Genomic DNA, 144,179 nt, shown 5'->3' with positions numbered 1-144,179 from the left:
CCCATAGAGAAAGTTGAAAGTGAGTTCAAGTTGTTGGGATAAACAGCCAACCCTCCAGGCACAGGACCATGTCAGTGCATCATAAGATAGATAATTTCCATCTCCTGAGAGTCACCTCCCAGTTGGTACGGCTGTGGTCACTACGATCATAACGTTTTTGGCTTATTTGAATGCACCCGTAGTTCAAGCTGAGAACATTTCTAGATACCCATTCCCCGACTGGTTTCCCCGCCTCGGTTTCGCCCTCCCTCCCTGAGCACACCCCAGCTTCAGTTGCTATGGCCAGACTTTAAAAACATTTCAGACTTAAAAGGTTAAGATCTAAGGGCTGCTGATTTTATCTGGGCTTTTAACTAACACAGGCAGGTGGATTAGAGATATGTGTACAATCCCTACTCTAGACACTTGGGTAAATATGCACAAGAGCTGGGGCAGCCGAAGAAGCAATCCGATGTTATTGTCTATTAATTCCAAAGTGGAGATTAAAGAAATCAGTAGTGTAAATATCAAAAAGGATTTCCACTTACATATAAGAACATTACTCCAGCAGACTGGTGGTTCCAAATTATATGAAGGCTTTTTGCTTTAAGAAAAGTGTGAATTTGTTTGGCTTGAAATTTGCATTTTTTTTTTTTTTTGGTCTCTCTTTGTCTGCAAAAAAGGGTACTAACCCAACCAAGAATTCCGTTCACATGGTAGTAATTTGTGCTGCTTATGGTTTCCATGTAGTCTCACCACAATAACAGATATATTTGCCAGAGTTGTAATGTAGAATCAAAAAACTTTTGGTCTCCCTTTATGTAACATTTCCTAGAAATGCCAAAATACGGGGTGAGGGAAGCTGTGTATCAAGTTCAGAGCATTTCTAACTTTAGACCGTATAAAATCCCCACCTAGTTTGGCAGACGTTCCGTCTAAACTTCAGAATCCAAGCTGAAGGGAAGCCACCGTCGTGCCCCCACAAATGAACACTATCTGACGGCTGGAGACGATAAATACGAATCCAGAGATTTTCCAGCCCGCGCGAGTGAGCCGGGATGGGCATTCCAAAGCCGTGCTTTCAGGGAGGGAAATGCCAATTCAATCACAGGTGCCCCAATTTCTACAAAGGTCATCAAGAATTGCCACCAGTTTTTATTATACGATAGGTGCATTTAAAAAAGTTGCACAGGCTCACACGGCTTTCTAATCTGCCCAGCTGCCCAGCCAACGACGTAGGAAAAGAGCTTCAGAATTGTCAGGAATAAGAGGTGACTTTTCCACCCTGTTTTTTGAGACCCTCATCACAGATCTCAGGCCATCTTTTTTTTTTTTTTTAAGATTTTATTTATTTGTTTGACAGAGAAAGAGGCAGCAAGAGAGGGAACACAAGCAGGGGGAGTGGGAGAGGGAGAAGCAGGCTTTCCGCTGAGCAGGGAGCCCTATGCGGGGCTTGATCCCAGGACCCTGGGATCATGACCTGAGCCAAAGGCAGACACTTCACAGACTGAGCCACCCAGGAGCCCCCAGATCTCAGGCCATCTTGAGATGAAGCACCCTGCACTCCAAGTTGTCTAATGGAACCCCCAACTACTCCCTAACTCTCTTCTGAGTGATTATGCCAAACAGAAGACAAAGAAAAGCAATGCATTATCAAAAACGCCCAGCACGATGGTATAGAACATCACTATAAAATACCCAAGCAGCCAGTTCTAACAAGATACCTGGTCAACCCAGTGAAAAAATAGGCATTAAACCTCTTTTGGCCTGAGTCAGAGCGGAGATCAGAGACCATTCACAAAAGGAATGCCAAGTGTCTGACCCATATTCATCTAAAGCACGGGAACTGGAAGGAAGGAAAAGAGGGAGCATCTGCCCTTTAGAAGAGGCTTTTAGAAATCTTCCCCTGACAAAAATATTATTTCTAGTTAGAGTCCAGTGTGGATAAACATGGTCACTGGTTCTCATTTTAATTCAAAAGGCTTCTGTTTCTGCTCTAAGACTAGTTGATCACTTCTTCACATTTTGGCATAAGCAACTCTCGCACGATTAGCACGCACGTTTCTGCAGAACAGCCAATTGGGATTAACAGCACCGGAGAAAGGGAAGTTTAGATTAGGAGTTAGAGGTGGGGGGGATGTTCATTTGAGGCAAGAGTGCTTCAGGAAACAGGAGGCTTGGGTGGGTGTAACAATAGGGGATTTGCCAGCCTCAAATACCTGAAGGGCAAGAAAAGGACGACAGTGGGCAGAAGAGGAACCAGAAGAATACCCAGGACTACTTCAATCTACACTGACATTGCCCCAGATTTGGTTCCATCAAAAATCATCTAGCGGGCGCCTGGGTGGCTCAGTTGGTTAAGCGTCTGCCTTCCGCTCAGGTCATGATCTTGGGGTCCTGGGATTGAGTCCCGCATCGGGCTCCCTGCTCAGCATGGAGTCAGCTTCTCCCTCTGCCTCTGTCCCTTCCCCTGTTCTTGCTCGTTCTCTCTCTCTTTCTCTCTCTCTCTCTCTCAAATAAATAAATAAGGCCTTTTTAAAAAATCATCTAGCATTCTGCCAATTAAGCTCATCTGCTCTTCTAGTCACTGATTTTGAAACAAGTATTAAAAACCTGACCAACAAATTAACGTTTGAATTTTTAACTGTTCGCATAGAATTTAGCACAGTCGTTATTTCAACCCAGCTCAGGACCACTAACTTGTCAAGAAGCTTGACAAATTCCCAACCCTGGCATATGAAGATGCTTACCTCAGATTCTTTTAGCATCGTGGAAGGGGTAGGCTGCATATAACTCGGCTGAGAGCTGATTCCAAAAAGGGGGAACAGTAGGCATGCCTCAAAAAGATTCCCCTGAAAATCAAGCCATGAGCCATCTTTGAATGTGACAAGCCACTGTTGAATCCTGGGGAATCTCTAAGGAAGTCAAGTGCCCAACTCTTAGCATCTCTATGTGGAAAGATGAGTCCTATTCTCACCTTTACGAGATTAACAGAAAAAAAAATCTCAGTGAAAAAATATAGCTAAAAATGTTCTTGGTTTACTATCATACCCTAAAGAGTACAATATTATTTTTATTTTATTCAAATGCGTATTTTCTCTTTAAAAATTTTAAATAGGCATGTTTTAAAGCAGAAAATACATTCATTATGTGTCTTTTGCATCAAAAAACTAAAAAATTATTTTAGAAAACAAAACTTATTAAACGACTCCTTTATTTTTCTGCAGGTATTCGAATCTTTTTATGGAAAGTTGTGTTTGGAGTCCCATTTGAAATCTACTCATTAACACTCATTCACAAGTCTGAGATTAAAAGAAATAATGTGATTTCAATAGTTGTGACTTTTCTTTGGTACTTTCCCTGATTTTCAAATATGGGAAGAAAAAGCAAATAATGAAAATACCACTGTAGAACTCTTGGGGTGTTTCGGGGGGAGTGTCTGGGGTGGGGAGGGGCAGGCGAAGAATGGTAAAATCAGTCTTTGTGACAAATGATTAATAGTTCAAAGTCCTGATGGCTTTTCTATGAAGAACAGACCCAAGAGGAACAGTATGAAACAAAACAGATATCCTCAATTAGCTTGTCCACACTCTCTTTGGGGTTCTGAAGGAGTCTGCTCTCAAGGTCAAAGGGTGTTTCAAGCCCCACACTCTTGGTGCACCCCCACACATTTGGGTGTCTCTGGTTTCCAGAATCCGAGCACCTGGATTGTGTTTGGTAATTGTACCTCTGTTAGCAGTAAGCAGAGGCTTTGTTATAAAAAGAGGGACGTGTGTGGGCAATGCCACGTAGCTGAGAGACTGCTCCTTTCTAGCCATGTAACCCTTGGACACATCTTTTAACCTTTCTCAGCCTCAGTTTTGACATCTGTAAAATGGAAACAATATCTTGTTCTAGGATGAGTTTGCATATGAAACATATTGAAGCCCTAGAGGCTCTGCCTGCATAGACCAAACTGTTCCTGTTACAGCTTTTTTTTCCCCTCTGTTCCTCTGTTTAGTCCTCATGTGTCCACGCCTAAACGGAAAACCCAGGACATAGGTTTTGTCTTTCACGGAGACTCGCCTGTGGATTCAATTCTACAGTCTTCCATGTTCAATTCTTTCCCTGGTCTGCCTTTCAGCTGTACCAGGAGCTCCCACAAACAAGCCAGCTTCAAAGAATTCCATGAGCTGTGAGAAGACAACTTTAAAAAAATGAAAGAAGTACCCAGGTGGGCACGAATCTCAAAACCAAACCATCACCTCACCAAGGTCTCTGAAATCCAACTCACACTCCATGAAAAGACAGAGCGTTCCTGGAAAACAGGGGTCGACCCCAAAGGTGCCTGAGCTTTATGCAAAAACCAAATCAAGTTCAGTATCCAAGTTAGCTGGAAATCCAATTCAATGGGCAGATAAAGAAGCTATTCCAAAAATCAGGGGCCGCAGAAAAACAAACAAAAACTTCCCGGTGCACCTGCTGGAGACGCTGTATCGCAGGCTCCCCGTTTCAACCCTAACCTATATTTGATACGGTGCTGTTGCAGCTGTGGGACCAGGGTGGCTTATTTAAGTGGCTCCAAATGCCTGTCAGTGTGGCAACCAGCTGAATACATAAAGCAGGCTCTCCAAACCCTTTGTGGCCCAGGGTCAGAGTAAATGGAATAATAAAATCCAAATGCTTTTGTCTCATTTTCCATCACCCAACCCTTCTGCATAAATCTGCAGCTTCGCGGTGACCTCCGTGTTCCGTGCGGGATGAGGCCGCGGGTTGGAGATACATTTGGTCTGCATCTTGGGTCTTTAAAAGCTTTTTCCAATTAATTTTAACTGGCTTCCATAAGGATCAAGTACAGCTTCCTCCCTCCTGCCACCCTTCTCTCCCACCTTTTTAACCAGCCAAGTGACAGAATGCTCTAGAGTAATATAACAGGTATCAACCCTATTATGCTTTGAATCACCAGAGACAACACATGATTCCAAGCCCCAGAAAGTCTGAAAGAAGCAAACGACCCTTGTTTCCAAACCACGGAGATAGACGTTATTTGGCCGCCGCGCCACCAGCTGCTGAGCCTTTATACCAAGCGGGAAATATATTGCGAAATCCTGAGACCACCCTAATTTGAATTCTGGACCTCAGAGCATTTGTCCTTGGAGTCAACCAAAGAAGTCTCCTGTCTGATTATTTGTGTGGTGCGGGCGTCAGGAAGCCCGGCAATAAAAAAGCCACTCTGTGTGATAGGCTTGTCGCCTTGGCGCTCCAGAAGACACGGAGGAGAAGGAATGAGGAGCAGGTGACCTGGGACAAGCAGGGAGCGATGGAAGAAGAAACTCCGACCCCGAACCTCTTCCTGCCACCGCCCTCAGCAGCCCCGGAGGTGGAGGAAGAAGCAAGTTGCATCAGAATAAAATACCAGGAGGCTCGTTTATTTTCATTCACCAGAGAAGCTCAGTATCATGCTGCCCTTTTATTTATTTATTGTGTGACTTCCTTGTGCTACTAGGATAAAGGATAAAAGACCTAAGTGATTCCAGTTTTCCAAGTGTTCACAAACTTTCTGGGGGAAGGTGACTGCACACAAACACGATCCAGCTTGAAAAGTATTACAGGATCAGGGAAGGGGAGAATTGAAACAAGAACTTTGAATCCTCCGAGGCCTGGGTGCCTCAGTCGGTTAAGCATCTGCTTTCAGCTCAGGTTATGATGCGGGTGTGTGGGGGGGTGTTCAGGGATCAGTGCAGCCCGGGCTCCCTGATCAGCGGAGAGCCTGCTTCTCCCTCTCCCTCTGCTCCTCGGCCTGCTCCTGCTCCCCCTCTCACTCACTTTTCCAATCCAATAAATAAATAAAATCTTTAAAAAACAAAAAACAAAAAAAACCCAACTTTGAATCCTTTGCTCTGGTCAGCAATTTAGGTTCCCTAATGGCTTCGCTGGACTCTGGCCCCACCCCCACCCCTCCACGCCCACCGCGGGGGTGGGGGGGAAGGTCCACCCCCCACTCCCCTCCCCCCTCCCATCAGGCCGAACATTTTCCACTCCCATACTGCCTCTATTCCTCCCCTTTTCTTCCTTCCTTTCAAATTTTCATTCCCCTCTTATAGTTGTCCCTGCCTTTTCATCATTCTTTGTCTCTGGAAAATACAAGGAATTTATGCGGTTTTTTTTAAAGACTTTATTTATTTATTTATTAGAGAGAAAGAGAGAGAGAGTGCAAGTGGGGGAGGGAGAGGGACAAGCAGACTCCCTGCTGAGCGCAGAACCCCCCCCCCCCCCACCTCTCCACAGGGCTCAACTCCATGTTCCTCAGATCAGGACCTGAACCAAAATCAAGAGTTGGTCACTTCACCGACTGAGCCACCCAGGTGCCTCAGAAAATACGAGAGATTTATAAAGAAACGAAACCTCCATACTAAACCTGAAAATATATTTATCTAAAAATTCAAGTGTGTTTCATAATCCTATAGAATGTTCTAGCAGGAAGCAGACCTGATGTTCTTTGGTTTTGACCTCCTTCATTTTGCAAGAATAAAGGAAAACTGTGGAAGCTGGGCCTAAGTAAGGGACACAGTGTCCAAAGCCATAAACCAGTTAGTGGAAGGGCTTAGTGACCATAGGTCCAAATTTACTCTGAACTGCCACTCTGTTAAGTACTTTTAAATGGAGCTCTGTTAACTGCCAACCTTTCTGTTCAAGAATTTTTCTGCCAGTGAGCAAAGCCTGGGTCATCACATTTTATCACTTCCCATTCCACACTTAACTAACCTGGAATCAGTTAAACTTCAGGCAAAAAGAATGTATTAGAAAGTGATATTTCCATTGTTACAATGATTGACTAAATAAAAAGGAATTTGACTCAAGCCTAGGAAAATGGGTCCCCTGAATTAAGATTATAAAAACCTAGGCCAATGGGATTAAAGGTTTATAAATCATGAATGTCAGAAAAGAAAAAAGATTTCAACATAATTTTTTAATTGATTAAATGTCTTAGCCTTATGTAAATCCACCTGAAATTACTTAATAAGGACGTCTTTCTTTTAAGATTTCCTTTTATTTATTTATTTGTCAGAGAGAGGCGAGAGAAAGAGAGCACAAGCAGGGGGAGTGGCAGGCAGAGAGAGAAGTAGGCTCCCCACTGAGCAGGGAGCCCTATGTGGGGCTCCATCCCAGGGCCCTGGGTTCATGACCTGAGCCGAAGGCAGACCCTTAACCAACTGAGCCACCCAGGCATCCCAATTAAGGATGTTTTTCAAAAGAATACAGTGGTCTTACTGAAATTAAAGGACCAGGCATGACAAGGAAAGTCATGGATCAAAAAGTGTATCCTGTGTGTTTTGCTGCTTTCCAGGGAGTTCACCCACAAAAGAATGAAACAATGGAATCCTGTGGCTCTTGAACATCACCCATATCTACCCACTGAATCTTCTTCATTCAGGCTTATCATGGACAAATTCACTGGAAAGGGACCTAAGTGTATTTTTGTTTTGTTTTGTTTTGTTTCTTGGCAGCCACTAAATTTTGTTCACCATTTTCGTTACTGTTTAAAAAATATTACTTCCTTTTTTTTAGTTTTAATAACTCATTTTTTAAAAAAAAATCTTTATTATACTGGCCAAACATATTGTTGTAGGACTTTAAGCTGGTATTGTAGAAAGAGCATGGTGTTTCAATGAATTACTTCTAGGTTCAAAATTTACCTGAGCAAGACTGGACACACTGATTCAGACTCTCTGGTCATCAGTTTCTTCGTCTATAAAGTGTGGATGATAAAACATATCGTGTGAGGTTGTCAATAAGGATTGAGTGGGATAACATAACTTACAGATGGGTGGCTTACATATTGGGCATAGAATAGCAAATATCCCCCAATCTCTCTCTTTCACACACACACACACACACACACACACTCACACACTACATTACACTACATTACACTAACATGTGATTCTACACCTATTCTCTTTTTTTCACTTGACACCTAACTCAGTATTGGCAGGCATTGGTTCTTTAACCAAGTTAAACACCCCAGTTGCTTTGACTCTATCTAATAGTCCCTCAAAACTCCAGTTCTCCTCTGGGCATTTCTTCCAGTTTTCTAACATCCTTCTCAAGGGCATGGACATCATTTTTTCAGCTATGGGTTCACTAACACAGAGAAGAGGGATATTTAGTAGGATTTTTCCATTAATGTAGCCTAAAATACACCAAGGTCTGGTAGTTTATTCTATCCAGGAAGAGCATGGCCAATCTGCAACTTAAGGCAGTCAAAAGGGTAGTCAATATAAAACTTTCCCTGGGTCATTACTTGGCTTGGCCAGAGCTGACTGGCCACTGTCCACATTGCACAGTTATAAGCCCAAGTCCTTATCATTTCTGAATTTGAACCAACCATACACTTGTGGTCCTTATTTACATACTCTGGCACATAACTCTGTTGGTTTAAAAAGACGGTCTAGCCTCCAAAATTTTTTTTGGTACATAAAATAATATTTTTTAGATAAGCTTTTTAAAAAGTGAGAAGAATCCATAACAAATGACCTGAGTTTCTCCAAAGTCAAACACAGATTTTTGAAATGGGAACCAAAAGTTTTGCCTAAAACTTGTCCAAAAGTTTGAATGGTTTTTAGCCTGGAAATGATGACTTCTTCATGCATAGAGATAACTGTTCATCATGTTGATCGATCCAGGCAGAGCCTGTAAAAGCATAAATCCCTTTTGGGCCATAACTCGGCACTTCTTCATTGACGGCTTCTATTCCGATTCATTGGCGTGAGCATTCACAAGGGTGAAGCTATTTAAAGAAGGAGTTCACTTCCTTTGAGAGACTGGAGGATCCAACATGAAGTCAAAATAGTAACACAATCTAAATCAAGCCAAAAACGAATCAAAGCAGCCATGTCAATCCTCCTATGGCTTCAGATGTGGGGCTACCATAGATAATGCAAAGAGCTTGAGAATACTCATCAGAGCTCTTGTGGCAACTGCAGATCAGAACAGTAATACAAGCTTTCCAGTGGGAAGAACTCTCTGGATCGGAGCTCATGCATGAGTCTCACTGCTACCTCTGGCGGCCATGAGTTAACCATCATCTTCTCTGGTCTTTCCTCTACGATTTCCCAATCTGGTCAACATGCTTCTACTCTGAGCCACCTGTGCACCTTCCACTACAATCACACAGGAAATCTCATTGCCCGTCCACCTCTCTTCTGCACCGGACTCTGAGCTCTGGAAGAACTGAGGCCACCGCTGATTTGTTGCTGCTCCCACAGGGTCTAAAACATAGCAGGTATCCAGTAAATGTCGAATATATTTTTTTAAGTGAATGAATGTTCCTGAGAACTCAGAGGTAAGAAGAAAAACAGAGAGCCTACCCAATTCCCATCCTTGAGCTGTAAGTTTCGAAAGTTGAATGCTTTGGCCATGCACCTAGCAGAGGGCAGATCACAGCACAGGGGCTCAATAAATACTCAGTTAATGCTGCTGGGATGCAAAAAAGGTCTGGCAGAATGAAATGCACAGAGGCAGGGTTAGTGGAGTGCTGTGTAACACCTTTTTTTAAAGATTTTATTTCTTTATTTGAGAGAGAGAGTACGAGTGGGGAGATGGACAAAGGAAGAAGGAGAAGCAGACTCTCCAGTGAGTGTGGAGCCCAATGTGGGCCTTGATCCCAGGACTGCAAGATCAAGTCAGAAACTTAACTGACTGAGCCACCCAGGTAACCCTGTGTAACACCTTTTGAGGAATAGTTGACAGCTGGGGTATATGGCAGGGCTGGGGTATATGGCAGGGAGATCAATGCAATAAACTGGCTACCCCACCATCAGTGGCTCAGTATGATTGAAGGCATTTGCATCCAGAGCCTAAGGATGCAGGCTTCAAAATTAAAGCTGGGGAAAAAAACACAGACCAGTGAAGCAAAGCAAATAAGAGTTTTGGAGGCAGACAGACATGACTCCAACCCAACTCCATTAATCCAACACATTAGCTGCGACTGTGTGTTTAACAGCCCTCATCCTCAAGGGCTGGGGAGTAACTATAAAGTGGGAACAGTAAGATGTACTTTGCAAGGCTGCCAAAGGAAAGAATGAGATAAGACAGGTAATGAGCTTGACAGGAAGAAGGGTTTTCATATTATTACCGTTTTTAAGGGAAGCCTGGGTAATTTATGCACACAGGTAGGACACAGGCGATAGAAACTCGCATAACAGAGCCAGACAAAATGCATCTGCGGGCATGAAGGACAACTGAATATGTGCTCGTGAGACCAAAGTCTTTCATAAATCTCCTGTATGAAGTCATAAAGATTCTTCATCTTGTGAAATCGTAATGTTTTCTAAAGAAACCAACTACAGTGTTCAACACTGAAGTCCTTGGTCCCATGTTGAGAAATTGGATCTTGAGAAACTTGAAGAAAAACCCAAATGGAATCATTTTCACTAATATCTGAACCATTGATAGCTGAAAAATAAAAATAACTGATTTGCTTTATTTGTTAAATCTAAGATAATTTCGATATTAGAACACACTATTATTTTATGGGCTAAAAGTGCTATTATTTAAAATGCTAAAAAATGCTACCAACTAAATTTTGACATGCTATTGATACGGTGTACCTTTTTCAGAGATCCTAAAATGTGAAAAATTGAATCGAAAAACAGAATTGAAGAATGAGGAGCAAAGAAAGAAAATGTGAAACATTTCATGACTAGAATTGTTGGAAACCAACTCGGACAAGTGTGTGTGTGTGTGAGTGTGTGTGTGTGTGTGTGTACATATGCGTGTGTTTGAGGGGAGGTTCAGACATAGTTAGCAACTCTTCAGTGATCGCAGACCTGTTTGATAATCCTCACTTTTCTTTACAGTGAATGTACAAGCATGGAGCTCTTTTCAAGCTTCCTGCCTTGCCTTCTGAAAGCAAGATTTCTTTTGAGGCCCAGAGAGCGAGAGCCTCAGTAGCCTTCCAGAGTAGCAGCTGGAATGCAATCTTGACACTAATTCTGAGGCTACATTCAGAGTTGCGACATTTATGTTAATGCTAACAGATTTAGAGAGAGAAGACATAAAACCGCTTCTACGTGGGTTACTCCGGGATTGGGTGATGGTGTGGGACAATGACATCATATGGAGCATTTGTGCTAAAGCTAAAATATTGTAGTTCCAATGCTTAACTTTATGTGCAGCACAAAAAATTTTAGGTAATGTAAATCTCAAAGCAGCCATTCGCTCTCAGGCCTGTGTGTGTGTGTGTGTGTGTGTGTGTGTGTATGTGTGCTTGCATTTACTCATTTATTTAAGTTCATGTGTTTCAAATCAGCATGATACAGATCCAGTAATTCCTTCAGATTGTAAAATTTTAACCTCCTTTTGCCTCTCCTTTTATTTTACACATTTAGGATACAGAAAAAAAGTCTGTCGGCAAATGTTTGGTTATGGATAGCAACTCCGTTTTGCTGACCATGTATTATTTATATTTAATTTAGAAAAAGTTAGGATAAAAATGGAATGCTTAAACCCAGAAATGAAAGGACAATCTAAAGTCAAATCCTAGAATATGCCGTTAAATTGTCCGCTTTGTCTTAGAATGACCTGTTTGAGTCACAAAGGTCTCGATGAATTCCAATGCCGCATCCAAGTTAACTAACGCTGAACACTTATTATGTGTCAAGAATTCTACATTAATGACCTCCGATAAATTGTCCCAATAAACCCGTAGAGTAGCTTTATTAAACCCATTTGCTGAAGGGAAAACTTAAACACTAAGAATTTATGAAACTCAAAGAAATAATTTTTCTGAGGTTTCGTAGTTAGGCTGTAGCAAAGCCGAAATTCAAACAAACTCTGTGTCTTATTGGTTTTAAGACCTGTGATTTTTCCATCACTAAACCCCACTGGTCCCAACACTCTACTGAACAATGAGGGTGGATATGCACCTGTCTCGCCATCCTTGTCCCTTTTGAGGAAGAAAGCTAGAAAACTTCCACCCTATCAATACCTTATCCCCAAGAGAAAGTGTTGGTTTGCTGCAGTGTCCATTCCAGCAATAGAAACACTTTAGAAATGATGCATCAATATGTTGTGTAGGTGATGGGCTCACTTGCCCACCACTTCGTGATATGAGCGAGGCCTTCAATGACACTATTCCTGACTCAGCCAAGACCAGCGTGTACCATACAAAAGGCCTATCGAGGATCATATATCACATCCACTTCACAAGAATGCTAAAAAGAGTTTATTTGAATTAAAATATTTTCAATGGCCTCATTTTTCTCATTTTGTGTAGCTATCGCTTAAGAAAATAATAAAAGAGTGCCATATTTTTTTTGCTGGAAAGAGGTAGCTTCTAATTTAGACATGTTTCATTGATACAGCCCAACAATACTGTGAAAAACCAGCCAGACTATAAGAGCATGAAATGAACAGACAACAGGATGCTTGAGGAAGCCAGAAGCTATTGTATACTTTTACCATATGAACCAGCAATAACGATCTTTGCTATTCGTTAAATGAGTTGAAAATGTCTGTCTACACAAAAACCTGCAAACAATATTTATAGCAACTGAATTCATAATGGCCCAAATTTGGAAACAACCAAGATATCCTTCAGTAGGCAAATAGATCAAAAACGCAAAAAAACAAAACAAACAAACAAACAACAACAAAAAAACTCTGTTCTACATACAAACAATGGAATATTATTCAGCACTGCAAAGACATGAGCTACTGAGCCATAAGAAGACTTGGAGAAAACTGAAATGCATATTACTAAGTGAAAGAAGCCAGTCTTTAAAGGTTATGTCCTATATGTGATTCCAGCTATATGACATTCCGGAAAAGGGGAAACTATGGAGACTCTGTGATTGCCAAGGGTTGAGGAAGGGAAGGATGAACAGGCAGAGCACAGAAGATTTTCAAGGCAGTGAAACGATTCTGTACGATATGATAATGATGGAATCGTGTCATTAGACATTTGTTCAAATTCAGAGAAACTACACTAAGAGCAAGCCATAATGTAAACTTTGAACATAGCAATAATGATGCGTCAAGGTAAGTTCATCAGTTTAAAAGAATGCACCACTCTGGGGTGGGGGCGGGGAGAGGGATGGTGATAATGGAGAAGGTAATACCTGTGGGAGCACAAGGGGTACATGGGAAATCTCTTTCCTCTCAATTTTGCTGTGAACCTAAAACTACTTGAAAAATGAAGTTTCTTAATTAAACAGATTCAAGTTTTCTTTTCCTGATGTCAATGATGGGTCAATGGTTTTAAACATAAAAGTGAAGAAACTTTTCTTTAGAGCAAAGAGACAGTTTTGGCAATGGGGAAAATCTCCTGTTGTCTAAAGCCCACTCTTCTTCACAGTCTTGCTCCTGGAGAGTAAATGTGAGCCCCTAAATGCAGTCCCCGAGGTCGATATACATGCTTCCAATCCATCAGGCAGGCCAGCTGTCATGCTTTCTGGCACTGCCATGCCTCTTCAGCTGGTCTATGTCGAAAGTGTAGTGATAGGGAAGCTCTCTAGAAGGTACCCCGGGAGCACCTGGCTGCCCAGATCAAGAGTGTTACCTATTTACCATCACACCAAGGGCCCAAACATCTGGGCAGAGCCCAATAGAGGATGGGAAGTGTAAGGTAAGGGAGATGAAGGGGGATTGGGGAAGGCTCCAAGAGGACAGGAAACGATGGGAAAGATGAACGTTTTGCTAAGATTTGGAGTTTCATTTACTACCAGTAGTCAAAAGAACTGTGTCCCAAACTTGAGGGCTCAGGAATGAGATATTCCCACCACCCTCATCAAATGGACAGAGCTTTGGGACAAAGGCAAACAACAAGGAGCAGCTCTTATGGCCTATGTAAGCAGGCTTGATTGAGAGTCTTTTTCCTCCATCAAATTGAAGTTTTATTAGCCAGCCTCCAGATGCTTCTCCTTAAGACAGATTAATATCAAGTTCGTTGTTCCACTTGAGATTAAGGAATGGGAATGGCGGTGTTAGAGCCAAACACATGTGAAGTGTTCAAGAGCCCCAGTAGGAAATCTCCTTTGCAAATAATTTATGAGTGAGCTCTGCTGTACTTTGCATCAATTACCTTCAACGTGCCAGATCAGACAGGAGGGGCTGGGAAACTCTGCTTCCCCAAGGTAGTAAACATGTGTTTATTGTCTAGAGACAACTTTGTATTGACTACAAAAGGTGGCCCCATTCTACTTGGGCCGCGCTGTTCTTGAGAAGATTCTCATTCTCTGAGGACATCAGGGGGCCAGGCTAAAGCAAAGAAACAGAAAAAGAGGAGAGATTTCGATGAGAGAAATCTTAGTTGAGAGTTAACGGCTTCCAAAGGACATGGGCCAGCAGATGAGTGGGAAATGGATGCTGGCCTCCTTTGAGAAGAGATGGTCGGTATGGAGGGAAATCCCAAGAGGCTACTCTTTTTCTCAATTCCTAGGAGAAGGGGATTCTGGGACTTTTTTCATCGGGGTAAATGAAATGGCTACAAATGGCCACCATTTCTGCTTCAATTGTCTCTCAAAGTGACAGAATCTATGAAACTATGCCAAATTCTAAGAAGTGTAGGCACATTCCTGACCCAAGCTCTCTAGGGACAGGTTCACACTTCTGTTTAAGGGCATCAGAATGATGGACTCGCCCTAAGTTTTTCCTCAGCGACAGCACACAGGGCTCAGAGACTCTCTTGGTGTCATATGGTTTATGTAGAATGAATCACCATGGCAAAAGTTCTTAGAAACTAGAATTGGAGTCCAAACACCAAGATAGAAATGAGAGGCGTTAATGTGACAATGAGTACAGTGTGTATCTGACTTTGCAGGGCTCCCAGATCTCTGTTCTGCACAGAACTTGGAGCCTTCCCAGGAACTGTTGGTGATGGAGTGGGGCATTTTCCATTTGGAGAGGTGATTTTTATTATTATTACAGGCTTTTGTCAGTATTACAGAAATTGGGGGGAGAAAAAGAAAAGGAACTAATCACAAATGCTATTTACCAAACCACATTAGTCAAAATACTGCATTTTAAAACCCCTTAAGTTGTTATACATCATCATATAAGTCATCGCCAAGTAGTAATACAAATTCTTGAGAGTTATGTTGACATGGAATTTGTCAGCCGAAGTGCTGGAAAATTTACCTCTGCTCATATATCTGTAGTCATATCCTCCAAAGAAATTAACATATCATAACGCTAATATTTCAAGGTAATGTTTTCTCATGAGGATGCCATATTTTATCGGTTAATATCATCTGTGTAAAAACTATTCAATTACAGTATCAAGCCGTATATGATTAATATTGATTTCAGCACGGTACCGGTGACTTTGTAAGGCTTGAAAGTCTTACATTCAACTCCACGGTGAACCTGAGGAAAGAAATGAATTCATTTCTGCTAAGTAACTAAAAGGGGAGTGAACTGGGAGCTCATGGGAAAAAGAAGAGAAATCAATGGACCCACTGAAAGCCAGCCACCTTTCCTAACAGTTGCAAAGCTCTGGAATTTTCCTGAATGTTAAAGGAGGATTAGGGGAGGAGGGTCTGTAGAAGGGGTACAGAAGAGAGTGGCTGCTAAGGGGAAGGAGACCCTATCCAAGCGCGTGGAGATGAGTAGGCTGCAAACACTCATCACCAGAAAGAATTTAGGAAAATGTTTAAAAACTAGCATTTCTTTTCCTTGATGTTCATTCCATTCATTTTTGCTTTGACTATGTTCTCAGTAGCTTTTTGATTCTCTCACTTATTTACCACTGTTTTGTCTTCTTTTGAATTCTACCATTTGTCTTTCGCCCTCTACCAAGGTTTCCCCCCAACTCTAAAAATTATTTGTGAAATCTCATCTCTTCAGAAGGGCTTCCTGACTACTGAGACACTCGCTTCTTACACATACTCCTAGCTCCTTCTCCAACTGATTGCATTCATTTACAAGTTTGCTTAATTGCAACTTAAATTCACCCAAGTATACCTACATATCCATGTCAGAGCCCAAAGCTTACCAAAAAAAAAAAAAAAAAAAAAATTAGGGGGTCTATCACTGTGAAAGCCAGAAGGCTCTACCTTTCTTTACTGAGAATACCATTAATAGTGACCAGCCATCTTGCACACTCAAACCATTGATTTTCATGAAAATCAAGCTTGAGAATGTGGCCACTTTAGTTCTGATCTTGAACAAGAAGCTAGAAGCTAGTATCCTGCCACAGGTGAGCCTGAGGCCTGATCAGAGATATCAGAATATGAGGAAATAAGTTTCATTAATCTGAATATTTTCATTGGGTGATGATGCTATAAATTCAAATGACTTGTGGGTCCAGATAATTCACAAATTAAGTGTGCTTAGTCCGTGAGGAACTGTATGGTTTTAAATGTTTCTTAGTAACTTACTTTTGCTATGTAGGAATGGCATAGTACCATGAGATTTTCTGAAAAGAAAAATCTGAATCTGGATTTCTAGGTGTCGTCTCCTAACTCCTAACAGCTTAAACAACCCATATTTGCAGATTGGCTCCGGGCCACAGTTTGCCATCCGATTTAGAGCACTTAAATCCCTGTTCCTACCCATCCCTCGAAGTGTTGGCAAGTATGGATTGAGGTATGATTGGTAGACTCTGTGTAAAGCAATTTAGACTGAAATCATCTCTGCCCATTTCATCCATGCCAGTGTTTCCCAAAGTGTCTGCAAGAAGTCCTACATTCACCAACTGCTACCAGGTGTTGCTTAAAAGAAGAGTATTACTGTCAAGTGAGTCTTGGAAATGTTGATTAAAATAGCAAGAAAGAGATGAGCATTCAGAATGATAGAATGAGGAGTCCAGCAAGCCCTCCTCTTAAAATTGTAAAATGGACAAAATTGTGCAAAACAATCATATTTTGGAAATCAACCAAAGGCGTCTAGCAAACTGAGAAGGATTTATTAAAGAAAAACTACTAGAACTCAGGTAAGAGCTGTTTTCACCTGAGGCTGCTTGGATCCCTTCCACATCAAGTCTGTGGTCTCCATAATTCCATCAGTGTGGAGTAGGCCATGCAAACCATCAGCTTCACTGACAAAGAGGACTGACTCAGGATGAAATATGGAAAAGCCCCACATGTAGACATTTCAGCAGAAAATAAAGGGAGGTGACCAGTGATGCATGTAGATTGAGGTGACGTTCAGGTTGGGGAAATCTAAAAGCTGTGGACAAGAAATTTACCAGTTAGACCTGGAAAATAAGACAGGTATAGTGAGTCTTGAGAAGAACTCACATAACCCTGTCAGTCTGGAAGGCTATCCATCTGCCCAAGGCTACATACACTCTCAAGAAAAACCAGAGAGGGCCCCAACTACCACTACATTTTTGCTGAATGTCAAGTCTTGTGCATGCATAGCAAAGACATGGAAAATAAAAGCCAAAGAAGACTTTTTAATTAATTTATTTTTTAAGAGTTATTTATTCATTTCAGAGAGAGAGAAAGAGAGAGAATGCAGTGGAGAGGGGCAGAGGGAGAAGGAGACAGAAATTTCAGCAGACTCGGAGCCCAATGCAGGGCTTGATCCCACCACCATGAGATTAGGACCTGAGAGGAAACCAAGAGTCAGACGTCCAACCTACTGTGTCATCAAAGTGCCCCCAAAGAAGACTTTTAAATTAACTTAACTTTGAGTGAAATTTCTAACTCCACATTCAGGTCCATTGGCAAAGGGTAGAAGACTTATTGGCTTGAAGTGTTTGAGAGCAACCTATGACCAATCACTGGCTGAGCTGATCATCAAAATCAAGACAGATTTATGAATTCAGGACAACCTCTGTAAATCCGAGATTAAAAATAAAAGCAAGGTTAAAAAAAGAAAGAAAGAAATTTACAACCATCAGCAGTCACACACTGTTTGGAAAATGGAATCCACAGAATTCTTCCTGGCAAATCACGAAACAAACAAATAGCAACAACAAGAGTGGGTGGGGGGAAGTTTCAGAATCCAGAGTTGCTAAAATACATTATTCAACAAGTCCAGTTTTCTGGACTTATAAGACAAAACTTATAAGACACGCAAGAAAACTTATAAGACACACAAGAAAACATTAATTGTGACCCATTTGTGGGGAAAGCAGTCAATAAAGACTCTCTGAGGAGACCCAGATGTTAATCTTAGCACAAAGTAATTATTTAAAATATACTTAAGTAATTAAAGAAAATCATGCTTAAAGAATTAAAGGAAAGTATGAGAACAAGGACTTATCAAAGAGACAGTGTCAATAAAAGGAACAAAGTATCTCTGAAAGATATATATATATGTGTGTGTGCATATATATATTTATATATGCACATTATACATATTAAAGACAAACATTGATACATGTATAGTATATATTTTGAGGCATATGAATATATGGAGAGTGAGTAGGGAGAACACAAATGCAAACTCAGTAGTTGAAAAGTTGCAATAACTGAAATGAAAAACTTAGCAGATTTATCTGAAAAATAAAAGAATCGGTGAAATAAAAGATAGATCAATAGAAATTATTTAATCCAAAGAACAAAGAATGAAGAAAAATTAACAAAGCCTCAGAGACCTAGGGGACACCATAAAGCATATCAACATATATTAAATGGAAATTTCAGAATGAGAAATTAGTAAGAAACAGCAGGAAAAAAATTAAAGAAATTATGGTTAAAAACTTCCCAAATTTGATGAATAGGCAGAGCATAGAGGATTTTTTAGGCAGTGAAATTCTCTATATGATACTATAGTAAATACATGTCATTATATACTTGTCAAAAGCCTTAAAATGTGGGGCACCTGGGTGGCACAATCGATTAAGTGTCTGACTCTTGGTGTCAGCTGAGCTCAGGTCAACATCTCAGGATTGTGAAATCGAGCGCTGTGTTGAGCTCCACACTTAGTGCAGAGTCTGCTTGAGATTCTCTCTCCTTCTTCTTCTGCCCCTCTCCCTCATGCTCTCTCTCTCTAAAATAAATGGATAAGTGTTTAAGGCTTAAAATGTGTAACACCACAAGTAATCTCTCATGTGAACTATAGAATTTGGGTGTAATGACATGACATTTAGGTGCATCAGTTGCAGCAAATGTACCGCTGTGGGGTGGGATACTGACAGTGTATAAGGGGAAAGGATATATGGGAACTCTGTACTTTCTATTCAATTTTTCTGTGAACTAAAACTGCCCTAAAAATAAAGTCTATTAAAAAAATTCCTCAATTTGATGAATAACATTAATGTACGCATCCAAGAAGCTCAACAAACCACAAACATAGGATAAGTATGCTCCATACATAGATGTATCATAGTAAGTTTGAAGACAAAGAGAATCTCAAAAGTAGCAAGAGAAAAAATGACTTGCCACATTTAAGAACACTTACAAAAAACAAATAGCAAATGTCAGAAGTAAATTCAACCGTATCAATAATTATATTAAATGTAAATGGGTTAAACAGTCCAACAAAAAGTCAGACATTGTCACACTGGATTAACCTCAGGATCAAGCTATACATCTTAAAGACACACATTTGAAGTTCAAAGACACAAACAGATTGAAAATAAGAGGTTGGAAAATGTATATCATGCACATTGTAATCATAAGTGTCAGAACGGCAATTCCAGACAAAATACAGTATCAGAAAAAAATACACTTTAAGATTAAAATAATTACTTGTGAAAAAGAAGAGCATTTCCTAATAATCAGCATGGTCAACTCATCAAGAAGATGTAAAAATTATAAACATTTATGCACCTAACTAAAGAATCCCAAAATAGATGAAGCAAAACCGAACATAACTGAAAGGAGATAGACAATTTCAATAGTAACAGTAGGAAATTTCATTACTATACTCTCAGTTACAGTATACTCAGAGTTGGTCTAGAACAACTAGACCTCAAATCATTAAAGATACACAAGAATTGAACAATACTATCAGCTAACTTGACTTAATTGATATCTATTGAACACCACACCCACTTATAGTAGAATATGCATTGTATTTAAGTTCCACCTTGGAACATTCACCAAAGTAGACTATATGTTGAGCATAAAACAAGTCTCAATAATTTAAATGAATTGAAATCACACAAAACATATTTTCTGACCACAATGGAATTCAAATAAAAGTTAACAACAGAAAGACATTTGAGGAACCCCCAAATATTTGGAAATTAAACACACAGTTTTTCAAAAATTATGGCTCAAAGAATAAATCACAAAGAAAATTATAAAATATTTCAAATGCATTAAAATGAAAACATAATATATCCAAATATGCCTATATTAGAAATGAAGAAAGATTACAAATCAATACCTAAGCTTACATTATAAAAAACTAGAAAAAGACTATCATCCTAAAGTTAAAATCAATAGAGGGAAGGAAATAATAGAGCTTAAATTAAGAATCAATTAGGTAGAAAACAAAAAATAGGAAAAAGAAAGTTGTTATCTGAAAAGATCAATAAAATTGACAAATTTTTATTAGACTAAAAAAGGAAAACAAGAAAAACATAAATCTTCAAATATCAGGAATAATAGCAAAGACATCACTACCAACCCTATGAAAGTTAAAAAGATTAAAGGGAATGCTATTAAAACTTATACTAAAAAATTAGACAACTCCAATGAAATGGACAAGAAATAAATTCCTAGATGGACACAAATTCCAAACATTATTTTTATCTGAAACAGAAAAATGAAATAGACCTATAAGGAAATTAAATTAGTATTTAAAATTTTTTACACAAAGAGATTTTAGGTACAGAAAGCTTTGCTGGCAAATTTTATTAAATATTTAAAGAAATAATGCCGATCCTTATAAACAGACATTTCACTAAAGAAATATATGAATCACTAACAGGCATATGAAAAGTTGATCAACACCATTAGTTGTCTGGAAAAAGCAAATTGAAATCACAATGAGATACTACTACCTCTCACCCATCAGGATGATAATAATTAAAAGACAGACGATGTCAATTTTTGGTGAGGATGTGGAGAAAGCAGAAACTTCATTAGTTGATGAACGCATAAAGAAAACACTCATACAGTTGAATACTATCCAAAAATAAAAAGAAGGTACTACTGATAAATGAAGCAATGTTTATGAATCTCGTTATGCTAAATGAAATAAACCAAACACACAAAAAAAGACTACATACTGTATAATTTATAGTAAATGTCCAGAAGAGGCAAACTTATGGGGACAGAAAGCAGATTATTGGTTGACTGCCTCTCTGGGTGGGAGCAGGGATTGACTAATTGTAAACAAGCATAAGGGACATTTTGGGGTGACAGAAATGTTCTACAAGTTGGTCGTGATGGGCACTGCACAACTTTGTAAATCTACTAAAAACACTGAATTATTTATTTCAAGTTAGTGAATGTTATATTACATAAATTATACCCTAATAAAGCTGCCTAAAAAACTGGCATTAAAGAGGTTAAATCTGCTTGCTGCCTTACTTTTCAGAGTAAAAAAGCAATGGGTGCTGTAAATCTTTGAGTGATAGATTACAGATCATTTCCCAAACTTATTGACTCATGGAACAGTATAAATAAAAATATATTCGATTTAACATATATATATGTATATATGATGTATACAAACATGCTTATAAATTTTTACATATGTATATGTGTATATATAATTTTGAAGAGCTTTCGCTTTGCTTCTTATTTTCTCTTCCATCCATGATACGTAGGGCACTTAGTGTTATTGAGATCTACAATATTGGAAAAAATCTCTAATAGAGATCTACTAGATTGAGATCTACTATAGTAGAAAGTACTAAAGCTCACCAAAGTTTCTGGCTCTCCTCTTTTTCTAGATGTCACATGTACCATGTGATTGCTTTGGCCAACAAAAGAGTCAAAGTGGGTCACTTCTGAGGGGAAGCCTTTAAAAAGCAGTGTGTGATTCTCCAAATGTTTTCCCCTGCCACCATGAACCCTGAAACATGGTATGAAGATGATATTGTCATCAGATGGAGGTACAGGGCCCCTCAGGTATGATAAGAAAAAAGCACCTCCCCTCCCTACCAATGTTCCTTGGGCATAAAGCATGAGACAGAAATAAATCCTCTTTGTTTTTAAGTCACCTAGATTGTTGATTCTTTGTTACCATAGCATGCCTTACTCAACCTGTCCTTATCAGTACAATCTCCAAGTTCACCTAAAGTGAGAAAGATACTACAATGAAGGATTAAGAAATATGGGGAGCTATTTTTTTCATCCAAGTGCCTTCAACTGTGTATCCCTTGTGAATAACACATACCCCTTACTTGTGAGCTTACTATTGTTCAATGATCACCACTCTCCCCACCCAGGGACTTCTGAAGAATTTACTTAATTCCAGGTGTCTGGTTATTTATCAAAGAAAGGGTCCAATTTGACATTTGAAGAAAATTTAAAAATAAAGAATCTACATGGATTACCCAAGCTCATTGGCAGCTTTTGGCCCAGATTATAACTTTGACTCTAAAATTGCCCCCAATTCCCAGAGCCTGGTTATTCCAAGACAATGTGGGTCAGAAATTCCCTCAGGGTCTGGGTGATAGGCAAGAATCCTATGTTTCTAAGTCTTACTTGTGGAAAATAGAGCAGAGTGGATGTGGCTAATGATAGCAGCTATGCCACACTTGAGTCAACAAACTATAAGCCCAGGGACTATTGAGTTAAGTTGGAATCCCCTGGAAAGCACAGACAGCTCACCTCGGGAGTAAAGCAAAAATAGATGCAAATGTTTGGGGATGTAACGAGTGACCCCCAGGCCTGCACATCCCTTGTAAGTGAAAATACCTATGAATTCAGCAGAGTTTTGACATAGTCTCATCACTTACACTCCTGTCCAATTCAATCAAAATGGTTCAATTAGTGATGCTTGCACTGAGTCAAATGTACCTTTCAACGAAGTCGAAGAAGGATGGGATGTTTGTCGAAATGAGCATCAGGAGATTCTGTTCTGACGGAAGAAGCCATACTCGTGGTATGGTCAATAAAGTGCTACACAAATGGTAGCTTTTGTGGCAGTTATAAGCTATCAGCTGCTCCTCGCTGAGAAGAGCTCGCCCTGGTGCAAGGTGTCAGCGACTCGTTAGCAAGGAGCAGGGAAGAAGATGCTGGGACAATAAATCTGACCTCTTTGTCCTATTACGGCACAACTATTACATACCCCTCTCATCCAAAGCAGAATACTAAGCTCTTCACACACTTTATTTTGCGTGATTCTCAAAATAATCCTATGAAAATAATCCTATTTCCATTTTACTGGAAACTGAGGCTGAGGGATAGGCTACATTGAGAAAGCACACAGATAAGCAGTGACCTCGGGCCTTAACGGAGCTTAACCTCAACCTTAACCTTAACCTTACACCATGCCCTGGCAGTAATATTGCCCCCACCATCCTCACAAACATAATGGCTCTCTGGATTTGTTTTTTGAAAATTCATATTAGGAACCTATACTTCAAAACCCAAATATTTGCGTTCTAAGGAAAAAGTCTGATGACCAGCGAAATTGGTCTCTGCTTTCATATGGCAAACCCCCACGTGAGCTGACCAGTAGCTGTTTCTTTTGGACAAGGCATGTGCTCCCTGGTTCTCTACAATCTACTCTGGTCTGCTTTACTCTTCTCGGCCATTCCCAGGCTGCCCTATAGATCTTTGAGTTTGAATTCTCTGTTTTTAATTATGCTGAGAAGAGGCACCTGGATGGCTCAATTGTTAAGCATCTGCCTTCGGCTCAGGACATGATCTCTGGGTTCCTGGGACTGAGCCCCGCATGGGGCTCCTTCCTCAGGGGGGAGTCTCCTCTCCCTCTCCCACTGCCCCCCCCCCGTCTCAAATAAATAAATAAATAAATAAATAAATAAATAAATAAATAAAATCTTTTAAAAATTAATAAATTATGCTGAGAAGATAAAGTGAGAAGCATTTGCTATGAGAGCTGTATTCCTCTAAAGTAGGGTTTCCCAATGTGGCACTATTGACATTTGGGACCAGATCTTTGTTTTGGGGGCTGTCCTATGTACGATAGGAAGTTTAGAAGCATACTTAGCCTCTATTCAGTAGATGCCAGCACCACCACTTCTTTCCCCAGTTGTAACTACCAAAAACGTCTCTGGACGTTGCCAGGTGTCCCCCAGTTGAGAAGCTCATCCTTGAAACACACTTTTTTGAGGCTCAAAACACTTATGCAAATAGAGTCTGTATAATAAATAGTTATTGTACCCATGTCAATTTCCTGGCTTGGGGAACCTGTTACGACTATGTATGATGTTTTACTGGGGGAAGCTGGTACATGGGAACTCTCTGTGTTATTTTTTCAAGTTCTTACGTGCCTTTAACTATTTTTAAATGTTATTAAAAATTAAAGAAATAGTTGAGCAAGTATTGAATGAATGAATCCATACCCAAATCGGCACCTTTTTAAATTTTTCACATCGTATATTTTATTTCCTTGTGAGTAGTAACCTTCATGGTTTATATTTCTCTATGCCAGGTGCTTAGGAAGGTGACTGTTATAGAAAATCTTCAGGAACTAGTTCCAGGCTACATAATTTAAGGTGAAGTCCTTAAAACTTTAACTCCTGTATGTCAACCTCTTGGAAAACTCTTGAAGAAAAAGAAGTTACTTTTCTTGATAAAAGGATGGGCAAAGTAAAGAGATTGAGGAGATGATACAATGAACAGGGAAGAAACGTGGGTTGTTCAACTCAGTTGACATATTTAACAGAGGGAAGCACATTTCAAAGTAGGGACAGAGGAAAAGAAGGAGTGGGGGAAAAAGGCAAGCTGAAGAGGAAAAGAAATTATTCCTATAATGATTCTCTGTCGTAAACACATTTTGAGCAGATTGTAAAAAGTAATTCAACTGAAATTAGATTACAAAGAGCACACAGTACACTTAGTACAACTCTATTATGAAAACGGGAAATTCATTAGTCTGGGATATGGTTCTTTCCACTGGTTTGTAAGAGTCTGCGTCTAGATGTTGACAATCGGGGGTTGTTTCTGGTCAAGTCCTGTGAGTCACAGTAGCATGACATGTCTAGGCTTTGACTGGCCCACCAGTACCACTGCAATTAGTCACTTGATCTTTAATTTCAGTCTGGGTAGTGACACCTGGACTCATGGGGGAATTGCTACGTTCTTAGAAGGAAGCTGGTTCTTTCCAGCTCAGCATTCACGTAAGCAGCTAACACAGGCAGCGGCATTCCAGTGATGTCAGTGCGAAATGGTAATGAAACACCTCCTTGCAGGTTTGGGAAAATTCTCCCTCCAAACTGAGGAACATGATTTTGAATTATACACCGATGTTCACGAAGAATTCTGATGGTCAACGACTAATAGATCCATCCCATCATTCTAATTGCTTCTTGGGTCTCGCTACAGGCTTGCGATTTCATTTCAGTATGGTGGCATGGGGTCTGATTTCCTTGGGCTGATATGAAAAGGCTTGAGAGGATTTTTGTGGTTGTGAATCACAGGCATGTGGCAGCAGTTTTGTAAATGTGTCCACATTTCAGATAAAAAAAAAAAAAGAAAGAAAGAAAAAGGTTTAGATTCACAACGAACAAACTTGACCCGAGCTGGGTGCATTCACAGTATATATTTTTCATCTTCTCAGGATCCTATGAGTTCAGTATGATTTTTCTCCCATGCTTAACATATTAAGTCATGAAGGTTCCAAGGAGTCAAGTAATGTCCTTACTGTGGCACATAAGAGACAGCACTGGATTTAAACTTGGGCTTGAATTCAAACTTGAAGTCCTTGCTCTTGCTGCCTTCCCCTGCTCCTGTATCATGAATGATACCACCTGTAATCATGACTAATACTGACATCCGTGAATAGAGAGCATAAAAGGTAGTGAAGTGCACAGGCAAGGAGGTGCTCATCCCCCACAGCCAACCCCCTGGCTCAGAGCTCCCCCCAGATCCATCACCAGGAGTGAGGGAGGTACTTGGCATTAGGACTCTGATAGCAATCTGAGTTCATCACAAGTACCAACAGGGAAATGCCAGCGCCAGCCTTGCAAGGCCCTCAAAGCTCACGCCTGATTTCCTGCTACGAATCACCCCCACGCCTGCCTGCCACTCTTTTACCAAAGACAGCTTTGCCACTCCCCAGTTGTCTTATTTTAATTTCTGCTTTGCAGCACGCTCTATCACCAGGGAGGCACGGGCTCGGCCATTCTCCCAGCATCTCTCCATTATCAAATACACCCCTTGTTCCCACTACTGGCTGCTTAGGGAGATGTTAACTGATTCCCTGTTTTCAATCTGCAGCACTTCAAAAGGCTGTTCTGTCTTCACTAGAGCCAAGACCTGGCGCCCGGCCACGGCCGGGGAGCTGAGGTTTGCTCCTGAGTCCCAATGCAATCACGCACTGTCTGCTTCTCGCTGCTCCCAAGTTCTGAAAGTGTTTCCAAAAATTCTCCAGTGTTGCCAGAACGACAATTGACTCACGATAGCCAGAGCCATTCAGGTGCTGAGAAGCGCCTGTCTGAGGTGGAGGGACTGGGGAACATTTCCTTGCAAGTGGAGCCCTTTTGCAAAGGAGGCTGGGGAGGCTGGGGAGGCTGGGGAGACCGGGATGCCGGGGCAATTTCTCCCCTCTCAAGCGTTTCTCAAGAAGCACTCACTGTGCGTGATGCCAGGCTCTGGCAGAAACACACATGCTCCCCAACATCCGGGAGTTTACAAACCAACTGTACAACAAAAATAACCCTGGTCAAGGGGCTGGAGACACTTGAGAGAAAGACATAATGCCTGTCCTCAAGGAGCTTGCTTTCTCAAAGAAAGAGGAGAGGACAGAAGAATAAAGTATAATCGTGAAAGATGAATGAGAAGATAGAGGAACACTCAAGGAAGCCCAGAGAAGCACCCTTGGGGTATCCCGTGTGTGTGTGTGTGTGTGTGTGTGTGTGTGTGTGTGTGTGTGTGTGTCTGGTGAGGGAGAGCAGGGCAGGACTATCTTCCAGAGCCATTAGCCAGACAGAAAATACCACAGAGGGTAGGAGCATCACCTCCGGCCACTTGTGCTCCTGTTAGATGCCGAGGCAGGTGGGCTGAAAGCAGAGTCTGAAGGGAAAAAGTGAGCTTGAGGTGGGACAGACCTCTAACGCTGTATGCCTGGGCTCAGACGTGTTCTCCACAGCGCTCCTTCATAGACTATGGTGCAGTCAGTTCGCCATCTTAGGTCCTTCTGATCCCCACATGGAGGCAGATGTGGAACCTGCGAGACCCACGCCAGAGAGGTCAGTGAAAGAGGCTAAAACATTTGTCCCAACAAGCGGCAGCGGAATTTGAACCCAGGGGACACGGATGCCTACCTTTGCCCCCAACAGTCTTACGAGACACACTGATGGATTGGGGGTGAGACTTTTGGGGAGTGGTGAGCTGAGGGGGCTCCTGGTTTCTGTCTTGGCTGCTCGAGAAAAGAAGTGGTCAGTGGGGGCAGAGAGCACATTAACCTTTCCACAGGTAAGCAGATGGTGAATTTACAAGTCACTGGAGAGTTCAGTCATGAGAGTAGGAGAGACTTGGGGGTTGGAGGTCTAGCTTCAGAAGCCATAGGAGTGGAAAAGTTTGCCCAAAACTATGTAAAGGATAGAAATTTCAGGAAGCATATGTTCCAATGTAGTGGGAAGCGCAAAACAAAACCAAACCAAACCCAAATCTAATGTTTCAGTGGGGTGGATATGCTGGAAGATATGAAGGGAGCAGAGGAGTGGGGTTCCTCAAGGCTGACCTTTGTCAGCCGAGTCTCTTACATATAATATACATAATATACATCAGCATAAATATATATATATTTTTAAAAATATATGGATACATTCAAAATATATTTTTTTCATTTTTATACTGATATATAACATTTTTATGCTGATATGAAAGTGAATTCTTACCTAGGAATGTCAAAGGGGAAACGGGGATCATTCAGGTGTTACCCAGAAATCTTTAAAATTCAGCTGTTTCAGGCACTGCGTCTCCCAAACCAGCACTGCTGCTCAGAGCATCCTTGTAAGAGCTAACAGCAATGGCATTAAGTAAGAAGTACAAAAGAACAACCCATAAGAGGAAGTAGCCATACAAAAGAATTTTCACAAACACTTCCAGAAAAAAAATTACCTTCTTTGCTTGATGAGGCTGATCGAGATAAAAGATCCCCTAAATTAGTACAGTTCCTGGAAAATGCCATAAGAGAGACAATAGACAAGGAAAAAAAGAAATTTAAATCAGGCCTGGGTTATGCCAAATAGAGATTGTCTAATTAAACAAAGAAATAAGACAAAATTAACGTACAGGAACTTTTTCCTCATACAGAAAGAAAATAAAGCTTGACAGTTTAAGTAGGAAAGTTTATGGTAATTTTTAAAAGGAAAAAAAGAAAAAGCAAAGACGGAAGATTGGTTGGTATCAGGCAGTTGACACATTTGCAGGTAGACTGATATTTCTCAACACACAACATGAAGTCTGGAGGCCATGATGCCTGACGGGATCTGGTGAAGGAGGGCAGTGATATGGCTCCGAAGAAAGCTTGAGAGTCAACTGGGTGGAGATTGCTAACTGCCTCCCAAAAACTGTCCTCCTCTATCTCCTGGACATATGAATAAATGGTACTTCCTCACCTTCTCTGCATTGAGATGGGGTCATATGACTGACTCAGGGCAGAAGGAATTTGAGAAGAAGTGATGTGTGCTATTTTCTTGCCAGGGCCTTGAGTCATTGTTTCCCTCATGCTTCCATTCCCTTCCTGCCAGCTGGACTGCAGCAAGGTTGTGACCCAAGTTTCAACCTGACAACGCCCCATGGGTGGAGCCTGAGTCCCCCAATGACTTCATAAAGGAGAGATCTTCCGCCAGCCTGGACCACTTGTCTTGGCGCTGAATGACTTCTATAGACTTTACGCCAGCGTCTTTTTGTTTCTGTACCTTTGCCTTTCCCTGAACTTGTACCAATAAACAAAAGACTCATTCAAAACTATTTATTAAGAAGTTACTAGGCCTTTAGTCTGGCAGTAGGCCCTGGACGCTCAATGCTAAATCAGACCCACGCATAAATGACTCACTCCAGGGGAACCGGCACCTTACTCTGGAGGCATGCGCGCAGGGAAATGGGGAAAACCCAGACAGGGAGCATCTCATTCTGCGTGGAAGAGGAGAAGGAAGAATCCGTGTGGCAGTGGCATTTGGAATGAGCCCGTAAGCAGCTTCTGCTGGGCAGGAGAGCGGGGAAGGAAATGGGAGACGACATTCCATGATGTGCTCAGAAAGGCAAGCCTGGCCAGTGGTCAGGCTGAATGGCTGGGAGCCCTGAAAGTAGAGCCAGAAAGATGTCTGAGGACCAGAATGTCAAGAGGCTTGTTTGGATTTCACCCTTCATGACAATAGAATCTGCTAAGTTTTAAAGAGGTTTAAAGTCAGCACTCCAGGGGCGCCTGGGTAGCTCAGTCATTGGTCTGCCTTGAGCTCAGGTCATGATCTCGGGGTCCTGGGATTGAGTCCCGTGTCGGGCTCCCTGCTCAGCGGGGAGTCTGCTTCTCCCTCTGACTCTCACCTCGCTTGTGCATGTGTTCTCTCTTTCTCTTTCGTTGTCTCAAATAAATAAATAAAATCTTTAAAAAAAATAGAGTAAAAGAAAGTAAGCGCTCCATACAGCCAGATCTGTGCCATAGGAAAGCCTTGATGGAGAGGGTTTGCAGAGTGGACCCCACTGAGAGGCCAAGATGGAAAACCCGGTGTGGAAATGTCACAATAGCCTAGGACAGTGACAGTGGGGGCCTGAATGGGAATGTCACAGGGAGACGGGGGAGGAAGGGGCCGCTTTGAGAGAGCTTTCAGAGTGGAAGTAGACAGAACATGGCAACAACAGAAAGAATGGGTCACCTGCTTACCTGTGGCTCTCCCTCTGCCTTCTAGACTGCTGCTCTTAAGTCATTTCTGAAGGAATCAATTCACTTTCTCTATCCCGCTCTCCAGAACGCAGAGCAGTCCCTCTTTACAGGTCCTCATGTCCCTTCCTGTCCCCTCCCACCCACCTCCACCATTCACCTACCCAAGAACCCTCAGGAGCTGGCCCCAGATCCAAATCAACACCTTCTGGAACCCACTCCTTCCTCCTATAGCTGATGACCACCCATGTCTTACAGCTGAGGACTAACCATATTCAGTCTGAAGGATGAAGGCTGAAGATAATGAATGAGGTTTGAGAAAGCAGAGCAGCATTCTTAACTGAAGGGAAGATAGAAGAACATTAAAAGACACAAGACAGATATCAGTTGGGCTGGGTTATGAGCCTGGACTGGTCACCAAACCTCCCCAGGCCTCGTATTTGTAAAGTGAAAGCATCATGCAAGGTATTTGCTAAGAATCCTGATAATCCTCACAAAAGTAACAAACAAATGATTCTAGAACAATGAAAAAAATAACTGTTGTTCATGAATTGTATATTACAGAGCAAATAACAACAATGTCTAGATTTCAGATATGACCAAATTAACTTTGTAAAACTACCTAACTAAATCACAAATTAAATGAGCTAAGAAATGGAAAAGTTATATGAGTGCATGTTTTTAGGGCCTAAACAAACACAACAGTTTTAGAATTCAGAATCATTTACCAGGAGTCAATGTAGAATATGGAATTAAATTAACAATAATTGCCACTCTTACAGAAGGAATAATAATTCTGGTAACCAGAAAGGATATATAAAATTAATACTAATAATTACAGAGGAATTACTTAATTATCTGACTTATCGAGAGAATACAATCAGATGCTATTAAATAGAAATGAACCTTATATTACTTTACTCTTATGTGTCAGTCAAACTGGATTTTTTTTGGAACAAAGAAGCAGGGTTGAATTGATGCATTATGCAAGATGATGGTTAGCTAGAATAATTATCTGCTCTAATTAATTTAATTTATTTTATTGTGCCCTAGGTTCACAGAGGTACCAAAATTGCAAAATATTTGGGGACATCATACAATCAGGCAAATGTTAAGGAAATTGAAACCTTTCCATGAACTTGAAAGCAAACATGCCAATAAGATGATATATAATATAGATATTGTACAAAATTCCATGTGATGGAATTTCAGCGGTGAACATTTCTCAAGTCTTTTGGAAATAGTTTTACCTAAAGACTGAGAGTCTTCTCAAGAGAATTACGAAAAATAAGTAAGTGTGTAGTAAAATATCTTCGAATTATTGAGCCCTAGGGGATCGGGACTATAATTATCCCCATTTTGCAGGTGAGGAAATTAAGGCACAGAGAGGCTCAGGACAATAGAGACAATGGATTTCTGAGCCAGGATTTGAAACCCAGCGCAGAGTAACCATTGCCCTTGGCATCAATGTCCATAATTCCTAACTTACTGGATAAGAGAAATTTATAACCGAGTCTCCTAATGGCTGCTGAAAGATCAGGGAGGAAGAACTTCTTCCCAGTGTAACCCCTTCACCTAAAATACTGGGGTGCCTCTGTGAAGACTTAAGTCACCTCGTGGCATCAACAATTCCAAGACTCTGGGTTAGACATTTCAGACCTGCAGAGATCAGGCCTCCAGCACTTCCTCGAGGCCCAGAGACTTGACTTGAAGATAAATCAGGTATTTAAATTTGCCTTGCTGAAACCGTCTCTGTAATTCCTGCCAAAACTTCCATAGATGTCATGAGCAGGAATAGTATCCACAACAGGCCAGGAAAGACAGCCTGATGTTCTCAAGCTCCACTCCAGGGACTTGTTGGGTACCCAGAACATGTCCAGCTTGTCCTTAGGAAAGAAAGGTAACTTATTCCTTATGTTGTCAATGACAAGATAATTTATTGTCCAAATCAGGCACTTTTGAGAAGACAAAGAGACACTATTAATAATGACTCCAGGAAAAAAAAATGACAAAAACAATGCTCGTCCCACGCAAACTGGGACATGTCATCGTCACACTCTTCGTGGTTTATTATTTTTTTTCATCTGGATTATGATACGGTATGTCTTTTTCCAGTTTTGCATTCCTTAAATTCGGTTTTAAGCTTTTCCAAGGAGACAGAAACATGGTTGTATCCACAAGTCAACAAAATCATTTCTCAGCGGCAGAGAACGATAGAACCACCAGGCAAAGAGGGCAGGTCCTCACGTGCCACACTAAACCTCCATGTGGATCCAGTATCACGTGGCCTCGGGGTCAACCCTTCAGGAGAATTTGCATTTATTAAGAAGCTACTTGGATAAAGCCTGAAAATGTGTCTGCTTACCAAATCTATAAGTGATTAGAGAGTCTGATCTAGACAATGGCAAATAACTAGTTTTCTTTTTTCCTCATAGGATTCCTTAGATTTATTAATGTGGAGAGTTTTTTAGAAATTTTTAATTATAGCTATGCAGAACCAGGAGACACATTTATTCATTCATGCATGCATTCTCACATTGATATATATTTTTTATTTTCTTAAAGATTTTTAAATTTATTTTAGAGAGAGAGAATGTGTGTGCATACTCGCGGAGGTCAGGGAGGGGCAGGGGAAGAGGGAGAGGGAGAGAGAAATTCAAGCAGACTCCACGCTGAACACAGAGCCCGACATGGCGCTCAATCTCATGACTCCGAGGTCACGACCTGAGCCAAAAACAAGAGTGGGACATTTAACCAACTGAGCCACCCAGGCACCACGATCTATTTTTTGAAACATTTATCAAAATCGGTGGTCAGTACTTCCTTTACCCGTGGAAATAATCTACATTTATTCATCTGTTTATTCATCCTACTTACTGGGATGTTTATGTGCCAAGCACTATGCTAGGTACTGAGGGGTGTATCAATTAATTAAATAAGATGGACATAGTTTCCATGCTCATGGAACTTGCAAAAAACAGGTAAATTGAGCAATCAAAAATTGAAATCAGGGCTGTGAAGGAAGTATAAATATGTAAGATGCAGCATTGAGATATAACAAAAGAGACATACTTCATTGTTTGTTTGTTGACAAATATGGATTTAGAATCTACTGTGCCCAGCAAGCCTCCTAGGCACTGAGAGCATCGTGATAGACCAAAGGGACATGGTTCCTTCCTTATCCAATGTACAGTCCGCTGGGAAGGACAAACAACAAACCAGTTAATGAGCACAGGATTATTTTTAAATTGCAATAAATGCCACCAAGACATCTAAAAGGGTTAAGCAATAGCACAGGGGGCAGCAAACTCTGGCCCTCGGGGCCAAATCCAGCCCACCCACTGGCTGTTTTTGTAAATAAAGTTTTATCGGAACACAACGACTCCCAATCATTTATGCTTTGTCTACGGCTGCTGTAGCCATAGAACTTCAGAGTTAAATACTTGCCGCAGATACCTTATGGCCCACAGAACTTGCGATGTTCACTATCTGCTTTACTGTTTCTTAGTGAAAATTTTACTGACCCCCCCGCCATAGAGAGTAAGTGACGGCAGGTGGGAAGAGGACAAAATCCTCAGTAATAGTCAGGGAATATTTCCTTGCAGACATGACACTTAACCAGAGGCCGGATGGAGAAGGAACTAGTCTCAGGACTCAGTGGTGGAAGAGCCCCCCTGTCGAGGAAATTACAGGAGCAAAGGACCTGAGGCAGCAAAGAGGTCCAGGAGCTGGACGGAGATCTGAGGGTCTTGAGTGTGGTGTGGGAGGGCAGGGAGAGCAGAAAAAGGAGGCAGGGGCCAGATGCCAAGGGCACTGGCATTTGTGAGAAGAATTTTGGATTGCATTCTGAAAAATGGAGAACTGGAAGGATATTATATCAGGGAGTAACGTGATTTGTTTGGAATTTTAAAAGACTGCTCTATTTGCTGATTGGCAGTTATAGTTGGAAAGGTGGGAGCTAAATGCAAGGAGCAGGTTAGGAAACTATGCCTGTTGTCCAGGTGAGGGTGGACGGACCATTGCTACTATATTGGCCAAGCCAATGGAGAAATCGGTTATATGGAAGCATATCGGAGCTAAGGCTTCTGCATCATGGCTTCTCAATCCCGGGAATGTGACCCTGACACTGGTAAGAATATCCAGCTTGTATTTTCCTTGCTGCCTGAGAGAAACACCTGGAACTCCCGAGCTCCTGAGCCGGATTCTGAATCTCACTTGAACTTGATTGGCCACAGATGAGCTACATAGTTTCATGATTATTCTTGATCTGGATAAAATCACTGTGATCATCTCGGAGCCTCAAATATAGAAGGCTGGAGAGGCGTGGCTGCACACCGTGGTACAGTCCTACCTGACCTTGGGGTCCCCCGGGGAGCAGAGGCTGAGGTAGGGCTTCCCGACCCTGAAAACAGCAGCTGGTGGAGCAGAACCCACCAGGGGACATGTCGAGTCAGTCACTGCTGTGGGCACCGGGCTCCATCTGTCTAGGGCCCTCCAAGGAGTCCAAGGAGAACGAGTCTCAGAATTTTTCACCGGAGTGTAGCATAAAGTATCATTTTCTTCTGCCTCTTGTACCCAATTGCTCAACAGTTTCTTCATGGGTGGTTTGAGGAAATCATGCGTGGCCCTAACACAGCATCAGAGAAGCTCTGGCCCAGAAAGCTAGAGAGACAGAGACCCGGAGAAGAAGCTAAGGGGAGGGCTGGTGAGCTACGACCAACACCTTGTCAAGCTCTCAAGCTGCTTCTTCCAGCAACAACTCAAGGAAAAAAAAAAAGCAGGTCTAAATCATGCAATGAGGGGTACAAAAGCACCCCTATAAATCCCCCTTACAAACTATGAAGCACTTGTATATTATACCTTCTCCCATTTGACCTTCACAAAAGACCTTTTTTCAGTAAGACCTAGCATTCCCATTTTGGAGATGAGCAAACTGAGCCTTGGAGATACAGTGGAAACAATGGCAGAGCCAGGATCCTCTTATCCCTCACTCATGCTCTTTGCCCCACACCTGCTACTTCTCCTAAACGACTGAATAAAAGACCAATGCAACAGTGAAACAAATTCTTATGAGCGTGAATGCAAAGCAAGACGAAGGAAAGCTGATTTTGCCTGGAAGCGAGCAATGTAGGAAAGTCTCTCGTTGAAGCCATCTTGTTCGAATGATCCAGTGTTTGGTAAACAAGTCCTTAATCACAGCCTTCAGTACTTTATACACTTATAATAATGCCATCTCTCAACTTCCCCCTTTCAATCCCAGGCTCTTTGGTCTCTCTACACATGGTAACATCACTCGCCCGCTGCCTGTCAATTCCCCAGTTCTGTTATAGCCTTCATGAGGGAGAACGCAGGCATTCCACAATGTGCTGGAAAATGCTAATTACTATTTATTACTTAAGAAAAACAGAATCAGTCCAAGTGTGTAACTGAGCTCCCTAAGGTAAGAGGTTGCCACTGATTCTGGTGCCCGTCCCATACTGGGTGGGTGACTTGTCTTGTGTACTTAAAGCTACAAGCAGAGTGAAAGTCAAAACCACAAGGGACTGCAGAATTGTCACTTAGGTTCCCACACATTATGAGAAATTTCCTTTGGATTTTCTTACCCTCTTTGCCTGTGACGTGGGGGCGGGGGGGGGGGGGGTCACACCTTGAAGGCTGCAATGATGTGGCCACCCGGTCCTCCCGGGGAGGAAAACAAACTTTGCCCCAAGAAGTGAAAAACAGCTTTATGATAAAGGACAGTCTAGATCCCACACTAGTTTACATAAAATAAAATAAATCCCTAGCAAACTTCGTCCCTTGAACTATGATTAATAATTAGTCATGAGAGACCTCACTCTGGATGCCAGCCCTTGTCTGGAAAGCCAGCTGGTTTTATAGTTATTGCAAATTTAAACTAGACATTAATGCATAGGATCCTCCCTGAAAACACTCTGATTGGTGATACCAGCCCTGCTGCACAGGAAGACGGCCCAATATGGTGTGAAGAACATGGTTTCTCCATGATCACGAACTCTACGCCTTGCTCGTGTCCGACACTGAAGTAAGCTCTACCTTTCGGACCCTTGATTTCCTTCTCTATAGAATGGGGATACAGAAGAACTCAGTAAGCAGGGCCATGCATATAGTAGGTGTTCAATAATATTGTTATTATTTTTTAAGATGTATTTATTTTTTTGAGAGCATGCGTGAGCAGGGCGAGGGGCAGAAAGAGATGGAGACAAGCAGACTCTCTGCGGAGTGTGGAGCCCGACTTGGGGCTCGATCCCAGGACCCTGAGATCATGACCGAAATCAAGAGTGGGACGCTTAACCAACTGAGCCATCCAAGCGCCCCAATAATACTATTATTAACTTAATATTTGTGGTAGTAGCCATAGCATTAGAATCACAAAAGAAAACCAGTCTGTCCAGTGACCCACGGAAATTCCCCCAATAAACCTTCTGGGACCCAGACGACACTGTGTCACCCACCCAGTTTCCTAACAAACCTTTTCCCCTGCGACCGAATATAAACCAGCTTCACAATCCTCCCTGCAGACCTTCTAATTATCTCCACTGTTTACAGCATCCAGCCCCTCCGCTACCCAATTCTCCATTATTCTGACAGCCAACAAACTAGGCCTATTAGAACCAGCACAACTTCTGCCTAAGGCAGGAACTTTGTGAGACCACAAATCGTCTTGGTATTAAAAGTCGGTGCATAAGAACTGCCCTCAGCTTTTGCGCTAAATTGCTAGTTTGAAGACATTCATTGCAGTACATTGTATTTCCACTATATTTTGCTTTAATAGACTTCGCGGTGAAGTGTATAAGAAGAGTTTTAAAGCCCGAGGTAGCACACAGCCAACTTTTTTTTCCCCCTTTTATATATTTCTCCATCTTTTGTTTGTCACCTTATATTGTTTTGTTGCTTCACATACATAAAACAACCTGGCAATCACAGAACAATCCCCCAGCAGTTAGTTGGAGGCACATATTGACTTTACTATTAAAAGTTGAAACAATCAAGCTAAAGAATCTGTGGTGTATTTTTCTGCTGCTTGCATGAGACTTTAATTTTAAAACGAATGGAAAATATCCCCTCTGAATGTAATAGCGTTTTCATCGACCTTGGTTTATTTCTCTCCTTTTGCATTGCCTGCCTAGGACAACTCTGCAGTTAGAGAGAGAAGTGGAGTTTTCATCTGAAAGTGCCCAAGTGCTTGATGGCCATGATTCTTTGATTCCAAGTTGATTGGCAGGCTGAGAGATGCCCACTCGCCTTGCCTTGCCTTGGTGTAAGCAGCATTGCTCATTCCTGTGGTCCCTTTCATGATGCCTTGGCAGCCGTCTTGGTATCCTATGTTAACGCCCTACGTCACTGGATATTGAGGGGGGGAGTGAAAACTGCATGCTCCGTGTCTTCACGGAGCGTACAGTCTCATGGGAGAGAGGAGGCAAATACATCCATGACTACAGATGCCTGGAGTCTCTTTACTATCAGAGTTAGAAACAACATATATTATCAGGGATCGACTTCAGATGTCGGGGGTCAGAGAAGGTCTTGCTGAAAATGACTGAGATGAGTAGGTAAGGGGGTTGAAAGAGAGTCATCTGAAAGAAAAGCACCAAAAGAGGAAATCATGCATGAAAAGGCCTCAGGGCACGATGGATCTTTGGAGAAACCAAGACAAGGAGGGCACTGGGGGGCAGAGATCATGGTGAAGAGAAGTGGGAGGTGAAGCTGGAATGGCGGACGGGCCTAGAGCAGGGGGACCCTAGTGGGGATGACAGAGTTGAGATTTTACTCCAAGGTCAGTAGGAGACCATGGTCAAGAGAAGTGGGAGGTAGAGCTGGAATGGCGGACGGGCCTAGAGCAGTGGGACCCTGGAGGGAATGACAGAGTTGAGTTTTTACTCCAAGGTCAGTAGGAGACCATGGAAAGGATTTCAGCAGAGGGGTTGCATGATGCAGTTTATATGATCTACTTTTGGAAGAATCCCCCTCCCTCTGGCTTTGTTTGGAAAAGGAACTGAAGGAAGGCTGGAGTAGAAATGGAGAAAACCATCTTGAAAGAGATGAATCTAGGTGACAGATGGTCACTGAAATGAAGGGTTTGGAGAAAAAGATATTTGGGAAAAAATGATGTCAAAGTGGTTTCAGGACAGACTAGATATGATGCTGAAGGAGGAGACAGTTGTTAGGAAGAGGTGAAGAGGTCCAGCTGAGCAATTAATAGACAGAGGTGCAACTTTTGCGACAGGAAACTCTAGAAGAAGCAGATTTGAAAGAACCCCAAGTGTTCAATAGTAGACACTTTTAAGTTTGTTTTGTTTGGTTGGTTGGTTTTTTTGGATGTGAGTAATCAGAATCCAACTCCGAGTAAGGATGAGATCTATTGGAAGAACGATGGGATATCTCATGAAATTCAAGGAAGAAATGATATCCTGGAAGAGAAGAATCAGGGAGCCCAGAGATCCAGACACAGGAATCCATTGAGCTTCCAGGTTGAACTGCTCTAAGTCAGTTCAGCAGCTCCCAGTTTCTGAGTCTCTCAACAGCAGGTGCCAAATATGGGAAGAGACAATCTGATAGGTCTGGTTTAGGACAAAGGTCCACTTCTCCAGTCCACAGCGGGTGAGGAGACAGGACCTTATACCACAATACAGCCACTCCAGGCTCATCCACGTTGTTTGGTGGTACTTCTCAAAGAAGGTTGTGAGTTGAGAAATGGGAAGGCACCCCAAATGTCTCCAAATCTATATATGCAATCCCATTTAGCCTTCACATCAACCCTCTGAGATTGATCCTGCTATAACCACGCTATGGAGAAGGACATTAAACCCAGAGAAGTGAATCAGCCTCCAAGGCCACACCGTTAGTAAGTGGCAGAGCTGCGAGTTAAACCCATGCTGGTCTACAGTGCCTTCCAAGTCCAGTGGATTCAGTCTACACTCACAGCCACTCAAAATGCACTCTCCCAGCCATGGCCTTATTATGCAGGATGCTGAGCACTCCAGAGGAAAGAAGAGATTTGGTTAAGTTTAATTATGTTCTAGTTGATTCACCAGACTTCTGGAATCTGAAATTTATGCCTTTCCACAGATGGTTAACATGATGATTAGAAGGATAAAAGTGCGCTCACCCAGAGATAAACGCAAGGTTGGTTAAAGCAGCATAATTGCTTCTATTTCCAAGCTTGGCCCAACGCTGTGACTTTCAGAGACCAAAAACAAGAGTGAGTATCTCCTTGTGAAGCAAATCGTTCACGGGTCTTTCTGTGAATCCGGTGACAGATAGGTGAGATTCATCTTGACTGAAGTGGAAGGAATGGAAATCCCTCCATCAACATCAGAGGGAAAAGACTGATTACACATAATAAAATACCCTCCAGAGCACATCATATCCCCCTTTGTGTTAAATGGATTTGTGAATGGCAGCAGGAAATATATTAGCTATATTACGGAGAACTCCCAAACATGTGTACTGGGTTGACCGAAGTCTCTTCTATAAGAATATAAACTCTCTAAGCACAGGTGTTGTCCTGTTCATTGCAATATCCAGGGTCAAAACCAGTGTCCGGCATGTGATATCCAAGTGCCTAGAACATGCCTGAGGAAAGAAAGAATGACTACAATTGCCCAACTGTCGATTCCTAGGTGTCATTTTGTGAAATTCTTTTTTCAAAATTTTCTGTTTATGACACCACAGTGAAGACAAGCTTCACCCATATAGAAAACAGTAGAAAGTCAGTAAGGTTGAACACAGAAATAGGCGAATCATCCAAAGAACATATTATAGGTGTTTGCTTCCACAATTTTCTTCGTTTACCTTACCAACTTTTATCCTTCCCATCTACTCTCCTTAATAGCACTTACATATGGATGGGAGTGGGAAAAAGGTAGATGAAAGCAAGCTGACAAAAATAAACAAAGTCTAGAGGAACCCATCAGCACTTAAAGCATCAATATTTAAATGGTAATGGTCTCCTATCTACCAATTTCCTGAGGTGTTAACCCATGTTTTCAATGGGCCTGGATATTCCATAGTATTCCAATTGAAAACGAAATTCATAGTCTTAGCCACACAATCTGCACTTTAGCTTTTAATTAACTACACACCCTCCTCTCCCCAAGGGATATGAACTAGAAGCTCAAGCTGCCATTAACTGCCCCTCTCACCCCCACCTCTGATTAGAGGCTGAGTCTTGCCCTGTCTCCTTTGGCCATCTTCCTCAGCCCTCTGTGTTGTCATGAAGAAGCCCTCTTTCTGATCTAGATCATCTCTTTACAAGGTCCATTGTATTGGCTTCCTCTGGGTTTGACCTCTACACTCTCCTCCACCCACCTGCCGTGTCTTCATCCAAGTGGACTTTCACAACACCAATCGGGTTACAGAGTTCCCTCCATTCAACTAAATTATTAAGCATCACAACACCTTTTAGGCACACACTGTTTATCGTGGCATTTAAGGTCTTCTATAATCTTCTATAATCGGGCGCCAAACTAAATCCTTCCTGCCTGTCCTCTTACCCCCTTGCCCAGTGCATATTCACTCATGGACCTGGAAGAGAGAGCACCTATATATTGAGGTGGGGGGCTAAGGCTCAGTCCCCGCCCTTGAAAAGAAGTTCAAACCCTTGTGGGGAAACTGTGAAGCAAACAGTCGTGATGCCATATAGTGTGGAAGGAGCTAGAACTTCTAGAGGTTTTCAAACCAATTCCTGGTTCTCAAGCAGCAGCTTGGGGCTGGTTTATCTGCCTCTCTTCTCTGACTGCCTGTCCTCCTTATCCACCTTCCACACCCAAAAAATTGCTCCCTGTCCTTCGACTATCCAATAGCCAAAAGGATTCAGGCAACTTTTCTTTCTTTTTTGGCCTTAAAACAGAGATTTAGATATATGGAGAAGAGCAACCAATGGTTACCTAACTCAGCAAGCAACTTGCAAAGACGCATTAAATTGATACTACTGACAAAGTAAATGCCATAGAAAAGAAGTTTCACTGGGAGCACTCATTTAAAACAATGTTTTTTAATGAAATAAGAATACTGATTCCCAGGGCTTTATCCTTTTTATCATTCTCAGGTTTTACTCCAGTTTTCTGAATTAAAATTCAGAGGAAAGCCCTGGAAACTGGTCTATGTAACAAGTGCACTGGGGAAAGTTCTAGAAATGTTTCTCTGAGTCGGCGGTGCTCCAAGTGAGTCTCCCTGCCCGGTTGATGATGCCAGGTCAAGCTGAGGCTGCTCGAGCAGGGACCACGTTCGGTGAAACCACTCGGTGAGGCTAAGATTCTCTTTCCCTGGAAGCCTCCCGTGATGCCCCAACAACCTCGTGGAAAAGGCAGTGCAGGGAATATAGTTTCAGATGATGACACCACGGCCGAGCAAGGCTACTTGATTCACAAACGTGGACACAACTGCATCATCGTTGGTGAGACAGACACACAGGCATCCACCTGCTACTCTTCCCGGACAGCCATGAGGAGGGAGCGTGATGTGCCCCTCGAGGCGCCGCAAACAGGCAAGACTGAACAAAGCAACCAGAGGACAGATGGAGGAGACTGCTGTGTGTCCGCAAACCAGGAAGAGCGCTCTCAGCGGAAACCTACCAACGGCACCCGATCTTGCGTTTCTAAACACCAGAACTGCAGCGGACACGATTTCTGTCTCCATCACCCAGAAGCCACCTGACCGTGACCAACCCCCCCCCCCCCCCCCGCCTCTTCCTTCGGGAGTCACAGCACATCACCTCTGGGGAGCGATACGGGGGACGTGGCAACACCGGCGCTGAGCTAAAAGAGCTCTGCACACGCTTCATCAGGAAGTCCTGGGAGTGAGGGGGCTGAGAGGCCCAGCAAAGCCATGTTCATTAGCCCTCCAGGGGTTACTGCTACATAGACTTGAATACGAAATCCACTGCTCTGAGCCCATCCGTGGGAATGGAAAATGATATTGTGGCCTGAAAACATAAATACATCCCCATAAGGACCTTCCTTTTTGCCGCAGTGGGAGCGAATGGGACACTGAACAGCAGAAGCCGAACTTTCAGAGAGTCCATATGATCATTTGGGCCCCAACTCAGAATTTTCTCTTCCAGTCCATGTGGAAGCATTGAAGCTATAAAGTCATTTTCATCTTGTACTGAAATGCATATAGTGAGCTGAAAAAGGCAGCAGAATCAAAGAAACGGGGGGGGGGGGGAGCAAAAGGAGCAAGAACAATTAAAAAAAAAATACCCTTCAATTATCTGGATATTTCAGGGCATTGCAGTCAGGATATCCTCTATCAATCATTTTCAAAATTTGTTTTTCGCCAGAGCCCTTTCTTCAAACATACAATAAGTTTAACCCCAATTTATGTAACAGAAAAGAGACACTGCTGGAGTCCGGCCCCAGGGCCTTCTTCGGTGACCCCGAGGCCCCTGCGGCATCGCTAGGAAACCCCACAAATATGGCAAAGGGCAGCGTGAGCAACTCTGCTTCTAGAGAGGCTTTCCTTCTTCGTGCTCATCGTCACAGACAACAGCAGAGAGAACCCAGCAACGGAAGCATTCTAGGGCAGCAAAACAGGCGACTGGTTTAGTTTTGAGTCCGTTTGGGGTCCCTAGACTATGTTTGGAAAGATCAGCATATTTAATTCTGAATATTTAAGAGCTAACATGTAGATAGATTCATAATGATTGGGAATTTAACCCCCCTCCCCTCCCAAAAAAAGAAAAGAGAAAAAGGAAAAGAAAAGAAAGGAGGGGGAGAAAGAGAGTCTGAAAGCAAAGAAGAAGAAGAAAGCAAGCAGCTCTGAACTACTCAGCAGTCTCAATGGTTTTACTTTTCGTCTTGAGATGCCTGGAAGCCCTGACTTTTGTTGTCACTCTGGGCCCAGGGCGCCCCTTCTTTTCCCACGCTGACCTCTGCCTTTTTTGTAGGTGGCTTACATAGCAGAGCACAGGGTTACAGCTCTTCGGCAAACTTCTTCACAGCAGAAAGGGCAAACAAGGTTTCACATAACTTCCTGTTTCTCAACAGAGTGATGGGTCTTCCCCCTCCCCCATGTTTTTGTTTTTCTGCTCATTCTCATGGAAAAAAAAAAAAAACCTGGAGATTGTTAGAAAAGGAAAATTACTTAATTAAAAGCAGGGGAAGCATCAGAAACTTACATGGGGCTAAATGTGCATTTGGTCTTTTTATTTTTTTTCCCTCTACCACCTGAGAAGTTTGTATATATTCTGTCCATTTTGTAAGTCGCGAGTGAAAAATGTAACATATGTAGAGTTTTTTCTTCCTGTGTTTTATGGGGTTTTTTTGTTTTTTGGTTTTTGGGTTTTTTTAGAAGTCAGATGCCCTGGAGAGGTTTAACTCTAGGGTTATTGTGTGAAGAAGAGTATTTGGGTTTAAGATTTTCAGATGAGGTTAAGGCTTTTTGGTTGACCCTTGACATGACCTCTAGCTGGAAGCACCTCCAGAGAAGGAACTTGGGCTTATTCATCTTTATGACCCCGGCACCCCTCATCACAGCGCTGGGTACAAAGTAGACACTCAGAGAGTTTACTGAGTCCATGTGGGTTGAATGTCGTAACCCCAAACTTTCATTTACCATCTGTAAAGATAGTAACTGTAATACAGAGCCAAGAAATTGTGTCATTTGTAACTTCTGAAAGCACTTCAAAATTAGTTCCAGAAAGATACTCAATGACTTCTTGAAAGAGTAAGATGCAGTGTGGACAGTTTTAAACTCTGACCTGTTTGATAACAAACTTTCTCCTTCCCCATGTATGAATATATTTCCAACAAATGTAAAATGTTATGTTTCAGATGAGGTGGTTTGCCAAAAGGACCGGCAACTACAGAAAGCGAAAACAGTCTCCTGGAAACGACCAGGTGGTTGACTATGTTATTTTCATCTGCCAAGCAGTGATGGGAAAATTCTTTATAAGTCTGAAAGATACCCTTGCCTTCAGACAATAACCTAGAAATCAAAATGTATCCTGACACAGTCTCTGTAACCTTTAATATGGACACGGATGCATGCTTCAGTATGGAACTATTCAGATCCCCCAAGCTGGGAAAATTTTACAGGAGGAACTCTGCTCCTAAGAAGCAACATGTAGATAGAATCCTCTACTATCCCTGTCTTAAGGAGCCTGGATATTCAAGGCTCCTTTCCGTATCCCAACACCACATTTGTTGAACATTTCTTTCATTCCAGGCCAGACCAGTGTGTTCAAAATTCCACCCAGATTGTTAGCCAATATACACACTTGGTGAAGCAGTTTGCGAATAATGCAAATCACTCCGTGTGTAATTAACGAGAGTGCAGTTGTTTCTGTCTGCAAACCAGACGGGGAGAAAGACCCCTGAGCAATGCCACTTACAAAACATGACCTGCACTTCCTTATCCATTTAAGTATTGTTGGAAGAAATGATGGGCTCCCAGCAGATCTTGGCTCACACTTACCTGGATACTCACTGGAAATCCATCCAAACTTCTTTAGAAAATGAAATTGGACTAGAATTGTATTGAGATGAGAGTTCTCAGACCAATTCCCTGTATTTTGCTCTTATCAACCAAGGAATATAAAAAGAGATTTTCTTGCATGATTCGAACTGCAAGTAGAAGCTGGAAGGGAAGGAGGGGGAGGAAATATTGAGGGGAGATGAGATTCAAATGCGGGTGTCGAAGAACGTGAATTAAAAACTCCTATTTTATTTTTGTGAATCTGGGATTTATGCAGAGCAGATCGGACATCCTATTATTGGCTGTGTTAAACAGGATGCAAGATACCGGAGCCGAAGTGAAACCTGAGGCAAAGCCTCCGATGGGACACGGAAGAGTTAGAGTCAGAGAAAAAGGGAAGGCAAGAAGGAGAGGGTCAGAGAGACAGAAAGGAGGGCAGCACTGGGAGAAGACATGAAAAATTAGAACAGGAGCTCAGAGCACTCGGGAGAGCGGGGGAAATGACAGTTGAAATTAGAACAGGAGCTAAGAGGAGCAAGCAGAAGGGGACGGCAGGAACCAAGAAATTTAAGGAGGGGAGAACCAACTCAGAGAAGTGGCCAGAAAAAAGAGAGCTGAGCTTCACTAAGAGGGCCGGGGATTCATGTGTGTCCGGTAGACAGACGTGCCCCGTACGGATCAAAACGAATTATTTGTCATTCTGAAATGACTCTGAAAAGGGGAATGGAATGTACCCCAACAATCAATATTAAATTTTATGCCTGCTGCACCTTTCAAAAGCCTCAAGAAGACATTGATTCAAGTAAGTGTCACCTTTTTTTCAATGACCTTTGATTATTCACTTTTAACAGTTTTAGAGCCGAAGTCGGCACCCCGGCTTGGGGACCAGGCAAGACGGAGGGGGTGGTTTCCAGTTGTGGCTGCCGGGATGCGAGGATGCGCTGTCAGGGCGGCGGCGGGGGGGGGGGGGGGGGGGGTGGGCGGGGGGGGGGATGCTGGGCCGGAGGAAGTGCTCGTTCCCGTCCAACTGCAGCGCGCATGCGTGTGGAAGCTGGGGTTTATGTTTTTCATTGTATAGCAGGCATTCTTAGAAAGCTGAGAGGAGTTGTGCTTTCTGGCTGGCCTGGCGGAGCGGTTTGGGGCACTTTATAAGTTGTATTTTGTGGCCAGTTTTACAAGAGGAAAATCCCTGATTCCAGTGGAACGGCTTGGGAAACAGAACGATGGGTTTCCCAGATGAGGCCTTTGCAGAACTGGCCAATTGGGACTCTAGCTCTGCAGTTTTTACTGACGGCCTTATCTCTTGCAGTCAGATACCCATCCTGGGTCGAAATTGGTTATATCGGGTAAAGGTTTGTGTTGGGACTGAATAAATAGGATTTCAAGCTGGGACACATGATATAGTCATGCTCTGTGTTTCTCTGTACCTTTAATGCCAGACTGGAGCCTGGGTTTTAGGCCTAGAATACCATCTCCACTGTATCAAAAATCTCCATGTATTGCTGATTTGTTTCTTTGAAGGTAATACACCATCGTGTCTCTTCCATGCTTGATTCAAATGCCACCTTCCCAAGAATCCGATACCGGCCATGGTTCCTCCTTCAACTGAGTCTGAATCTTTGGTTCTGGTGAACCATTCTATCTTCTAAATTTGATTGATTTCGTGGATTTGGCTTCTTGATAATCCCTGATGTGGGAATCGCTCTCATCAGCTGGTGCTGAGAAGCCCAGTCCCACCCTGAGAAGGTCACCCGGTCAACAACCCATCGTGTTGCAGATGGTGTGAAATTGCCTGTTGTGCCTAGTTCCAGGGCTTACCTGGTGATAATATATTTTCATGTTATCCAAGTAACTACTTCATAATATCTGTCTTTCCCCAACTGGCTCTTGCTTTCTGCCTGTGAGTGAGTCCATGCCTCCCCAGTCCTGGAAACTGATTCATGCATTCTTTTCATAGATGTTTATTAAACCAATATGATGGTCTAAGTAGTGTGTGAGGCACCATTGACCTTGTATTCAGTTGAATTTTACTCATTCAAATATTTATTACATATGAAGCCTGTGCTGGGTGCTTTTCTAAGTGATGGCAATGGAAGACAGTGATGAAGCTGATGATGAAGACAGAGCTCCAGTTTTCATAGTTCTTACATGCGATTGAGTGGAAGCAATAAATATACAAACAAATAAATATAGCAGGTCAGAGGATGATATGGAAGGAAATGAAGCAGGGTAAGGGCTAGGGAGTGCTGAAGGTGAGCACGAGTATGTTGTATAGGAAAAGCCTCGCAATAAGGTGACATTTGAACAGAGACTTAATGAAGTAAGGAGAACCTTATATAGATTTGGGGGAAGAATGTACCAATAAGGGGAAATAGAACACGCAATGGTCTTGAGATATTTTCTTTGTTAAAGGAACAGGCAAGAGGCTTGCGTAGCTGGTGTAGAGTGACCTGAAGGTAGCAAAGGAGAAGAAGACGGCAAAGAATGACCAGGCCCAGATCCGGTAGGGTCTTGAAGTCATGCAAAGGACTTTGACTTCTACTTTTGGTGAGGTCTGGAAAACCACTAGAGGCCTCTGAGCGGAAGGATGGCATAAACAATATTTTCAGAAAATCACTCTGGCTGTTTCATTGAGAAGAGACTTTGGATAGTCAGGAATGGAAGTAGAGAGTCTAGGCGAGAAAAGATAATGACTTGGACCAAGATGGTAGCAATGATGTGGCAAGAAGTGATGAGATGCTAGATATATTTCAAAGTTGCTGATGGATAGCGTTGGAGATGTGAGGACAAGAAATGAGATGAATATCTGCATTGCTTTCAGCTGGGAAACTGGAAGGATGAAGTTGTTATTTGCTAAGAAAAGACTGGAGAAGAAGCAGGCTTGGGAGATTGGTTGTTAGCGGGGAGTTGTGAATTTGGTTCTAGGAATGTTGAGTTTGAAACACCATTTGAATGTTCAAGTGAATAAGGCAAGTGGATACATAGTACCTGGGGTTGAGGGCAGATGTCCAGGCTGGAGATAGGATTTTGGAGTCGCCAGCATTTAGGTGATACTTAAAGCCAAAGGCAGGATGGGAACACGTAGGAAGTCAGTGTAGAGATGGAAAAGAATTGGAAAGTCCCTGGGGTGTTCTCATGTTCCCAAGTCAGGAGGGTGAGGAGGTACCAGCAAGAAAGTGGAAGCAGTGTCCAGTGATGTGGGAAGAGAATCAAAAGAAAGTGGTGTTCTGGAAGCCAAAAGAAGCACAAATCATGAAAGGAGGGAGTAGTTCGAATGAGAACTACAAATTCACCCATGAATTTAGCCACGTGAGCATCACCGTTGCCCTTGGTAAGAGCTGTTTCAGTGAAGAGGTGAGGTGTGACATGCCTCTCAAGAGAGAGGAGGAAGAGACATATTACAGACGGTGAGTAGAGACAGAGAAATGGAGTAGGAATTGGAGAAAGATGTAGAATCATGGGAGGGTGTTTTTTAGGTGTGAGAAATTCGAGCATTCCGTACAAACAAGGCAAAATGGGTGATGAAGGAGAGGAGGAAATCGCTGGAGGAGTGTTCTAGAGTAGAAAGGAAGGGATGGGATATAGCACACAAGAGGTTGGCTTGACCAAAGGGTTGAGACCATTATTCGTAGTACCAGGAGGAGAAGGCGAGTGACACTCCGTGGATATAGACACAGGATAAAATATGTGGAAATTGTCCTCTGATTGCTTCTATTTTTTCCCATTAATGTGGTGGGTAACTTCATAAGCAGAGAGTGGGGATGGGGGAGGTTTAGGTGAGATGACCTGAGCCAAAATTATGAAGAGGGAGAGAATGAGCAAATTGAAGAAATGTTCCTGGCTTGCTACGCAGCGTCCCTCCTTTTCCGCAGCTAAACTTCTCCAGTTGGGGGGAGGGGGGAGGGGAGGAGGCTCCTGGTATTCACAAGGACTTCATGGACACCCTTCATCCTAGCTCCCAGCATTTTCAGTGTATCTTCTGTCTCTTCTCCATCCCCGATTAGGTATGCTTTTCTCATTGTCAGCAGCATTTCTGCCACAGGCCATTCCACACCTCAGACTTCTTGAAATGCTCCCCTCATTTCCATGACCCGTGTTACAACTGCATCCTCTTTCCATCATTTTTTAAGGTTTTCATTAAGTTTCTATCTTCCTACTGGTCGCAGAAAGTACCCTCCCCCCAAAAGTCTGCCCTCTCCTTCCCCCAGAGTCAGACACACCCCATGGCCAATGTCCCCTGGCCAGTGTCTCCAGCCAGACCTTTCCTGCTTTTTCACTCTCCATTCCAAACTACTTGCTAAACATTTCTGATACACTCTTCTGCCAAATATGCGGTTGCTGGGTCAGACCAGGTTATTTTGAGCCACGTTTATCATCTTTCTCCCCAGATCAGTTCCTCATCCTGACTTGTCCACTGTTAGTAACAGCGCCATTAGTCTGTTAGAGCTTTAGGTTTGTTAGTGAGATGTTGATTTGATCTTTCCTCTTCCTCTTGTCCTCACATCCCATCAGAGCCTCCATGGGCAGAGGCACTGTCTTTACAGCCTGTACCCCTCAAGGAGTCTCATACAGGATCTTAAATATATCAGTAATTCGGCTAATATGCTAAGTGATACTCATGTGATATTTATAAAACCTGACTATTGCCCAGATCATGCTGTCATACTGTCTCTTCGTTCACTGCTACCAGAGTCTTACCCCCAGCCCTGTTTGCTTTGGACCTACCACTGTTAGCATAGCACACTGGCTAACCCATAAAAGAGGCCATCCCATCTGCAATAGATCAGAAGAGGTGTAGGAAATAGAATGACTAAATGTTATAGAACTTACTGTCTATTCAGAAAACATCCTTCATGGCTTTGCAAATAGGCAAAAATGTCAAGTCAGCTCTACTCTGAAGCCATTTGGAGACATTTGCAACAATGAATGCATGATTAAGTTTATTGTTTAGTAAACAGTTTGCAGACATTAGCCAAGGAAGAGTTATGGCGGCAGTTTACAAATAATTGCAATTGAATTAGTCAGACTGCAATGCAAAAGCAGTGCAAATAACTTGCCAATTCCATAAAATGTTTTGCAAACAGATTCTGGGAGAAAATAGAATGAGAAAAGCAGAAAATCCAGAAAGGGATGTTTTCAGAGTCTGCTCTGCAGAGTCTGAGAGAGGATGCCCTCATATTTTACCATAAGAGTGAAGTACTAGTGAAAGGTGTTTATTTCTGCTTTGCCTCAGAAACAGAACTTGGCACAGACTTCAGAGGAGTACGAAGGGGGCATGACTCAGTGATTTGGCAGTTCACAAACTCCATCTAACAAAAGTGGCAGAATAATTTTAAAATAGAGTATATGTGTTTGGACTGAGGGGCATTGGTGGGGGGGGTCGGGATCTTGGCTTATGGAAATGGACCTCTCAAAGCACTGAGCAGTCCATCGCCAAAATAAACCTTTACCCAATGTCAGACAGCCATTGTGTATCTGGAGTATGCTTAAATAAAGATACTTATTTGATTAAATCTAGATTATGTAACATGTATATTTATATTTTATTAAACATATATTAAATTATATTAAACATATACTATTAACCTATGGTTTTAGAAAGTGACATATAGCTTATAAAATGAACATATATAGTTATATGTTCATGCTATATACATATAGCATATGTATATGGTATAGTACATGCATCTAGTACAGTGCATGATATTGCATATTGCATGTATATTGCATAGTGCATGTGTATAGTATAGTACATGTATATTGTATAGATATGTACATAGTATAGTATATGTATATACTATAGTATATGCAAATACATAGTATATGCATACAAAATATGTACATCATATTTAGCAATACATAATAATAAACATAATACTTAATATATACCATGTCAATATCAAGGTTACTCTCCTATGCCAATGGGGCAAAAACATTACATTCCTTAGCTATGTTGTGTTTGCTTCCACTGAGATGTTTTATTCATTTCTTACCACTGATTCTATGGATTAAAGATAGAAATGCAAGTATAAACACATAGGAATGACTGTTGAAACAAATGCATAAACCCTGTATGGTGTTTAAATTGTACAGTTAATCCCTGGAACTGCTTAGAGAAGTGTTCTTCACCCACTTGAACTTAGCTTTTATGTTAAAAAAAAAAAAAGCACAGAGCATTCATAAAAGGTGCAAGCATGATTTAGTGAGTGATCTTCTGGGTTAGAAGTACTCACAGGGCTTTGCTGTTAAAGGTTGGCCTTTAGTCTCAAAATGCATCCTGGACATGTGATTTCCTCTTCTAACCATCCCCTTTGTCATATGCTATTGATTTTGTAACTATCCAACAAGATTCTGAGATTCAAAACTGCATTTTGGATAGATGATCTGAAAGAAACTCGTGAATTTGTTCCCACATACCAAGGGATGGGACAATTGGTTTATGTAAAAAACCGACTCCTGTCTCCTCTGAAAGAATCCGGGATTGATCACAATCAGTAACAATGAGAAGCAGTCAGAAGTATGCATTAAGAACTTGCATTTTCATCCCTTCTCCAAAACATTTGGAAATCTACCACAGATACATCAGTTGGGGATTTACCAGGAACTTGTTTTGAGTCCACGGATCTGCTTAGTGGCTGAGGCTAGGATGATGGGTCAAGTATATCATAATTGGGTGCTTCTTTGCACTGAAACTAGATGCAAAAGTCTACCCATCATTTCCAAAGGCAAATTATGTTTCTGCAGTGCCTAGCTTCATTTTGCACGTTCAAAAGCTTCACTGTCTACCACAGCGATTTGGAAGGGGATAGATCATGGTCACAAATGGAGCCTTTGGAATTGGGTCACTGACAGCATTTTTAGTTGCAAAGCAATCCTGCATCTTATAAGTTGGCATAATGGGAAGCTTCTGCATTGGGAAATAAATAAGAGAGAACATTAGATGACAAGGAGTCCAGGAGCTAGCTTTCCCTTTTACTCTTTGCTCTTGTGTCCCTAAAAAGAACCAGCATTTTCTCTTTTCAATATACAGAAGAGAAAGATGTCTGGTTTCAGCCCTTGTTGATCCCATTAACAGGGAAGATTGACAAGAAGTAGACGATTGTATCTGACATGAATATGGGTACGGTGGGGATTGTTGAAATGGAGACCCTTGCTAATGGAAGAAAGATGACCCCAGCCTTTTGACAGATGTCAAGTAGATTGGAGTCCAGCGAAGTTATAACCATTTAATCTGCATTGCAAGAGAAGACAAATTGTGTGACTGATAACCTCTTTATTTTTATTCTATAATTTTGTACTCTACAGTGTAGAATGAGATAGGGCTCTCAACTTGCTAATGTGGGTCAGTATTATTCGTCCAGAGTTTCAATGGCATTGGGGCTTTTGTTAGTTGGTGGCCTCTTCTCTGGGTCAAGGAAGAAAAGAAATAAATGAAGAAGAAGTGAATAAAGAAATGATATAAATCAATCCAAAAATCACAACTCTTCAATGAGATTTTGACCTCAGTTACAGGAATGCAATTTCTGACTCTGTCTGAGAGGCATTAAGCGACTTATTGAATGCATTATATAAAAGTAAGGTAAGTGTGAAAAACGTACTTGAACTTTATTTGGTTCTAAAATATAATGGAGACAGCATTTTTTTAAATTCCAAAATAATCTTTTATCTTTTGAGACGTGTGTGTGTGTGTGTGTATTTCTGAATGAAAATTGTTTTTAAAAATAGTCGTTTTGTTTCTTTATTATCTAACATCGTCAAAGAGGCAGGGAGAAGAAGTGTTCACATGTGGCCCTCGCACCCTCATTGCATCATGACTTTTATTGTTTTTCTTGCCTGGAGAAGAAGGTTCCTAGAAACCTGCCTTCTGCCCCCATGTTTAGAGCTCTTGAGTCCTATTTAAGGTCAATCGAATTTGGTAAAATTTGGAATGTTCTTCCAATAGGAGGAGTTTCCTGACACTAAAATTTGAGGCCATCTCCAGGTGAAAAATGCTAAGAAATCCCATCAACTGATGGTGAGGGGTTTTCTCTTGAAGTTTCAAAGGAGTTCACAGTGTGATTCAGAGATCCATTCTCGCTCCAAAGTGGATGAGGTTGGCCTGGTGAAGCACGGAACTATATTAGCAATCTCACACAGTAAACCAGGTTATACGGCCTTGCTTTGCACCATTTCCTTAGGAGACCCAGATTACTTGTGATGCTCTTTAGATCACTGTGCATTTTTCGAGTGTCTGTGTGGGGTCAGCCAGTGTAGTAGGTGCTAGATCTGCAAAGACAAGGGACTTGACCTCAAGTACAGAATTTCATAGGCATTTTCTTTCAGTGCAACATAATAACATAAGGAGGAGCAAGGAGCATGTAATCCCTCTCTACAGCATCTGATGTTTTTCTGCTCAGCAAAGGCATCCCTAGAAAGCTCAGCCTGAGTCAGATGAAGGACTACCATGGGAAGTAGCCTGAGGACAGTCACATGGAAGTGAGCTGGCACAATGGGAAGAGTACTCCTCAGGAAATTGTACTGGTCCAGTCCAGACCTTGCATACCTTCACCTATCAGTCATATTCCAATTGATCCCTCCAGCCACAGCTCCAAGACCACGTCGGCCATGTGATTCCTATAAGCACCCGCCTGTAGAAAGGGTTCCTCCCCTCTTTGAGAGTTGAAAAGTCTCAACTCCTTCTTTTCCTTCCTTCTTTTTTTTTCCTTCTTTCTTTTGATTTGTTTCCAATTTTCTTGAATTCTACTTACTCCCCTAACCACTCAATTTAACACATTTCGAGTGCTTTTGCTGAACCAGGATGCCACAAGACTTTACAAGTCCTGCCTCATGTAATCCTTACGATAATCCCTTAACATGAGCAATATCATTCAGCCAACTTTACTGATGTGGAAACTGGGGCACAGCTGGGTTAAGTAACTGGCCCAGAAACTCAGCTAATGAATTGTGGAGGCTGGATTCTACCTGAGGCAACCTGATTCCAGGACCCAGGCTATCTGATTCCACACTAAAGTTGTTTTCATGTGTCTTATCTCCTGAACTAGATTTCCAACTTCATGAGGGCAGAAGTCATAAACTTGTTATTTGCAGTTTATATAGCGCCTACTCTCTTGACATCGTAGTTGGTAATCACAGACTATTTATTGAAAGTGTGGGTAAATGAGCAAATAAATGGATGCATGAATTCTACGTAAAAGGTTGGTGAAAAAAAGTGGCCTACAGAAGTTTGAGCAGGAGAGTTACTGACCAAAAGAATATACTGGTATTTAAGGATCATAGGAAAAGCAGTAGAATGCAGATTTTTCACTCAACTTCTGCAGTAGTCAAAATATTGGCATAAAGATCTGGGCCAGCGTAGATGCTTGGGAATGAAACATGAGGGCTGGATACTTGAGTCATTTTTTTTTTTTTAAAGATTTTATTTATTTATTTGACAGAGATAGAGACAGCCAGCGAGAGAGGGAACACAAGCAGGGGGAGTGGGAGAGGAAGAAGCAGGCTCATAGCAGAGGAGCCTGATGTGGGGCTCGATCCCATAACGCCAGGATCACGCCCTGAGCCGAAGGCAGACGCTTAACCGCTGCGCCACCCAGGCGCCCCTCTTGAGTCATTTTAAAGGCAAAACTTGGTGACTGTATGTGGAGACAAGTAGAAAGATATTATTGCAGTAGAAGAAAATTTAATTATCTTAGAGGAAAATATGTAAGTACTTAAAAAATAAAAGCAAAATCACTCATGATCTTACCATCTAATGGTAAACAGAATGAACATTTTTTATATCATCAACATGGGTCATTGCATGAAAATCAATTGAAAATATTAGACATAGCAAGAAATAAAGTCATGTCAATTTCTCTTCAAAATTCCAGCCCTCAAATATTACACTGTGTTAATATCCACTTTTTGTTGCCAAATGACTGGTCCATGCGATTTTGTGGAAACTCAGCACTGATGTAACTAACCCAGTAACTCACTGAACTGACTCAGTTGGAGTCCAATTTCATCATCATCGACATCATTGCACACTGCATTTCAAGAATGGGAACATTGGGCACACCCAAGCCTGATCTTCTCAACAGTGAAACATTCCAGTGAAAGATCTTCTGGTTTGACTACCTATTGATCAACAGCTCTGACCCAGCTCATTCATTCTACTCAGATAGATAATGCTTACGGGGCTCTTTATATGTCCCTTCTGCCTAGTTTCTTTAAAAAACATTTGCAGATTCATTAACGTTGTAAATATCACCTATATTGTGTAAATGCTGCCTTTGTCTGTGTAAAAAAATATAAATTAATTGAAAAGTTGTATTGCAGATGCCAATTAAGTAGAGCATTTGTTTCTCAGCATAGTAATTTCAGATGCAGTTCAATATAAATGCATATGTAAGCATCGAGAATTACGAAACAAATATGTTGAGAAGAGAGCAGAGTTATTGTTTTCTAGCACATTTCCTCTGGTATTCCTTCAAGAGGTAAGCCTCCCCAGTTCCCATAAAGTGAAATGTTTTGGTGTTGATTAATAAATTTAATATCATGCCTGTCCTCTGTGCCAGGAACGGTGCTAGCGGATGACTTACACATGATCACACTTTTTTTTTTTTTTTCAGAAATGCATCTGGCCATACATATGACCAATGCACATACGTGCAGCTCTTTATATTAGGATAATTTATGAAGCAATTACTATTGTCTGAGTCAATCAGCTTGACAAAGACTTGTTGTCAGAGTAGTATTTATTCAGTTGATATTTGCCCCAGCTTTGGCATGTTTTCCCACCTGTCTTCACCAGCAGATTTCATCTGTAGGACTTCGAGAAACATTTCTAGGACTTCAATTAGACTGTTACTATAGCAGAAAAAGAGACAATGTGGTTTGTATTTTAGGTGTCAACTTATTCCCAAGATTTATTAAGTACCTATCATGGGCTCAGAAGAACTATTAGATATTAAGGGATCTTCAGTTGGAAAAAATTTTCCTGCAAACCTAGACATTGAATTTGAAACATATTTATTGGTTGTTCTGGTGCCTATAAATGGAAGACAAAGTTTATCAAAAGTACTTTGCTAATATTTTGATTATTTATTAGAGTTTTTGATGATTCGGTGCATCAAAAGGGAATTGCAAAAATCTGTAAGTTGCATGTGTTACTGGTTGACTCAGAACATTCATCTTCGAACCTTGGTCTTTGAAGGTATATGACCATGCTGATCATATAACCTCTCTAAACGTCTGATTCCTCCACTGTAAAATGAGATTTTTATCATGACAAAGATTTTATCATGACAAAGATCCAATATTGAGATAATGGATATAATGTGCTTTGTAAATATCAATATCTCAATATCCAATATTGAGATAATGGATATAATGTGCTTTGTAAATTCTGTAAGTGGAAAAATAATGTTATTAAGAATATACTATCTTAATAATATTCCACTATAAAGTGATAAGTTGTTTCTCATCTTCAATTGCCATCTTTTTTCCAAAATTCATGGTCCACACATTTACGCATCATAAGAACAATTGCAAAAATTCTTATAAGTGGTCTTCTCTTGGAGGCTACTATATTGAAAGTAGAATTGTATATTCCTAATATGCCAGCACGTGGCTGATTGATTGCTAGGGAAAGGTGAATACGTGCTGCTGACAACCAGACAGGATCTGGCTTTGCCTTCTTATTCAAGGTCTAGGGTCAAGAGAGTAGCTGATGACGAAGGGACAGAGTAAAACTTCCTGGCCCACCAGACGCTAACCCATGTCTTCTTTTCCAACACGGTGCTTTCCACCGAAACTTCCAGAAACTTCCAGTTTGCAGCAACATGAAGGAACTTCCAAAAGTTCACCACCTGTGGTGCTTACCTGCAGGCAGGCAGACGCAGCTCCAAGGGCCCTGGGATTAGCTGCTCCTGATAGCCCAGAAATTTCTGTATTGTTGATTCAGCAGACACTTTCCTGGGAAAGCAAAACTCACCCCGGAGCCCCCCACGTACAAATTATAGTCACCATTTAAACCATCATCACAGTATTTGAGGTTAGTAAAACATATTGCTTGGGCTATAAAACATTCTAAACTAGCATTCCAAATGTCTAGCCTCAAGCAAGCACTTAAATTAAAGTTTCAGACAGCTGGCACTAGAATCATAACAGTTTTACACAAAGGGATTGGCTAAACGTGATTATTGATTTGATAATTTATTGTCAACAGGCATTATTGTGCCCTGATCCTGACGCTTGGCTTTCTTTCTTCTCTATTGTCAACAGGTGATGACGAGGTCTGGATTGGGTTATAGGGAAGGTACATTCAATGCCCTGATCCTAGATTGATTTCTCTCTTTCCCTCCCTCTCCCTCTCTCTCTCTCTGTCTCTCTCTCTCTCTCACACACACACACATGCACATACACACACATACACAGAAAGCACATTAATTTCCATAATCCCATCATTTTTACTGTCTCCTTCCTATAAATTACTTTGTTTATAAAGGGGAAGAATCTGTAAGTACTATTCTTAGCACCTTCATTACAAAAGAAAAAATAAAGGGTGACTTGCTAAATACAATCTATATCCCCTCGGGATATCTATCGAATATCTCATTTCTCATACCTCCCTTTGTGAAACAGATAAAAGCAGAAAATGCCACGGTATTTCTCTTGTACTTGGAAACACGTCGCACCCAACACTAGTAGCCTTGTGTCTCTCTTTAGGCAGTTGGGTACTTCTTCACCCAAGAGACAGATGATGCTGACGATAGCTATTTGCCCTTTAGCCAGTTGTAAAACACAATATTTTTAAGCCTTATTAACATATTTCCAAGTAGAACAGATTCTCTGTTCACTCCAACTTGGAACACTTTGAAAGATTTTATTTCCACCACAGGGAAATACACATGATTGACACTGTTGTTCTATTTTACTCAGACTGGACCCATTCACAGATTTTTCTAACAGAATTAGAAACCTAGAATTATATTTTCGTTATTAAAATTGAGTCCAACAAATCGTACTGGCAAATTTTGCTCTCAGTCTTCATGAACTGTTGGAAACAGTGTCAGAACATCTTTTACTATTTTAATGAGAACGTAGACACTGATTGTCTTTGGGGGGTGAGATGACTGTATAAATGCAACAGGTTTTTCTGGTTTGTGTCTCTCTGTGGACAAAACACACTAAAAAAATTGGAAGAGTCAGAATCAGTATTCTTGGATCAGTCAACAGGGAAATAAAAGGACACATTTGAGTACCTTTACTTTTTTTTTTTTTTCTGAACATGACTTTTCCATTGGCTTTAATTAAGGTTTCATTAAACCCTCAGTTTAGAAAGCTTTTAATTGAGAGAGAATTTGCTTACTGGGCATATTTTTTTCAGAGAATAGCTATAATAAATGGGTCTTCCAACTTTACAGTAAAATTCAACTTTGTTCTACCTTTGCAGAAATCTCTTATAGATCTACTCTTAAGAAATGAGCCATGCCACAATAATGATTTTTATCTCATAATCAAGTGGCACGAAGTTGGCTCCACTACATTTTATAAGTATATTGCCTACTGACAAATTAATCCAATTAGCAAAGGTGAAGGTTTATAATTGGGGTTAACTAGAATTTAACTGGTCACTGATAATCAAACCCTCCCTCGCCTCCTCTAGAGCATGGTTCGCTAAGTTATTTGAGTTTCTGTATCTCATCCCCTCACCAAACCAAAAGTCTGACTTCAAAAATCCCTTTGCAGGAAAATCCGATAGAGCCATTTTTCCAAAGCCATGACAACAATGGAACTTCATGGCATGGTATTTTCCTGCTGTTTGGGGGAGTGAATCTCCGCCCCACCCCCTTCCCACTCCTCTACTACTGAGAGTATTTTTATATAGTTCAAGTCCCTATTGGTCTGCAGTTTGCAGTGCGGTTTAAAAAGTAATACATCTTTTCTTAGATGTACCCCAGTTTCTGCTTTTTAATAGACATGATAATGAGCTTCTGGGTCTTCATTTCCCAGTGTGCAGAGAGCTCGAATAAATCTTCGATTGTTCACAACCCAGGAGAAGGTTCCGGAGCACTGGGATCCATTGAGGTATCTCTAAACAACTATTGTTTAAAGCATTTTTTTTTTAATGTTGGACTTTCCTGGTGCCACTGATTTTTTTCCCCAATATATTCAGTAGCATCTGCTTATAATGAGCTGAGACAGGGTGAAATTCCTTTTGCAGTGAATCAGAATGAATGAAAGTTCCCAACTGTTTTTGGAGTGGCATAATACGCGAGCTATAATATTGGCTGTACAAAAGGTTTCCTGGTAGGTAAAAAGAAAGCTTTATTTTAGATTTTCACAAAAACACGTCTGCTTGGGCAGTCTGGGTTTTGCTTCTTAGATTTCAAAATTTTGGAAGATGTCTCACTTTCGTGCAGACAAAAGCCAACGTGAAAATATATTTGGCCAACTTGGGGATTATTTATTGTTTTTGAAGACTGACTTATTTACAGCTATCTAGCATAATATAATTCCTTATGAACAAAATGCTTTCACCTTCCAAAAAAAAAAAAAAGCAAATTCAAAGGCCTAAGAAACTTAGAAATATATAAATATATGGTTATATATTTCTCTCAATTTTTTTAAGAAATCAAAATATCCTTTGAGCAATTTCTGTTTTCAGTGTTATTGACAACTTTGAAAATAGAAATCCTGATACTGCAAAAGCTTAGTGTTGCCAGGTTTTTCATACATTTAAAGGAAAAACTACACTTCCTCTCATCCTTTTTTTTATTTGCAGGGGGAGACAACGACATCAGGTATATATTTTGATATGACCTCAGGTTATGCTTAAAAGAACTTATATTACATTAACTAGAATTTTTGTTTATTATAGCTGAGGTGATGGGTGATGCCTCCGCTAATTCTAAAATAATCCATTGGAAATTATCTTCATATTACTACCGATATAACTCCATCTATTTCCCTAGCCAGCTGGATCTGCTGGGAGGCTGAGATATATTTTAGTTGAGTTTATTTTTTTTTTATTCGTGTCCTTATGAAAAAAGAAGATGGTGGCTCGAGCCCTTCCCCAAAGCTTTAACCAATTGACTATGATTGAATACTTTTTCTTATTACTGCTCGCTGGGATCTTCTTATGAAATGCACATTTCATTTTTATCCAGGACCTGGGGATATGGGGCGACAGAGGAATATTACTTGAAATTCGGCACACCACAGTCCATAGAAAGCTGCACACCCAGAATGTGGAAGAGTTATAATTTTAATTCTTTTTACAACGACAAGGTTATTTCCAAGTTAAATTATCATTATCTGTTAAACCAAACAGCACTGTGGCAGTGTTAGTTGGACAAGGTGGCTTATTCTAATTGGTAGGATCTGTAGATTCCTATGCTGAATTTTAGATCGAAGCATTTCCAAATTAATAGGGTGATTGAAGAGGAGAGATGGACTTGCAGTCTGTTTGGGCTGAAATGGGTACTTGGTGCCACATATCTTAATACAGCAAGCCGTCGTTATGATTATTGCTGCCTCCGTGAGAGCCAGGTAGGAGCACGTGCTCTCTCTCTCTGTCGTCTTCAGTTAAGCAATAACAATCCATTAATTCCTGCAAAACAGTAAGGACCGGAAAAGATGTGAGCTTTCATAGTATCAAAGGAGGGTGGGTTTGACATTGGTCAGTGCAAAGGCTGCACTTGCGGAGTCCCCAAGGTGTCAGAGCATGGACGCTTAGCTGAAATAAAGCCGAATTTCGGTTCTGTAATGTCCCGTTACTCAACAGAATCAGCTGTGCCTCTCTTTTTTTGGTATGAGCTTCAACTGTGATGTTCTCTGTTTATAGAATGTGTGTCAACAGTGGGGTTTGATTATATGACTCATATGAAGATTCTGGGCTTGTTATTTTGTTAGCAATATTCTTCTGGTTTTGCGTAACAGGGAAAAATAAAACAGAGGAATGTGTTTTACCACAGATGATATAATAGGGATGAATATATATACATATATTGACTAGCATTTGTATCATAGGATATATATAGATATATATTGCATTGAACATACATATATTCAAGATTGAAAAAAAAACACAAAAATTCAGAACCATGGCAGAATCAAAACTACAAATTTATTTTGTCTACACTCTTTGGCAGTTTATATTTCTAATGTGTAATATGTCCTCCTCCTAAAGGTAATTAGGGATGAAATAGACCAAATACCTTGGACATTTTTCAAAGTAGAAAAATAAGAATTTTGTTCATGTTCCCCACAATAGCAACAAGGATTACTCACAATCATTTTATATTGCCAGATCAAAAAAGAAATACATTTCGATAAAACCAAATTAAATTAGAGCCCTCTAATGTCACCAAGGAGGACTGGGATAGACTCTTCTCTTCTTCTTTTCTTTAATGCATCTGTAGGGAAGGATCCGGAATTTGAATTAGTGGCTGATATTTAAAAATTGAGAGTCCAAGTAAAGGTAGCAGTTTTTAAGTTTTCCTTGAAAGTTCAGATATGGCACCACTGGACCTTCATTTCCACCTGTAAATAAAGGGCTTGGTTTGAGCGACTGCCCAAGTAGACCCACCATGAGCTCTCCCATTTTCCTCAATCCCCACCTAGCCCAGAGACATGAGTCCCCACAGTGATCATCATGACCTTCTGGTTGGCCGCCAACCTGCGGCTTGAAGTAGGAACAGCCACACCCTCCAACTTCTCACACCTCTCTATCCTTTGTCCGGAACTGTCTTTGTTGGCCATGACAACCAGTCAGCCATCTTGCCTCCTTCATTTGCTGGTGTCTATACCCATAGCTTTCCCCTACTCAGGAAAACTCACCTTGCTCCAATCCATGCTTCTCCTTTGCCTGAGACAAAACCTCCCTTTCATAAAATACTTTCAGTCACTCTCAGCCGTGCCCTGATCCTGATTCTACTCCGTATTCCTTTCGCACTTTGGTACATGATCCACTCGACAAACGTCGGTGGAATCAAAGAAAACTTAATATTGCCTGAAATAAATACATCTTCAATGACATGATTCTCCACATCAATTTCTTACAATGACAGAACAGAAGACATGCTACAGGTACTCATAACCTCCCTGTGAACTAGACTTCAGTCCCTGCCATCAGATATCAATAATAATTTGGTTTATGTTCCCCTACAAATATTTCTGCATTTCAATCTTACCTCTATATTCAGTCTCCTCAAATAAGAGAAAATTCTTGAAGTCAAGGACCAAATCTTCCTGTTCTTGGTACCCTTTAAGGACAAGGGATATGATCCTATGACACAAATGCATCAGAATTCACATCACATTTTGTATTCCTTGCAATGTACTTATCACATTTTATTTCATATTCAATAGTATTAGACTACACTCTCTTTAAGGGCAGAGAGTATACCTTATTCAACTTTGTGTTCTCCTTAAAGATGATCGCCCTTCTATGTGTTTCATTTAAGGAGAGGTAAGCAATCATCAAAGAATATTGACTGAATCAATGGACATGAGAACATCAATTCCCAGTGCCTGAGATGAACATTTAAAGTCACCAAAAATTCATCTAAGATTCACACTCACAGCTTGAAATGTCTGTGGGTTCTCCAGGACAGGGAATCACAGAAAGGAGGAGACCTCAGGCAGTGGGCAAGTGTACTTTCAGCTTACTCACAGGACAACACTCCTATTTCCTTCAAGATCATACTTACCTCTGCATCCCTTCATTGCTGGAGATATTGAATTGTCATTTGAGGGAAACTAAATATAGATTAGGTACTTTCCACCAATAGTTCTTCCTTTGATTTAAGACTTTCAATAATTTTCCTGATCAAATAGACACACATGCAAAAAGGTTATTTTTTGATAGCACTAGAGTGGGAATCAGTTTATCACTGTCTCTAGCCTAGAATAGTACCTTCAAAGGAAGGGGACACAAGATGGATAAGTTTCTATCTATGAGTTGGGAGTGAAAATAACAAGGAAAATTCTGGAATGAAGAATCTGTGTTGAGGACCTTTATGTTAGGGCAGGTACGGAGAGGTAATGTCTATTTTTGTAAAGGGCTGTCATATGATCTTGAAAATAAGCTCATATGATGGCTTTAAAAAACTGCTCTAAAGGTAATTGATTCAGGGTATATTGGGGCAACTCAGAGGCTTCCCGTATTTTTTTGTATTTTTCCCAACATAAAAAGAACATGATTATAACATCATGTGTCATTTTTTTTCCAGTTGTATGTTTCATGTATGACTTCAAAATAGGAATTAAATTAATAGAACCTCGCAACTCATGTGTGCAAAATTCTTGGGGGAAATGGCAAGTCTTCAAAGATGAGTAAATTATTCCTCCATAAGGGAAATGAGAGAAACAGAGGAAGAGCAATTGGGAAGGGGAAGGGAAGACAGAGGAAGACAAGTTTAAAATATTGCATTTAGCCTTCCTTGTTTCTAATTGTTATGCCAAATTCCACCCATTCCAAAATATACCTTTTTCTCTCAGTGTCCAGTTCTGTTTCTTGGTCCCTTGATACCAATAAATGTGTACACACACACACACACACACACACACACACACACACACACACAGAGTTTAGTTCCTTATTCTGTTTATTTCCAACAGTAGAAACATGAGGCAGTGATGAGAGGACCAGAGCTTCCTACCAGACTGCAAACTCTTACATGATGTAGCTTCAAAATCACATGGACCCAGTGGTTTACTGGAAGATACTGGTGTCTCTGTCTGTGTCCTTAGGATCTGTATTTAAGAATTTCACATTTTCTATTTCTAAAAAGGCTCCATTAAAAATTTTGAAGGAAATTAAAAAAAAAAAAAATCCCTCCCAAACCCTATCACTTATCATTTTGGGGACCTCAAACAAGTTTTTTTTTTACATTATTTTTCCCCCATATTATTAAAAATGAGACTGTCTCGTGAGATTATTACAAAGGTTGATAAACGTGAATCACCAAATGAGGTGGCAGGCACATAGTGGAGATGCAATGTACAGCTGTTTCCTACCCCTTTCCAGCATTCCTTTACTTGGCTATAAATGAATTCAATGAGTCATTTGCGGAAATGTTGATAAAATTTGTATCTTTAACCAAGTCAATGGTAGTTTTCACTTTTGTTATCACCGGACTATGAAAGACTTGTAAAAACCGAAGCACCATGAGGAGAATGTGTGGATTGCCATAAGCTACCTTCTTGGGGAGGATGTCTGGGCAACAGAAGGAGCAGGTTCCGTGATTGGGCAACTATGTCATTTGGAAGAAAAAGGACCAAAGAGGGCTCCAGAATTCTCTCCTGGGCAGCTTTTCCTCACAGTATTGATATTTCATGGATTCTTCCACCTAGATTATTAAAAGATCGTCGAAGAAATGAAAAGCCACATAAGTATTCTTTTCCAAATATATTTCAATGTCCCTGTCAATATTCACTTGGGATACACCACTGATTCTGAGATCGTCAAAGGACATTTGGTCTAGATTAATAGCCTAAATTAATTAATTAGCTTCCTTGTCTCATTGCCTTCCTTTCTCTACCTCTGTCTTTCGTTCCCCCCTCCCAATTGCTTTCCCTCTGTGTCTTTTCTTTCCCTTCTGGAGGAATAATTTACTCATCCTTGAAGATTTACCATTCCCTCAAGAATTTTGCATATATGAGCTGTGAGGTTCTACTAATTTACATTCCTATTTTGAAGTCATATATGACATATACAGCTAGAAAAAAAATTGATATGGGATTTTACAATTATGTTCCTTTTATTCTGGGGAAAATGCAAAAAAAAATTATGGGGAGCATTTGAGATAACCATGAGAAATCCCAATGCACTCTGAATCAATTAGCCTTGGTGCAATTTTTTGCGAGTGATCACATGAGGTAGGTCAAGGAATTTACTGTTAAAGGTTGAGAAAAGAACCCCCCCACATTGAGATGGGAGGCAAATAGAGTCAGTGAGTCAACATTTATAATTTCTTCAAGATCACCATTTTAAATTTTACCCAAAGTCAGTCCTGCAGTAAGATCCAGACAGGACAAAACTTACCAGCTATATCCACCAATTAGTTACAGAAACAAGGGGTCCTCTGAAATTCCAGAGAGGCATTAGCTTTGTTTACGTTTCAAGTAAGTCCTCCTATATAGGTAAAGATCTTCCTTGTCAGGCTTTAAGTTTTAATAAGAAATAATTCTATCAGTTATGTAGTATTAAAGTGAAGGATAAAAGAATAAGGATAGAGAGGCGATTTAATACATGAAAATTGAAAAATATGGGTTAGAAACATTTCTTTCCTCCTTTTTGCCTGCAACCCTTCTCTGTCAACATGTCTCCTCCTACTCTTGGTGGGAAGTCCACTGAGCAGAAGACAGTCACCATGAAAGCAGCTAAACATGGGGGTTTTGCCAGTTAATCAGTATCTCTGTGGCTGACCATTGTTTACAGAGGGAAGGGGCTCCAAGATTCTTCAGCTACCATACTGGAGGGCTGCAAGGCAGGGCCCTCACTCTCCAGCAAGCCGCCAAGCCTCAATTTAATTAACTGCCTATCCCTGCCCTGGTGTGACTTGCATGGCCGGGAAGGTGTTTCCCAAGGAAATCAGAATGGGGGGCAGAGCGGGAAAGAAGGAAAAAAAAAAGGTGAGTTCAGGAGGGCAATGAGGCGGGGGTTAACAACACTGCTTAAGATCAAGGGCTGGAGTGCTGAGATGCTGCCAGACTTGAAAACTTTAATTTACTGTCACTGTTAGCCCCCTTTGAGGTTTATAGTGGTATTTATACACACAGCATCAATCACATGAAACAAGGAGGGGATTTATAGTTTGTTTTAAAGACTGCAAATGCAATGTAATGCAAATAGCTTGCCTCATGGGCATTTACGTTTAATGGGAAAATTACAGATGCAAAAGATTGGTAGAACAAATTTTAAATTGACTTTATTACATCTAGTGCTTTTCAGAGAATACTATTAAAAAAAAAAGAAAGATATGGTAATGGAGTTCTACACTGTAGCCTGACAACTTAAATTCCACTTAACTGACTTCCTTTCTTTTTTTTTTTTCTCTTTTCTTTCTTCTGTTTTTCGTTATTGTTGTTTTTTGCATCTTCCTGCTTACATTACCCTTACAATAAGTTTGGCTGAAAATTCCCCATATTCATAAACTGATTAGAAATTTGATTTTTTCTTTATTTTGCTTCATATGGCTTTTTTCTAGGCCCAGCCAAATAACATCCATATGAAATGTATTCATAAAATGGTATCACTGTTGCACATGCACTCCTCAGAGTCTGCGGTAAAATGACTACTTGGTATATTATCATGTGAATGCATCTAATCAAAGATGGAAAGTTTCAGAATAAATCAGTTCTCTTGTCCTCATTTCTTTAAAACATACATGTGCGTGTTTGTGTGTGGGCATGCACGTGTGCACGTGTATGTACGTGCACATCCCAAGGCCTCAAAGGTTCTCTGACTTGGAACATTTTTTGGAGAAGATGTTTTCCTGAGCTGTGAACACCAAAGGTTATCGTGTGTTAGCTATTGAATTGTTTGCATGGGATGAACTGGTGGTCTCAGCTTGTCCTCTGGCCAATGCCTGGTGCCCCCTGCACAGAGCTGACATTTAAATTGGTACCACCTGATCAAAGGAAAGACCAGAGCTGAACAGGCAGAAGGGGGGAGTCTTGCTCATACTAGGGGCTGCAGAAGCTCCATCCGCATGTGGACAAAAAAAGCACAGCCTTCATATCAGTGAAGAGCATTTCCAGGGATAATCTGGCTAGCACCAATTAGAATTTGCATCCATACTATTGTCTCAAAGGGTTTTTGTTATGTTGATTTGTTCTTTACTCCCTACCTCTTCCACAAAGGACTTCCAGGTGGCTTACAAAGATACCTATGATTGTAAATGCAAGAATTCAGGATTATATTCTCTTTCTATTAACTTTATGATTTTATCTCATAAACCCTTAATTTTATATGTATCTATTGCTCATATATATTCTAGTATTCATAGAAACTTCCTTCAATAAGAATTAAAGTACACATGATGTAGAATTGTCCTGTCTTTGTAACTGTTTGTCTTCTAAACAAGGAGCAACTAAAGTTGGAAAGAAATACACCATTTCAAGAAATTCATAGTGACAAGGAAGTCCCTGTAATGCCACGTCTTTATTTGACCTCCGAACACTTCTGCAGTAAGACTAATATGTTAAGGTTGGCTTTCATTGTACGTAACAGAAAATTCCAAATAACAGGGGTGAAAATAGGAAATTAATATCTCCTGTCTTAGGCAAATCAAAGCAGTTGTGGTGGCCCTCTTCCACACAGTTCAGAGGAACTCCCGTTGCTCTCATTTTCCTTTTGCATATACATGACTTCTATTCTAGAATTCACCCAGTATCCAAGATGGTAGCTCCATTTTTTTCCATGTCTTCATTTTATTTTTTTTTAATTTTTATAACACTTTTATTGAGATACAGGTTATATACCATACAATCATACTCATTTACATTTTTTTAATGTTTGCTAATTGTCTTTATTTTTTTTATTTCTCAGCAAGTTTAATTTTTTTATAATAATTTTTTATTATATTATGTTAGTCACCATACAGTACATTTTAACCAGAAAGGTGGAGAAAGGGACAGGAAGGGCTCAATGCCCCCAGTCCCTGCTTTAAATACAAGCCTCGGGACTTGCATGTATCACTCCTACTTTCATCTCATTGGACAGAAGCTTGTCACACAGCTACACTTTGCTTCACAGGAGGCGGGACATGTAATCTTATCTTTCGTGACAGTTGTAAGTCCAGTTAAAATCTCGGGGTTCTGTACTAAAGTATAAAGTGGAGAATAAATACCAAGGAAAATAGTAATATAAAACAGCAATATATACCAGAGTCAACAAGATTATTTTTACCCGTAGTTTGATTGATACTAATCCTTACACTCAAAAGAGTCAGATAATAATCTATGCCTCTTGATAAGACAACCAAAAGAACAAATTAACTATGTGATTATCAGATCATCAACTACATAGACTTGCCTTCATTCATGAGACCATTATTTTCGTTTTTGTCATTAGTGATATGCTATGGTTTGATTTTTTTTTTTTTTTAATTTGACAGGCATAGGCATGACTTCAAGATTTGCATTATGAGCTGCTCGGTAGTTTATATCTGGGTGCACTTGTTTGGGTATTTAAAGCAAAACAACATGCATGCATTTTTCTTGATTCAGCAAATAATGGAAGACAATATATTTGGCCTGATATTTCAAAATCAAAGTTGTCTGAATAGCTTCTGGTCCTCTATTCCTTTATGCATAGTCAACTAGTATTCATCGAAGATCCCAGCATTTGCCAGACATTGGGTTTAATGTACTTGTTTCATTTAGTCCCAGATTGGGAGTAAGTAGTGGGAGGAAGGTGCAATTCTCTGCCTCTCTATCCGCAGACGAGACTCTGAGGTTTAGAGCAGTTAACAATATGCTAATTACTATCAGGACCAATGTCATTGGATCGGAAGACCAGGCAGACTGAGAGCAAATGGAGGATACCTGGAAAATGCATTTGAACAGAAATCAAAGGAAAAAAGCCATGAAATTTATATTAACAACAGTAATGTAACTACCTTTAAATGATTAAGCAGCCTTTCAAATGCAAAGGCAAGTGACCAATTAAGGCTTAAACCTTTGATCTGTGAATTTGCTAGTAGCCTTGAATTATTAAATTAAAAGCTAAGAGACACAAATAACTTCATTAAGTTGATCTCTCAATAGATACCAATAGATCTATTAAGGATAGATTATGAGAGAGTAAAATGTCTTCCCACAAAAGTGCTTCCTGTTTTTGTTTCATTCTGTTTTCCTCGATAAAATCAAAGGAGCTTTTTCCAAAAAAGAGTGTACAATTTATGGGGAAAGATGTCGTGGTTTTTACCCTTCAAATGTATTTTATCTATAAATAGATAGGCCAGAATTCTATCTAGATGGGACCTGAAATGTCTTCAATTTAGGTTAAGAAGGAGGGGACTTGGGAAAAAATACGAAAATGTATTACAGTTTTGCCAATTTTACAAAAGCTTAGGACCATATGAACATTTTTCGAGCCTCTCCCCAGTCCTGGAAGGTGCCACGAAGAGGAGGGCGGTGGATCATTCATTTGTTCGTGAATGTGCCCATCATCGGTCTCAGATAACGAGGCCATGGCCACTAGAGCGTCATGACAGCATCCTTACCCTTGCCCCCACCAGTACCTAGTTCTGTAATGAAAACCAACTGATTCACTAGAGGCAGATTTCGTTTTCTATATTTTGGGAGATACCCCTAAATGTTAAGACCTTTAAAGAGAAACAAGAGCAGAGTAGTATGGAGGGATGATCAAATGAGCGGCGGGGTGAGAAATTCACTCTATTATTCTATTTTTTTCTAACTTTTTTTCTAATTCTTTCAATAAGCCTGTATTATTTGTTCTAATTTTAAAATAGTTATAGGGGAAGTAGTCATCATAAGAGAACTGAATTAAGATACATTTTTGTTGTTGTTGACTAAATATCTGTCTAGTTGCACACTTTCTCCCCAATGTGAGGAGCTGCGGGAATAGTGTGGATTAATAGGACTTCTTTCTAGAAGGCAGGCACTCTGAAAATATTGGCAAGGTAAAGAGTGAGGTACAGTGTAATTGCTGTTTATCCTCAACCCTCATCTTCCTGCACACTATCAGAATCACCTTGGCCTTCGGAAAATTTATTGATAAAAGTCAACAGCCACCACTCCGAGGCCATCCTGATCTCTTAGGGATTGGTTCTTAAAATAGGGTCCCCAGACAGTTAGTAGCATCTCCCGGGAAATCGTTAGGAGTACAAGTTCTCAGGCCTATCCCTTTACCTACTAAATCAGAAATACTGATGGTGAACACCAGATCTGCATGAACTTAGGAAGTTTGAGAACCACTTCCTAAGAGAAAATCTCCGAGGGTGAAAGCAGGCATTTAAAATGTCTAGTTTGCCCCTCTTATCTGGCAAGGTCTCTAATTCCTGTATTTTTTTCAATGATTAAGTTCTCCATAAAAGTAGTAGAGGGGCTGTCTTTCCATTCTGGAACCTTTATGGAAAATCTGGGAGAACTACAGTTTTACAAAAGGCAAGTGAGTGTGTTTTGTTTCCTTTGCTCTTTTAATTTTTTTTTTAAGTATGAAAAGGGAAATGAAATTAATTCCCACGTGCCAAAACTCATTACAAGAGAAGCCTGGGAAGGATAGACAGTCATTTAACCGATGACAGAAAGTAGGCCCATGGTACCCAGATGTTGGGGTTTCAGGAGAAACGACATTTTAAAAGAAATGTCAAGGCATTTCTTTTGCTTTTCTTTTAAAAACATTCTTAAAAGTCCATCCAACAGTACCATCATTTTCTTTCTAAAATCATTGAATACTTAAAAAAAAAAAAAGATATACTTCGGGTAAAATATTTTTGGCAAGCTTTCACAAACATTTTGACCACAGATTGTAAAGCTTTACTTAGGGACGGTGCAGGTTTCTGGCTTTAAAAGAGGCCTTTGACAATTAAGAGGAATATGTCCCAAGACTTCAGCCCATACCTACATTTGCCAACATTCTGTGTTTGAGCACCCGAAGCCATTCATTCAACAAATATTTGAGTGCCCACTGTGGGCCAGGCAATGGTCTCCATGCTGAAATGCTAGCATGGCCCTGGGAGCCAAGGATCCCAGACCTTCTAAGGCTCAGGGGCCTTATAGTCCAATGGAAAAAACAGACAATTAAGCCAATGCAGATGTACTTTCAGATGGCAGTAAATATGTGAGGAAGAATAAAGCAGAGATGGGGAGAGAGTGTTACAGATTGAATTGTGTTCCTCCCAAACTCATATGTTGAAGTCCTAACCCCTGGTAGCTCAGAACGTGGCTATATTTGGAGATAGGGTCACTGAGGTTAAAATGATTCGTTAGGGCAGACCCTAATCCACTATGACCTGTGTCTTTAGAAGAAGAGGAAATCAGGACACAGACACAAGGGGAAAGACAAAGTGAAACCCAAGACGACCACTTACAAGCCAAAGGGAGAGAACTCAGGACAAAAAAAAAAAAAAAAAATCTTGAAGCATTCTTGCTCTTGGACTTCTAAGCTTTCAGAACCATGAGAACATAAATTTCTCTAAGTCACCCCAATGTGGGGTACAATGTGATAGCGGCCCTAGCAAACTAGTACAGAAAGCTTTAAAGATGGTGAGAGATGGTCTCTTACAGGAGCATTTGCATAGACCCTTAAGTTTGTTGTGGGAGGGAAGCGTGCATAAATTTGGTTGTTGTACTGCAGGCCGAAGGACTCGCACATGCTTTCTAGATATAGAGCCGTAAACCACAGTCGGGCTGCTTTTCTGTTATGCCTACAATTTCTTTATCCCTTGATGGTCATTTTTTACAAAGAGGTAGGTTCGAGAGGTAGATGCTAGTCCATCCACTAGACAACTCAGCTGCATAAATGACTTGATCCCACACAGATTCTTAGTAGTACTGGATTGAAATTTGTGCCTCCGAAAAAATCCAAATTTCTGCACGCAACCGTCCTTCTGATTTGCTCAGAAAGAATCATAATCTTAAAAGTTACAGCCAACTACGCCAAGATCTACTTTTATACACGTAGCAGAGTATGTACATTTTCAGCAATCTATTTTATTTGGTTGCAAACATACTATATTTATTTTAAATTTTGTATAGGAAAGCCATATGTCATTGTAAGTGATAAAGCAACTATTTATTTTTTTTTATTATTTTTAATTTCATAGATACTTGACTTGATAAAAAAAAAAAATCCCGATGTCTCACGGTTAGGCTAGTCATCTGATGCCAGTTTATTCTGGTTTCTTTTTTTAGTTCATAATTTATATTAAGAACTATATCCTTTAGTGGTACTATGGGTTCTTTAACAGACTGCTATTATGTGTACTTCTTGCCATTTGGCATCAGAAGTTGTCAGTCTGCATTGCAGCACTATTTTGAAACTAATTCAAAGAGGCATTATTCCGCACTTCTTCGGTGCAGGCTGAAGGCCTGCTCTCATCTGGGAATGACCCAGCGAGAGCTGCAGGCCAAATCTGGCTTGAATTTATCCAAAGAGTGGCCTTAGTGTTCACATTTCAGCACTGAATGGGCTATTGAATTTCACTACACTCCCAACCCCCCCCAAGCCTCTTTCCCTCTTGAAAGTTGACTGTCTCTCATAAAGGAATGTGTAGATTTTTCATTAACTTGTTAAAATCTTTGTCATGGATTACAATTAGGTGTCTTCTCTTCTGCATTGAGTGATAGAGCATTGAGTAGGGATGAAAATACAAGAGACTGGTATCTACCAGAAGCAAGAATAAAAGAAACAAGTTTCTGTGTGATTTTTGGATGGCCAGTCTAACTTTGACACATTCATGAGTTGACCCAATTTTAAGTCCAATTTGGGGTAGACCAGAATGCTTTTGATATTGCTCAAATGTGTACCGGGACCAGATTCTTCTGCAAAATTTCCTTGAGACATTTCAGTCCACATGGGCTCCTCCTGGTCAATATGGCCATTGAAATCACAGTTGTCATTGAGGATTTAGTATTGAAATGTACTCTGATTGCCTCCGGAACATGCATTCGGCCTTCCCTGGTTGGCAGAGAGATGTTTGAAGTCAGGGAAATATGTGTTAGGAGTCTTCTGGACCATCCTGACTTCTAGGCGGTTGCCGGTCAGTAGTAAAAGCAGCTAGAAACTCTTGGTTGGTAAATAAATGAATCATTGTCTTCCCCGAGAGCCTTAGCAAACATTCATCATAGTTGTTTTTCTGCCTTGATTTCAGGTTCCACCACTATCATGTCCCATGGAGATTGGAATATACACTTTTTTTAAAAAAAATAACTTATAAAAACTCTAAGGAAAGATTCTCATGATGACTTTAGAAAAATGAGGTGGGAAGAGCAGATGAGCTCCATAAGGGCAGGAGTGCTCTCACTTTCTCTTAAAACTTTTCTTTGCCAAGAAAACAAGCTCAAGGCTTGTTATGATATAGAGGAGATGCCAATTGTCCTAAACAAAGCCATTCTAAATCAGCCTGCAGCTCGTCAGTTCACACACATGTGAGAGAGCCTGGCCAAAATCAGCAGGGCCACACCCCCCAATCTACAACTGCCTAGATGAGTAATCCCAGGCTTGGCCAGAAGAATCACCTAGCTGGCCTTCAGACTCATAAGAAATCCTAAAGAAATGCTTATTATTTCAAGCCAATACATCTTGGAAGAATTTTGTTATACAGCAATAGCTAACTGATACATCTTATTTTGGAGAGAACAAAGCATGTTTATTAAGATTAAATTACTTGGTCAAGTCACATACCACATAAAAACAGGTCTAGAACTTCAATCCATGTCTTCTGTGTCCCAACACAGCAAGTGATTTTTTTCTCTTGATCTTTATCTTTCTGAAAACAGTTTTCATATATTCCCGTTTTCTTAAACTTAGATACTGTATCTATTTAAATCTTCCTCTATATTTATTCTGATAGCTTCAGGATGGGAGATGATTTTTCCTATATATTAAATGTATAAACTGTTTCTCTCTCCAACTTTTATAGTCCCTTAGATATGGATGTTCTCTGAAGAGTTCCATGTTAACTTGAACTCAAAATGTATAAAATAATGTTTATTACCTGCTTTTACGTATATTCCTTTACACACACACACACACACACACATCACTGGTTCTTGACTTCTCTTTTTTTTTTTTTAAAGATTTTGTTTATTTATTTATTTGACAGAGAGAGAGACAGCCAGCAAGAGAGCAGGGGGAGTGAGAGAGGAAGAAGCAGGCTCCCAGCAGAGGAGCCTGATGTGGGGCTTGATCCCAGGACCCCGGGATCACGCCCTGAGCCGAAGGCAGACGCTTAATGACTGAGCCACCCAGGCACCCCTGCTCCTTGACTTCTGTGTCTCGTTCAGTGGCCACCCCAATCTAGTGGTCTTGCATGGCAAAAATCTTGAGGCCATCTTTAATTTACCCTCTCCATCATAAACCATATATACCATATACCATAGCATGGATTTCTCCTTCTAGATGTCTTTCTTTCTACTTCAGGGCCACTGCTACACCCTTAAAACATATTGTTTATACCTGTACATTGCTGCTTTTGAATTCTACCCCACTGTGCTTCTAGTGGGAGAGACTAGAGAGCTAAAAGCTATCACCCTCAGGCTCCTTTTCAGTTCTAGACGTGGATTAGTCCTGTTGCTTAGATGCACTCATCATACAGGATTTGGAAGGCAGAAGGAAGATGTTACATTTGTCAGATCTCTGACTCCTTTTTGGCTGTTTCTATCTGTAAACTAGACCACAGAAGCTGAGGTGTGATGGTAGCAGTGTCCTAGTTTCCATTGTCTCCAGCTTCCTGAGCATCAAGAGGCAGTGACAACAGAAGCAGTGGACTCAGAAATAGTAGCTTCCCTGCTGGGTCCGTTCTTTGGTATTCTGGGAGCTTCTCTGAAAGGTGCCACCTGTGTCCCATCCCTTGAGCACTTTCAGTGATCTTGTAAACACTTAACTTCTGTATTAAATCTCATTTTCCTTATAATGTCTAAAGTCATTTCTAAGAATTTGAAAAATACAATTAAAACCCATTATGGAATATGGAACGTTGTCCCCCCACCACCACCAAATGGACAATATGGGTTTTATTCAGGTGTCACTCCATCATTTATAGTTGCATTTCTCTGAATATAGCTATTCCAGGATCAACTGACTATTTATGAAAAATGAAAATCGTCAGCTCTAATGAATCATAATCTCCAGGGAGGACCTAGATACATGCATGTCAATAAACACCTCAGGGATTCTTATGTACCCTAGAATATGGGGATCACCGATTTACAATAATTGTGCAAGTGGGGCGCCTGGGTGGCTCAGTCAGTTGGACATCCAACCTTTGATTTCAGCTCAGGATCTCTCACGGTGGTGAGATCGAGCACTGTGTCCCGCTCTGCACTCAGAGGGGAGTCTGCCTGGGATTCTCTCTCTCCCTCCCCCTCTGCCCCTCCACCCTTTCTCTCTCTCTCTCTCTCTTAAATAAATAAATCCTTAAAAAAATAGTAATTGTGCAAGTGTTAGACTTCAAAGAAAAACTCAGTAAATAGAAACTGTTCAATTTTCTGACCCACACAATTAAGCTAGATATTAATAACAAAGTATTGCATCTTAACAACCAAAATAATTGAAAAGCATATGCATCCTACCCACTAGAGAATCTCAAATAGGTAAGGAAAATAAAATTACAAGCCCATTAGACAACATATATATATGACTATTAAATAACATCAGGTTATAAATGTAGTCTAAGATATATTTAGAAGCAAATTTGTAGATGCAAACACTTACTAAACAGGAAAAAATACGAAGTCAAATCAAAAAGTTAGAAAGAGAACAACACAATGAAAACCAAAGAAAGTAGGAGAAAAAGACTAATAAAACTAAGGTAAAATGTCAATAAATGAGAATAATGAAACTTAGTGGAACTGAAAAATAAATACTAAGAATTGATATTTGAGGGGAATATACCAATAATTGTCAAGTCTAGTCACAATAAGAAAAAAATAAGTACAAAAATTTGAATATGAAAGTTTTTTAATGAAAACATTAAATAATACAGAAAAATTTTGATACTTTGAAAATATAAAAAGAAACTTTACTGATGTATAAATCATCAAAATCAATATAAGAAGTTTTGAATATGTGTGCACATGAACAGACAAAAGATAAAAGAAGAAATCACAAAATTCCCAGTGATTAACTTCCAAGGAAGATATCGATCTAATTTGATAGATGCATTTCTTTTTCTTTTTCCCATACTATATAAGCTTTTTAGAGCATGTAAAAAGATAAAATGTTTTTCAATTCATTTTTAAAGGCAATAATTCCTGATACCTTGAAGAGTAACAAAGATAACACTAAAAGAAAGCTCCAAGTGAATCTTAATTATTAATGTTAAGAAAAAATATTATTGTATAAAATCCCATTAAATCAAATATATCATCACAGCAAAAGACAAAATCAGGAATGATTTCGTCTGTAAGGATGGTTTTAACATAGAACAACATATTGATATTCATAAGACCAAGTGATCAAGGAAGGGAAAGTATGTGATTACTGGAATAGGCTTTGAAAAATCACGTGGAGAATCAACATACTTTTTTTTTTAATACAAGTTATTTTTATTATGTTTTGAAGCTTCTTTCCATCTCCAGTTTTCTATGCCAAGTGACAGCAAAGCTCACACTTACTGGTACAACATTTGAGGTATGCCCTTTAGCTTCAAGTGAAAGATTAAAATGTCCTCATACCACTACTGTTAATTTTAATCATTTTGAAAGTTTTCACCAATTCCACATTCTTTTAGAAGGAGGCAACAAAATTATTTAAAGTTAATGAAAACAACCACTGGGAACCTGCCAAAAGTTCAAGAAAATAATCTTACACCTAATAAAAGAATTGTCAACAAAATAAATATGGAGGACATACCATTGTTTACAAATATCCCATTCTCCTCTACTTCTTTTTTTTAAAGATTTTATTTGTTTATTAGACACACAGAGAGAGAGAGAGAGCACAAGCAGGGGGGAGTGGCAGAGCAAGAGGGAGAAGCAGGCTCCCCGCTGAGGAGGAAGCCAAAGGTGGGGCTGAATCCCAGGACCCCGGGATCATGACCTGAGCCAAAGGCACATGCTTAACGGACTGAGCCACCCAGGCGCCCCTATTCTCCTCTACTTCTGAGTGTCTGGCTTCCTAATTACATTATAGATGGTCACGGCCATATGACTAGTGCTAGCCAGTGAAATGTGAGAAGTAACCCATGCCCATTTTAGGCCAAAGCATTTTCTTGCCAATACTCAATTCTGCAATGTCCCTTTCCCTGGCTAAGTCAATTGTGAAAACATCTATTTTCTATAGCAGTGTCCCAAGGTAAATTCAATCTGGGTCATTCAGTCAGCACGTGGAGGTAACTCCCCTGATGAACCGTCCAGCCCTGTTAAGGGACTTTGCCTGATGAAGAAATAAATGTTATTGTGTCGAACTAAGATTTGGGGGTGGTTACTGAAAGATGATCTGTCCCAGATAATGCAATAAATATTCAAAGATGAGCAACTTTCTTGCAAAATAGTTGAGCTAGAAATACAGTTATGCAATGCAGTAGGAAAATCTCTGTTACATTATAATAAATATTAAAATATTTAAGCATTAACAAAAATATTATAGGACTATATTAAGAACCTAAAACTTCATTTAAAATATGAGTTTAATAAATGGGAAGTCATACTGGACCTCTAGTCATAGGACTGGAAGGGAAGACAACATTATAAATTTGCTTAGCTTCCCTGAAGTTCACTGAATCATTTCAATGACATTTAATAATTTCTAATTTAATTTTAAAGTAAATTGTTTCTAAACATAACAAAATCTTTACAGAATACATCTGAAGGAATAGACAATTGAAAATAACTGAGAGATTTTTGAAAATAATGATGAGGATTTATGCTATTAGATACTTGGAAGAGATATTCACTATGTATCCAACATTCATTTAAAAAAAATACCTCTTATGACTTAATAATGAAAAAAAAAAACCCAACTTGAAAATGGACAATGCTTTGAACAAATACCTCACAAAGGCACATGAGTAATAATGAAAATGAAAAGATGTCCAAGAGCAGTCGTCATCCAGTAAATGCAAATTAAGACCACAATGGGATACCACTACTCACATACTAGAATAGTTAAAATTTTAAAAGACTGAAAATAGCAGGTGTTTGCAAATATATGGAACAATTGGATCGGGTGTGTAAGAGAGTAAAAGCACTTTGGAGAAGAAATGGCAGCTGCTTATGAAATTAAACGTATTCTTACTAACATAGGACCCTGTGATCCCAATGCGAGGTATTGACCCAAGAAAAATACAAACATATCGCACACAAAGACTTGAACAGGAATGTCCATGGCAGCTCTGTTTATGATAGCTCCAGACAACACAGATGTCCATCAGCAGGTGAATGCACAGACGGATCAGATTCTAGCCATACAATGAAATACTGCTCAGCAATAAGAAAGAACTACTGACAATTGTCACAGCATGGATGAATCTGAAAACGTGGATTCAGAGATGCCAGACACGAAAGAACACATATTCTATAATACCACTTACAGAAAATTCTAGAAAGGTACTGAGAGAAATGGGGCGGGGGGGACGTTTGAAATGTTACATATCTTGATTGTTCATGTTAGTCACAGTGCATCAAACTGAACACTTAATACATTTGTAAATTAGACCTACGTAAAGTTGATTTTTTACAAAATGAAAGAGTGTACCAAGATCATGTCAGCTTCCTTGACCCTAACATTCTATGGTGTATGTTCAATAATTTATGATAAAGGAAGTTTTAAAAACATTACCTCTCCCAGAGGAATTGTAATGCCTCCAGTTTTAGAAGACACGAAGTTTTACACACAGATCTCCAGGGGTGGAACTTTGGAAAATAGAAGAATGGAAATGCTGTCTTTCCTGTGTGTTTCATTTACTTCAGATTTCTATTTAGAATGGACTTGCTACTGATGAATTGAAGGGATAAGAGAATCAGTCCTGGGGCGCCTGGGTGGCACAGAGGTTAAGCGTCTGCCTTCAGCTCAGGGCGTGATCCCGACGTTACGGGATCGAGCCCCACATCAGGCTCCTCCGCTATGAGCCTGCTTCTTCCTCTCCCACTCCCCCTGCTTGTGTTCCCTCTCTCGCTGGCTGTCTCTGTCTCTGTCGAATAAATAAAAAAAAAAAAATCTTAAAAAAAAAAAAGAGAATCAGTCCTATTTTGTAGTATTAGCAGAGAAATACCTCCTGCTTTTGGATTTCAGTTGATACTTAAGAACTTCTGATTGAAACAAAAGTCAGTGCATATGACAAAGAAAGAGTGATCAGAATCAGATACCAAAAAAAAAAAAAAAAAAGAAAGAAAGAAAAGAAGAAGAAGAAGAAAAGAAAAGAGAGAGGAGGGGAGGGTGGAAAGGGAAAGGAGGGGAGGGAGGGAAGAAAGGGGTGAAGGGAGGAGGGACAGGAGGGGGAAGGAGGAGGGAGAGGAGAGAAGGAAACGAAGGAGGGAGAAAGGGAGAAAGGAAGGACTAGGGCAGCATATGGTAAGTCAGAAAAAGATAAGGCAGATAACACAGGACGGCCTTTGTCCGGAACATTTCTGTTTGACTAGCTTAAGGCTACACTTTGCTATCATTGTTTATCTGGGAACTTTTATGATGACATCAGTCAGAGGCCACTGAGAGGAACCAATTCTTTACTGAAGACGCAAAATTGCCAACTATTTTCTTTAAAGTTTAATATTAAAAATAACAACAGCCCAGAATCTAAAGCCAGATTATTCTGAAGTTTTCTTAACCCTTTCTGACTTAACAGAATGTTAGGATGTTCTATCTTCACAAAATTTGATAGGGCACCATTAATAGGAAAGTCTCTTTTAATTAAAAAAGATCAAATGTTTTACATATTATTTATTAGCTACAGTCAAGGCCAGAGGACGTACAAGTCGTGCAAAGGTCACTCTGTACTTGTCCTTTGTGCAAACTAGAAACTAATGGGAACTGTTCTCCCAGATTTGGGCAATCTGTCTCCTAATGCCACTAGAACGTCCACAGAGACCATAAGGAACAAGTTAAGCGTGGATGCAGTTGGGGTGAATGCACTTGATGGACAGGTCAGAATTAAGTTTCTTGTAATAGCGAAGTACGATTTCTAAGGGCAAAGCTGGATTCCTGTGTCCGTTACACCTCGGCTCGGGCTGAGGCCTGCAGCATCATAAAGCAAACCTGTGGATATGTCTTGAGCCAATTAGGAGATCAAACACACGTGGGAGAAGCGAGGTCTCCCTCTGGCTGGTCTGCAATGGAAACATAGGCCATAAAGCTCTGGAAATGAGGATTTTTTTTTGACTATCAAGCCAATGATTGCCACATGCCAAAACATAAACCAGATTGCATAATGAGTAGGTTTTTCATAATTTCCTCAAATTAGGTTTTTATTAATGCCTGTCAACAGCAAATGACCGGCGTGTACCGCATTAGCAGCTGCTATGGACCATACCCGCTCTGATATCACAGCTCATCGAAAGCTTACAGTAAGCCAAGGACCCATGCGCTGGCTTTGAAGGAGACCTCGAATTGTTCCCCATAAAGAAAAAAAAATAGTTGAGTCAGCAGTTCACCATGAATGGTGAATAATTGATGTTGAATGCGGTTTTCAATAAATTAAGTTGATTTTCATCCCCAAAGTGAATGTCCTCACTTTTCTGCATTGTGTGCAGACAACTTGATTTAGTGCAGGGCCTCTGGCATCTTTCTGGAATATTTCAAGGGTTCTGGTCTATTTAAATTCCACCCTCCTTTAGCTTCTCACACGTAATCATGGAAGACTTGTTGCCTCCGAAGGGGGATACTGATGATGTGGTTGATTCCAGAGGCAACCTCACGCTGGGCTTCTAGAGAGGGGAGTTAGAATGCAACCATTTTAAAGCAAGGTATTGGACAGTAAGTGAACTTAGCTGATTACTTTCATTTTAATGGAAAACACAGTAAAATAGAGACAAAGATGCTATTTTTACTAAAAGCTAAAGCACTGTTTTAATACCATAAACGTAAAGCCCGTAATGATGGGAAACATTTTCATTAGGGGAAACGGTTCCATACAAGGGATTCAATTGAGCAAAACCTAGCCACCCGTGGGGACATGAGGGCTGGGAGGAGGCCAAGCCTCTAAGTGAAGAAATTCTTCTTATAGGGGTGAAGTCAGAAGACCAGATAATGGAAGAACAGGCTTGGATCTCAGAGTAAACAAGGTAAATTTAAAGCAATGGACCACAAAAGTAAATCCCCAGATATCCCCTATCATGGTGGTAATGGAATTTTTAGCTGGTTATTTGAAAGAATAATGTCTTCTTTAGCATGGGTTATTATAACAAAAGATGACAGACTGGGGGTGGGGGGCAGGGCACTTATATAGCAGACATTTATTTCTGACGGTTCTGAAGGCTGTGAAGTCCAAGGTCAGGGTGCCAATCATTGGGCTTATGGGGACAGAGCTCCATTCTTGGCTTGCAGATGGCCGCTTTCTCATGGCAGAGAGAGAGAGCAAGCTCTGGTGTCTCTTCCTCTTCTTATAAGGGCGCTAATCCCATCATGAGGGCTCCACCCTCATGGCCTCATTGAAACCTAGTCACTTTCCAAATGTCTCACCTCCTAAAACCACCACATTAGGGATTAGGGCTCTAACATATGAATTTCCGAGGCACACCAACATTCCATCCCTGACGAATGACTTAAATGGAGGAGAAAATCGTAAAAGGAAAAGGCAGCTGGGCAATACACGTGATCATGCAGAGAAGAAGTGAAAACAACCGGAATTCGAGTAGTGATGGAAATGGGGGTGGGGGGGAAATGGATCGATGTGGCATTTTACAACAATTATGTGGTGTAGTGGCTAGGTGACAACAAGGAATTATGAACTAAGACAGGTTACAAATAACTGAGATGTTGAACCTGAGAACAGAAGCAGTGATATAATGTTTGTGTTGGGTTTGTTTTTCTTTTGGTAGGAATGGAAAAGGTAGAGAGATTTGCCCGGTTGAAGGTACACGGATGGTCAGTCCCACTCTGGGAATACGTTAAAGCTGAGAACATAGGCGAGAGAGCCAACTTTGTAACATACATGTTAGGATGAATGTTTGTATGTCCAGGGATCCCTGCCACTACAGGGAACGGTCCCCCTGCATATGTGTCTGTGATAGACATTTCAGCAGCCACAGTTAATGGAGTCACCTAAGGGTTCATGTTTGAGATCACAATTCAAGTTCGTCTTTGTGGGTAGCTTGAACTGGGGGTGGATAAACTCCAAAGTCTTAAAAGACACAAGGAAACACAGGAAGCTTGTCATGAGAAAGAAGGATACACAGATATGAAAATGAAGTACATCCTCAGAGGCAGTCCTCAGTGGTGAGCAGTGACTAGAGCCAGTGAGAGAGAGAAACAGAGAGAGAGAGGGCATCTTGGGTCTTCTCCTCTTTCCCAGCCGCTGGGTTAGTCCCTCTTCCCATGATCTACCATCTTTCTTCACTTTTCTCCCCTTCTCTTCTTTTCTGTGTGTGTGTGTGTGTGTGTGTGTGTGTGTGTGTGTGTGAAGGTAGCTTCAGCTTATTTCTCTCTCTAGAAATAAGAGAACTTGACCAAAGCAAGTCTGTAGATTGGCCATGGTTTGAGATGTCACCAGCTGATAGGTTGTAGGTAAGGAAGTGAGTAATTCAAGAAAGATAACAGAAGGGCACTCGTGAGAACAAAGAAATATTCGAGGTGAGCAAAGTCTATAGAAAAAAATGGGGTAAACGCAAGAGACCCAGCAGCGGTTGTGTTTTAGGAAGCCAAGAAAGTGGCAGTTGGAGCAAAAAGGCTGGGGTAAATTCCAGTGGGAAAAGTTTGTAACTATAGTGAACGTGAGTGTTATCAAATCTTTCTTTCTTTTCTTGTTGGTGCTGATAGAACACATATATAGCACTGGGAAGGGTAGATTAATTCCCCAAGTAGTGCAGAATTCCAAATGTTGACATAAGTCCTCACTTCTCCATCAAAACAGAATCCTCAAAAGGCTTTGTTGGCTCAACAGCCAGATTCCATTTCTTTCTCAGCCAATGTTTATATGTCCCATTATTATTCAGGGAATAATTCCCAGTGGGTCCTTATTTCCCTCGGTCCCCCTCTGCCTTCCCCACTGCTGATCCTGGTCACCGTTCTACTAGCAGCTCTTCAGGCAGGTAAAGGTAGAAATCAGAGATCAGTTGGAATCTTCCAAACTCCCAGCAGGAAAGTCTGTTGAAATGATTGGCCAACAAAGTCACTTATTCACTCTCTCCCTGTGTTCCAGTAATACAGAAAATCATGCGTTGGCTGTAATAGGCATGACAACATCATTAAAAAATAAAGAAAACCATATTTGTATGCATTAAATAACTTCAATTCAATATCAAATTTAATTTTTCCACATGAATGAAGCTGGCATATTTTCAACTGCCAATTATTCACGTAAGCACATTCTTACCTCACTGGAAAGCAGGGGGGGGGGGAATGCAAAACTCTCTGAAGGCAGGATTGGGTCATTTTAATAGATCCAGAAGCTATTGATCATTTGCATGGTCGATAAGCACTTGCTAAATTGAAAGGAAAATGCATTCCTTGCTTCACAAAACGGCCAGCATTCTCTATCTTCCCCCCAAATTTCAAATATTTTAACTGGCTCACCTATCCGTAGGTGGGGGACCCAAGGTGAGGTTTCAAGCCCTGTGAGCAGGAGTTAACATGGATAGCCCAAATTAATTCCTCTCGATTTTTAAAATCCTTTGCAGCAAACCTTGGAAGTTTTGCAGTGTTAAGCAAGTATCTGTAACAATCGTTAGCTTTGTGCCCATGACCACAGCTCTTTTAATTGATGAAACTAATCCAATTTGCTAACAAGTAAGTAAACTTGGGGAGAAGAAGAGAGAGAGATAGCTAATAAGTTTTTAAGTGCCTGGAAGAAAATAGAGTTTCTTTTTTTAAATAGGGTTTCTTTTTAAATGAACGAAGCACGTGTGGCATTTGGATATAATAACAAATTGGAACTGAAATGTAGGCAATTCGGAATGTTTGGGGGAATAAGGGAGTTTACAGAGGGCAGAGCCTTCTTACTCTTCTATATTAGAAAGTAAAAAGTCAAAAAGCTTTTCAAAGTGCTGAAATAATCAGCCCAGCTTTGTGTAGCGTAGGGAAATGAGTTTCCAGGAATCCTCAAACCTCTCAAAATTCCCTTGCATTTTTTTTTTTTCAAAGGGAAGTTTAAAAGTGAAGTCTTGATCTTGGCTTCGTGGTGTGGTGGGTCACCTCTCAGCCTCCAGGCCAGGACAGACGTGGCCACAAGAAATTTAATGAGGTGACTAAAACAGTGGCAGTGAAGGGGACTCTGGGCGATGTTTAAGTAATAATAAAGGTGCCCAGATTTTGAGTGTTCACACGGACACGTCTACTATACACACAAGGACGGAAGCGAGTTTCTTCCCAGAGCACTTGCATTCTGTCGCTTTGGCTCGGGGACATGTGTTCCTACGCAGAGGGGGGACATGTGTGGCACCCCAGCCAGCGGCCAGAAACTACCTTTCCTAAGAACCCATGGGAAAACATATCTTGCTTATGTGTTACCGCCAAAAAAGAAGTTTCATCAGACCGAATTCAACCCAAGAATTTTCTCTGGGGAAACTTACGCGTAACTTGACTCCGTTGAGTACCATACGTGGCGCAGAATAGCCCGAGATCAAGGGCACCTGGGCCTTAAACAATAGTTCTTGTTACCTACAAGTAATCTTTTATCAAGTGGATTTCATATACAGGGCCTTTAGTCTGGAATAATATGTGGGGTTTTTTTGACACAGGACAATATGGATGAATCCCTCATCACAGCAAACTTTGGAGTGGTTTTTTAAAAAAAGTCTAGCTCTTCTTTGTGTCTGGTACCAAGCTAGAAATGGTGCCAACTGTGTCTCTAATGCTCATTTCACCCTTGAAAGGGATGGCAGGGCCCTAATTGATACCAGGAAACTGAAGTTGAGGTACATGACTGTTACTCAGCCAACCAACTGCTACTTGAGGTTGGGGCCCCATCTGTGAGAAAAGCTGATGGCATTTCCACGGCCTCGTGCCCCCTTCCAAATGAGATCTGGGACGCAATCCTCTGTGAACAAATCCATCTCAGAACATCATAGAATTCAACAGGTGACAGAGATTTTAGGGCTCATCTCATTATCCTCTTTGACGGATCAAATTCCCCCTCCAACTCTTGTGTCTTGAACCAAATTCATGATCATTTCCTGCAGATCTGGTCCCCTTGCAGTGTTCCCAGTCTACCGAGGATCTCGCCAACCAATGGATCGTTCCATCTGAAGGCCCATTCTGGAGGACGTGTTCTCATTAAATTTTAAGCCTAACTCATCACCAAGTGCTTCCAGTGGTGTCTCTTCAATATCTCTTCATTCTGTCCGCTGAGTGTGGGCAACCGTCAAGTCTTGACGGGTCAACTGTAAGAACTACCTACCTGCTTGACCTGTTTCCTCTCTCCGTCTTCTCCTCCAAGTTCCCACACATTTTTTTTTTCCTACTCAGATCTGACCATAACGTACCCTCTTGCCATATACTTACTTCTGCAACCTTATCCCCCTGCCCTTGCTGCCTTGCTGTGTATCTTCCAATCCTGGGCACCCGCCTCACTTCTCCCCTGCACATTCTGTTTGTTCTACCTGGACAATAAATCATCATACCTCAGCTCAAGCCTTACTTCCTCCCTGAAGGGTTAGATCCCCCCCCCTGCCCCGCCCATGCTCTCAGATTGCCATCTAGTTCTGGCTGTTGGAACTTCACTGCATTAATGTAGACATCTGATTAATGTTTTCTCTCCCAATGGACTCAAAGCGCTGTGAAGGGCACGTGCCACCTCTCTAGGCTCACTTTTGAATCCTCAGAATCTACCAGAGTTCATGCTATATGGTAGATGTTCAATAAATATTAATTGAATAAATCCTCCCTCTCCATTTTATAGATCATAAAATAGGGTCCCTTTGAGGGGAAAGTAAATCTCTCAAGGTGCACAGCTGGTTAGTGGCCAGATTGGCACTTAAACCCACACGTCCTCACTGCGGGTTCACTGTCCCTTCCCCTGTGGCCCCATTTCCTTACACACACACACACACACACACATGCACGCACGCACATCTGCTCTACCCCATTCTTCCTGTCCCTTGTCCCCCACTGACACACGCACACACACTAGCTATGTTTAGAAGACACAGTGTAGCCAGTTCTTCAAAGAGTGAAGATGCAAAGACTGAAGGACTCCATCCTCAAAGTCACAAGCACTGTAAACAACTCCAGCTTCAAAAACGAATCCTCGGTGACGTCCTGGATCCAGGCCTTCCTTCATCTTGGCAGGAGGAGGATTTTATCAACCTGTCACTATCCAATCAATTATTGGCTTCAGTAGGGAGGGAGATGATAAGTGTGTCCTTCTAACACACAATGGAAATTGTAATTAATCTAATTAGTTTGAAGGAGCCCTTCCATGCCATCGTGGTAGGCCCTACATGCAGAGATGAAAGACGGAACTATAGATGAAAATTGATGGTTATTCAGTCTACTTGGAGGTTAGAGGTAATTTCCAGAGATATGTTTTACCAGTAAAATTCCATACACCAGACCCACACCCACACACAACTTCAGAACAGGTAGATAAAAAGTTATAAAGGTTACAGACAAATCAGTTCCAGCTTCTGTATTTCTTCTTTGGCTTTGGTGACGGTGCAAGATGTCTTCTTTTTTTTGTTTTTTTTCCTCCAGCGTAAGACATGTAACCAGGATGGCCAAGTTCAATTTGTGTGGTGGCTTGTGACAAATGCTTGGGTTTACACCAAGACTATTTCTCTCCAAAGTCTCACCTTCTCAATGAATTATCCAATGCTCCAACACCTCGCTCTGCTTTATGCATCTCCTCTCAATGTATTAAAAAAAATCATAAGCATTTGGACTCTGTGTCTAATTAATATGGCACGTTCCAATATTTCAGAGGGAAGCTGATGGGGCATTATTAAGAAATAGTGAATGCCTTCTAAACAACTGAAGTGGAACTCAAGAGAGAATATGTCAGCAGCTGCTTAATAATAGTTTGTATAATAAAATATTCATACCATCATATATTTCCCATCATAGAGGATGGATCGTAATGTCATTTTAATATTTTTCCGACTAAAATAAAATTTTAATTAAGGCTAAAGATATATTGCCTAAGGAAAGCTAAACTGTTTAAAATTATTAACTGCTCGAATACTTGTTGCTATACCACAAGCTGCCATAAAAGAAAAGAAATTAAGCACTCGAGAGATTAACGCAATTCTGAAAGCTGTCCCCCCTCCTCCCTCTCCTTTTTAGATACGCCTAGCTGAGCCATAACTATTTTCCTCCACTCAGCCAGACTCCAGCTTTGTGGCTTTTTTAATAACCTGGCTTTTCAAGGCCCTGCTCCTGAGAGCCTTTTCATTTCTGCCGCACTACCTACAAGCAAATTTCTTCCAGTTGCCCTACAGTCCAATGGCCTCCCTTTCTTCGGCGCTGAAGCATTTCATTGCAGTTTCATTGACGGGGTGGTGTTCTGTTACAGTGCAATCAATAGCTCGTTGCTTCCCAGCACACCGATTAGCTTGTCAGTCAGGACCTGGGGGGAGGTGGTGTAAATCCCAGAATACCAGGGGCCCGGAGTTTGCAAACGGAGGAATGCAGGCAGCCCCCGTGGTTGTCTACCACCTGTTGCTTCGCAACATGTGCAAAGTGAATTAACTTTTTTGCTGCAACATGCCTTAAAGGTCAACGGCAATGGGATCCTTAAGCTTTTGGAATATTTTACCTCATTACAAAAAATCCACCTCTCCTGATTCGTTACCGGGTCTGTGACAAAAAGAGAATTTATTCTCTGATAAGCCAAGTTTGACAAACAGGTTGGCGAGGGGGGTGGCAGGGTGGGGGGTGCGGGGATGGGAAGTCATCATCAGAAAGAGCATATAGGGAGAGAGACGGGTTTCTTCTTCTAGTTTTCAAGGTAAATGGGCGGCCTGCTTCTTGATTACACATTAATGGAAACCAGTTCCCACAGTTAATGTGAGCATGCTGCGGGTTTCCGTGGGGGGGAGGGTGCGTGCGTGCTTACGTGTGTGTGTGTGTGTGTGTGTGTGTGTGTGTGTGTGTGTGTGTGTGTTTCTTTCTCAAACTCCTAATGGGACTCTGATAACTGAGGAGCCACGAGGTTGTATTTTCCTGGTCTAAAAGTTGGAGACACAAGATAATGAAAGGATAAAGAAAGAAATACAAAACAATGATGCATGATTTCTTGGCCCACAAACCAAAAAGCAGTGTGGAGTATTAGAACTAATAGGGGATCAGATGATTATTATCTGTTAGGACATGATTACAAAGTGATGTTACTTTAATACACACACACACACACACACGCACACGCACATATACATATATATATATATGTTTAAAAGGCTTCAAATTCCATTGTGGAAAGCCGTGCAGTCAACTACTTAAAGTGTCAATGATGTCTTGCAGTCGACCTCAGGAAATCTTTTTACAGATATTTATTATCCAAAGCCACGTCACCTCAGACCACAAAAGGAAATTCTGTGCTTAGTACAGAGAGGCACTATGGTCTGAGAGAGGTTTGCTTTCAGCACTTGGAGTTTTCTCGCAAAACCTCCATAAACTCACCACAAACCACAACGTAAACCAGCGCACTTCAGACAGGACTTGTTAACCTAATTCTTCCAAATTAATTCACCCATTTTAAAAGGGATTTCTGACTAATGATGCAAACAAACTCCAAAGCCATGAGAACCCCCGTTTGAATTCGAAGGTTGGCAGGGAAAAAATAGTAATCTTTGGGGGAAAGGAAAAAAAAAAAAAACACGTAAGGAAAACACTGACTCCTACAGTGCCAAATGTAATATTTTTAAAAGTTTAACTTAATTCGATCTGAGAAATAAATATTTCCATTTCAGAACAGAGAACGTATGTGGCATCCCCAGCCCATTTCCCTAAAGGAAGAAAAGGATGTGGACTCTGTTTTCAATAGCTTGGTCCTGCTATTCTATATGTAAGGTTGCTAGACGATTATTACCAAGAGGGTTAAGTCTTACTGATTTTTTTTAATGTGAGTACTTTATTTTGCTCCCTCCCTCCTTCGTTTTGTCCGTATATTTCATTCCCTGGGCATTTCGTGCACACACACCTCGGTGGCTGGTAATGTGGCATGTAGGGATACAGATAGGACCCGAAGAAATCAAGGACCTCTTCTCTGGCCTCCAATCTTCTCAATTCAGCAACACACCAAGTCATGGAGAGTTCAGAAACAGAAACTCATTCCCAGTAGGTAGTAAACACCGCGATTCTCCCCGACGTGACCTGGTGTTGCATTTTTTCAAAACTGTGTTACCTTCCCCCTTCTCTAGAAGCAATACGTTCTAACTTCCTTCTCGGAAAAAGGCTTGGTAACGTAAAATCAAACACAGCTTCACACTTTGACAAAATGACAACCCCACTGGGGTCCAGGGCATTGTTTCTCCTGCAAGTGTTCAATTGCTGCTAATAGCTGCTTTTTCTGGAATCCTGCAGCAACCTTTAGCAGATGAATTCAGGAGCTGCTACCAGGAACAACTTAAAACTTGTGTCATTAAAAAAAAAAAAAAGGCAAAAGACACAAAGAAGAGTGATTTGCTGCTGCATTGCGATTTCCTCTCGGGGAATTTTCCCTAGAAGTTGCCAGATCCACCCACATCCCTCTGGGCCCAAAGTGGCTAAGTGATGTACGTTGTGTAGACAGATACATGCGTAGACTTTACAGCTTAAAACTAAGTTTAGAAGGAATGGGGAACAATATGTGAAATTTCTTTATCAACATTCTGTTGGAATTTCCGTTTTCAATCCAAACGATCTAGCTGTGTAAATTGCAGTCTGCTTGGTCCTTTATAATCGCTACCCCTCTGTGTGAGTATAAATCGGTTTTATTTCACAAGTATGTGCGAGTAGCTGTTTTTGACATCTTTTAACAGGGCCCTATAGTCAACTCTTACAGAGTAAGAATCCTCTGAGGTCACAGTATAAATGATTATACTTCATCGCAACATTTCAAGCCATGTTTGACCCGCTCTCTGCTGCCCTTGCCTATTTATTATGCACTCCAGCCAAAGGTTGACCCAGTTATGGCCCATGCTCCTGGTGGCTCTTCCTCTCGCAGCTGTGCCCAGAAGTATGCTCATTTGCAGATAAGCAAAGTCCTTTTGAACGTCCAGATGGGCCCAAGATCAAGTAAACTTACAAAAAGCTCTGAAAGAAAAGTTCTCATGAGGCTACTGTCAACTACACTTCTGACATCGTTTGGACAAAGCAAGGCGAGAATGCACGTGATGGCTGCACAGGACACTTTCCTGCCCAAACCCTGACATCGTTAATTTCTTATTGAATTTAAAATTTTTAATATTAAAGATATAAATACGAATTTTAATCTTCAATTTAATTTATTGAAGTTCTAAAGTACTTTGTTTAGTTCAAAGACTATTAAATTTGAACCTTGTATTTTTATTACATATCTTTCAGAGTGTATTAACATTGCATAAATTTTGGAGTCATCTCAGTTGTTTCTCCAAGCTTGGGCCCCATTGGCCATTTTAAATAGGAGTCGTTACCAATAGATGCATCTGGAAGATACAGAATTCTCCAATATTTGCTCATTTCCATGAGTATACCATGGCCTGAGGAATTTAAGAAATGAGGTCATTCAACTCAATTATTCTTTCTGGATAGGGTTAAAATCCAGCTTTTTAACTACCATGGGAAACCTGACACGCTGGAGACATCCAGAGCTCAAGTATCCTGTCCAGAACTTATCAAAGTGTGTATTACACTATATATTTTTTATTTTACTCTATTAAAGGCACAAAAAAAGTCAACAGGAATTATAGGTACAATACACCCAGATAACATGAGAATTGTAGTAAACAGGTAAACAGAACAAAGGAAGAAGTCAAAAGGAAAGATAGTAAGACAAATGCATTCTGGTGCCAAGTGGGGGAGGGTTCAGCTTGGAGCTCAGGCCCAGGTGAGCGCCAGAGTTGTCTCAGTTGCCACCCACAACGGTCCTAGGATGACATTGTTTGTACTGTCAAACAAGGAATATAGAAATCATTATTTGGGAAGTTGTAGCAGATGAATTGTACCCAAGATGAAATTTTATTTTACCACCTCAGACCCATATGGAAAGAAAGTGGATAGTAAATTTCTTTATCTTTTTTTAGAATTTATGATACAGAAATATGCTAATTAGACCTTATTAAATATAAATTCTATTTATCTAATTATCTGAATGACTTAAGGCTGAATTTACCTTAATTTCATATTATAATTGGCTTTACATTAAACACTGCAAATGTGAATTCCTCATCCCAGGCAACATCCTTCTTTTCATTAACAAACTTGTAGGACCTTTGCTTTATATTGTAGCTTTTCAGGAACCAGGTACACATGTACACAAAATCCTAATTCTACAAGTTCTTTTTGATTCAGGTAAAGGCTCTTAATTCTTGGAGGATCGTTTCCCAATCCTTCCAACAGATGACACACACCCAATTTCTACCTCCATATGTAAAGCAGAACTTTCTTCTCTTTTTTTATTATTGCGTGTCATCATCATCTGGTAGAAAGAAGAAGCAAGAATGACTGGAGAGGAGAATGGGAAGGATGCAAAGAGGAACTAAGTTGGTCAAGACTTACCGTTGGGACGTCATATTGTCAGTATTCATGGGTGCCGGCACCTTCAGAGTTTTCCGCTTAAATATCAGACATTCCAGGCAGCACCTAAATTAGCAATTCACTCTACTCTCAGGAGTGGTGACAAGGAAGGAGCAGAAAAAGTTGGGGTCAGGTGGACCTGGTGTTAAATTCTATCCTTGCTATTTATGAACCTATCTTGAGACCTCGGGTCAGTTACTTAACCTCTCTGAACCTCCATTTAGGCTCAGTTGTAAAAAAGAGGTGATACAGTAGTCCTTCCTTATCGTGGGTCTCACTTAGCCGCAGTCAACAACAATCCAGAAGCAGATGATCCTCCTTGTGACGTATGGTCAGAAGGTCAGTAGTAGCCTAACGCTGTGTCACAATGCCTCTGTCAGTCACCTCACTTCATCTCATCGTGAAGGAATTTTATCATTTCACATCATCACGGGAGGAAGGGTGAGTAGAGTCCAGTAAGATATTTTAAGAGAGAGAGACCACATTCACAGAACTCTTGTTACAATATTGTTCTAATTGATCACTTTTATTATGAGTTAATGTTGTTAATTTCTTACTATGCCTAGTTTAGAAATTAAACTTTATCATGTGTGTGTCTGTATATATAGGAAGAATATAATATATATAGGGTTCGGTACAATTCACCATTTCGGGCATCCCCTGGGATCTTGGAATGTGTCCCCCGTGGATAAGGCAGGACTATTGTAACATCAGTTTTCTGGATCGTTACTAGGATTAGCAATATATACGAGCACCTAATGGCACACAGTCTGGCAAACGTTTGGCACTCAGTAAAACATAGATGATGTCATTAAGCATCCTGCTCAGAAATAAACATATTATACCACCAGAAATGAACTGCAGCATAACAGATTCTAAATCAAGGGGCTAATTCACATGATTTTCAGTATCATGCATTGAGTCCCAATGCTTTTAAAGATGGTCCTAACCTAGAGTATCTTAAAGACGCTAGAAAGTCATATTATCCAGCCTCCATCAGGAGACCTAGGAGGGATTGTGAGATTGTCGGTCCAAGGCAGCTAGAATGCAGAGAGAGAGAGAGGTGTGATGTTTTTAAAGTACTTCTTATTGAATGTTTAAGCTCTAGGCAAAGTAATTTATAGACATTACCTTCTTTAATACAACAAATCTATAAGGCAGGTACTACGTACATATGCTCTAAAGTAGAGAAAACTGAGACCCAGGGAATAAATTCCCTCCAGGTCCCATAGCTTGGAAGTGGAGTTGATGAGATTTTAACTCTCACAGTTGGACTCTGGATCACGTGCTGTTAACATCCATGTCAGGATAAATATAAGGAGCAAAGCTACAGATCAAGCTGGTGATGGAAGAGGTACTAAAGGATTGGACAGAAGGAAGAGGAGAGAACACAAATCTTAGCTACAAAAGTCAAGAGACATGACAAGGCACCAGCAGGTAGAACTCTCTGTTTCAAGGCCAATGGCAGTCTCTCCAAGGGACCAGGCTGAGCTAGAAAAATCAGCTCATGGCCATGTAATTTACCACATTTTTTTCTGAAAATACAAAGCGCTTTCTCCAAAAGAAAGCGTTTCTACAGATATACGAATGGCCAAGAAGCATATGGAAAGACGCTCAACATCATTAACCATGAGAGACCTGTAATTCACAACCATCGTGAGATACCATTTCTCACCTACGAGGATGGCTATCAAAAAGAGAGACAATAACAAGTGTTGGCAGGACGTGAAGAAATCGGAACCTTCATACATGGCAGGCAAGAGTGTAAAATGGTACAGCCACCGTGAAAGCAGTTTGGGGGTTCCTCAATACATTAAACAGAGAATTACCATAGGACCCAGCAACTCCATCCCTAGGTATATCTGAAGGAGTTGAAAACAGATGTTCAACCAAAAACATGTACACAAATGTTCATAGCAGCCTGGTTCATAATAGCCAGAAGATGGAAACATCCCAAATGCCCATCGACTGAAGAGTGGATAAAAAACACGAGGCAGAGCCATACAATGGAATGTTATTCGTCCACCAAAAAAGAATGACTGATGTTCTAATGCATACTACAACATGAATGAGCTTAAAAACATCATGCTGCGTGAAAAAAAAGCCAGACACAAAAGGCTACATGCTGTATAATTCCGTTTATATGAAATATAAAAACAAGTCCCAAAATCCCTGGAGACAAAAAACAGATGACTGGTTCTTGCCAGGGCTTGGGGGCTGAAGGGAGATGGGAAATCACTGTTTAATGGGAATGGGGTTTCCTTTGGGGGTGATTAAAATGTCCCCCTAGTGATGATGACCCAACACCGTCACTAATGGTCAAGTCGGTGTTATATGTCTGTTACCATAATTTGAAGGAAAAAGAGAACCTTTATGGAAACCCAGTATGTAAAATTGATCAAAAACCCTGATGGAATCTGGCCTAGGTGGGGAACCTGGAGCCACTGACCCCCAGCCTCACTAGAAACACTGTCATTAAAACAGAGAAGGCCAAGTCTACTCCTCCAACCCATACCCTGACGCTCTGAGGAAAAGCAGAACCGAAGTTTCTCTGTTGCCCACATGGAAATGCCAACAAAACTCTGAGCCCAAAGCTAAGGAAGAGTTTTTACTAGAACTTAGAGAATCCACACTGAGAACTTGAGTTTGCATGGACAAATAAAAGCGAGCTCTTCCTCAAACAAACAAACTGTGGGGATTTTTAGACTGATTTTTAGGTTTTTACAGATAGAAAACAGAACTTTTCTCTGTTGACTGTCCTGGAAGAAGAAAATGTAAGAAATGGTCTTTCTTTACAGCACACATTGCCATTCCTCAATTATTCTTGCAAAACCAGGCTCTACTTTTTCATTTAAGTGTGGGAACACGTCTCCCAAGGTGAACCCAGCATTTTAAGGTCATTCCATTCCTTGCTTTAAAAGTTCATTCAACAGGTGGTGAAATCTCTGTCCACTTGTTCCCGGAGAAGCATTCCAGTTGGTGTCCTAAGGTCAGACTCAGGATTCAGCCGTTCTCCCGGTGCTCAAATGAATTATGGGTGACATTACTGCCCACTCTAGAACCACCCTTGAACTTGCCAGGCTCCTTGAGCTCTAATCTCTTCTGTCCTTTCTCCCTCTGAACAGTTTCCTACAAACTGATTATGAGATTCCCTGTGTTCACATCTCCATCTGGTGAGGGGGTCCTGGGTAAGATCCTTTCTTCACTGAAAGCAGGAGAGTTTCTCAAGAGCGACACCGGCAAGTGCGAAAGTTAATGGTGAAACTGGGCTTTCTGGCCACTGTTCATGTGTGGCCCAGGAAACGGGCTCTCGACACGTTGGTAAGAAGCCTTAAACCCAGATTACGGCACCCCTCTCTCCAGAGTGCTCTTTTTTGGGTAGGAGGTGAAAGGTCATCCTCTCAGACTGGATAGTTGTACTCAAGCAATTACAGGACCCCAGTGTTTCTACAAAAGAGATCTTTGAAATTCCATCAAGAGATTTTTTTCTTGCAACTGATTTACCAAAAGCACAATTAAGCAAATGGCAGCATCATTCAAGACCATTTGGTGGAAGATGCCTCGGATTTTAAGTTCCAATATAATTATTAACAGCAAAAAATACAGATTTTAAAAATTGTGAATAATAAACCGTGAGCTATCTATCCTATTTTAATAGACTACACAGTATCTCCATTTGTGTCGTCAAGGTCCAAATATAAAAAGAGGTGAACATTGAACAATGGAAATGCTAGAACACAAGAAATCGGAGCAGATGCTGGGGTAAAACTCAGTAGAAAACCGAGGGTGGCCTTGGACTCCCAATCGCACGTCTTTATTTTCTCTCCTTAACTTGAGGAATTAAAACTGCTTAAATGGAAAGGAGATTCAATTTTTTTTTTCTTTTCTCTGGGCATCATTCAACCAAGGACAGTGACTTGCTAGGATTTGCTCCGTTCTTGAAAGGCAATTGTCGAACGTTGAATCTCTAACCTAAGAAGGTGTTGAGTCAGTGTGTTTCTGTGTCAGACTGCAGAACTTACTGCAGGTCTAAAATGCCCTCCTTTGGCCTTAATATAATCAGAGGGAATTTAGGTCAATACCTGGGGCACGGTGAGTCAGCGTATCCATAGCTAATACTCACTTTCCCTATGTTTCTTGAGGGTGCTGTGCACATTTTTTTTCTTTTTTCTTTTTCTTTTTTTTTTGGGGGGGGGCGAGATCCCTGCTCTTTTTTTCCTACACAGAAAGCTGTAACTTGCTGAGAAGGAAACCATTTTGACAAAGAGAATTTCAAAATCGAAACTCGATGGTTCATTTTAGGAAATACATTCACCCTATTATCTTTGTTATTTCGTCCCACACAAAAGCAATCACACTCTTCGAACACATATCCTAGCAACTTGTAAGAAATCCTGAAAGGTAACAAAGCAGGGTGTTGCCATCTCGAGATGGAGGGCTGGAAGTTAGCAACCTCACCCTACTGTGCTGTAAGATGGAGGCCCCAGGGATAAGTCACTGGGTTTGCAAATATTGACAGGGATCTTACGTTGAGGGTTCGGTGTCTTCACGGCTAATCAAAGCAACGAGGAATCAGACTGGAAGCAACCTCAGAGTGCAATCATGAAGTACAAAGTCCAGAAGATTCTTACGGAGGGTGACCAATAAAAGCTGAAAAAAAAAAAAAGGAAAGGCATTTAAGTTTGTCACGTATTTAAAATGAAATTTCAGGAAAAGATCAGATTATATTTACAGGGTAAAAAAAATAGCACTTGAATGATTTTGAAATTTCCAGGGTAGAGGTCATACATCTGATGCCATGCTGGGCCCAGAAGGGCAGATGGATGGAGTTGGGGCAGGGACAGAAATGTTCTCAGGCTTCCTCGGAAGCTCAGCTCTTGAAAAAAAGGACATTAAAGCATCACTTCAGATGATAGGGATGTAGTGTCTCTATTACTCAGTTTTTGGGAGATATAATTGACATATAACATTATATTAGTTTCAGGTGTATGACCTAATGATTTGTATTTCAAAATGATCACCACAATAAGTCAAATTAATATCCATCACTACACATAATTACAATTTCTTTTCTTGTGCTGAGAACTTGTAAAAGATCTGCTTTCTTAACAACTTTCAAATATATAATACATAGTATTAACTATAGTCACTAGGCTGTGCATTAGACCCCCAGGATTGTTATTCATTCTTTTTTTTAAATGAGGTGGTTACACTTTCCAAAGACGCAGCAAAAGGGCAAAGTCCTTAATTGCCTCCTGACCATTGAATGTTTGCTCTGAACACCTTAGGAAATAGCTCACTCCATTTCTCACCTAATTCTTTTTTTCTTTTTAAGATTTTGTTATTTATTTATTAGAGAGAAAGAGAGCACAAGCAGGGGGAGGGGCAGAGGAAGAGAGAGAAGCAGAGTCCCTGCTGAGCAAGGAGCCACATGCGGGGCTCCATCCCATGACCTGAGCTGAATGAAGGCAGACCCTTAACTGACTGAGCCACCCAGGTGCCCCTATTTCTCCCCTAATTCTTCAGGAAGAGAGCCATTGTGAGTGGAAGAGGACAGGAGTCCCACTGATGTCCCTGGAAGATGAGCAAATCTTTCATAAACTGCATGAAAACATAAGCATAACAACAATATTGCTAATAAAGGGCCCGACTTGTGTGAGGTAGGGTTCTAGGCCATGGATACGCAGCAAGAAACAAAACAGCCTCCAGCCTTGCCCACACAGGATTTAGACTCTAGTAGGGAAGGACGGGCAGGATCAATTAAGCAAATCATTATTTGCTCCGTCAGGAGGTGATAGGAAATGCGGGGCAGGAGAGAAGTAAATCAGGAAGTGGTGGAGGGTGCTGATATTTCACCCAGCACGGAAATGGAAGGTTTTTCCAAAAAGGGAACCCTTGGTGGTGATGGGTAGTGGGGAGGGCATGTATTGCATGGTGCACTGGGTGTTATACGCAACTAATGAATCATCGAACTTTACATAGGAAACCGGGGATGTACTGTATGGTGACTAACATGATATAATAAAAAATTAAAAAAAAAAGGGGGGAACCCTTGGCAGAGACCTGAATGAAATGTGTCAGGGCCATGGGAACATCCGGGGAAGAACATTTTGGACAAAGGGCACATCAGATGCAAACCCTCCCCCCCATCCACCCGCTCTTGCGGGCAGGAGTGTGCAAAGATTATCTGAGTAACAGAACAGTCTGGCTGGGACAGAGTGAACAGGCAGGAGGGCAGGGGGGCAGGAAGATGAAATACAACTGAATCCCAGATTCAAAAGCTACCGAAAAGATTTGCTTGGTAAAGATTTGTTGTTCTAGAGAGCTGAGAATTGGCAGGTTTCTAGTACAGGAGTGCCCTGATTCCAGAGCAAGTCTTTGGAGAGATTACAGGAGAACCAGCGTGGATTTGTGCTGGTGACCTGGCCTGACGTTGCCTCCTTGTCTACGAAATGACCTTTCGAAGAACAGAAGGAGTTGCCTAGGGCGAATCCAACTGTGGTAGATATTTTGGAAGCTTCTTCATGCCATCCCAGCCCCATGGGTTCCCCCACCATCCCACTCCAGTGAAATGACCCCACACAGGACTGGGAAAGTGGGCAAGCAGCTCGACTCCAAATTCCGGGTGTAGGAAGATTAATATTACATGAGTCAATGAATCTTCACCTCTCGAATTTCCCACAAATGAAAGAACTTCCTCTGCCCCCTCAAAACATCTGGATGCTGCCTGCCGGGGCCCCCAATGCAAGTGGAAACATCTGGGTATCGGCAAAGAGGGGGAACGGGATGGCATCGAAATAGGACTTCGAACAGTTGCGTGGAAGCATTAAAAAAAGTTTTGCCTTTTATTATGTAAATTTACAGTAGACTTAGCTATTGCTTGCTTATTTTTCCTTCTGCCTGCCGCCCACACCACGGGAAAGAGACACGGCTTGATGAGCAAGAAATATAACGCTGTGGCCAAGCAGGCCTTTCCCAGTCGATCTGACCCATAACTACTGAACATACAGTCTTTTTTGTTCTTTCTCCTTTGGCTAGCGAAGGTCCCCTCTGCGACTCTGGAAATCTGGAATTCCTGGGTAATGTTGGCCCTGGTGGATCTCAACTCCCACTCGGCATGCTTTTTGTATGACTGGCGTTCACTTGGGAGGTTCGAGGGGAAAATAGAAGCAGTGTGTATGAGAGGGAGAGACGTGTCCATTCGTCATTTGATTTGGGGGTACTACGTTGTCATTGCTGTCAAACTCAATAAACGTGCTGCTAAAACACTTAGGCCCGTATCGATCCGCTCCCACATCTCCTGCAGAGAATGAAGAGTAACAGAGCCTCCTCCGTCTCCCCTCCTCCCTCAAGCTCTCATGTAGAGGGGAGTGAGCTTCCTGTAACTGTTTATTTTGGAAACAGTTGAGGAAGCATCTCGACTCACATTTTCCCATTGTTCAGCTATGGCCATATCATTCCTTGTATGAATATCTTGTAAGATACGTTAAGATGAACTTGGGTGGCTTGGGTAGAGGCTGATTTGTTACTGGTGGGATTATTGTTATCATCATCATTATTATTAACAGATGATTTTGGTAACAAGGGTTTTTCCCCCTTTCAAACCATATATCTGCAGCCTCCTTACTAGTAATTGGAACGACAACCACCAGATTTTGAAAATTCAGTGCATTGTAAAAAACTACACTAACGGTTTTACATGGATGTTCATTGAAATTCTTGTCACATACCTCTAAGGTGTGTGGTAGTCAGTGTATTTTGCAGATAAGGAAGTTGAGGCACGGAGGAGAAAGAAAGACAGGGGAAGTGACATCTTACACTCACTCAGAAAGCAACAGGCAGGGCCGGGATTGGAACCCATGTCTGACTGATTCTGAGGCCCAGGTAGTCAACCACTTTGCTAGGCTGCAAGCTCACGTCTAGAAGTGGGAGGACATCTTCCTGCTGAATAAACGTGTATGCTGGAGGGCAAAACCCGAGAATCTCTACTGCGGTGCCCCACACCCCAATGGCGAAATCAGCACTCGAATTCCCAGCGTCCCTTGCATCTCCCATGGCGCTGCCTGCATGAGACGCACGGCTAGGAGCATTCTGTTCAAACTCCTGGTGGAGCTTCCATTTTCTGGGTGCGTGTGGCAACAGAAGCCTCCAGCCTTGGGTTGCAACACTGAGTTCCCAGAGTAGGTTTGGCCTCCATCATTGGAGGGCACAGCAGGGTTGCAAACGTTCTGAGAGTCTTCTGCTCATGAAGGAGCCATGACGATTGTCTGCTCATGCTGTGGTTTTGCGGCCTGATGAGGGATATGTTTCTGGAAACTTAGCCTCAATTCTGTTTCTGCAGCAATCTCCCCCCAACAGTGATTCTATGAGCTACCAATTTTCATTATTACATCCCTTTTCTGCGTAAACTTACTTGAGTGGATTCTATTGTTTGCAACAATACGCACAGAGGAGAGACAGATGGACGGGATGCAGATACTTCCCCTTTCCTTGGGGTGGTTCCTCTGGTGAACTGCCATTTTATGCCGCTACCACCAGCAGCCCCCACAGAAACTGTCTGACTGCCCACAGAAAGCCCTGAGGCTATCCTATGGGAAATACATCTAACATCGCCCATTATGGTGTGGGAGTCAGAAAACAGAAGCTCGAAACTGTGAAGAGCTTCTCTAGTTGGCAAAAAAGGAACGAGAGCTTCAACTCTCCCAATGGAAGCCTCATCCACAATGAATAAAGAGCTGTTCTGTTATTGGCAGGTTTGAAAACACGGTTCTTTACAATAATGCCCGAATGCCCGCGGGGAGTGAAAAACACGAAATCGTACACAATGGTTTTCCACTTCCCTAGACTTGTGTTTACTACTCTCTGCTGATTCCACACATTTCCAGATAAATTCAGGCTCCACTTCATTTCATTAAAGTGAAATCTGTTCAACGCTGTCCGTAGTTGAGTAGAAAAGCTTCCCACTCCAATGTTATTTGTATTCAGGAGCAAGGCATCCGGGCCAGAACTGAAGAGGTGGAGTGTATGGTGGCTTTGACCAAGGCCAAGCGGAAAGCTGAGAGCACCCAACCACAGCGGATACGAAGGGATGCAGACAGGTCCTTTGGGATACCAGGCTCCCTGGGAGCATCCAGCATACTGTGGGCCAGGCAGAGTGGTGGCATAACAGGTGGCCATGCCACAGGAAGAGCTGGAGTCCGTGATAGATAAGCAAGGGGTAGGGGTGATCCAGGAGCTCTGACAATAAACACCGTCAAACATAACTTCCACTTAAAGTAACAAAGCAGGGACGTCTGGGTGGCTCCATTGGTTAAGCATCTGCCTTCTGTTCAGGTCATGATCCCAGGGTTCTGGGATCGAGTCTCGCATCAGACTCCTTGCTCAGCGAGGAGCCTGCTTTTTCCTCTGCCTGCCACTCCCCCGGCTTGTGCGCTGATTCTTTCTCTCTCTCTCTCTGACAAGTAAATAAATAAAATTTAAAAAATAAATTAAAAAAATAAAGTGGCAATGCAAATTCATTTAGCCATGAAGCAAGACAAAGTCAGATGCCTTAGAAATTCATATTGTCTCTTTGGGGCCATAATGGTACCACTTAATAGCTTATTACTCCAGAGTTTATAAATTCTGGTAAAAGTGTTTTTTTTTTTTAATAGCAATCTTCTGCTGTTCCTAGCCTGCCTTCTTGAAAAATACAAAAGAGACTAGATACTTGACAAACCAGAATTTCTAAATTACCTTAGAGAAATTCCAAACCGTGGTGGGTTATGTTCAGCTCTAACATCTCCAATATGTTTTTTTCCCCCTGTTAACATCCAAAAGGCAGAAATCCAACCTTAAAGGAAGCAACATATGATACAAAGGAAGTCTCAGAGAGGAATATAGAAGACAATCTAGCGTAATTTTCAGTTTTAGGAAAAAATGTGCATATATATATATTTTTTTTTTTTTACAAAAGTTACCAAATATAGCTTCAAAATTTGCGTGTACTTCAACTTTCGAATCTTATCCTATCCCCGCCAAACTCATTCATGTGTTAGGCATGTTCATATTCCAGATGAGACAGCAAAAGTGCACGATTTTTGATCTAATAGCTTCACTTGTAAGCAATCCATGTGGGCAAGGGCGAATCACATAGGCAGCCAAGATTATTTCTAACAGCAACAATTAGAAATAACCTACGTATCCAGGAATAGGGGAATTATTAATCTGTATTATGTAAAACTATAATAAATCCTAATAATGACTATTATATAATCATTGAAAATACAAATTTTCAAGAATACGTGATAGTGAAATATGTTTATGAAGTATAAAAGTAGCATTCAAAACCTCATGACCGTGATCCTAATTTTTCTTCCCAAAATTCACATGAAAAAAGACTGGAAGAGAAAAATGCCAACGTATTTTCAGCTGTGGTATTTTCAATGAGTGTCTCTTTTCTTCTCTATAGTTTTCCCAATTTTCTTTATTATTATATAGTATTATTTTTTCATAATTGGAAAGATCAGTAGATCTGACTTATAAGCACTGAAACAAAACCAAACACTAACCAGGTAACACTCCTTCATTTCCTAACCTGGTTTGAGGTTCAGAGAAGTGGTCTGCTCTTCTGACCTAAGGTAGATTTACTAGGGGTTAGGGGCAGGGAGAGTAAGCGGGCCATGTTTGCGTCAGTAGGACAAACTGGAGGATGGAGGTCATAGTGGTGAGTAATCCAAGAAAAGAACTAGTTTATTGTGAAGTAATATGCTTTATATTCTGATAACAGCTTCCACAAAGTAACAGAAATCTCTTTGCCCTAAAGAAGGGTCACTTTAGGATTAGCTAGAAATGACCTCTTATATTCCTGACAACTCCAGTTCTCAACTGTCTTTCCCTCATGCAATTTTTGCTCTAATATCTCCACAAAGCCCCCTTCTACTGTAAAGATGTCCATGTCTTCATGGGCCTATCTTGTTTCCTGGGTTGTTTACCATGACAGTCTCCATGCCTTATATTTCTAAGTGAAAAGTCTGGGAATTTGGTCTTCCAGTGGAGAAGAATATTCGAAGTGTCTCCTGTCCCAGAAGATCTGATACTTCTGAATTACTCTTTGGATTTAGTTGCAATAAGTTTATTTCATGTGATGACGAGGACATTGATGATGATGCAGACCATCATGGTGACGAATGGCCCAGTTTCCTTAACTGTGAGATGAAGAAATCTCTATTTTACAGGGTTTTGGGAGGAGAAGATAATGAGAGGATTGTATAAAAAGCCCACAGTAGTGTCTGGCAATGAGTAATTTTTAAGTATGTGTCCCATTATGATAACTAGTTCCTAGAAAATAGATTGTTTGAAAGGAAGAAAGTAATATATGGCTATGTCCATACAATGCCCACGGAATCATCCAGAGGCAGCATAATAATGTGGGCTCAAACCAGACTGCTTGGGTTTGAATTTCTCCGTTATGAAACATTGGCCAAATGTCTGAATTTCTCCACACCTCACTTTCCCCACATGAAAGTGGAGTTGATAACAGTTCCTGCTTCGTGGGGCTGTTATGAGGATTAGGCCAAGTATCGAGGAGAATGCCTGGCAAACAGTAATCACCACAGGTAATCACTAAGGTAAATATCTTCCTTCTGACTTGTTTCACAGTAACACACATGAAATAGTCCAGGGTGAAGCACTTCTGCTCTGTGAAATTTGCTTGGACGCCCAGAGTTATGAGCCCTCAGCTCTGCCCCCACCCCCAACTACAGAGGTTTCTTATATATACATTGAGTCTCTCCATCTTTCCTTAACTAAGCAAGCTCCTGATTGTGCCTTGTTCGTTTCTGTGCTCCCGAAAACCCAGCACCCTGTATGTCCACACTAAATGTTTAATGCCATTAGAAATAGACCACAGCCCCTACTGAGTACAGACGATGGATTTCATCAATATTGGGTTGCTTTACACCCCCCCCCACCCCCACCACACACACATATAAATTACTCATCAGGGAAATTTTGGAAGAGGGGACATATTTTACCTCACCCATTGAAAGGTATTCCTAAATCTGTATTCAGACTTCTTTTTAATAAAATTTATATAAAATTGTTAGAATTCTAGCAATGAAAATTATATCACTGGAGTGACTTTACTCTGCCTAATTAGAGAGACATTTCCATTATTCCAATCTGAACTGCTAAGAAAACCTTGGGGAGAGGCTGTTTAACCAGTGACTTCTATGCTGCTAAGATCAAAAACGAATTTCCACTGTCTCTGGCTCACAGTACACATTCTGGGTAGACAGAGCAGGGACTCCGTGGGAACACAGCAAAAACTGCCTTGGACTTCCAGGCCTGGGGACTTGGGTTCTGGATCAGGTGACCCTGGGGAAGTCACCGCACCTCTCCGGATCTGATTTCTTTCTTTGCATAGCAATAGGGCTGCCAAACAGGTCCAGAATTCAGGTTAAGGTGGACTGCAAGCACTCCTGAATAATTCCTCCCTCTTTGGGGGTGTGTGGGGGGGTGGCAAGTGGTAAGGAGGGAGTGAGAAGGTGCCTTTCATTCAATGAATAACTAAAGTGTCTTTTGCTTGAAATTTCTGGACGAAGTTTCTAGATGCATCCAAAGCAGTGCCACTCTGTGTCTGAATTTTCCTACACGACTCTGAGCCATCCTTCAGCATTGCAGGGGACGTTCCCAGGCAAAGTCTTTCAAGCCGTTCAGCTCGGCACCACCGCCTTCCCATATCAAAGGAGGCTTCCTGCTGACTTTGTTTATACCATTAAATTTCCTCACATGTAAAGCCGGGAGAATTTTTCCAGGTGTTCAAATTCCTGGAGGGTGGGGAGAGTGCCGAGGCCTATATTAGAGCAATACCACGCGAGAGTGAAACACAAAGAACCCTTTTCACGGTGTTGCCCCCTCTGGAGATCCCTATTTTGGAGGCAGCCTTGGCAGGGCCCACAGGGCCGTCTGTCACTCTCCTGTGACACCGACTGCCCGATCAGGGCGGTCCCGGAGCTCCAGGGCCGGCGGCCGCCGCGCACACTCCGGACACCGCCTGGAGCCGACCTGCGCACTGTGCGAGGGGGTCGGACAGGGCTCACCTGCCGGGCGCACCTGCGCCTCCGGGGGTGCCGGTCGCCCGAGGCCGGGTCAGAGCGCGAGGGAGCGGACAACGCCGCCTCTTCAAATAAGAAGGGAAGGCGATCGCATCCCGAGCTACAGGTAGAAATCAGAACGAGATCCTGGGCTTCTCCGAGCCAGGTGAAGAGAGCTGGCAAGGTCACCCATTCAGTCACCAGGTGGTGCATTTAATTTAAAAGGACTGTTAACCTTGTTTATACAAAATAACACCAATATGCAGAGAAGCAGTAAATCCATTGTCGTTAAACAGCGGGGAGCTGCTGGCGCTGGCAGCCTGCCCACCGGCGACGTGAACTCGGCTGGCACCGAGCGGGGAGCCGGGAGCGGCGCGGGCCAGGCCTGCGAGCCCCGCCGGCCGTGCAAACGAAGGCCCGAGCGGTGCCCTCTGTGCCCTCCAGATGACTCTTTGCATTCTTGTCAAATATATTTAGAACAAGAGGTGTCCACTTAAAGAGAAACATTTGTTAATGACTTAAATGCAGGCGCTTGGCAGCCCTCCAGTTTCACCTTTATAAATATGTAGGATCGGTTTCCAGCTAAGCAGGGAACTCCGGAACAACATCTCTTTCTCTCCGTGTCCCCTCGAATTGACCTAAGGTGAATGTCCCTAGCACCTTATTAATTTTCTATCCCAGCGGGTTTTCCTGAGTCAATGCCAGCCTTCTCTCGGAACGTTGACGGAGATAAATTAATGATGCGCGGTACCGAGAGAAAGAGAGTGGTGTTTCTTTAAGCAAAGGGACAGATTAAAGTTAAATTCCTGTTGACTGAGGCGCTGGTGTCAACATCCTCCTTGTTTACCAGCAGCTGTCCCCGTTAATGACACTCTGATAACTTGCGGAGGCTGCCCTGCGGTAGGGGTGAAGCAGATAAAGGGGCCTCTGTTTAAATAGCTCAGTCCTCGACCCCGCTCCTTTTAACTTCCCTGCACCGAACAATCGCTGAAACTGTTCGGAAAAGGCAAACCCCGGGTGCGGAGGTTTTCGCTCTCCGACTTGCAGAGTTCACAGCGTCAACCCCGGAGCCGCTGCGGCCAGCCCTCCGCTGGGCTGATGAGTATCCCAGGAGTGGGGGCCCGGGGAGGGGCGAGGGAAGGGGAGGGGCGGCTGGTGGGCAAGGTGAGGAGGTCAGCGCTAGGGTGTCTTGGAGAATTCTTCATTTTGTTTGAGAAACACTGACGCATCCCCACCCCCAACAAGGTTTCATAAGCCAAGGGGCCGGGACGAGGTTACCCAATTACTGCTCTTTGAGGGTCCATGCAGCAGGAGGGTTCACCACGGGAGAACTGCTTTTAATACTTGGAACAATCTCCCTCCCTGTTCAGATTGTGATGTAGGGGACCTTGCCGGCACCCAAGCTGATATTCTGATCTTACAGCTGAGAAAACAGGGGCCCAGGAAGCTAAGGGGCCTGCCTAAAGTCCACTAGCAAACTGAGTGGTAGGATGGGGTGGGGAGCCAGTTCCCTGTCCACCATTCTTGTCAGACAGAGGGAAATATTATACATGTTTTATACTCTAACTACACAATATATTCCTATTACATGTCATGTGTATCTACATCAGGCTAGGAAGAGGAAACCTAAGTATTATGTATCTTTAATGCATATATGCATTACATGTAATATACATAAATTTATATAAAGATAGGCATGTATCTTTGAATTTCCTCTTCCTAGCCTGATGTAACGGGCAGACGGCGGCTCTCTGCGCTCCGAGAAAGCCACAGCCCTCACCTGGCGCAGATCCCATCCTAGTAGATCCCTGGACTGCCCTGGAGACCCGCCCCCACCCTGATTATTTCATGAATACAATCCATTTAAAGATCAACAGTCCTGGAATCCCATAATCTTTGGCATGCTCTAACTCGTCAAGCAGACATACCTCCAATAAAGCAAATGCAGAGAACAAATTTATTTCTGCTTTTAGAAAGGGAAGATGGTGTGAAACCAATGATCTCATTTCCTTTCACCTCGGTTTTGTCACCTATGGGATGTCCCATATCCAACCCAAGAGATTTTGAGAGGGGGGAAATTAAAAGCAGGCGAAGTATTTTGAGCTGCTCGGAAGAAAGATGTTCATATTTTTATCTATGTGACTTCCTCAGGAAATTTCTTTTCCATATCTTTAAGGATAAACCTAATGTATTATCCAGTAGCCCAAAATATGAAGTTAATCACTCATATTTCCAAACTGTAGTGACCCCCCAATTTTCTCTTTATAGTAAGGTACTATAAAATCATTCTTTGTATAAAATTTAAATGTAGCTCATAATCTCTTTATGGCATTTCTTTCATTATCAGCTGTGATGGGTAGAAGCAGACCCCCCTAAATGTTGAAGTCCTAGTGCCCAGTACCTCTGAAAAAAGGACCTTATTTGGGGACAGGGTCTTTACAGAGGTAATCAAGCTAAAAAGACTTCTTCAGGATGGGCCCTAATTTAATATGACTGGTGTCCTTATACAAAAGGGAAGTTCAGACACAGATATACATATAGAGGGAAGAAGATGTCTCCAAATGGCCAAGGAGAGGGGCCTGACTAAGGATATACTTTATGGTGACTAACATAACATAATAAAAAAATTATTATTAAAAAAAAAAAAGGAGAGGGACCTGGGACAGATCCTTCCTCATGGCCCTCACAAGGAACCAAAGCTGCTAACACCTTGATTTTGGATTTCCAGCCTCCAGAGCTGTGAGACTATCACTTTCTGTCATTTAAGCCACCCAGTCTGTGGTGTTTTGTTACCCAGCCCTGCAAAACTAATATACCAACCAATATTTTTAAGATTTTATTTATTTATTTATTTTTTTTGAGAGAAAGAGAGAGCGCATGTGCACAGGCAGGGGTGGGTGGGGGGAGAGCAGAGGGAGAGGGACAAGCAGCTGGGCAGGGACCCCAACGCAGGGGCTCAATCCCAGGACCCCAGGATCATGACCTGAGCTGAAGGCAGATGCTTAAACGACTGAGCCACCCAGGCGCCCCTATACCAACCAATTGTAACCATCTTAGTAACTTTAAAAATCCCCTAGAATCAATACTTTAAAAACTTATAAAGCAACTTAAATGGCTTTAAATTATTGTTGAAGCGTTATCTGTAATGGAAGGCAAACCGAACTAATAGTGATTATATATCTACTCGATCCTGAGCAAGATTTGGGGAACTTTATATATCTTTGTTCGTTTTAATTGTTTAACCATGCTTTCAATAATAAAATTTTATCTAATTCAATAGAAGCACATTTTTTGCAGTAAAAACATTTACAGTAAACATGAGTAATTTAAATGAGTACCAATTATAGGGATTGTACCTTGCTTAGCATATTTCATCAAATTACATATCATAGAAGGTAGAATCTTCTCTACATTATGAGCAACGCTATTTGTTGAATTCTTCTCCATCATTTCACCCACGTTTTTGATGTATAATATAATTGATGGTTGAGAAGTTTATAGTAGGTTTTGTCAAGGACCCAATTGTGAGCAGAGATTACAAATAAGCACAGTCAGTCAAGAAGGTTTATCAAGTAGGGATTCTGTATAAAGCCTTAGAAGGAGAAGGGAAAGATGCAGAGGCCACACCTCTTGTCTTTGGGGAGCTCAGAGTCTAACTGGTGAAAAAGGCTTAACAGCAAGTCAAGAAAGCAAATTAAAATGATACTTACAAACAGTACCTGATCGATCCCAAAGAAAACAAACTCAAGATAGGGGACCACAGATCCCATATACCTGCAATACCAAGTCCCAGGTTACACCTGTTATCTAAGCTTCATGGTGAAGAGCACCCAGAATGTCCAACTTTGATTGAAAAAGCCTGTAGTCACCCTACCTTTGAGTTTCTCAAAATCAGGGCTTTTAACATTTTAAGCTGGCTAAGTCTTTGTTAGCAGGGGCAGTCCTGTGCTTTGCAGTAAGTTCCCTGGCCTCTTCATTAGCACTGCTCTCACCTAGCTGTGACAGCCAGAACTGTCCTCAGATATTGCCAAATGTCCCCTGGGTGGGGAGCAAAATAACCCCCAGCTAGAGAATCACTGTTCTAGTCCAAGATTATATAAAGGTTAGAAGAGGGTATGCGCAGGAGTGATGACGGAACCATGCAGAACTGTCTTGGGGTGCCTGGGTGGCTCAGTCGTTAGTGTCTGCCTTCGGCTCAGGGCGTGATCCCGGTGTTCTGGGATCGAGCCCCACATCAGGCTCCTCCGCTGGGAGGCTGCTTCTTCTTCTCTCACTCCCCTTGCTTGTGTTCCCTCTCTCGCTGGCAGTCTCTCTCTGTCAAATGAATAAATAAAATCTTAAAAAAAAAATAAAAGAACTGTCTTGAGGAGGTTGAATTTCAATATCTGCAGATAATGAACCTGAATTGGCTGAAGACCGAGGAGGACATTCTGTGTATATAAGGATGACAGTGGAGTGGAGCAAGTTGAAAGTCAGGAGTACATGAGAAGGCAGTAACCAGGAGTCTAGACTGGAGCATTAAACAAGTGAACCAACCTGTTTACCAAGCTGCAGCTATGTCCAAGTACCCGTCAAGAATGTTTTAAAAAACAGTATGTTGCGGGCGCCTGGGTGGCTCAGCCGGTTAAGCATCTGCCTTCCGCTCAGGTCATGATCCCAGGTTTCTGGGATCGAGTCCCACATCGGGCTCCCTGCTCCATGGGGCATCTCCTTCTCCCTCTCCCTTTGCCCCTCCCCCCATTCATGTTTGCTCTCTCTCTCTCTCAAATAAAGAAATAAATAAAATCATAAAAAAAAACCCAATATGCAGCTAAAACCTCTAAATCTGCGAGCGTTCGCAGTTCTTGACATCGGGTACCAGAATCAGGCTGGCTGCCTTCCTTAGCCTGTTGAGTACAAATAGAGAGGTAGAGGGTGACAGGTCGCCCCAAGCTTTTCCTGAGAGAAGAGCAGAGACGAGCATGATTAACAGTAACCAGAGCAAATCTTATTTATTTAGCACCTGCTGTATCCCAGATGTTTTTCAGAAATTATCTGGTTTAATCCTTCGAGACCCTGACAAGGACAGCCATAACTTCCCCGGGGCTCAGTTTCCTAAACACTGGAAGGTAGCTGGTGTCATACATCTACGAAGTGTCAGAGCCATGACTTGAATCCGGGTCCCACTACACCTAACCCCACAACACTGTAAGACAGCAAGCAGAGGGACTTCCAGGTGCAAAGAGAACCCAGCCAGTCGAAAAATACAGGGGAAAAGAATGACCATTCTTTATACGGAGGCTCTGAAACATGGGGAAGGGGGTTAAAACTCATTCCTCTTTACTTCAAATTAATCTTTAAGTAGTGTGGGTTTCTTCATCAAAATGAAGTGATCATCTGGGTTCTTTCATTTAGTTGTTAGATGATCATGTTGGATGAGGGGTTTCTAGACGGGTTGATGTGTAATGGAGCTCTATCAGTATGATTCTGAATACCGGCTATAGAGAAATCCCTCAAAATGAAGACTTACGTTTTTAATTTTTGTTTAAGTTTCTCCCGGGCAAGGATATTCCATATCCAGAGGCAGCCTTTCTTCCCATGTCATTTCGTTCTTACTTCTTCGCTGACTAGGTAGATTTAGCTCACACATGCAGCAAGAAGAAAGTTATCTGGTTACAAGATCGCCGTGAAGACGTGAGCGGTATAGGTTATTAACATCACTTGCTTTTCTTTGTCCTCTACCTCACTCAGCCAACTGGGGAAAAACAAAATCCTCCCAGCTCTGGGCTTGTGGAAGAGAACGTTCATTTCAATGTAATTGCCTGTGATTTGTACGATGGAGAATTAATACGTCCACAGAGAGAGGTAGGATGGGAACTATGCCAGAAAGTACGCTTTTTGCCTGTCCAGACTGGACCGGGGTGGTGCCTTTCATGTACTATTTCTATGTATCAACCCCCTAAACCCAGAGGTAGGAGAGTTTTTATAATTCCATCACTTAGCTGAAGAAAGGGAAAGAAGATCAAGAGAAATGAAACAACTTGCCCAAGGTCACATGGCTAGGAAGTACTATGGCTACAACACATACCCGGGTCTACCTTATCCCGGAGCCTGTATTCTTTCCATTAACACAAGTAATTCAAAGAAAATTTAGCTATGTAACTTAAGAAACTCAGGAGATGGCATTCTCAGGCTACTCCAGGGAAGACAAGGTGAACCCTAGGTTAAAGAAGAGGTACCAAGCCTTCCACGTTCCCAGGATACAAGCTCGCATCAGCACCCTGCCGTGTGCTAAATGACACCCTCTCCTAGAAGAGCAGTAGTTGAACATTACCTTGTTGTTTGAAAGACTTAATGACTCCAATTCCAACCCTCGGGATGTAAACATTATGCTAGACTGTGGCTTTAAATGATCATTTCCAGCATAGATGATATTGCAAAAAGTTCAAGGAGAAGCAGACAAGTTCACTGGGATCTGAGCACAGGCTCTTTTTCTCTTGCTCATGCTTCCATAGTGCTCTCAGAGGGCACGGCCAGCTCTCTCTCTCTCTTATTCCTGGATGAGTCCCTGGTCCTCATGCACAACACCTCGTGGAAGGTCCCAGGAAAGCAACCTGCAAGGGAGCAAGGAGGCTGGAGGGTTTCTCATGCTGTCCTCTTGCCCCTCATGCTTCTGCTCATCCAGGGCTTTGGGAGAGGGTCTGGAGTAGGAAGGAAGATCTTCCCAGTCTGTTTCCACAGGGAAACATGAATGTGAGGGGGCACTTAAATTGCGTGAAGGAGCCCAGAAACATCTAAGTTGGTATCTATGTATTGCTTCAAAGAATACTAACCCACTGTCCCCTGAGTGACAGATGCCCTCCCAGAAGCAGAATCTATTTTTGTAGGGCAAAGAGAAGCCCCCGTGCAACTATAGGAGGTCAAAGGTTGATCCAGGTCAGGGAGGTGCGATGTTGTATAGTGTGTTCACACAAGGTCTTCCAAGGAGGTAACATGAGAGCAGAAAACCAGGTAAAGCACAGGAATGACGCATAAAGGTATCTGGGAGAAAGAATGTTCCAAAGAGAGGGAACCACAAATAAAGAAAATCCCCACAGAAGGAGGCCAGGGGTGCAAGAATGGAGGATATAGTCAATGAATGAACTACTGGGACAACTACTTCATAATGTAACTGCTATATAGCATTCCTTGTGGGAATAAACTGTGTTCATGAATTCCTCTGTTGACATATCTTCAGGTAGTTTCCAGTTATTCAGTGTCATAAGCTATGATGTACAGGGTGCTGCTTTCTCTAACGTAATACTTCAGGAAATGGAATTGCTGGTCAGAGTGAATGAGATTCTTCTGCTTCGATATTTATTATAAAATTATTCTCCACAGTGATTGTTCTAATTTACAGCCCCTACGACAGTATATGAAAACTCCCTTTTCAGCACCTGGGTGGCTCAGTCGGTTAAGCATCTGCCTTCGGAGAGGGAGTTAAGATGGCGGAGAAGTAGGGGACCCCTTTTTCAGCCGGTCCCCTGAGTCGAGCTGGATGGGTACCAGATCAGCCTGAACACCCACGGAATCAGCCTGAGACGCAGGAAGATACATCTGGATCTCTACAAATGAACATCTCCAGTGCTGAGTATTGAGGTACGAAGCGGGGAGCCGTGAAACCGCGCACAGATATCGGAAGATAAACAGAAGGGGGAGGGAGCCGCCGCATTTGGACGCCGGAAAGCGGTAGCCACCTGCACGGGGGAGCGGGTGGACTCGTGGACCGGCATCCGCGAGAGAACAGACTGAGACCGTGAGCCGGGTGCACGTGCCACCAGACTGAAACGGAGCTCAGGTGCGGTCACTGGAACCAGACTGAGACCGGGAGCTCCGGGAGCCCATGCGGGGGCAGCTGGCGGTGTTAGAAACACTAAGGACAGAGACGTGCTGGCCCTAGAAGTGAGGGCTGGGACGCCGGGTGTGGGGTGCACATCCCGGGATGCTGCAGGGTTGAGCAGCACCAACAGAAACGGAGTTAAAGTGGCCAGAGGGGCCCAGTGGAGAATGGTCCGCGATCCCTCTGTTCTGAGACAGAGGCTGAGATTCTGCCACTGCTGCTCTGACTCTCAGAAGAGGCACAGCAAACCGCCAGGGAAAGCCGCCAGAGAACAAAAGCCTGGAAATACCGGCTCACAGTGTGCCCATCCCCATCCCCCCTCGCAGGGGACACAGAGACTCTACCCAAACAGGGTTGCCTGAGTATCGGCGCGGTAGGACCCTCTCCCAGAAGGTAGGCTGAAAAATCAAGAAGCCCACATCCCTAAGATCCCTATAAAACAAGGGCGCACGGCCTGGGTCCCAGTCATTAATTTGGGCTCTGGACAACCCCACAACCTCTCCTCATCGGAATGATGAGAAGGAGAAATCCCCCCCAGCAAAGAAAAGACAATGAGTCTGTGGCCTCTGCTACAGAACTAATGGATATGGATATAACCAAATTATCAGAAATGGAATTCAGAGTAACGATGGTCAAGATGATGTGCAGACTTGAAAAAAATATTAACGAAAATGTTAATGAGAATATAGTATCTCTAAGGGCAGAAATAAGAGCGAATCTGGCAGAAATTAAAAATTCTATGAGCCAAATGCAGTCAAAACTAGAGGCTCTGATGGCCAGGGTGAATGAGGCAGAAGAACATATCAGCGAATTGGAGGATGGGTTAGTAGAAGAGAAAGCTAAAATGGAATCTGGACTTAAAAAAATCCATGTGCAAGAATGTAGGTTACGGGAGATTACTGACTCAATGAAACGTTCTAATGTCAGAATCATCGGCATCTCCGAGGGGGTGGAGAAAAACAGAGGTCTAGAAGAGATATTTGAACAAATTGTAGCTGAAAACTTCCCTAATCTAGTGAGGGAAACAAACATTCATGTCCAAGAAGCAGAGAGGACCCCTCCCAAGCTCAACCACGACAAACCTACGCCACATCACGTCATAGTGCAATTCACAAATATTAGATCCAAGGATACAGTATTGAAAGCGGCCAGGACAAAGAAATTTCTCACGTACCAAGGCAAAGGTATCAGAATTACATCAGACCTGTCTACACAGACCTGGAATGAGTGAAAGGGTTGGGGGGGGGGGCATTTTTAAAGCTCTTTCAGAGAAAAACATGCAGCCAAGGATCCTTTATTCAGCAAGGCTGTCATTCAGAATTGATGGAGAAATAAAGACCTTCCAGAATCGCCAGTCATTGACCAATTTTGTAACCACGAAACCAGCCCTACAGGAGATATTAAGGGGGGTTCTATAAAGGTAAAAAGGCCCAAGAGTGATACAGAACAGAAAGTCACAATCGATAGAAACAAAGACTTTACTGGCAACATGGCATCATTAAAATCATATCTCTCAATATTCAGTCTCAATGTAAATGGCCTAAATGCTCCCATAAAGTGCCACAAGGTTGCAGATTGGATAAAAAGACATGACCCATCCATTTGCTGTCTACAAGAGACTCATTTTGAACCTAAAGATACATTCAGACAGAAAGTAAAGGGATAGAATACCATCTTTCGTGTCAATGGACCTCAAAAGAAAGCTGGGGTAGCAATTCTCATATCAGACAGATTGGATTTTAAACTAAAGACTATAGTTAGAGACACAGAGGGCACTATATTATTCTTAAAGGATGTATCCAACAAGTGGATATGACAATTATAAATATATATGCCCCCAACAGGGGAGCAGCAAGATACACAAGCCAATGCTTAACCAGACAAAGAGACATATAGATAAAAATACATTAATAGTAGGGGACCTCAACACTCCACTATCAGAAATAGACAGAACACCCATGCAAAAAATCGACAAAGAAACAAGGGCTTTGAATGCCATATTCGATGAGTTGGACCTCATAGATATATATAGAACACTACACCCCAGAACCAAAGAATACTCATTCTATTCTAATGCCCATGGAACATTCTCAAGAATAGACCATGTTCTGGGACACAAAACAGGTCTCAACTGATACCAAAAGACTGAAATTATTCCCTGCATATTCTCAGACCACAACGCTTTGAAATTGGAACTCAACCACAAGGAAAAATTTGGAAGAAACTCAAACACTTGGAGACTAAGAACCATCCTGCTCAGGAATGATTCGATAAACCAGGAAATCAAAAATCAATTTAAACAATTTATGGAGACCAATGAGAATGAAAACACAACGGTCCAAAACCTATGGGATACTGCAAAGGCAGTCCTAAGGGGGAAATACATAGCCATCCAAGCCCCACTCAAAAGAATAGAAAAGTGTAAAATGCAATTTTTATATTCTCACCTCAAGAAGCTGAAACAGCAACAGAGGGACAGGCCTAATCCACGCACGAGGAAGCAGTTGACCAAGATTAGAGCAGAAATCAATGAATTAGAAACCAGGAGTACAGTAGAGCAGATCAACAGAACTAGAAGCTGGTTCTTTGAGAGAATCAATAAAATTGACAGACCACTGGCAAGACTTATCCAAAAGAATAGAGAAAGGACCGAAATTAATAAAATCATGAATGAAAAAGGAGAGGTCAAAACCAACACCAATGAAATTGGAAGGATTATTAGAAACTTTTATCAACAGCTTTATGCCAATAAATTAAGCAATCTGGAAGAGATAGAGGCCTTCTCTACCAAGAGAAACAGGAATAAACTATAAACTACCAAGTTTATAAACTTGGTATATAAACTACCGAGGCTGAAACAGGAAGAAATTGATTTTTTAAACAAGCCAATTAATTATGAAGAGATTGAAACATTGATAAACAACCTTCCAAAAAACAAAACTCAAGGACCGGATGGTTTTCCTGGTGAATTCTACCAAACATTCAATGAAGAAATAATACCTATTCTCCTAAAGCTATTTCAAAAAATAGAAACAGAAGGAAAGCTGCCAAACTCATTCTATGAGGCCAATATTACCTTGATCCCCAAACCAGGCAAAGACCCCCTCAAAAAGGAGAATTACAGACCGATTTCCCTAATGAATATGGACGCCAAAATCCTCAACAGGATCCTGGCTAATAGAATCCAACTGTACATTAAAAGGAGTATCCATCATGACCAAGTGGGATTCATCCCTGGGATGCAAGGGTGGTTCAACGTTCACAAATCTATCAGTGTCTTAGATTTTATCCGGAAAGAAAAATTCAAAAATCATATGATTCTCTGAATAGATGCAGAAAAAGCATTTGACAAAATACAGCATCCTTTCCTGATTAAAACCCTTCAGAGTGTAGGGATAGAGGGTACATTCTTCAATCTCATAAAAACCATCTATGAAAAGCCTACAGCAAATATCATTCTCAATGGGGAAAAGCTGGAAGCCTTTCCCTTAAGATCAGGAACACGACAAGGATGCCCACTCTCGCCACTATTATTCAACATAGTACTAGAAGTCCTTGCAACAGCAATCAGACAACAAAAAGGGATAAAAGGTTTCCAAATTGGCAAAGAAGAAGTCAAAATGTCTCTCTTCACAGCTGACATGATACTGTCTATGGAAAACCCAAAAGAATCCACTCCCAAAGTATTAGAAGTTATAGAGCAATTCAGTAATGTGGCGGGATACAAAATCAATGCTCAGAAATCAGTTGCATTTCTATACACGAATAATGAGACTGAAGAAAGAGAAATTAGGGAATCCATCCCATTTACAATAGCACCAAAACCATACGTTTCCTTGGAATTAACTTAACCAGAGACATAAAGGATCCATATTCTAGAAACTATAAATCACTCTTGAAAGACATTGAGGAAGACACAAAAAGATGGAAAAATATCCCATGCTCATGGGTCGGAAGAATTAACATAGTTAAAATGTCCATGCTACCCAGAGTAATCTACACTTTCAATGCTATCCCGATCAAAATACCGATGACATTTTTCAAAGAACTGGAACAAATAGTCCTTAAATTTGTATGGAACCAGAAAAGGCCCCGAATCACCAAGGAACTGTTGAAAAGGAAAAACAAAGCTGGGGGCATCACAATGCCGGATTTCGAGCTGTACTACAAAGCTGTGATCACAAAGACAGCATGGTACTGGCACAAAATCAGACACATAGACCAATGGAACAGAATAGAGAACCCAGAAATGAACCCTGGGCTCTTTGGGCAACTAATCTTTGATAAAGCAGGAAAAAACATCCAGTGGAAAAAAGACAGTCTCTTCAATAAATGGTGCTGGGAAAATTGGACAGCTGAATGCAAAAGAATGAAACTTGACCACTCTCTCACACCATACACAAAGATAAACTCCAAATGGATGAAAGACCTCGATGTGAGACAGGAATCCATCAAAATCCTAGAGGAGAACATAGGCAGCAATCTCTACGACATCGGCCAAAGCAACCTTTTTCATGACACATCTCCAAAGGTCAGAGAAACAAAAGATAAAATGAACTTGTGGGACTTCATCAAGATCAAAAGCTTCTGCACAGCCAAGGAAACAGTCAAAAAAACTAAGAGGCAGCCCACGGAATGGGAGAATATATTTGCAAATGATGCTACAGATAAAAGACTGGTATCCAAGATCTATAAAGAACTTCTCAAACTCAATACACGAGAAACAAATAAACAAATCATAAAATGGGCAGAAGATATGAACAGACACTTTTCCAATGAAGACATACAAATGGCTACCAGACACATGAAAAAATGTTCAAAATCATTAGCCATCAGGGAAATTCAAATCAAAACCACACTAAGATACCACCTTACGCCAGTTAGAAGGGCAAAAATTGACAAGGCAAGAAACAACAATTGCTGGAGAGGATGTGGAGAAGGGGGATCCCTCCTACATTGTTGGTGGGAATGCAAATTGGTACAGCCACTCTGGAAAACAGTGTGGAAGTCCCTTAAAAAGTTAAAAATTGAGCTACCCTATGACCCAGCCATTGCACTACTGGGTATTTACCCCAATGATACAAATGTAGTGAAGAGAAGGGCCATATGCACCCCAATGTTCATAGCAGCATTGTCCACAATAGCTAAATCGTGGAAGGAAGCGAGATGCCCTTCAACAGGTGACTGGATTAAGAAGTTGTGGTCCATATATACAATGGAATATTACTCAGCTATCAGAAAGAACGAGTTCTCAACATTTGCTGCAACATGGACGGCACTGGAGGAGATAATGCTAAGTGAAATAAGTCAAGGAGAGAAAGACAATTATCATATGATTTCTCTCATCTATGGAACATAAGAACTAGGAAGATAGGGGAAGAAAGGGATAAAGAAAGGGGGGGTAATCAGAAGGGGGAATGAAGCATGAGAGACTATGGACTCTGAGAAACAAACTGAGGACTTCAGAGGGGAGGGGGGTGGGGGAATGGGATAGACTGGTGATGGGTAGTAAGGAGGGCACGTATTGCATGGTGCACTGGGTGTTATACGCAACTAATGAATCATCGAACTTTTCATCAGAAACCAGGGATGTACTGTATGGTGACTAACATAATATAATAAAAAAACATTAAAAAAAAAAAAAGCATCTGCCTTCGGCTCAGGTCATGATCCCAGGGTCCTGGGATCGAGTCCCGCCTTCAGCTCCCTGCTCAACGGGGAGTCTCCTTCTCCCTTACCCTTTGTGATCTCTCTTGCTTTCCCTGTCTCTCAAATAAATAAATAAAATCTAAAAAGAAAAAAAAACAAAGAAAGAAAAAAACCTCCCTTTTCCTCACATTTTCTCCAATATTTGGTGTTTTCAGGTTCCTTTTTTTTTTCTTTTTTGCCAATCTGCTGAGTTTGAAACAATCTGTCTTTGTCATTTTAATCTGTATTCCCCTCATCACAGAGCAAGGGGAAGGGATGCATTTCTTCCAAATGTTTCTTATTGAGTCAGGCACCCTATTTCATGACTGACGTTCATATCCTTTGCTCAGGTTTCTAGGGACTACTTATCTTTGATTAATTTGGAAGACTTTTTAATATGCCCTTAATAGGAATTATAAGTATTAAAATCTATAATCTTAGAATGTAGGGTTTTAAAAATATTATGGGGTGTCCATAAACAAAGAGAAGAGTTTTCATAGAAGAATTTTAATTTAATCTAATCTAATTCGTTAATCTTCTTCAGATTTGCACTTTTCATGTTTAAAACATTTCCTCTCATGGCATCATAAATATATTCTTTCATTTTTGTCTAAGAATTTCGGGGTGCCTGGGTGGTTCTGTCTGCGTTGGGCTCAGGTCATGATCCCAGGGTCCTGGGATCAAGCCCGGCTTGGGGCTCCCTGCTCAGCGGGGAGTCTGCTTCTCCCTCTCCCTCTGCCTGCTGCTCTCCCTGCTTGTGCTCTCTCTCTCTCACTGTCAAATAAATAAATAAAATCTTTAAATAAAAGAATCTTAAAGCTTTGCTTCCTGATTTGAACAGCTGAAGTTAATTTTTGTCTATGTACATCTTTATCTGTTTCCTTTCACAGGCAAGCCTGTCCTCTCCCCTTTGGTGTGCAAGACCACCTCTTATCCACTCCCCATGTCTATGTGGGTCTGTTTCAGAGACCTTCAGCTTACCACCAGAACACTACTTTGAGTATGATCGCTTTAAAATAAGTGCATCCCTAACTAGGTGTGTGTTGCTTATTATTCTTTCTCTTAATCACCTGGGCTGTTTTGGGCCCTGACTCTTTAAGATGCAAGAACTAGTACCATATGAACTGACTAGCTCTGTGTGTGGGGGGGGGGTTGAGATTTTAATGAAAATTTTAGATTAGTTTTGGTATAATTGATCTCTTTAGGAAAATAAATCTTCTCATCTATGTAATATATCTCCACCTATGTAAGTCCTTTTCTGTGTCCTTTCAATACTATTGTACAATAATCTCCACTCAGATCATCCATTTCTTAGATTTATTCTTCGATACCTGGTGGGTATTGGGCATGGAATCCTTGAAAGATTGTATTTTCTGATGGGTCATGCTGGTATTTAACCACACAATTAAATACATGTATTGATATTTGAATTTTGACCTTGTGCCGGTCAAGTTTCCAAAATTTTTTACACTCTCAAAAAACTGAAACTGCCTGTAATCATGGTAATTTTTCATTGCAGTAATATGGTTCATATTTCTTTTACTTGTATAATGTGCTGTCTAGGATCTAGAGACAGTAATAAGGAACCTCATTGTCTTATTCTGCACTTTGAAGGGAATATTCCTGATACTTTCTCATCAAACATTATTTTTCTTTGAAGTGTTTGTAGATAAATTTATCAAATTAAGAAAGTTCCTTTTGTTTCCATAAAGCTCAAGGAATGCTGATAATACTTGCGGAAATTCAATTATCGTTCCTGGCCTGGTATCAGGCACAAAATGAATGTGGTCCATTGTCCATCAATGGAATGATAAATAGTAACAATATAAATGTCTAAATGTTCATACTTTTTATAGATGACATATTTGCTAATTGCTCTTCTGTGGGCTAATATTTGGGATTTAGTTGTGGAAGAATGTAACATTTTCTATAAAAACAGTCTCTTTGGGTTTAGAATAGTCTCTTTTGAGCATCATCACTGATGTCTAGCTTAAGATCCCTAGACAAATGAAACTCTATCTCTTATTTCATAAAAGCAATGCTGAGAGCTCAAAATGCGGAAAATTATCTATTAGAAAATTCTCACAAAAAGTATGAAACTAGCATACTATATACTAAGTTCTGTTTTCAAATCTCTTATTCTAACAGCATCTCAGAAATAACTTGAGGGTTCAAGAGGCCTATCAAAGTAATGTACACATTTCTAGATTAATTTGCTCGAAATGAGTATATTTTTCAATAACTTTGTTGACAGGTCCAAAAATATTTACAAGGCTTTATTTTGTTTGGACTTTACTACTAATCACACTCACTTCTCTAAGGATGGAAAATGACATAGTTTTAGCTAAATATAACTGAAATTGGAAAATGATAGAGTAATTTAAAAACTTTCAAGAATGCAGTATAAACTCTTTGAAGGAAAATGAGAAAAAGAGAGAGAGAGACTGGATTCCTGGAAATATACTGGGGTATTCCACAGATTCAAAGAAATAACTAAATGATTAAGGCACCTTGAAGTGTCTCAAGAATTAGAACCAGACACACATTAGTTTTTTCTCTCATTCTCGTCTCTTCCATTCGTCTATCATATGTCTCATCTCTGCTTCTCTCTCTGAGCCTTTCACCGGGATAGTGGAGAACTTTCTCCAGTGATGGAGAACACAGATGTCCCATATAATGTCAGAGAGGTTCCCCAAGACCACCCTCAGTTTCAATAATTCACTAGTAGAGGGCTCACAGGACTGAGGAAAGTCATTATACTCGTGGTTATAGTTTATCACAGAGAAAGGATATAGATTAAGAGGCGCATAGGGTGAGAACCAACACATACTAGGCACGGAGTTTCCAGTTGTTCTGTCCCCGCGGAATGGCGTGATTGGAGAGCACAGATTACTCTTAGTGACAATATGTAGCAACATGTACATAATACTGCTCACCCAAGCTTCGTTATCCAGAGTTTTTATTAGGAGTTGGCTATGTAGACAGGCTGATCACTCACGTCAATCATCTTAGTCTCTAACCCCTCTAGAGCTTGGCCCACATGGCCCAAGGCCTTCCACCAAAAATTACATTGTTAGCATAGAATATCTGTCCTGGCTCAAGACCTTTAGGTAAACAAAGACACTCTTATCAATCAGGACACTCCAAGGGTTTCGAGATTGCCTCCTTGGAGCTGGGGTCAAATGGGCTAACCTTTCTGTAGGCAAGGTTAGCCCTTTACTGCACATCCTGAGTCATGGCGTCATATCTTTATCAACCCAGGAAGAAAGACCTGTATGCTCTGCTAGTTGCAGCAAAACAAACCCCAGGAAAGAATTCTGATCGGTCCAGCGTGGGCCACATGCCGCACTCTGTGCCAGCCACTCTGGTTTCAGGGAATGGGGAATATGATCCTCCCAGTTTGTGCCACGTGTTTCACTCTGAAGTCAGGAGCTGGACCAGTTACCAGAACAATCTCAAGTTTGTCAATGAAAATAGCTACAACAACTATTACCACAACATTCTTGAATATTATAAAGGGAAAAAGGCATAAAGTATAATCTGGTTCTTCTTTTTGGTTTTTTTTTTTTAAGATTTTATTTATTTATCTGAGAGAGAGAGAGATAGTGAGAGAGAGCACGAGCGGGAGGTGGGGAGAGGGAAAGGGAGAAGCGGGCTTCTTGCTGAGCAAAGAGCCTGAGACACGGAGCTTGATCCCAGGACCCTGGGATCATGACCTGAACTGAAGGCAGATGCTCAACTGACTGAGCCACCCAGGAGCCCCTGGTTCTTCTTATTTTAGATTAAGTTTTGTTTGCTCAATCCAGGGGTCCATAGATGTAAGGCAAGTAGCTGTTCTGTTAAGTTAGTTAATTGTCTGTATGAGATCAGACATATCCAGTCAATTCTTTCATATTTGTGTTATCAGCAGGAGAAAATATGTCAAAACAGCCAAGTGATGGAGATTTTTATTTTTTCACAGTTTTTGCCACTCTGACAATAACTCAGACTCTTTTCAAAATTTTTGTTTTGTGTTCTCTAATTTCTGCTTGAGATATCGTTACTTGTGGTTAGAACTAAAATTCCAGTTTGATTATTATAACTCGAAAAGTATTACGAGTTTTAAAACAACAGGAAATTATTAGAAATTTGGATTTTAAAAAATGTCACATTTTTCATCGCAATCATTTAAATTATTACCCGATGGTTTAATTCTGTACTTACTAATGCTTTTAGAGAGAATAAATCTTAATATGGAAAACTCTGGGTACTGAGTACCAAAAAGTTATAACAAACTGAAAAGAAATATGTCCTTAAAAGCATTCTCTTAAACCCATTTCCTGTAAACAAAATGACCCCAGATATTCCTTGAAGTGATTATCCAACTAAACACTGGTAACAGAGGTTCCTGAGATTTTTTTAAAAATTTATTTCTGACTCCAAAAGAAGTGTCCTAGATTTAATAGGGTATCCTAGGACATAGGTCTGTGGCACCTGTGATTTTAGCTGAGTTCATTAAGAAACTAGACTCAAAGTAAATATTAGTATATAAATAAAACTACCTATCAGGGTAATGTACTTGGCTGACTGCAGACTAAAAAATAATAACAATAATTATTATAATAATAAATCACCTAGCCTCACAATAATCCAACTTTCACATACTTATTTTACAAATGCGAAAGACGTCGGTCAAAGACCAGCATGCATGTGGCCCCAGGGCCATAGGTAACAACTGGCAATGGAGAGATTCAAATTCAAGGCTCACTCCAGAGCTCTGCCCTTCATCAGGTAACCTGAGGAAGACAAGGTCACCTCAGGAAATCATCATCAGTCTCAGGCTCCCCCTCAATACTGGTTTTTACTACCCTCAAGTCAGGGCTTTCAGGGGTCAAGCTGATTTTTCCTATGATCACCCATCTGCCATGATTGTCTGTGGGTTCCAACCCTCACGCCTCTAAGCAAGTGGGTCTGTGGAGAAGGTGGAGAGGAGGAAGGAAAGAACATTGTTATCTCTGGAGGGGGACAGTATAATCTTGTCCTACCATTCTTTAAGACTCAGTTCCAATCTTACCTTCTCCCCAAGCCTTCCCGATATCTCAGAGTAGGACTTGTCAACCACCTTGCCAAAGATCTGCCAGGTTCTTGTTGGCAGACAGCTGGAGTCTCTCCATCCTGGCTCCCAAGGCGTGTGAATGCTGAGCTTCATCTATCCCCCGACTAGGCAGCCCCCTGTCAGGACAGTCACGACGCAAGAGACAAACATTATCTATGGCCACGGCTTCATTTAGACCTTGTTAGCGGTAAAGACAGTCCTGATAACATTTTTTAAACCATCTAGTTATTTGTACATTTTCAAGAAGTTGTATGTTTATTTTTCTTGGTGGCTTAAGTTCAATTGTTGCTATTTATCTTGAAGTAAGACTAAATATTTTTAAATTTGGAATGACAAGCTGATACGGCCCAAATTCTTTTGCCTCGCCAAATTCCAATTTTTTTTTATAAGGATGCAGTTCGCAAATTTATTTTGGAAAGGCCAGTTGCCCCAGAAAGTCATTCTCAAGCTAAGTGGATTTATAAAGCCTATATTTTTTTAGGCTGTTAATCATTTTTCCAATTCTGTAATGCTCATAACATATTAAAAAAAAAAAAACAGAAAAAGTAAGCAGGCCCAAGACATGCCGAAAATAAAAACTTAAGGTTTCAAGTCTTTATAGATAATCTCTCCTCTCACTGGTGTTTTGAAAAGTTTTAATTTGAGAAGGAAAAATAATTCTATCACCAGTGATAGCTTGAGTTCATGCAGGGACTTTTTCGTAAAGTGCTCAAATTAACTTTTCATTTAGTTTCAAGGTAAGTAAGTAAAATAAATAGATGACAATAATAACATTAGCGTGTTTCTCCGACACTCCCTGTGTGTCAGACACTTGACACCTATCATCTCATTTAATCCCCACAGAAAAGCAATTTTAATTACCTACTTACAAAGAAAGAAACTGAAATTTGGAGAAAGGGAGTAACTGGTGAAAAGGACACAGAGATGATTAAGATTGAAAGACAGGTTGTGTATCTCTAAGCTTAAGTACTGTGCTGTGGCCATTCTACCGACAGGGGTTATGTGGTCAGGGCTGCCATGGGGAGTGCAGCCTGGAGCAAATCCTCCCCACCTCCCCACCTGACCTCACACCATCGAAGGCTAAGGGTCACCAGCCTGTTACCCATCTGTTTCATGTCCATCCAGGAGAGAAGTAGAGATGTGTTGCTTTTCATGTAAACGTTTCTTCGGATCCTAGATTCACCTATGATAGCAATAAAACTACACTCATTATTTTAGTTTAAGTAGTTAGAATTAGAACTTCTTTTCCAGGACATGACTGGAGCATGAAACCGTTGTATCTTAAGGCCAAAACTGACTCACTCGTAGCAAGGATTATGCACTGCTCCATACCCCATTTAACATTTTCTTAATTTGGTCTACATAGAATCGTGGAATTTAGAGTTTTTTAAAAAAGACCTGTGAGATTCATTCTGTTGATTCCAGTAGAAGTGGTCCAACGGGTTAAGAATTTACTATAACTTTTAGAAGATGTTTTCCCACTAGATTTCAATTGGGTTACTTTGTCGTGATCTCTACCACCAATGTCATTCTTGACATATACACACACTTCCCATCGGCAATCAGATTTTCGCCACATGCACATCTACTCAATAATTGTTTATTTCTACCCCAGACAAAAATCACCCCATACATTAAGTTCATGGCACACACGTCCCAGGTTTTCCCAAGTTTGTGCATTTCTCTGGCTTCTGGCATGAGATGCGCTCAGGTGAAATCTTTCCCCCAAGTGTAATCTTGTAAATGAGTGGGAGAATTATCAGCTTCATCTCTAAACACCAGTTTTATGGTTCAGGCTTGCAGACACCAGCTGCTCCCTAAATACAAGTTTGTTGAAATGTTGGAAGCCACCAGTAAATATCCAAATCTATTGTTTCCAAAATATCTTTGGAATGTAACATGTTTTTAGTTTAATAATAATTAAGTAGACTCTTGGACTCAATACCATGTTTGAAGAAAGACTTAAGTAGTGATAACAGGTATCATACACCCACAACACAGCCCCACACCCTGAGTTGTCTTTGATGTCGTCAGGTTCAGAGGCATTTAATCGCAGAGAGCTCTTCGAGGCAGAAAGGTGCATTGCTGGTCATTCACGCTTCCCAAGCAGAAGATCTCATTTCTGGCCTTCGGTTCCTTCCTGCACACCTCTGGGATCTCCTTCAGGATTCCCAGGGTTCTTCTGCTGCTCTACGCATGTGGAATGGGGAAAGGGCTACACGCTTCCCATCAGAAGCAGCTCTGGCTGGAGAGGGAGCTAGAAATGGCCCCGAGATAGGTAGATATCTGCCCACCTCTCGCCCAGGGCACAGATCCAGGAGAAGCAAAACCACGGGTCCAGAAGGGGCCTTACCTAAAACTGCATCTGTACTTCACTTTACGAAGGAAAAAGGAAAGATTCTAGGCCAGGTCCTCAGCTGCAGATCCAGCGAAGTCCAAATCTCTGGGTTTCCTGTCCAGGATGCCATCACTTAAAACAGTGGCCCCCAAATTGGGGTCCTCATAGCTCTTAAGAACTCCCAGAGGGAGCAGTGGAAACCCTACAGTCTTTTCCTATAGTTGGAAACGCCTATGAAACTCCACATTGATCAAGGAAGCCACACAGTGTACTTAATAAATGCAGTGGGGGTATTTTTCAATTAATGATATTCACGGGGAGTCAGAAGCAGATAATTAAAGTGGCCTTTGAACTAGAGCATATAACACGGCTGAAGAGCCCGTGGACAACGTGAGCTTGCACGCACATAGTTCACACGGCCACGCGGGGGGGAGACGCCTGTGTATGGCCCAGCTTCACGGAGTATCAGTAACCATTCACCCTGCAGGTCTCCCCCACCCCCTTTGGGAAAAATGCCTGCGTTGGACTGAGGTCATGGGCCCTCTGATTTCCAGAAAATGAACTCAGCAGAAGTCAACAGAAAGGGAGGGGAGGCAAAAGAAGAGACAAAGAGAGAACACACAAAGGAAGGTCTAAGAATTAGTCAAGCACCTACTTGTTTCTCTTTAGCTCTATGACCCCCGACCTCACCTGATCATACACCAAGATTCAATTGCAAAGTGAAGAGATTTGCTCTGGGGACTGGCTGCAATGGTTTCCCTACGGGCAAATAAGGGAAGAAAAAAGATACGAGTTGTTCTTTTTCAAAAGGGATAAATGCAAACAGGGAAGTCTCCAGTAACCCCCAGATAGCCAGGTCTATGTGGGGTTCAGCTTTGCGGATTGCCAGAAGAGAGGTGAACGGGGAAATGGGGCACAGGATCGGGATGTTTGCTGCTAGGACTTTCTCTACAGTATCCACAAATGTGATCTCTTGTGCTCAGCCTGCGCTCTGACTCAGGGACTGCTGCACGAGCGGGGTCCTCGCGCTGACTCGGGCCTCACTCCCAGCGCCACTGGCTCTCCTGCGTGGCCCCATCCGGTTGGCATGGCGCTCCGGAGCAGATGGCACGATAGCATCCTGCCAGGAAAATAGTATGTGTCTCGTGTTAGCAGTTTAGAGGGAGACTCACCATCCCCGAATTCCAGCTGAGAAGTTTGGATCCTATCGTTCTATGCCTGGGGGGGAGAAATGTGGCTACTCTCTGTGCATCTTTTTATTTTTCGAGGATTTATTCATGAGCAGGAAAAAAACCCACGACTTTCACAGGAAGTGAAGATTAAAAATAATTGATGCTTAAAACTTCAGCGTTAGAATTTAATTTTCCAGATAACTTTTCTCAGTGCCAAAGAACCCCCCTTTTCAAAGGAAATATTATTCAGAGCCTCAGTTAGATAGCAAAAATAAACAGCCAGGGCAGTTTATGGAGGGGTGCTGGGCGGAAGGAGAAGGATGTGTCCTCATCCTCCCTCTTTCAGCCTTCTGGGGCTTGGAAAAACACCTTTCTTTTTTTTTTTTAAGATTTTATTTATTTATTTGAGAGAGAGTTAAAGAGAGAGCACAAGCAGGGGCAGAGGGAGAGGGAGAAGCAGGCTCCCTGCTGAGCAGGGACCCGGATGTGGGGCTTGATCCCAGGACCCTGAGATCAGGACCTGAGCTGAAGGCAGACACTTCACCGGCTGAGCCACCCAGGAGCCCCAAAGAACACCTTTTAAAAGCCACTAAAAGGCACCGATCCCTGTCCTGAAATGTCCCCTTTAAGGGGACAACCTGAAAATGTCCCGTTTAAGGCTACCCATTTGTATTCTTATCAAGCATTTATACCTAGTGTGAAAAATGCATAGATTGGCTTGTAGATATTACATAAATAATTAGTTCTTGAGCTGGGTCAGGTGCTCCCATGGAGGTCGGAAGTAGGGAAGAGCATTGTGTGGTCCCCATTCCCTGTGAGCAGGTGCAGCCCGAAGTTCAGTTCTTACAGCATTAACTGAGCCCCTAATATTGCAATAAACCTGAGACATACACAGCCGAAGCCCAGCAGAGCATTATTTAGCTGACAGCGTAGCCCTAGCTTCTAGGTCAATCCAGGGCCTCACGGAACAATGAAATGAAGAGCCAGATGCCCTGTCATATGACGGTTCCCCCAACTCCAAGGCTCTTCTTACCAACCCTGAACTGACTGTACACCTTATGCCCCAGAGGTTACCCACTGAGTTCAGAAGCAGCCCACAAACGCACCTGGTTTGGCTCTCACAGAGTATGATACGATATGATACGTAAAATGAAGTATGCATATAAACTAAAATGTACATACAAACGAAAGCATACATATGAAATATGTATATATAAAATAACATGCATATATAAAATAATATGCATATCTAATACATGTATAATACGTATATGGATAATGTGTGTATATATACATATATATCCAATATTTTTTCAATCTAGAGATTCTGTCTTTAAAATTATAGATAATGTACCATCAGGACCCCCTTTCTCACGTGCAAATGGTAGATGGAGGCGTGGCTTCTCCTCCAGTCTCGGGTTTGACTCCCCAAGGCTGTTTCACTCACTGCTTTTGGAAAGACTAGATGAAATAATATGTGTAAATAACATCAAAATGTTCCCAGCACACAGTAGGTGTGCAATAAATGGTAGCTATGATCATTTATTTACTTGCCTGGTCAGATGAGGCGTTTTGAGTTTTCACCCCTGTTTTACATACAGAGTCTTGTTAAAAACTACTGGAGAATCTACGTTACCTGCGTAATAAACACAATATATGGTTGGGGTATGTTTAGTTCAATTAACATTCCATAGAGGAAAGCAGAACATAAGGGGACACAACGGCAAGGAGGTAGGGAGGGGGTATAAACTCTTAGAAACTGGGAAGAAAACTCACTTTGGGCTCAACTTGGACCCCACTTCCCAGGGCCCCTTCCCCTCCCACTATGGCCTTACCACCACCCAGCCGATCTGTTGCAGCTTCCTTCCTCCTCCCCCTAAGAGCATTAAGTGTCTTCATGGCGTCTCAAAAACGGTCAATCAACTCACCCCACACGTCTTTAGGTGTCTGCATTCTCATCGTGGTAAAGTCTGGAAAAGAGGACAGAAGACCGATGCCCCCACTGGAGTTGTCTTTGCTAAGATATCAGGTGTCATGTTGCAGTGTTAAGGTCTAAAGAGGACAAGGAAAGAAAGCAAGCTACTGAACAGTACTGCAAACATTTATGTTTCCATCTTTCTTTCCCAATAGGTGGTTGAGTCTGAATTATTTTTATAGCCCCAAATCTACTTTAGTGCTATCCCAGGGCATACACTCACGTAGATGTTGGTGTGATTGAGCAAATACAATTTGGGGGCCACTGGGCGCCTTTTTTTTTTTAAAGCACAGAGGTATACCATACTGGCCACTCTGTGTCAGCTCCCTCCTCTAGACCCTCTTCCCCTGTTTCATCTGTAATGGCTGGAATAACCCTGACTCTCATCCCTTCTCTGTCTGTGTATTTTCACTCATGTTTGATGGTCTCATTCCATTCGTCCCTCTCTCTCTTAAGATTTTATTTATTTATTTGACAGAAAGAGAGAGAGCACAAGCAGGGGGAGGGGCACAAGGAGAAGGAGAAGCAGGCTCTCCGCTGAGCAGGGAGCCCAATGCGGGGCTTGACCTCAGGACCCTGGGATCATGACCTGAGCCAAAGGTAGATGCTTAACTGACTGAACCACCCAGGGGCCCCTCTCATTCCATTTCTTGGTTTTAAACACCATCTATCGGTTCTTGACTCGCAAAGGTCTCTCTAGACCTTGCCTCTCCACTGAGCTCCAGACTCGAATCCAACAGCCTACTGGTCACTTTTACTTAGATCTTAAATATATATCTTAAATTTACTGTGGCCAAATCAGATCTCATGGTTTCCCCACCCCTCAAACTTCCATTCTCACTCTTCTTAGTCTGTGACAGCGTACTCGGTATACTTAGTGTATGACTCTAGCCCCAGACTAGTATTCCTGACTGTTTTCTTTCCCCAACCAAAGAATCCTTCTGTTTCCATCACCACTTCTTCTGACTCTCTTGCTATAACCCTGGTCCATCACGCTCCCTTTGTTTGCCTCCTACCTGGTCTCCCTTTCGCTACTTCCTTAATTCTAGAATCCATTCTCCACATGGCAGAGTGATCTTTAAGCAATGTAAGTAAGACCATGTCACTCCCCATTTTAAAAATCTCCCTCAACTTCTTACTGCATTTACTATGAAATCCAAACTTCATCCCAGTTTTTCTGGTCCTACACAGTGCCTACCTCATCTCATGCTATTCCCCTCCTTTTTCGCTAGGATCCAGCCACCATAATCGTTTCTGTGTTCTTTAGACACAACAAGTTTACTTCTACCTGAAAGTCTTACAACCTGCTTGGAATGTCCCCATGCTTTCACACCAGCTCTTTTATATAATCCAGGTTTCAGCTGAAATACCACATCCTCAGAGACAATTTCCCGGTCACGTAAATAATACACCCCACCTCCCAGCAAATATCTATCTTACCACTCAAGGTTCTTTTCTTTTGAATTACCGAACTCTTAGAGCTGTCAGAGATTTCCTTGTTCCTTTTTTGCATGCTTATTTATTTCACATCCTTCCCTTTTAGAATATGAGTTTCCTATTCTATAGGCTCCTAGCCCATCTTATTAACCAGTGTGTCCTCACGGCCCAGTACAATGCCGGTCCCAGAACAGGTGGCCTGTTGAATGAATACTCTGCATATCATCATCACATTGATTCTAAGCGAAAGACAATACCAATGGTAGAGGCAACACAAGCTCTTACCCTGCTTTTCACAGTCTGCTTGAGCTTGGGCAAGGTACTTGACTTTTTTCAGACCATAAAGTGGGATATTAGGAAAGAGGCTGAATCTAGCACCTTTGATGAGATTAGAAAGGAAAGAGCAGAAATTGAAGACAAGGGACTGGAATGTTGGGAAGGAGAAAGGTGGGACAAGTAAGGTCTGATACCTTGGGAAGGAACTGTTTGGTGTATAGGTGATGGAAATGTCCTGTGAAAATGAAAGTCATTATAGCGCAAGGAATGGTAGAACCTGCAGTTATGGTAGGAGATAGAATATACCCCTGATAATTTGGAAATGCTTTTTGTGACCCTCTGTCTTCCATCAGGATGGACTACCACACCAGTGAAGTGGAACGTAATGACCTAACCCACAACAAGCATCAAAAAATCATGTATTGTCTGTATCAGTTGTCTTGAGAGTTGGGAAATGGCCCCACGGGGTGAATAGCAACAGAGTATTAGAACTCTTATGAATATTGATTTTTGTCTCATTATTTATTGCAATTTTTGTCTATGTTTAATGCGCACATTAGAGTAACGGATGTAAAACACATATAAGACCATATACCCAAAGCAAGACTACATACAATTGCAGCTCTTTCTTTTGCCTTCCTGATAAAGTTTTTGGTCAAAGTTGTAGTTATGACTAGTTTTGATGATGCATATATAACTTTATACTCCACCTTACATTTCAATCATATTTTTTAAATGTATGGATAATGTTTCTACAACCAGATGATGCGTTCATTAAGAAGAGAGCTCATGTCAGGGCTCCTGGGTGGCTCAATTGGTTAAGCGTCTGACTCTTGGTTTCAGCTCAGGTCTTGATCTCAGGGTCGTGAGATCGAGCCCCGCATTGGGCTCTGCACTGGGCATGGAGTCTGCTTAAGATTCTCTCTCTCCCTCTGCCCCTTCTGCCCTGCTTTCACTCTCTCTCTCAACGTATATATAAAAAGAGAGAGAGCGCATGTGTCACACATCCACCATCAGTCTCTGTTTTCCACAGAGACCAGCAGAGTGTCTTCCAGAGAGACCTCCGGCATTCCAGAAGTTCTGGTTGACTGATGGATGGAGAATAAACAAATCCCTCTGAGATCACACCGTGAGAGGGAGAAATAGAGCAGGAGAGTTTGTTCTCTACCATCTTCCTTCAAGAAAAGTGGAGGAGTGCCCTTTCTTATGTTGGAGTTTGGATATGCTTCACTCTTTCCAAAATCTCATTAGGAAATTATGTAATTTTGGTCTTTTAAACTGAAGAAAAACAAGAATGAGTCCCGGAGGAACTAAAATGTTTGCCAGCTATAAAATCATCATCATCATTATCATCACCACCATATGCATATGTGTGCATGTATATATGTTTGTTTTATACAATATGTATATCCTTTCTTCTGTATACACCTTATATGTCTCATATATGTACATATATGCACATTCATATATGTGTATATAATATACCATCTCTCCCGCATATAAGACATACACATATATTACACACACACACACACATACACACAACACACGACTGTCTGTTCAAATGCCTTTCAGAGGCACAATGATGCATAATTTTCCAAGTCAACATAAAAGGCATATGTGATGTCACTATATCTTTGATATTAGAAAAGATTATATGAAAGCTTTTCACCCACGTTCATCTGTGCTTCAGGTATTGCTAATTTAATTGCTAAAAATGTAAATATAAATTAATGAATACTTTTTCTGATCATCGTTTTATGGATTGGAAAAAATGGTAAGCATTTCTTTCGCACATCTATAATTATTTAATGATATCTACATAAAGGCTTTTAATTATATGGAATAGTAATAATAATTATAAAGGCCCGCACTCAGCCGATAAAAATATATATTGTTCAAGAAAAATTATGATGTCCATTAAAAATGAATTATTTCTGCCAGTGGATGGCTCACATGACATTTTTCAACAATTAAAACATATGCAGTGTTCCATTTTTATACTTATCGAAGAAAAAATTGCTGGTTTGTGAAATCCAAAATTTTTTGTTGTTTTTCATTCCTTTAACCCCTCTTAAGACTCTTATTTTCTTATTCTGTTGGTGCCAAGGATGTGCCTACCGACTCTGAAAAGACTCATACAAAGAAATATTGGGGTTGATTTTGCGTGTTGAAATTTAGTTTCAAGTTGATCTCATGGAATAGTGGAATCGAGTGTTCCTACCTTTGTGTGTATGTCAGTGTGTGCTTACAAGCAGCCAAACTATAGCTACCTGTGGAAGAAGTCTTGTCACATCCTTTTTCTCTTAACCAAAATCGTGACATCCAGATTCCTATAATGTTCATATATATTCACCAATATTTGTAAAATCAAGATGAGACAAAAATCTAATATTTGCGCATGTGATAACTTCTAAAATAGTGGTTTTTTCCTGATATATAACTTGAGCTAAAATTACATTAAATAATTCAACAGAGGAAACCATTATCTTTTAAAAAGGACTCAAAATTGAGAATTTAGTGTCCTGAGGTGAAGCTGGCAGCTAACCGAACGACATTAAAGACATCATTGCGATGCCAATAGCAGAGTCTTCCTACCATTTCTTTTTTTGTGAAAACTTAAAAAGGAACCATTTATTTATTTATTTATTTTTACAAAAGCATTCACCTTTTTTGGCTTAATACAAAGAAATAATACTGAAATAACCTCCTGAAATGAGAATATTTCTATACTGCATTTCAAAATTTGGGTTCGAAGAGTGGGGGGATGAAGAAATTAGGCTGGTCAATGCGATTAGTGTTTCAAAAATAAAAAGAGAGAGAGAGAGAGAGTCCAATTAGAAGTATCCTGGGGTTATTAGCGATAACAGTGCTCATATCCAATTAAGATGAAACCCATTTTACCAGCTTAATGTGCCACCGCTGGCAGTGTGGGTTTATTACTTTTATCAGACTTGAGAACTGAAACTTGAAATGATACGTATGCTGGGTACCAAAGAGACACTGTTAAGACTGCGAGAGATAACTGGAATAAAATGAGATGCCTCAAAAGTTGTTGATTAACAAGTATTGTGGTTTTGGGGCAGGGGAAGCAATGGGTCACTTGGTGCTTGCAAGGACAAGGCTCCCTGGGCTGTGCCCTGGGATTCTGAAGGCGAGAGGGTACTTGGATGTCCAAAAATGCAGTAAGAGGGCCTATTCATATAAGACAAGACAGCCTTCGAAATCCATGATGTCCCTTTTCCATAAAAATTCGAGAGAACAAAAGCAACTGTTCAGGATGAATGTCAGGTTTCTTGTTTTCCTTTCCAGATTAAAGGATATAATAACTAATGATTGGTATTAATAATTAATAAGAAAATCTCTTCTATTATCCTCAAGCTTTCCAAGATAGGCTACACAACAGTAGAACTTATTTTTTGTTAATTAAGTTTTATTCCTTTATGTTTTTAAACAACAGCATGAACCTTTCACAAACATTATCTTTACATTTCTATACCACCCGTCTGAGTACCACGGAATGATTAAAAGCAAACACATACATACACAATAAAGCTTCCCACTTAGCGGCAATAAAATCACTGTTGCATTGCTTCAATAGACATCTCCTTGACTAATGAAATTCTTGTCACTCATTTCTGAAGCTGGGGGGGGGGAGGCTTTATTGTGCAGGCATCGTGTTCTGGTTGCTTGTCTTTGGTAAAATATTCTGTGCACGGCCAGGAATGTGTCATGAAATTGTTGGTGAGATGGCCCTGTGGCAAGGCTGCCCTGGTGACCAAGGGTCTCATGCAAGTTGTTCTTTTGGGAAACACAACAGTATTCCTCTGCTGGAGTGTCTGAGCCCACTTAGGAAAGACCCCTGCCATGACACTAAGGAATAAATAAGAGAGGCTGGAGGCAAGTGTGCCCAAGAGAGGGAAGGTGGCGTGATCAAGTTAAGAAACACAGGCCATTTCAGCGAGATTGTGAGATACATGGATTATGAATAAAGTGAACTATATTTTCATAGTTACTTTATGATGCAATTTCCAATCATGTCCGAGTCCTGTGAGCCTTTCAACTTCATAAAAAAGTAAATGTACTATGGTGTTGGCAGTGTGTATGTTTGTTTCTGCCAACTAGAAAGCCAAGGGCTCTGAATATGCCTTATGTCGGCACAGGTCACATGGAACTCTTCTAGAAAACAAAGTAAAAATGAAGATTAAAGGAAAAGTCATGAAGTTTTTTCATGTGTACGGACACATTTCCCAGACTTTTTAAATCAATGTGCCTTAGCGCCAAAAGCAATGATTACCAGTTGGTACTTTCCGAAGAGCGACATTTATGTGGCTTGTTGAATGCACATATTTTCACTGTTTCTAAAGCTATATGTATCCCCGGTACAGTAGCCAACTTGCTCAACTACTGTTGGTCACCTTCTGGATGATCACTGTGATTAAGATGGCACAAACTTTGCTGAGAATAAGTCTTAATGAATCCAGGGAGTAACCACATTGTACATAGTTCGATTTATAGAAAAGGATCATACATATTTGGGCTTTCCATTATTTAACAGTTAAAAATTTACTTCCAGAAAAATACTAGGAGTTAGACATGTGTTTTAGATAATAGAAGAATTGAAATAGCTATATGATAAAGGAGGAATAGCATTGGAGAGAATGCTCATTAGCTCTCAAAAGCATTTGATGTCATCAGTAAATTTAAACTTTATTAAAGTTTAAGTGGATCCCTAAGAGCCAGTAAGAGAGTATGGTTTGATATTCCTGTCTTTTCCTCTTCTTGAATGAAATGAAGAGCGGTGGGGAAAAAATGGAACTGAATTTATTCATTATAAAAAAATAAAAGACACCACAGTGAGAAGCGTTTCACACAACCATACTTGAGACAATGAGGATAGGCCTGGAAATTGGATTGGAATATATTTTAAGTCCTATAGGTAACAGTCTCAATTCACCTCAAGCTATGAACCTAATACAAGCCTTGAAACATTCATTTCAGGACATATCCCTTGCAGAAAATAAAGAAAACCCAGATAGTTTAATATTGTCTGTCTGATTTTACTCCATCCAAAGAAAAAAATAGTATTATCATAAACATTCTTCCAGAAATTTTTCTGCTGAAAAAAGAAAAACCAGGGTGTCTGGGTGGTGCTGTCGGTCAAGCGGCTGACTCTGGGTTTTGACTCTGGTCATGAACTCAGGGTGGTGAGATCAAGGCCTAAGTCAGACTCCGTGCTCACCGGGGAGTCTCCTTAAGATTCTCTCTCTCTCTCCCTCTGCTCCTCCCCTTATGTGCTGTCTCTCTAAAATAAATAAAAATCTTTAAAAAAAAAAAAAAAAGGAAGAAAGACCTGACCCAGAAAGCAAAGACCATAAAAGCAAAAATAAACTGGTGAGACTACATCAAATTAAAAAACTTCTGCATATTAAAGGAAACCATCAATACAATGAAAAGATAGCCTGTGGAATAGGAGAAGACATTTGCAAACATATATCTGATTACAGGTTAATATTCAAAAGGTGTATACCAATAACTCATATAACTCAATGACAACAAAAAAACCAATCTGATTTAAGAATGCACAGAGGAACTAGATAGACATTTTTTTTTCCAAAGAAGGCATCTAGATGCTAACAGGTACATGACAAGGTGCTTGACATCACTAATCATCAGGAAAATGCAAACCAAAACCACAATGAGATACCACCTGACATCTATCACAATGGCCATCATTAAAAAGACAAGAGATCACAAGTGCTGGAGTGGATCTGTAGAAAAGGGAACCCTTGTGCACTGTTGGTGAGAATGTAATTCGGTACAGCCACTATGGAAAGTAGTATGGAGTTTCTTCCAAAAATTAAAAATAGAACCACTGTATGATCCAACAATCCCACTTTTGGGTATATATTCAAAGTAGATGAGCACAGGACCTTGAAGAGATGTACTCCCATGTTCATTGCAACATTATTCAAAATAGCCAAGACATGGAAACAACCTAAGCGTCCATCAATGGATGAATGGATAAAAAAGATGATACATACATACAATTAAATAATGTTTAGCCATGAGACAAGAAAGAAATCCTGCTGTTTGCAACAACATGAATGATTCTTGTGGGGATTATGCTAAGTGAAATAAGTCAGACAGAGAAAGACAAATACCGTATGTTTCGCTTATATGTGGAATCTAAAAAAAAAAGCCAAATGCATAGAATCATACTAGAATGATTTCCAAAGGCTTGCAGATGAAGGAAAATGGGGATGTTGGCCAAAGAGTACAAACTTCCAGCTATAAGACAAGTAAGTTCTGGGGATCTACAGTACAGTATAGTGATTATAGTTAAGAATCCTGTCTTATATAGTTGAAAGTTGCTAAGATGGTAGATCTTAAATGTTCTCACCACAAAAAAGAAATATTAATTATGTGATGTGGCACAGGTGTTAGCTAATACTATGGTGGTAATCATTTTTGCAATATATATCAAATTAATACACTGCACACTTGAAACTTACACAATTATTTCAAAAACCAAATAGTGTCCATTCATGTGTATGTATCTGCCTGCATTAGTCCCCTCTTGTTGCATAACCCACGACCACAAATTTAGCAGTTTCAACAATACACATTTACTATCTCTTTTCTGTGGCTTAGGAATCTGGACACAGCTAAGTTCTCTCTTTCAGGATGTTGGCATCTTGATCTCATAGTACCTGATATTTCACCGGAGCTGAAGGTTCGGTTGGGAAGATCACTTATGTGGTCGTCAGTTAGCATCATTCAATTTCTTTTGGGTTGTTGGGATGAAAGATTTAGTTCCTACCTGGCTGTTGGCCAAAGGCTGTTCTCAGCTTTTTGCCACAAAGATCTATCCAACATGGCACTTCGCTTCATCAAAGCCAGCAAGGAAGAGAGTTGGCTTGGAAGACAGAAGTTCTCATCTTACATAATATAATCAGAGAAATGATATTCCTTCACCTTTGCTCTATCCTTATCGGTTAGAAGTAAGACGCAGACCCACACTCAAGGGGGTGGGGGGTGGATTATGCAAGAGCATGAATACCAGCAGGCAAGGATTACTGGGGACCGTTTTATACTCTGCCTCTCACTGTGGGTCTAAGATTGAAGATGTTAAAATAATCTGAGAAATGTTGGTAAGGTGTATTTACATAGAAAAGCTATCTCTGGCTATGATAGGAGATATTTAATTCAGCTCTGCGAAGTGACAGGGGAAAAAAGTTCATCTTTAATAACTCTCAGTTTTTAATTATTTATTTTTTTAGTTTTAAAAAGTGATTGATTTGGATATTTCTGTAATTTTCAAAAAACATTTAAATTTCTTAGATGTTAAAAAGAATCCTTGCGCTGCCCCTCGTGGCTTTCATAATTTAAAATTTAATTGAATTTAAAACATCTTAATTGGTAGGCAGCCAGTGTGTACATACTTAAACTAAGCACCTTATTTATTGTTTTTCGAAAATAAAAAAAATCTATTAAAATATGGCTTTTACTGCATGTCAACTTGATGTTTGCCTCAAAATACAGATGTGAGCAAGAGTACTTATGGGATATAAATGTTCTATTATTGCTAATAAATAGTACTTATTTGAAAACTATCTCTATTAATCTCTTTCAAGAATGCATTTAAAACGAGCATTGCTCAACGTATAGAACTATCAAATTGCTACATCATACACCTGAAACTAATATAACATTATATATCAACTACACTTCAATGATCAAAAAAAATTTTTTTAATAAAATAATTAAAGTCAAATGCACGTACAGAAACATGCAGTCATAAGGAAGAGGGGCTGATGACAAAAGACATTAGGTGATCAATTTTCTGATGGCTGTCAATGTCCCAGTTTACTTACATCTGCACAATATTTTCCCCATTTCACCAAAGATTTTGGGTTCCCACTGCTGAAAATCCATCCCTGTGTAGCCCAGGGCTGTCCACCTTTCTCCAGATTGGCCCTTAATTGCCATAATCAGCAGCTTGAATTATTGGCTCGACTGATGGAAATGTGTTCTGTCTTCTCGCCAATAAGAGCTTCTTTCCTTTATACTCCTCCCTTTTTTTAAGACGATAAGAAAAAAGGCAATAAATTAATGACTTTTTAAAAGTCTAAACTAAAACATTTGTGAGTAAAATGGAATTTCATGATAAGGCGCAGACTGCCCAGCTTCATTCTCATTAAAGAGGAAAGTATTTATGTATCTAGTAAAGGTTTAAAAATAACTAAGCAGACAGCAGCACCCACTTAAAGTTGGGAAATAATGAATCTGCAAATCATTATTGATTAAGCTGTGAATTCAAGATCGCTTCTTAACCTAAGAACATTTCTTGACCCATACTTTTTTTTCTTTTATTTTGTCAAATGAATTCAATTCAATTAGTAGTATTGAACACTTATCTGATGCATGGTACTCTAGGAAGGTGAAAAATACTCAGATTCAGTCTTCGGCCTGCTTGCCAGGAACATAGTTTGCCTAAGTAATGTCAGGGCTTTCTTCCAATCCAACCCCACTTGCTTCTCAAGGCAAAAGTCTAGGTCATTCACTTATAGAACATTCTGTCTTAGGGCCTGTGCACATACAGTATGTTTAGATCCTTAGCAGAATCCCTCGGTTCCATCAGGAGAGTAGCCTTCCTCTAGACAGTGGTAGTAGGTGTAGTTTCCGTGTGGACAGTACGGGTAGGATTAGTCATAGAACAATGGTGGAACCCAGGAGGCTCCATTCACAAAGCAGCTAATGAAAGCAGAGGGTCCAAGCCCACCAGCATCTCCTAGAACCTCCTGGATGTCGGGCTTTGGGAGAACCAAGTGGAAGAAGACTGCAATGCTGTCTCCATGTTCCATGGAGAAGATATCCAAACTAGGAGCCTTGAGGTTTCAATTCTGGCTTTGCCACTTACTCATCAGCTCGGTGCTCTTGGGTGCATTTTAATCTGTTTCTTCATCTATTAAAATAAAAACTGAGACTAATATTCTACATAAACGTCAGGAAGATTAAATGAGGTAACAACAGGTAAAAGGTAAACTATATAAATCCTGCTTCATTTTCATAATGAATGGCGGCTCAATCAATGTATGATGAAGGGAAGAGTTCACATTAATTAATTTACTTTTTACATCTTTTTAATAAAATTCAGCTGCAGGGATATGGGCTAAGGAAAATACTTTGGCTATAAGAGCAAAATCTTAGTAACACTTGCACTCCTTGAATTGACCCTCTGCATATGACTTGAAAATATGGAAGCCTACATTTACAAAGGAAGACAGAATCTAAGTTTTCAAATGCATTTTCTCTATGTTTGACATTCTGCAATATATGTGTTTGCAGCTTTGACTGAACTTAATTAAGAGCTTATTATAAGCCACGCACTGAGTCCCTTATGGACCATATTATTGTATCTTCCTAGCGACCCTTTGAGTTAGTACCGTTCTCACTTCACAGATGAACAAACTGTGGCTTAGGAAGAGCAGGGGCCCTGCCCAAGTCACATAGTGAACACCTACAGAGTCTGCCCAACTCCAGGTTTCTGGTTTTGGTTTTGGTTTTGTTTTTAGCACCAGTGTATCATGATTAAAGTAGGCTTTGATGGTCCGTCTCTGAGAATCTTCATGCTAGCCTATAGTGCAGGCATAAGTATTCTCATTGAATATAAATAAGAGTAGAGAAGCAAGTCCTACGGTTGATAAGTGCCACAATTCTGACCTCGAAAGTCCTTCCTTTTTCATGGTGCTTCTCATGGAAATAAAATATTAATCAAATCCTGTTTGAAATACTAGCTCCTGATATTTCTCTATATAATAGCAGGTCTTCGACCACATTTCAAGGGCTTCTATTTATTTAGCATTCCTACTTTCTCCCTTTCAAATTCTTTGTCTTCCCAGTGTTTCCAGATGGCTCTTTGAACTCATCCAAGTCCAAATCCCATCAACCCTTCTCTCTTTTTCTTCTAGCTCTGATGATTACTACCACTCCAGCGCATGCTCGGTCACACACCCCCAGAGCTGTGCTTGTCCACCTTCGGCCCCTTGAGGGCTGCAACCAGAGCTCAGGGTCTTCAGAGCCCAGATGCCTGGAACACCATAGGAACACAAAAGAGATCATGGAAGGCGAAGCACACGAACACACATTCATGAGTTGCGGGTTGATTCCACTTCAAACACACTTAAAAAAAAAAAAAAAACTTTCCCTGTCTTTTTTCAATTTTGGTAAGGATGAATTCCTTAAAACAAATATGCTTTACAAAATAATGTATTTACACTTTACAAAAGGGGGAGAAAAAAAAAAAAACATTTCCCATAGCCTGGGATAGCCAACTTTTGCCGTCCTGAGTTACCTAAGATATGCGCTTATATTGAAGATTTTTATAGGAATCCTTTTTAGTTTTAAAACTACCTTCTTACACAATATTTTGAGAGCAAGAACAAACAGTAAATTGTATTATCAACACAATGAAATGTACTAAAATATAGTGAAAACGAGATTTTTAAACCGGGTTTTTAAGATTCATTTGCTTACAAACACTAAATACTTTGTCTTCTCACTTATGGAAAATGATTAAGACTCTGAGAAATCAAATCTGGCCGTAAGTTGGAAACATCATGCGTCACAGGATCAAATTTTGACCAAATAACTTCAGCTTGCATCTTTGGTAAAAAGTTTAGAGTGAGTTTTGTGTTCATTGAACATATCAAGGTGGGGGGCTGTAGTGAGCTGAGAGGGGGCATGTAATTGAGTATGATTTCATCAAAAATGCACTTCTGCAGGAACTCAAAGTGCTCCCAAACTGTGGAGTTAAAAACTTGTTTTCCTCTCATGAGAGTACAATTTTTAAAATAATCTGAAATATTAATTCTCCAAGAAAAACTATCCAATGAGGAATTTAGTTCATGTGGTACGTTTCCCCCCCCCCGCCCCTCCCCTTCCTTCCATCTGAATATTTAACATAAGAGAAAAGTCCTGCTCTATTTTTTCTGCTGCAATCACAGCAGTTTCTGTTTCTAACCTAGGAAGAATGTGGTTGGGACTGAAAAGCCCCCTGTCCTATTGTTAGACTCCCCAGCACTGATCCTTGCTTTTAACATCATAATGAAGGATGCTCTTTAGTGGATTATCTTGAGAAGGGATTAACTCCTTCAAGTCTTCTAGGGGGCAAGGTGTTTTGAGCCCTAAATACACACCAATTGCCTGCTTAACTTTTCATCTTATTTTGAAAACTGCCCAGCTGGAATTCAAATTCTTTTCCATAGAGCTGAATTTTATTAGTAGCAAAGTTGGAGTTGGAGGGGGGGAGCAGATGCTAAATATAAGCTCTGTTCTTTTAATCTCGTGGGGCCAAATGTTTCAGACATTTCACTGAGACAGGCACGTCAGGATAAGACTCAATCTAAACTTTGCTGTAAACTCTGCAAGGGCTTAAATCCTCACCCCATCTCCCAGGCTCATGACTGAAGCTTTTAAGAAGACCATACTTTTACTAGACCTCTACCTTCAAACGCCGTTTGTCCAAAGGGTCCCCGTTTCATGGCTTTTAACATTATCATCTGCGTTTTTTTTTTTAAGTCACACCAAAACTAGAATTCAAATGCCTAATACACACGCGCGCACACACACGCACACACACACACGCATACACACTCACTTGAAAAGGGGACTAATTGCTCTATAATTTATAATCAAGTGGTTTCTCTAGCCTCTGCTTCTTATCTTAATAACCATTTATTTCTGTCTGCCTATTACATTAATACCAAAATCTTGCATTTGTTTCGTATTCAACTTACCCCTTCCCCCATTTCTGTTTTTAACCACCCCATTGTGTTATCGGATGATTTGCCAGGAAACCAGATAGTCCTAAATCTGTTCTTTCTCTTACTTTTCTCTTAATTCCAACTTTTTTCTTAGTGGCTTACGACTTTTCCTTTGTTCAACTGAAGACGCTTTTGCCACCGAAAGCGCTCATTTTCAAAGTGTGAAAATGTGGATAATTCCTTGTAAACACATCCACAACAAAACTTTTTCTTGGAACTTTGTCTCTCGACCTGTTTGGGTTTTTTTTTAATCAAATAGCAGTAGGTATCACCTGCCGCTTTTAAAAGGAATGTATAAATAAATGAGAAACGCTCTGTCCGTCACGTAAGAAGTTTTACACGTGCGTACAACAAAAATAAGAGAAAGAACTTGAGAAAGTGAAGTTTTGTGATTTTTTTTTCAAACTCCGAGTAGTCAGGTGCACTTTCCTGTGAACAAAATGAAATGAACTCTTATTCTTTGTTTTATATCTATAATAACTGTATTCCAGAGGCTATGCTTTAATTGTAAATAATCCCCCACATTCTTTCAGTGTAAACTCTTTAAAGAGTCATGAATTTTATTTATACTCTCTCTCTCTTTGAGAGTCTTTTGTTTATTTGCTGTTTCGTTCTTTGTGAAATAACACTCCCAGAGGAAAATCCCCCTCTCTGCTTAAGGAATTAGGCCAGAGACAAAAGCAGGGCATTCTTTAAGCCTTGTTTTGTGCTAAGAGAAATGTTTGACATTTCTGTGGAGAGGTGTTTAGTTTGGATTCATTAGGTCTGAGGGACTCTTTTCTCTTTTCTGGCCTTTTAGATTCTGTCACTGTTTTTTTCTGTGTTTGGTAGACTGAAGAGAATTTACCAGGGTGTAATTAGGTTTCCTACATTCGAAGAGCGAAAAATCCAGTTGCTTTAAATGAGGAGACCGAGTATTCCCCTGGCTCAGCAGGGCCCGAACCTGAATCCCACTTTCTGATACCCATCTGGGTAGAAGCACTTGTGGCAGCGGAAGCAGGGAAGGAAAGAAAGGGGCTTTCATACAAGTTTAGGTCCTGATTGAAATAAATACCTCTTGTAAGCATCTTTAAACAGTTACTTGACAATCACGCCCACAGTTCTACTCAGGAAGGCCAAGACATTCGGTTATCCCGGGTTTTGTCTGGAAACACGAAAGAAATTCAGTTTTAACATAATTTTTAATACAAAAGGAAATTTAAAACACACACACACATTAAATATATATACATATATATGTGTGTATATATACATATATATATATTATTTTTTTTAATTTTACAACACCTTGACTGGGCTCCCTTCCTTCCCTAGTTGATTTAAAGGATATTAATTGCCTGGCCTGGAAATGGTACATTTTTGCTAGATCATTCGCCTCCTGCTTAACAACAGAAATCTTTTTGCTGCATCTCCTGAATTACTAGAAGCTCAACTATTTGGTAATTCCCCAAATCCTCAAGCCAGAAATACCGCTTGGTCACCTTTTTTTCCCCCTTTTCTCCTTGGATGTGACATTATAAACTACATCGCAGTGATGTCTCTCTACTTTTCACTATTGCTGGTATCGAAGCAGGGAGGGAGCGAAGCCATGAAACCTTGAACACTCCTCACAAGAACAATCCAGAGATGAGCGAGCACGAACCATACGGACGGTACAGGCTCCTTTCCAACCAAATCCCAACTGATGTTACAAAGAGCTCTGACTTTCAGTTGAAGAAACCTGCCCTCCAGCGACTGTTGGATCATATGTTCTCCATCCACACCTCACCTCAGAGAGTGATGACGTTAGCAGGGCGGCCGAAGAACCCCGTGGCCAAGCCCTCACCGGTGACATCCTTATTGGGACACAGGCTTTCTCTGGCTGGCTGACAATGCCCCTTTGGCAGATCTGTCTGGGAAAGTGTTAACCAAAAATCAAAGACAGGAATACTATAGAAAGGTCTAGTGGCTGTGACTAGATGGGGAAAGACCAGATAACAGCATTTTAACTAGTGGATTGCACCCTTGTCAAGGGTGCCTCTCAACCCTCCCACACTCCCCCCCCCCAAAAAAATGTACTGATTTGTCCTTACGGAAATTGTGGAGACCCTGTCGGCCATGTCAGTCTAGCCCCATAAAGAAAGATGTGCATAAAGCGCTAGCCGTCTTCAGCCCACTCTCTTCAGAAACACTGTCACATTGTGTCCCAATGGATCCTCTTCCACTGGACGTTGAAAGCTACCATGTTTGTTAAAATTAATTCTAATCTTAATATTATTTAAGAGAACAACTCAAGACTGTTATTTCCCCCTTCTTTTTGAAACCCCGAATTGTACATTTCAGTTCAGTTCTATGGGATCCTAGCGGTGTATATCAAATATCATTTCTCAGTTCCACATGATTTAGAAGCCCCTGGAACAAAATATAAAGTTAAGAAAAAGAAATGGCTGAAATCACTGATTCTTTGAGAATAGTAAAAGATACATCGCTCAGACTTTGTTCGCTGAAGGGACAGCAAGTGAAGCATCTGTGTGAAGATGGGAATATCAATAAATCAAAGAAATTATTTAGGACATGAGGAGCAAGGTCCAATAATCCAAGGATGACCGTAGGTTGAAATTTAAGAGTTTCCTTTCCAAAAAGGAAGAACATAATGGTCCCTGGGTAGGAAAGGGGATCGGAAGGAAAAGGAGAAATGCCAAAAAAAAAAAAAAAAAAAAAAAAAAAAGAGCA

At 41.1% G+C, this 144,179-nt stretch overlaps 2 long non-coding RNA genes across 6 annotated transcripts; both read right to left on the bottom strand.

Annotated features, from left to right (window-relative positions):
* Positions 1 to 59,502: 59,502 nt before the first annotated feature.
* LOC113263656 (uncharacterized) lies at positions 59,503 to 122,904 on the bottom strand. Of its 5 annotated transcripts, none has more exons than XR_007190439.2 (4): positions 122,400 to 122,904; positions 90,707 to 95,374; positions 61,440 to 61,534; positions 59,503 to 59,857 (listed from the first exon to the last, which is right to left on the bottom strand). It is a non-coding gene; the product is annotated as an uncharacterized LOC113263656 (long non-coding RNA). The 5 variants fall into 5 exon arrangements; XR_006410805.3 differs by lacking the exon at positions 59,503 to 59,857 and adding an exon at positions 60,387 to 60,789; XR_007190435.2 differs by lacking the exons at positions 59,503 to 59,857; positions 61,440 to 61,534 and adding an exon at positions 78,361 to 82,258 and having other exon boundaries at positions 122,400 to 122,903.
* A 4,584-nt stretch (positions 122,905 to 127,488) lies between these two features.
* On the bottom strand, positions 127,489 to 143,354 carry LOC123001670 (uncharacterized). Its single transcript, XR_006410803.3, has 4 exons — positions 143,236 to 143,354; positions 142,522 to 142,611; positions 127,880 to 128,003; positions 127,489 to 127,587 (listed from the first exon to the last, which is right to left on the bottom strand). It is a non-coding gene; the product is annotated as an uncharacterized LOC123001670 (long non-coding RNA).
* Between the last annotated feature and the right edge of the window lie 825 nt (positions 143,355 to 144,179).

This window comes from Ursus arctos, unplaced genomic scaffold, assembly GCF_023065955.2.
Source record: "Ursus arctos isolate Adak ecotype North America unplaced genomic scaffold, UrsArc2.0 scaffold_28, whole genome shotgun sequence".
Lineage (NCBI taxonomy): Eukaryota > Metazoa > Chordata > Mammalia > Carnivora > Ursidae > Ursus > Ursus arctos.
The sequence above is the reverse complement of the archived record's forward strand: the minus strand, read 5'-3'. Positions and strand labels throughout refer to the sequence as shown.